This window comes from Natrix helvetica (genome assembly GCF_964273705.1).
Source record: "Natrix helvetica genome assembly, chromosome: 6".
NCBI lineage: Eukaryota > Metazoa > Chordata > Lepidosauria > Squamata > Natricidae > Natrix > Natrix helvetica.
Window position 1 is genome coordinate 15,726,779 of NC_138553.1, and position 144,179 is coordinate 15,870,957.

Below are 144,179 nucleotides of genomic sequence, written 5' to 3' on the forward strand. Positions count from 1 at the left end.
TGAGGCTTCCCTTGAAATGCACTCGGAGACTGCAGTTGGTCCAGAATGCGGCCGCGCGGGTGATTATGGGGAGTACGAAGTACTCCCATGTGACACCTCTCCTGCGCGAGCTGTACTGGCTTCCTGTGGTCTATCGGGTGCGTTTCAAGGTCTTGATTACGATCTTTAAAGCGCTCCATGGCTCAGGACCTAGTTACTTGCGGGTATTCTGCCCCATACATCCCTGCGACCAATTCGCTCGCACAGAGAGGGACTCCTCCAGGTGCCGTCCACCAGACAGTGTCGAGGGGCGGCGCCTAGGAGTAGAGCCTTCTCTGTGGCGGGCCCAGCCCTGTGGAATGACCTCCCTCCGGATATTAGGACGACGTCCGACCTCCGTTCCTTCAGAGTTAAGCTCAAGACCCACCTATTCCAAGTAGCTGGCCTGGCTCAACCATGATCCAACTATATCGCTCCTGACGGGTTTTTTATTAATGTAATTCAATAGAATTTATTTATCGGGATTTTTAAATATTGTGACTTTTTAATTGTTTTAATTGTTAATTGTTTAATTGTTTTTTAGCTATTAGCCTACCTCCTCCTTGTATACGTTTTGTATACGTTTTATATACGTCCTTGTTATATGTATGTCCTGTCCAGATTTGTACTGTATTGTATTGTACTTTGTATTTTATTTGTTTTATTGTACGCCGCCCCGAGTCCTTCGGGAGAGGGCGCGGCTTAGAAATAAATATTCTATTCTATATTCTATTCTATAAGTATGAAAAATGGTCATAAGATACGTTTTTCAGTGCCGTTATAACTTTGAATGATATGCAGTATACAAATGGTTGTATTTTGATGACTATTTGTAATTAATAGTTCTTATTTTGATTTTATGGTGAGACACTGTGGTTTTTCAAATATCCTGGAACTATGCTAAACATTCCAACATACTACGCATCAATGCAACACTTATATGTATATTTGAACTTTTGATATTTATTTCAAAAATTTTCAATCTAACATTGCTTTAGTCTCAGTATTTGCATTTTTTTTCTCCATTCTTATAGCAAGCAGTAGTACTTAGATTTACATACCACTTTACAGTGCTTTTACAGCCCTCTCTAGGCGGTTTACAGAGTCAGCCTATTGCCCTCAACAATGTGGCTCCTCATTTTACCCACCTTGGAAGGAAGGAAGGCTGAGTCAACCTTGAGCCTGGTGGGATTTGAACTCCTAAATTGCAGCCAGCTGGCAGTCAGCAGAAGTAGCCTGTAGTACTCTGCTCTGCGCCACCAAGGCTCTTATAATTTGTCAATTGGACTGGATACTTTTCCGCTCAAAAGCTTATGTTGCAAACTATATTAACTGACATTACACAGGCTATTTTAATAAGAAAGTTGACAATTTCGTACAGTATTGGAAAATCTGAACTATAGTTCAGGATGTAAGGTACAATGGAAATATACCTGTTCTGTTACACCTGCTGCATATAATAGTTAAACCAACAGAAGCCTGCCTAGAATATGATCCAGAAGTTATATTGCCAGTACAGACAAAGTATGTAATACATCTACAATTATATTTATAGTGTAAGCAAAACTTTCAACTTTATCCACATTAGATTTGATCTAGTTTTCCAAGGGCAAAACACAAATATAGGTTGTTTAATCACATGTTTGCTTTGTCAGCTTCCTGCATACTCTAATCACTGAGTTAGTGATTGGAATATAACAAAACAAATTATTAACAGAATAGCTGTCCCTACTGATTGTAGGGATAATTTTACATAGAGAAGCAGACTGGCCCTACATTCAGCAGCTCTTTGAAATAAGCAGATTAAGAATCAAGGCATAAGCAGCCTCCTACTCCAAAGCAAGAGGGAATTGTATTAATAGTCAATGTTTGACCATTCATTTAATGATAGTTCAGTTACACTAGCCCAGGGGTGGCAAACTCAAGGCCCACGGGCCGGATTCGCCCAGCGGGATGCTTAGATCTGACCCACAGGGCCACCCTGGAAACAGCGAAGGAGCGGCCCGCGGTGTCTCTGCCAGAAAAAACGGAGCTTGCAAGGGCCGTGCATATCCCCCTGAGCTCCATTTTCGCTTGGAGTGGGTTGCAGGAGGGGGTTGCAGCCGAAAACGGAGCTCGGGAGCCCATTTTCGCTGGCAGAGTGCTCGTGCCACCTCAGGCACCCCCAACACAAGCGGTGGAGCTGGCCACGCCCATCCTGGCCCCCTGAGATCAAACACAACCCTGATGTGGTCCTTAATGAAATTGAGTTTGACATTCCTGCACTAGCCTCAGAAAAAGTTGTTTATAACCCAGTCATTGCACTTATGGCTATTGGATAGCAATTTGGTTGCCTGGCCACATTGGTTATATCAGGGGTGTCCAAACTTGAGAACTTTAAGACTTGTGGACTTCAACTCCCAGAATTCCCCACCAGCTGGCTGGGGAATTCTGGGAGTTGAAGTCCACAAGTCTTAAAGTTCTCAAGTTTGGACACCCCTGGGTTATATGGTCACAATTTGTAACTTTGCAACTTTCCTAGCCAGTTTCCAACAAGCAACTTCAACTGGAGAAGCTGGATTCACTTAATGACCGCAGTAAAAATGGTCATGAAATTGGGTCGTTACATGAGGATTCATTTTACAACAGCTGTGACTAATGGCAGAAATTGTGATTCTAACTGTGCTCCTACATCAAGAACTATGCCTAAGGTAGTCCCTCAAGATGAAAGCATTTCCATACATTTAAAGTGTGAACATTGAATGTGGATTACCACGTATGTCAATTCCCATTAAGGATACCAGGTGAAATGACAAGTGAAAAAAAAGCTTTTGAGAGAAAATATGCAGTACAAGAGGATGACTGTTGCAAAAATGATAAGGGAAGTGTGCAATGTGTATAGAAAGCAAAGACCAATTGTAAATTGCACTAACAATACAAAGCTATTTTGATAGAACTAAAAAACAAATGTTTTCAGGAAAGGAACCTCTGGCAGAATGAATATCAATTAAAAATGGAAGGGATGAAAAGTTTGGAGATGAAATTGAAATGTGGAAAACCAAATAGGCATTTCTATGAGAATACGGGTGAAAAATAAATAGAAATTCAGTTAGTGTTTAAGAAGAAAAAAATAGATGGAAGGGAATACATAATTACTGTGGGTCTACTGAAAAATGGCAAGGCTGACATATACAAAGTATATCTGGAGAAATGCTAAATATGGATTTGGTTTTCTTGAAGTGGTTTGCAATTTCAGGGTGGGCAAGGGATGCAACTACATCTAGCATTTGGAAAAATACTATTAAGCAAAGTTGCCTCCTCATGAGTAGTCTAGCTGACTGGCATTTGTGCCTGTCTCCTCTTTGCTCTGCTGTGTCCTTGGATCAGGAAGTGTGGACTCCATCTTGTCCTCATTGCTAATGGGCAGGAGCTGCTCCGTTCTGCCAGGCCAATTGGCTGCAGCTGTGGCTTGCCTCATTCACCCTCAGCCTGTTGCTTCTCCGATTGTCCACGCTGAAGCTGTTCCAAGCACTCCCCAAACTCAACGCTCGGCTCTGTGCTTTCCTCTAACTCGCTCTCTTCTAAACTAAATCTGTGATGGCGAACATGACACCTGTGCCACAGATGGCACATGGAGCCATTTCTGAGGGCACGCAAGGAGTTGCCCTGTCAGCTCCAGCACGCATCACCAGCTGGTTTTCGGCCTTGATTTTTGTCCGTTTTTTGGCCTCCCCAGGCTTTTACAAAGCCTATGGAACCTGGGGAGGCCAAAAAACGGACCTACCAGGCCCACCGCAAGTCGGAAAATGGGCTGCTTCCAACCTCCGAAGGGGACGGGGCGTTTTCCCCCTCCCCAGGCTTCAAGAAAGCCATGCGTGCATGCGTGGGGCAGCGGTGTGTGTGTCACATGCACATGGGGAATGGCACAGGGGAGCATTAAATTATGGGGGTGGGCGCACGAGAGCGTGTGGTAGCGCATGCACCTGAGGCGCAAAAGGTTCACCATCACTGAACTAAATTATTAATGTATCTTAAATAGAAAACTATGTTTAGATAGACTGATTTACTCCAAATGATTTACTCCAAAATCATTTTATTAAAATAAATTTGATAAAAATAAAAAAATCCAATTTAAATTTAAAAAAATCTAATTTAAACCTAAAAAAAATCCATTAAAAAAAACCACCATGATTTTTATCCACTCTGCTTTGCAGGGAGCGCACCTTCAGCAAGGAATCTCCCAACAGCGCTCTTAAGGATGAGCCAAGGAAACATGCAGGTCTCCAGTCCTGTGGGAACATTCCCAATTTCCTTAGACAGCTCCGCCGTGAGCAGCACAATCCTCATAAAATCATCTTTTCCCCGAGTTGCATTTTTTCAACCATAGCACAAGCCCTCAAAACACAGGATGGAGAATTGGACCTGCACAGCGTATTAGGAGTACATCACAATAGGCTGGGTCATTTCTGATTCAGGGTTAACATGGAACCTCATCTTCACGTGCGTGACCCAGGGCACTAAGTGAAGCTCTGTTTAATCTACTGGTTTGGCCACAAGATAATGGAAACGAATGAGAGATTCAGCCTAGAAATACAGAGGTTTTTTTCCAGACAGTGAGAACAATCAACCCATGGAAGAGAAGCTGCCTTCAGAAGTTGTGGGAGTTTCATCCCTGAAAGCTTTCTGCTATCAGTCACAAATGGTGTATGTAGGGTTTCCTGCTTGGGCAGGGGGGTTGGACTAGATGACCTCCAAGGTCCCTTCCAACTCTGGTAATCTGTCTCTTTCTGAGCTTGCATCTGGAGAGGGGTTTGGAGATGGATCCATAACGCAAGGTTAAGAATAAAAGGCAATGAAGAAGTAGGGAGAGGCTTCTATAGTGGAAACAATGACAGAAATATGGAGAAATATGAATGCTGGAATGAAAGAGATTTAGCTATATTTATCTTGTGCCTTAATTTCTTTGGATTACTATTTTTTACTCTGATGACTAGAACAGTGGTGTGAAACCCAAAGTGTCATGTGAGGTATTGTGCATGGTACATAGACAGAGAAAGCATAATTGGGAATGTTGAAGGTAGTTGTACCTTCCACAAAGTTAACAAAGTAGACTGACACAATTATCTTAAAATGTTCCAAAGCTTTTTTTCTTATGTGGAAATTAACTAATATTAAATGGCCTATTAATAGCCTAAATACAGGGTATTAGTTCACAATTAAACCTCTGTAATTGTTAATGATCGCCCCCCCCCCAAAAAAAATATATCAAGACAATGCTATAATGTTAAGTTTTATTGTTCTACACCAGAGTATAAACAATAGATGCGTCATAATTCTTTTCTGGGTTTCAGAAAGATTTCTGCAAAAGAACAATTATACTCGTGAAAACATAAAGAATGACCCAGGCTAGAAAGTATTTGTGTTATAACTAAATCCTATGCCATTTTATTCAGATACAAGTTTCAGCTCAATGGGTCAGACTCTTCTTTTAGTGCAACCTGCAACCCTACACACACACTTTATATCCTGGGTGATAGATTGTGTTTGAGATTGAAGCCCTGTCACTTATGAATAGAGTTCCTCTTGATCTATGCTTCTCTTTACAGTAGGCTACAAATCTGTAGAGAACTCTGGAAAGCACTTATTCTAAGAACTGGTTTTGATTTCAAAAATAGAATTATAACGGCCTGATGGTTCGCTGTAAGAGATCCTCTTCTCTCTATATATTGGTATCAACTCTTCTATGCTGTCCAGTTTGAGTCATTTAGAAATCCCTTTCTTCTTCATCATAAACTAAGATACAGAAGATACCAGCCTGCCTAGCTGTTTTCTTGGGATCCCTACATAACGTATCATTCTTAGCCAGTGAAAAAGTTCTTATAGATCACATCTCTTCTAGGCACTGCAAAAGAAATCACCAAATATCCCCGGCCTGGTTCTGTGTATATGTCAACACCACAGAGATCAAATCTAGGCATGCATCAAAAAGGCGAAATGGAATTTCTTTTCAAGTCTCACACAAGTTTCAATTGTTTTTCCTTCTGTCCTGGAATGTAAAGTGTATGTTATACTCAGTGAAGCTACACAGTTGTAACTAAAAAAAAAAGAAAAGAAAAAAAGTTTGTTGCAGCAAAAGGTCCTTATCAACATTGCTCATTCTGACTGACGTATCATTATCAATAATCTCGTAGGTCATTCTCCAGCCCATATATCTTTGACTTTAAGCTTTTAAGTTCTCCTTGTAGCTTTTTGGTTCTCTTATTTCCTCGGCGAACTTCATGCAGAATTGCAAGATCTTGGTCGGGTCCCACATTCATCACCACCTAGAAAGAAGGGCAATTTCAAAGAAAGAACAATTTGATTTCGGAAAAGGAATATAGAAAGTTTTCAGTAGGTTTTACTGACTGCCCCGACTGACTGGAAGGACGTATATGATTGCCCATCTCAAGTACAATAATTTTGGGCGGCTCACAAAAACACCAGTAAATGGAACCACCATCAAAAGATAGTTCCTAGAACCCCCCCCCCCCCAAAAAAAAACACTCTTTCAGACATCAACATTTAACAATTAATGGGGTCCAGTCACTCAATGTTTGGGAGAAAGGACCAGCATTTTAAGGTCACCTGGAAGGCTAATAGGTAAAGGCTTGTGAGATATGGGGAGGATGTTGCATAGGGCAGGGGTTGGTACAGAGAAAGCACACTTCCTAGATCCCACCAGATGACATTTAAGGGAAGGGAAGGGGAATGAGCCCATCCTATCTAACCTAGTGTAACCCTGGGTAGATATCCTCAGAGAGAAGCAGTCCCACAAATAACTTTATGCTATACCATATACAGCTTTCAAGGTGATAATCAGCACCTAGATCGAAACAATAATGGTGTCCAGTGTAGCTCACAGCAATTGTGTAATACAAATGAAAAGGTGCCCAGAAGTGCATTGGCAGCTGTATTTTGGCCAGTTGTACATTTTAGATGGTCTTCAAGGGTAGCCCCATGTAGAAAATGTCGCCATAATCCAACCAGGCAGTTCCCAGAGCATGTGAGCAAGGCCTCTTGGTCCAGGAATGGCATAACTGGTGCAAAAGATGAATCTGCACAATCACCCCCCCCAGCAGGAACCCCAAGTCCAGTTTAGCATAAGATCTGTGTGGGATAGTTCTACCTTGGCAAGAATCAAAGATGGTACCTCATCAGATTGGGGGGCATAAAGATCAGACCCACTGCGTCATGTTATGCTTGTGTCATGGCTTGGTTTTTTTTTTTTTTTTTTTTTGATCCAGTTCCTCACAACTTAAGACAATGGGGTCAGAACCCACATGGCATTGCCTGGCTGACCAAGGGTAAAATTTATAACTGGTTATCAGCACACTGAGGATAAAACACGCTCCCATGATGGAAGGACTTGAACTTTCTTCTTCCTAATCCAGTCTCTTTAGCCACATCATCACCCTGGCTCTTGGTAAAATCGCACTTAACTGAAAATAGATTCTGCTAATTATTGTTTCTGAACTTTGGAAATTTGGTCTCAATGCATTATTTCAGAGGCATTGATGGTTATTTTAACCGTTGCTACCTTGAAGAGTTGCTTCTCCACGTCCTGCAGCTTTTGTTGGAATTGTTTGATGTCATTTTTAAATCCTTCCACCTCCATGGCACGTCTTTTTTCCAGTGCCTCATAGCGCCGGGTCATTAGCTGCAGACGCTTTCCCATCTTTTCTGACCGTTGCTACAAATGTGGAAGTAAAACATTAAAGAGTCTAGTGTAATCATCAGATATCTGTCAGCAGTTCTCATGGCAAGATAGAGGAAGGAGCTACCATGCCTAGTCAAAGTTGCCCTCAAGAGCAGCAAAAGCCACTTACCTTGAACATTTCTTGGCCTAAATTTCCTTCCTCCCGAACCTTAGACAACTGCTCTTCCAACGAAACACACTGTTCTCGAAACATGTTGGCTAATTTCTGCTCCTGGCTCAACTGATCTCTTAATCCCTGGAGGTGAGATTAAAAAAAAATCCTTATTTGAGCAACTGGAAGAAATCGCAGAAATGGTCACATCAATCAATAACTAAGAGAAAACAGTGACTGGCAGGAAATGTTTATGACATCATTTCAATGCACCATGGCATCAGTGTTGGAAGTTGTATGGTACAGGTAGTCTTTGATTTATGACCACAATTGAGCCCAAAATTTCCATTGCTAAATGAGACATTCGCTAAGTGAGTTTTGCCCCGTTTTACGGCCATTCTTGCTACAATTAAGTCAGGGGTGTCCAAACTTGGGAACTTTAAGACTTGTGGACTTCAACTCCCAGAATTCCCCAGCCAGCTGGCTGGGGAATTCTGGGAGTTGAAGTCCACAAGTCTTAAAGTTCCCAAGTTTGGACACCCCTGAGTTAAGTGAATTGTTGCAGTTGTTAAAGTTAGTAATACGGCTGTTGAGTGAATCTGCCTTGTTGGACAGACTTTGCTTGTCAGGTCACAAAAGGGGGATCACTTGATCCTGGGGCATTGCAACCGCCATAAATATGAACCAATAGCTAATTATCTGAATTTTGATCATGTGACATGGGGATGCCGCAATGGTTCAAGTGTGAAAAATGATCATGCCATTTTTTCCAGGGCCGTTGCAACTTTAAACGATCACTAAATGAACTGTTGTAAATCGAGGATTATCTGTATTATATCCTAATCTTCAGAAACAACCTGGTACAACACAGTAGCCATTACCTTAATCTCTGCTCCATATACTTTGTGAACGTTCTGCTCGGCTCGAAAAACACATCTGACAACTTTTGGTCTTCTCTTCTTGAAAACCTCAACCTTCCCACTGGGAGGTGATCTCCTGGTGAAACTTTGCTGACGAGGGCTACTTCCCCACTCATCCAGGCTAGTATCCTGCTTCGCTGGGCTAGCAACCTGCCAGCTTTGACAACTTTCATAACTCTGATTGATGTGATCGTGGACCGGACTACCATCCTTATAAACCCTGCTTGGCTTGTGTGCACATCTACATTTGTCCATCTTCCTCAGCAGAGTGTCCTTCTCCGCCATCCAGGATTTTTCATTTGCTCGTGCATTAAACTTCATCTGCAGAAATTCTTTGGTACTCCCATACAGCAAACTTTGAGTTTTATGGTATCTGCGGAGAGACAGATTACAATAAATTAGTAACCGATTTATTGGCCAAGTTACACTTTAAATCCATTACGAGGATGAATCATGGTGTGGAACAGGAAGCAATAGCTGCAGTATATTGGCGTGTCCTAAGTTTATGTCTGAATGGCTGCTTTGTCAATATGTGTGTTCTGGATTTGAGTCTACATGGATCGGGATCCTAACCCAAATTGGATTAGTCCTCTAAGACTCTCTATCCTGATTTACAGCTCTCCAGGATTGCTAGACAAAGATTTATCACAGAACCAATATCATTTTGGTGATTGAATTTGGAACTAATTATCCATCTAACAGCTAGGCTCAATTACAATTATTATGATGGACTTTTCCCCAAGTAATAACATTATCTAGAAGTAATCACTTACAAAACAATCCATCCCACACATACTGTAGCAGAGGTTTATTTTTATTTATTTTATTTATTTACTGAGCGCTTATAGACCGCCCCCTCTCCCGCAAGGGACTCGGGGCGGTGTACAGTCCATACAAGAAATACATCGTATAATTAACTAAATAATTAAACAGTTAAAATTATTAAATAGGTAGATAGATAGATACGAAGGAGGTTAAAAAGGTTAAAAAGAACTGTACAGCTGAGTAAAGTATATAAATATAGTTTTAAAACCCCTAAAAATATCCCATAAAATTAAATTTAAAAAAGACAATTCCCCTAAAATACCAGTTAAGAAATATGTCTGCCAGGAGGTAGCAGTTATGATTATGCCAGGCCAGCCAAATCAGAAAGGTTCAAATCAGAAAGATCAGATTTTTTTTAAAAAAATGATATTTTGCCCAGGGCAGAATAAAATGTTTTTACAACAACCAAAGTATCATTCCTTTTGGTATGTGATCTCAACTGGTCTTTTGCACCTACCTTTCAGTAATGTCTTTGATCTTTTCCTGATCCCTCTGGTGCTGCACCTGAGCTTCTTCAATACGGATGCGTCGATCTTCTAGCAGAGCTTCCATCTGCTCCTTTGACAGCTTAGTCTGTTCTTCTAGTTGAGCCTGAAGAGACTCCACCTGAATCCAGAAAGAAAAAAAATCTGAAGAATATGCTGGATTGCAAATAAAACAGCCCTCTCGTTTGCAGGTTTTCCCTTGCAATACAGCCTCTCGTTTGCAGGTTTTAGGCAGTTTGATGTGAAAAGTGAACTAAGGTGTTGGACTACAACAGGAATGTCGAATTCACTCAAGGCCCAAGGGCTGGATCTGGACTGTGTGGTGCTCAGATTTGGAAAGATTATGAGGAGGGAGCATTATGTATTTTTTTTTTAAGAAAAGCATCATAGTTGTTTTTCCAACCACTGAATGTGAAAGATAAAGTGATTACTGAAAGTGTTATCTGCCATTAATCACATGCTCTTTCTTTAGACCGTACATTCCCAGAGTTGCTTCCCCTTCTCCCAACTGCACTCCTTTCATCTCTCTCAATATTTGAAGAGCCACATTATTTTGAACAAGAATAAGGGGAAAACATAGCAGACAACAACTCAACTCTTGTAATAAAGACTGCAAAACTGTTGGGTTACATTGTACTAGGAGCCCTGCCCGGAAAAGAAGTGGGGGTCCCTTCAAAACCCCTTCAATGATTGTGATCACGTAGTAACTTTAGGGAATAAAATGATGTTAGGGTGAACCCCGGGTGACCTGATCAGATAGCCAATTAATTACGAGGGCGCGCGGAACATACATCTTCACAGCTAAATTCTGATGGAACGGTGACATATACCCAGGAAGAGAACTGTATAGAAATGACTCCTGAGTCATCAATCCTTCTTCCTTTCTGTCAGTCAAAGGAAAAAGTCAGAACTCTTGGGGCTAACTTGTCAGACTTCTTTTGATGGATACCAGATCTGGAAGTTTCCCCAGTGAGCCATTCAAGGCTGCAGATCTCTTAAACTTCCAATTGCAAAACCGAGGCAGCATCCCAGCAACGGTTGCGTTTCATATATACGTTCTATTAACGGATCTACATTCAATTCTTGTGCCATTTTTTCCCCCCCAGCTCACATTTTGTCATGTTCACTGCATGCTTTTTGAATGGGAAGAATGGTTGCAAATGGTGCCATTGTGGTGAACAGCTAGTCTAATTTCAGCTTGTTCTGCTTCTCTCCCTTGACAACACTGCCTCTAGTCCGGCCCCTTTTGCAATCTTTTGTTCATGCCTGAAGTGAAGTCAGCCTAGGTGCCTAAGGAAACAGTCCCTTCTTAATGCTCTTTTGTTAGTCTCTATCACTTTCTCTCCCCCCCCCCCTTTTCTCAGGGGAGACACACCTGAAATGGAACAGATTAATGCCCTTACTACCAGATTTGTCTGTAATAGATCCAACCTGTACAAAGAAATGGTGGATTAGAGGGAAGGCTGGCATCCATTACCAAAAGCCTGGCTAGATGAAAATCCCCTTCACTACATCCTGTTTAACCAGAGTTCAGCCAAGTTTCCAATGCAGGAGGGATGGAATGTCAGTAGTATATCACCATGAAATATCACCAGGTTCATTACCATATAGGCATTCTTTAACACCTTATTAGAAGAACTGATCCAGAGTTTGATTTGATGCACTGGAATCCAGGGCAGCATGGTGATTCTACAGTTTTTCATGTGGTCCTAACCAATTACCTGTAATAGGAGTGTTTGGTTGTCTCTTTGGTATCTATTTGCACTCTCAGACTTCTCTCCTTTGTTTTTGAAACCTACAAAGAAAATAAGTGCAAGATGTTATCCCATTTATTTTATTAATCTGAAAGGTTTTTCTCTGAGGTAATGTTTTAAGGCCACAATAGTTAACGCAGGGGTGTCCAAACTTGGCAACTTTAAGACTTGTGGACTTCAACTCCCAGAATTCCCCAGCCAGCTGGCTGGGGAATTCTGGGAGTTAAAGTCCACAAGTCTTAAAGTTGCCAAGTTTGGACACCCCTGCGTTAACGGAATGGATCCATGCTTACTAGGAACATTCTTTTTCTATACACTGAAAAGGAGGCTCCTCCTTGCCCTTGCTCCAAAAGAAATTATTAAATGCCTGAAACAGGGGGAAGAACCTCTTTCTTAAAGTTGCAGGATAAAAGAAGAGAGGAAAAAAAAAACCCATCAGAATATAAACCCGGGATACTTTCTCCCTATGATAAAAACCATTATCTTCATCTGCTGTAGAGAAATAATTTTCCCAATCATTTCTATTTTTCTTTTCCTACAGTGGAAGGAGGCATCCTGAAAACTGAGATATACTAACAGTGTCCAAAAGAGAGGGGAATTGAAAGAACTTCAAGACTGTAGGAAGACTGATTATAACAGCTTTGCAAATGGTAATTATGGGAACCCTGCTAGGGGAAAAATGCCTGAAGTAGCTACATCCTTTACAGAATGGGTCACAAATCTCCCCAATGCAGCAAGAGGAATAGGAAGATTTTTTTTATTGGCCAAGGGTGATTGGAGACACAAGGAATTTGTCTCCGGGGCATAAGCTCTCAGTGTACATACAAACAACAAGTGATCAATCAAAAGATACCAGCAGGAGTAGTAGGAAAGATGAGAAGGGATAAAAGAAATACAGCCGTACTACATGGGTAAATTTCTTTAGGCATAAGACAGTGCTATGGGAATTAGGTGTTTAGCAGAATGATGGCATGGGGGCGGGGGACGGGACTGTGCCTAGTTGTTTTTGCATGCAATGTCCTGTGGCTGCGTCCTGAGGGGAGAAATTGCAACAGTTTATGTCCAGGATGTGAGGGGATCTGTAGACAGCAATAACACTTAAACTTATATACCGCTTCACAGTGCTTTACAATCCTCTCTAAGCAGTTTACAGAGTCCGCCTATGGCCCCCAACAATCTGGGTCATTTTACCCACCTCGGAAGGATGGAAGGCTGAGTCAACCTTGAGCCGCTCAGAATTGAACTCCTAGCAGTTGGCAGAATTACCCTGCAATACTACATTCTAACCTGTGCCACCACGGCTCCTGTAGGTATTTTCTCAGCCGTCTTTATGGCTGGTGCAGCATACAGGTTGAATGCAATACATCATTCAATGGAAGGCAGGCTGATTGCAATGTTTTTTTCTGCAGTCCTAACTATCCGTTGATAGTTAAGAGAACTTTTTAAGAAGAAACACAAGAAAGCCTGGAAATCTTGCCACAAGGCGAACAAAATAAATAACTTTAGGGAATATGTAAATTTATTGCTTTTTGTGTAGAAGAAGGTTGGATGATTCTGACTCCTAACTACTTTAAAATAGAATAAAAATAGATATAAAGCCATTATAAATATAAAAATAGATTGGGAGCTCTTAACTATATGTCCAGTCCTATAAGCTAGGCATATATTGTTTTGGATGTCAGAAATGTTCTACAATATTTCTAGAAAATTCTCAAAATGTTTTACATTATTTCTAAAGAAAATTATCTTGGCGTGTTAGTCTGGCTATCTTTAGAGAATGAATATCAGATGCAATGTTAAATAAAAATACAGGTAACATCACTTACTTTTCTGAAACAACTAGACAGCAACTTATATATGTCAAAATTGCTACCATAAAAATACCTTGCTGAAATATATGACAGATGTTTCCTCTTGTACTAGGCCTGACTCCAAATACTTGTCTTTGTGATGAAAATTCTTTTTTTGTGTATCTCTCTCCCCCCCCCCCATTTGTCTAATGTTTACTCAAAGTAATTTTTATTTTTCCACTGACCTATTATTGAAGTATATTTGTCACTTCTTTCCTGGGAATCTCTTTTAGTAGGGTTAGGTAGTTCAGGTATAGTGACCTACAATAACCAAAACATTGCTCATTTTTTATTCTATCAAAGTATTTCATGTACACATTAGACACAATAATTATAAGAAATCTTAAACTATATAGATAAGATCTTGTAGTACAGTTTCAACTAATAATGTTATATTTGTATCTTAATATTTCTTCATACATTTTCCTGCCTCTTTTACCAAAATGCACAAATTAACCTACTTGCTCTAGTAAATTTTCTCCATTAATCACAACTACACTGGCCTTTTATAACTTAATTTTCCAATGGATTTTGATGTGTTAAATAATCTAACAATTTACTGCAAATCCTTCAGGTCTCAACTAACAAGAAGGCATAATCTGGAGCGATAGGTACATTCATGTTTCCAATTGATAAAAGTCTAAAATCACTATAAACATACATTTTTTATTAATGTATTAATACATTAAACCACCAGGGGGACATCACAGAACTTTGCTTTACACTGCTTAATGTCAAGCTATTACCTATGCATTCGGTTTTCCCTTACGAGCTTTATTTCCTTCATGCACCCACTTTTAAAGCTTTCACCAACCCAATCTCCAATTTCATATTTGTGTAAAACACCCCATGCCTATTCACTTTAGCAGGTCTTTTCTCTCGATCAACAAATTTAAACTTTCTTTTTCAAATTAATTTTTCAATGATCTATTGAAAAAGAAAAAAAAGTCTGGTCTCTGCTCATTTCTCTGCCAATAAAATGCTGCACTGCATTTCCCAAACCTTTCAGTCAGCATTCACGTTTCCTATAGCACATGCAATAGCAATACCACTTAGACTTATATACCGCTTTACAGTCCTCTCTAAGTGGTTTTACTGAGTCAGCCTATCGCTCCCAACAATCTAGGTCCTCATTTTACTGACCTTGGAAGGAAGGACAGCTGAGTCAATCTTGAGCCTGGTGAGATTTGAACTGCCAAATTGCAGGCAGCAGGCAGGCAGCAGTACTGCACTCTAACCACTGAGCCACCGTGGCTCATTTAACAAACTGATTTGCTTCTGACTGGTGTCAGTAGACTGCATATACTTCCAAGCTGCTAATATTATACTGGCTTGCAGTATAATCTCTAGATTAGAGATTCAAGTTTGCTCAGAATAACTTGTGGCAAAACTGGAATTTACTTGTACGTGTAACATGCTAATCAAATCATGACTAAAGTGAGCAGTGTTGTTTTTACCATGTATAGGTAATGTTGTAAGTAGCACAGCTAAACCTTCTCTATCATTAAAAGTCATTCCTATGAAAGCTGACCTATATAATTATTTAATTTTAACAACTTAACTTGAATATGATTGACCAACTTTGACTTACAAAGCTTTCTGGAATTGTCACTTAGGAAAGTATTGCATTTAGGCCTACGAGGCCCAAATTCCATCAATTTCATTAAAACTTTAATTTATTGACTTCCATTAGCTTTTGCCTGAAAATTTATGCATGTGATTATCCTGCTCTTTCTCCCAGAACTAAATGGTACTTTTCACTCCCAAAATATATTAGTTCCTTGAATATATTTTGCTGCCTTTTAAAAAACACTTTGTTGCAGCTACATTTTATACAATTATTTAAATCTTTTTAATATGCCGTAAACAGTAATGCATTTTATAAAAATAAAATAAAAGCAGAAAAATATCTAGGTTAATTGACCTTACCTTATTTGGGGGTTCTTGGTGAAAATAGGTAATTTCACCATCATCTTTTCCTAATAAAGCCAAAAGATGTTGAATTTTCTTTCGGTCATCTAATTCCCTGTGCATTGAAAATAAAGCAATTTATTTCTGTTCCTAAACGCTAATGTATCCTTCACTTTTTGTTGACTTCAAGGTTCACTTAAATCTCTGAAAAGCAACCCTTTTAATTTTACATACTCTAGAACAGGGGTGTCCAAACTTGGGAACTTTAAGACTTGTGGACTTCAACTCCCAGAATTCCCCAGCTAGCATGGCTGGCTGGGGAATTCTGGGAGTTGAAGTCCACAAGTCTTAAAGTTCCCAAGTCTGGACACCCCTGATCTAACCACTTAAGTCTTCACAAAAACTTTATGGCAAGCTAATGGTTGGAAACTCTTTTGTTTTAAAGGTAACTTCTCTGCTGAAGATATTATTTCTCTAAATGTCTTCTATTTCAGAAAGAACAAATAGAAATTAGAGTAGCATCTTATTACTAAGAATGTGAACTTGAATCTTTAGCCACCAGGAGGCAATGTTAGCAAATCATTTTATAAAATAGAGGCTGCTTAAAATCAGACTCTTAAATTATTTCTGGGGGAAATACCTATGTGATGCTTTGGAAGAGGAAGTTCTATTTTAGTACTAAGACGTACGTATAAGTAGAAATGTTCCAGCATAACTCCTGAGACCTGTATCAGTCCTGAAATGGTAATTCTGAAATTCCTATCATGGGATTGCAAAAACTAACATTCTACAACAATGGAAGAAGTCCTCTGTGCTTGACTTGCAACAGTGTAAAGTTGATAAATATGAAGTGTTCATATGTGAATGAGGTTATTGGAGGGTTTGTTTTTTTTTTGTTCAAACACAAAGGCAAGAAAGAATTTGGAGAATCGGATACAATTTCTTGGAAATTATTTTTATGAAATGGATTCCCTGGCCGTTTTTCGGTTGGAAATTTTTGATTAATAGTCTATTAACTTGAACAAAAGAGATACCTCTCTCACTCAATTGGATGTATTTTTCAACATTTCTATCCAATCCATAAAGACAATGTTTTAGGTTAAGAGAATAATAGTATATTTGGGATCCTACACTGATCTTATACCAGGCAGCACACCTGATTTTCAGTCGATCATTTTCAGCATAAAGGCGCAGCACATGCTCTCTTTCTTGAAAAAGGTACACCTGCATGTCACTCAAAGCCTTCTGCAGTTCTCCAATTTCTTCTTCTCGCTGACGCATTTCCCATTGTAACTTGTGCTGCAGAGAAAAAATATTATCAATCCCCTGGCAGCTGAAACAAAAGTAGAGTACACATTTTCTAAAGACCACATTCCATCTCATGCCCAAGGCAACTTCTTGGCAGAATGCTAGCATTTAGCATGTCAAGAAGGTGCTTAATCAAGTTCTGCAAATTGTAACAGATGTTTTCTCCATGCTTACGATCTCTTCTGTATGCTGAGAATAGTCTTCTAGACTTCAAACGTAGATGGCCCGGTTTTTTCTCCCAAACAAAGGACATGAATAGCCTTTAGGAGGCTTGTAGAGTGCTCCTGGGGGGTGGGGTGGGGCCATTTCTGCCCTCCCCAGCTCCCAGGAACTCTCTGAAAGCCTCCATAAGGCTCTGCACGGCCATTTTGGTGAAGGGGGCAGGGTTTTGGGAGGCAAAAAAAATGCTGTATTCAGTGTATAAAACACACCCAGATTTTCAGCCACTTTTCTGAGGGAAAAAGGCGTGTCTTATACTCCGAAAAATACGGTATTCTATGTTTCCCTTTTTCTCCCAATATGAGTATAGAGTGCAATAAAATAGGGAATAATAGAGCAGCAACAAAGTTATCAATTACTGAATGTATCATAGTATCTTAGAATTTACTAACACAATGCTCATGTGTAAGCATGTAGAGACATGTAGACATGCAGGCCAGAGCACTTTGACCCTTTTTGATATCACAGCTATTCATCCATTGAGAAAATGCATAATTATGCAATGAAAACCATTCTTTTCATCCTGCTTGCTTTTTAAAGCCACCTCCCCACCTCTCAAAATGATATATTTTAAAAAGTGAAATATAGTTTTGGCTTAATTTAGGTCAGTCTAGAATGCATTCTGCTGTTAAGACTCTGAATGAAAAAGAAAGATGGAAGCAAGAGAATAATGCAGGGGTGTCCAAACTTGGGAACTTTAAGACTTGTGGACTTCAACTGCCAGAATTCCCCAGCCAGCCATGCTGGCTGGGGAATTCTGGGAGTTGAAGTCCACAAGTCTTAAAGTTCCCAAGTTTGGACACCCCTGGAATAATGCTTCAGCTCATATTGATTCTTTTCAAAACTAAGGTGGATAAAGATTCCTTTCAATATCAGTGATTTAAAACAGGGTTGTTGTTGTTTTTAAAAAAAAGGTATGAGGATTCAGATAAATATAATGTATGGAACCAGTTTCCAGATAATTCATATTTCTCTCTGATGCTTTTCAATGAAAATGCTTTCTGTGCGGCTTTGGCAGAAAATTCAAAGCCATAAAAGTACCACAGTTGCATTACGGGAAAGGACAAAGGAGTAAGCTTTGAAGTTTCCCTACGTGGCTTTCCAGGTCACTCATCTCTTGGTGGATCAGCACTCTCTTTTTTCTTACCTGTTCATCGTAAGATGCTTTGTATGTCTCCAACCGCTTCACCAGCTCTTCATGCTCGTCATCAAATTCTGCAATCTTCTTTCGGTAGTACTCCAGCAGCTCCCGAGAGGGACGAAGGTAGGCCAGACGTTCATTGATTGAAGGAAGAGGGGTAGAATCATTTTGGTGAGGTGATGGAAGGATAGCACCCTTGGAAGCAGCACATGGAGTGCTTGATCTGGAAAACATTATTAAATGCCAAAAGAAGAGTTAACATTACTAAAAGCTCTTAACCCTATACTTTGCCTGTGATCTTAAACACACGTGGGACCCTGAGCGGAAAGGTATTACAAGGCTGGGAGTGGTCCCTGAGACAGGATTCCTGCCTACAATCCAGATTAGGATTGTTCTGTTCAATAAGGTCTTTTGAGAGCATTTATTTTCATTCCATTTTTGAAAAGGGTAGAAATTAGGTAAATTATGCACCTTCATGAAAGAATGCAAACTGTTTACTTTTATGAGTCAATTGCTGGTTACTACCAGGCACAGCTGACGTTTATATACAGAATACAAACCTCTGCATTCAAAACATTTCTCCAGGTAGCTGTTGTAGGTTTTACTTCCACTGATCGAAAAGCTATATTGGGGTGAGAATATTTCTGGCCTTGGTTTATAGCAGTGATGGGTGACCTTTTTGGCATCGAGTGCTGAAACTGCAGTGCGTGTGTGCGGGCTTGGAGCACCAGGACCTGGAAGAGCGTAGACGGTAACGGGGTGCATGTGCAACCTTGCCATCTGCTCTTTCGGGTTCCGTCGCACGCATGCACACTGGCCAGCTGCTCTCTTCCAGATTCTGGTGCGCATGCTGGCTGGCGTGCATGCCGGAACCTGGAAGAGAGCAGCTGGTCAGTGTGCATGCATGCCGGACCAGTTGTCTGGTGTGCATGCGCGCACAGAAACCCAGAAGAGCAGAGGCTGACGCGCGTGTCCACAGAGAGGGCTCTGGGTGCTATCCCTGGCACCCATAGGTTCGCCATCACGAGTCTATAGGGACACTCAATACATCATGACATCTCTTCAATAGGCAGGATTAAATTTTATTGTATTTTGTTTAAATTATATTAATTAATAATGTTATTAATTACATTATATGCAATTTTAAGCACCCAAAGAGAAACAGTGGTCTGACTTTGAAAAGGGTATCACACCTAAAGCAACGAATTCATAAACTCCAACGAAGGCCCAAAATTTCATTTTTGCCTATTCTGGAGTATGTTGCTTTGGGAACTAAAAATGGGATGCTGGGAGGTCTATGAATCATGCTTTGCAAGATTCTTACTCTTGGGATAAATGATGAGGAAAACAACAAAGGCATTTGAAATCAGCACCTAATTGTTTGACTTACTTTTTGGAAGGTGTTCTTGGAGAAGTAGCCATGGCGCAAATTCTCACCATCTGCAAAGCATTTAATATATTGAATTACTGAGCCATAAAACATCTCTCACTATTTGGCTTTTATCCCAAAAAACAAAAACATTTCTTAGACCTTTTTCACAATCTGTCCCTCTAGTCTATGCCATAATAAAGAACTTAAGGAGAGGACTTATACCAGTGGTAGGTGTAACCCAACTCAATAAAAATGCAATAGCTCATGGAATATTGTAGATTCAAAATAAGATTAGTCCAATTCAGCTCTGATAACAGCTCAAAAAACTGGTCATTTAAGTTATCTTAGGTTTATTTGTAACACCTGCTGTAGAACTATAGTTCATATAGTGCAGCTATGTGGTTTCTTTGGTTTGTTTTAGCATGCTCTATGAAGCATTGTGGTTTGAAAGCCATGTTTATGAATGAAAGTCTTTTGTGGACAGAATCAATTGTGGCTTACTTGTAGTTAAGCAACAATGATTGAAACAATATGGATATGACAATGTTTGTATTATTGCAGCTCTTCCATTAACATTTAACTTTATTAAAATGTCCCAATCATTAAAACAATCCACTGAAATCTTTACTATATTTTAAGAACTTCACTCATGCAAGTGACGTTCAATTCGTATTTACTATTCAAATTGTATGGAAAAGTATTGTTTGTATTCCAATTAAATTTAGTTCCTCTTTTCAGCTTTGTTAGTCCTCCACTGAACCTCAATTATTCAACACACATTCCCACCAACTTCCCATAATCCACATAATGGTTTCTGGCAAATTTATTTGACCCACTTTTAAATGCATAATTTCAAGTCTGGAATATATCAAATAAGAATATCTTGGTGCATAAAGCCAATTCCTCATCAATACAGCTTTTCAACAAACACAATAAATTCCAAATATATACTCACAAGAAACTTCATATATTGTAACATATGGTTTCACTGTGCACATCATTCACCATAAAATTAGACAAACTATACACAAATTCAGTATTACTCAAATTAAACAACCAGAAACTCTCACTAGCCCATGTTAATAACCATGTGCAAATATCGTTCTATCTCTGGGCCTCCAAGACAGCATTTACAAAGTTCCCAGCATATTCCTTGGTGCTTATCCTATGCAAGTGTCTTACTCCACAAATTGCATTCTCTTCAGGTTCCTTTAAGCGTGAGAAACTAATATGTTGCAACCCTAACCCTTTTTACAATGGTCTTGAAACCTACATAGATCTTGGAGACATTCTTAGAAAATAAAATGGAGGATAATTGGAGCACAGTGCTTTTATATGTTGGTGTATCAAGTCTTTGTAGGAAGAAATCCCTACTTTCTACTATAAGCACAGAAGATAGTTTGTTTCTGCCTAAGGGGCCTACAGAGTGCTTACAGTCCCTGTCCTACTGTCTCCATTTATTTGTACCCATTTATTGTGTTCATATTTATGTTTACACATATACCTGTTAGCTTTTACATGTTTGACTAAATAAAATAAAAATAAAGTGCACACCCATTCTTTGCAAAGTTTAGCCCCATCTCTTGTGCTTTTGAAAATTAAGGACTGATATTGAACCGGATGCTTCAGAGGAAACAAAGTAAGTTATTCCCTACAGTCCTGTAGAGTTCACCATTTCACAATGGTAAGAGTCCACTTTATATTTAAATCCTATCAAATACAGTTTCCTAACCTTTAAGAATGCATATGCGTGTAATTTGCCTAAACAGAAGAAAGCAAAGGATGCATAACTATAACCTGCCTAATCATCTTCTGTTCCATTCAAACTAGCAAGATATCAGTAACACTACTGGAGAGCAAACAGCCTACAATGTTAAAGGATTTGCTTTTTTGGGGGGTGGGGGAGCAATAAACCGACAATGGCTATGCTTAGGTAACACTATAACCTGTATTGAACCATGGTTTCTCAACCTAATTTTCTGGGCTCTTACCACATAAGCTAATAGTGTGGAAAAGGCTTGTCTCACATGCCAAAGTATGGTTGTACAATGCAGTGTAAACAAAGCCGGTAGTAGGTATTGGGGGAAAAAAAGGCAGTTATATTCAAGATAAGCAAGAATGAGGTAGGGGGCTGAAAGGAAGTTTTAAGTCCAACAAATAATGGAAGATTCACTGATGGTATCTGAAAAGTGATAATTTGCAGTTTTACCCAACACTTTTGCGAGTTTGGCTATTGAGAGAAGGTTACGAGGCAGATGAAAAGGAACCTTGACTCCCCATACTCCGCCAGCTCAAAACCCCACATCAAAACCGTCATACTAAAACGCAGGCTTCCTTAAATAAGATAAAAACTGGAAATAAAAAACGAAGCGCCTATAGCCTGGAGGTTTACTTGGTGGAGAGAGTCTGGGTCTTCCAACCTCTTGAACGGGGCACTTCTGGCTTAACGTCAAAAAGGACGAAAGCAGCCAGAAGCTACACTATCCCCCCACCCCCCTTAGCCTACCAGAACGCCGCGCAAACCCGTGCAAACACACACCCTTCTCGGTCCCATTCGGAACCGAAAGTTTGTGCTTCTCCTTTACGCGCCGCTAACTCTGCCGGTTCACGCCGCCGCCGCCGCTCTCAACGGAAAAACCAAAAATCAAACAACAGGCTGCGAAAGTCCTCCAATCAGGGGGAAGGAAATACACGATGTCCGATATTTTGGCCAATCACAACTCTCTACTCATCATGGCTTGCCTACCGCGCCTCTGCTGGTGCATTAATGAAGGCTTAAAGAGTAATTAGGGTCGATGCAAATGTGAAGGCTTTCCTTGCATCATTTTGGTAACGGGATGAAAGACCTAAACAGGTTGATGAAAGGAAAGCATGGTTAGTTTTAAACAGTTACCAAGGCTAGAGCATTAGGTCTCCTTAAGGCTGCCTGGCATTTTCATTCTTCTCCTAGTAAATAATCCGTGTGTCACTTCCAGAAAAAGACCCTTATTCGCTTTGTTGCACTAACAAAAAGCTTGTGGCATAATATCATCTAAAAATAAGCAACACTAGACAGCCCACAAATTGCCTTTTATACTGTGATTTGGGAGCACTAAATAGGATAGAATTTAATTTTGAATTTACATGCAGAAGTTAAAGCTTTCCTCGGGCAGGATCAGATTAAAACCTTTTTAAAATACTACATTATGGGATATATTGTGCTATTTTAATGTTAGTAGTTATCATAGTTTATTTTCATGTGGGAATCCCTTGAAGATTATAATTTATATTTATATAATTACAAGCATTTCCAGGACTCCACCAAAACATAATCGAGAAGTAATATGTACCAGTTCATGAGTTTGACAAATTTAGTATAGTTTAACCCGTTTGATTAAAAATAGAGATTAACAACCACTGGGCAAGGCATGTGCTTAATATGATATTTTATAAGTTGTGTAACCATCTTTGAACACATTAACCATTATTGGTCCTAAACAGGTTTGGCAAATTGGCAACAGGTTAAGTAGTCAAGGTTAATTGTAACTTTAAAGATTTTTAGCAATTGGGTTAGTAGCATTACTTGTCCTATAAGGCAGAACAATTCTGTATATTTATTGGAAAAAGTCTAGACAGATTTTATTCCATATTTTTTACCTGCATTTAGATTTTGTAATTGACATTTTATTACTTCTACTTTTGGATATTGTAATATTACTATTTTTCTGCTAATTGTTCAGTAAGTAATGTTGGAACGTAGTTTATAAATCCTGAAATAAATTTCAATAGCTATGTAGAAAAGATTTTTATTTCATTGCCCCAGTGGTGGGTTGCTAACTGGTTTACTACTGGTTCGCTGGTGCTTGTGCATGTGCTTAGGGTGGGTGAGCAGAGCTTCCTGCCACCACCATTACTGGTTTGGCTGAACCAGGCCGAACCAGGAGCAACCCACCTCTGCATTGCCCAAAGCAAAATTGTAGTACTATAGAATGAACTTTTCCTGGAAGGGATACCAGCTTCCAGAACCAAGGGCATGATTTCTGACAATTTAGGTATTAATTTAGCCCCAGCTCTTCTTAGTAGGAAAAAGTGTAATAATAAATGGAACAATCAGCTGCTTGAAAATCTCCTTTATTTTTGTTTAAGAAATGAAAGTCATTGCAACATCCCATCTTTGTTTGAAGCTAAGAAAAATGGTAGGAAATTTTAGGCTTTGTTTCACAGATTTAGAGATTACTCCAGGAAAGCACCTAAAAGTGTTTTACATTATTTGAAACACTAGTATCCCTTCCAGATTTTAAGGCACTCAACATAAGAAAGAATTTGCCATGTCTCCCTCACTCAAAGAATCCTTTTCAGGATAGAAATGAATTGAAATATCCTTTGAATGAAGTTCAGCTCCTTCATGGACCCAGCTATACGGATTTGGGGGCAACGATACAGGTTTAAGGTTTATTTGTATTTATATGCCGCCCTTCTCCAAAGGACTCAGGGCGGCATACAACATTAAAAACACACATCACAAAAGTTAAAAAAAGATTAAACCCAATTCCAAAAAGACCAAACCGATTTTTTTTTAAAAAAAAGAAACAGTACATTTAAAATAAATTAACATTAACAGGCCAGGCCGGCTTGCTGGAAAAGCCAACTTTTTAGGGCACGTTGGAAGGACCGGAGGTCAGGGATTATGAGGAGCTCCGGGGGCAGCTCATTCCATACAATGGTTTGCTGTTGCTTCTGTTGTTTTCTGTTGTTTTCCTTCCTTGATTAGCCTGCAGTCCTGGTGGTCTTCCAACTAAGTGCTGACCAAAATCTTTTGCTCACTTGCAAGTCAGTGGCATGTTTTTTTTTCTTGTGTCTGCACAATGTTCTCTTGCCATGAGTAGAGAAAAGTAATCCTCAGTTGTCTTAAGGTTACAAGGTAGTAACATTTACCCTTTATTCCAACACACTTGGGGATGTCCAAGAGGTGTATACAATCATCCATGACCTTGAAGAGCTGTCAGGTGACTGGCAGTGACTTGGAACAGAAGCAGGATAGAGATCAGTTAACAGGGGCACCAATTTCACGCTAGTGTGGTTTTCTGCTATTTAAGATGCAGCAGGTAAATAGTATTGTCACTACAGCAACCGTATTTTATTGGAAAAAAACATAGCACAAATCTGAAGTGTGCACAAAAATATAAATAATAAAGGGCAAATTGGAAAGGGGTTCATAAGATTAATCCCCCCCCCTGGGTTTAGAAAGGAAAACCCAAAAGCAAAACCTAGACAACTATATTTTACAAATCTGTACTCTATTGTGAAATAAAGGATGGCCATTTTTAATGAATGTCATTTAGAATAGAATATAATTTTTTATTGACCAAGTGTGATTGAACACACAAGAAATTGTCTTTGGTGCATATATTCTCAGTATACATAAAGAAAAATAAAATAGAATACATTCATCAAGAATCATAAGATACAACACTTAGTGATAGCCATAGGTTACTAATAAGCAATCAGATCATACTTGGGAACAAATAAAACAATATAAATTGTAAAGATACAAGCAACATGGTTATAGTCATCAGTGGAAAGAGATAGGTACTAGGAAGGAAGAGAAGAATAATAGTAATTCAGTCTTAGTAGATAATTTGACTGTTGTGGGAATTAGTTGTTTAGCAGAGTGATGGCATTTGGGGGAAAACTGTTCTTGTGTCTAGTTGTCTTGGTGTGCAGCGCTCTATAGCATCGTTTTGAGGGTAGAAGTTGAAACAATTTATGTCCAGATTGTGAGGGCTCTATTGTTATTTTCACAGGCCTCTTTTTGATTTGTGCAGTGTACAGGTCCTCAATGGATGGCAGGTTGGTTGCATCGTTTGTCGTTTATCATACGACTCTTGTAACTACAACTGAAAGGCAGATGAAGGCCCAGGCCTGGCCCTACTTAGCTTTTTTGAGCCAAAAGAAAACAGGTGAGCCACAGAAACCTCATTTTTTTTCAGGAAAAGAGAGGAAAACAAAAGTTTTCCTTTTACACGGTTCTTTAAAGAGTTTAGCTTATTTATATCTACATATCCATTTATTTGTGCCATTTGTTCATGTGTCCATGTCTATACTGATACTTGTTTCCTTGTACTTGTTGACAAATAAATAAAGTAACCATTTCCAAGAGACAATTAACCAATTATCTTGCACGAATATTCTCTTCAGCCGCGAAGTTGTTTTATGGCATGAAGTTGAGGGAATGCTAATTAGTTTTGCAAAAAAAAAGGAAGAAAAAAACACCACCCTCGTCTCAAAGCAGATCTCCCGAGGAAGTTCGTTGAGGGACTGCAGGGGGGGGCGGCGCGCTGAGGTGGCCGTGTTTTTTATGGGGGGTGGGGAGTGGGGGGAGAAGGGGCGGACGGTTACTGTGGAGACACGGAGGGCGGGGCCTATGGGGAGTTCGGTACTTTTCTTGGCTCGTGGGACTCGTTAAGTGGGCGGAGTCCGGGTTTCTCTTTGTCGGCCGGACGCGAGAGGAATGCGAAGCTTAACTGACGAGAAAGTCTTGTGAGAGAGAGGAGCGCTCGCGCCCTGCCAAAGATTACACGGAAAGGGGCGGAGCACAATCTCTTCACACAGAGCCCGAAAAGTGTGGGGGGAGGAGAGAGAAACGAGCTTTCGGCACCGGAAGTTCTTGTGGTAGAACGACTCCGCCGAAAGAAAGACCTGCGCGCGCATGCATACATAATCTTTTTCCCCCCCTTCCCACACACCCCCTCGCTCGCTCGCTCGCTCAGCGCCCTCGAGCTTCGTCAGATGAGGCGCTAAAGCGGACAACGCCGAGCGAGAGAAGCGCTTCAGACCCAGAGAGCGGTTCAAAAACAACAACAGAGCCGGGACTACATATATATGTATATGTCTGTCTTATATTTTAAAACAAGATCAGCGGAAGGATATGATTTAGTCGCTTCCGCGAGAAAGGGGATTTAACTGAGGCGCGTCACTTCCGCTGAGCCTCTCAAGAAGGGGAGGAAAAGGAAAAGGAGGAAAAAAAACATACACACACGCAAAGCAGCACCAATCCTTGCGGGGGGGGGGCGAACAAAAACAAACGGGGGGGGGAAGGAGAGGAGAGGCCTGGACCGGCTTGAGGAAGCCGCGGCCTCGCTTTGGAAGGACTCCGCTGCTCGTCGGCCGGGATCGCCTTTGCTCCTCGCTGGGTACCGGGATGTCCCTCCGCCCTCCGGTCCATCTTTGAGCGGTTTCGCCTTTTCTTTCCCTCTCCTCCGCTCCCCGCCAGCTGAGCTTCTTCTAGCCCGGGCTCCTGAGGCGGCGGCGGCGGCGGCAGGGACGACGGCGGCGCCGCCATGTCGGGGGACGACGACGGCCTGGATGGGCCGCACTACGTGGCGGAATTCGTGCCTCCGCCCGAGTGCCCCGTCTTCGAGCCCAGCTGGGAGGAGTTCAGCAACCCCCTCGGCTTCATCGGCCGCATCCGACCCTTGGCGGAGAAAACGGGCATCTGCAAGATCAGGCCGCCTAAGGTACCCGCCGGGCCTCCGGGGAAGGGGATGGAGAGGTCTCGGGGTTGTCCGTCGTCTTCACTCTTTTGAAGAAGTTGCTTCTCTTTTCTCCCCCCTCTTCAAAGGCCGCCCGCCGACTCCCCCCTTTGATTCGGATGGGGTTGAGGGAAAGGTGGCGAAGGGAGCCCTTTGGTTTTCGGACTTTTTCCGAAAGGTCTTTGATCTTTTTTTGCAGCAATGGCGTCTCTGTCACGATGGGCCGACGCCGAATTAGGGGAGGGAAAAACAACAACAACCACCCCTCTGTTGATTCGGGGTTAACTTTGCTTAACAGCCCCGCTATATAATAAAGCCTCCTTTGAAACGTTTTTTGGGGGGAAAGCGAGAACGAAGTGGGAACCGTTTAGGTTCAACTAGGCAGGCGAAGAAGGCTAAATTCTGGCTCCCGGGGAAGGAGAAAGAGAGAGAGAGCTCCTAATGGTGTGTTGTTTAAAATACCGTCTCTTGTGATCGAGTCTGGCCAGATGGCTTAAATTTATCGGGAGGAAGGGGGGGATTTTGAGTTGCAGTCGGTGTCGCTCTCTTGAAGTGGGATTGGGTGAGCTAAATTCTGTCAATAACAGGGTAGAAAGCTCTGGCTTTTAAACTGTATCCTGGCCTCCATGAAAAAACCCGCATTTGTCTCTTGTGTCGGTCTGGGTTCTCCATGAAAATAATTTTGCTTTGTATCTCTTTGTCTAGAACTACATAGTCCCTATTGTACTGTATGGTGTACAGCCCCAGTAGCCTGCTGCCTCTGTCTCTCTACTGGTTTTCTTGGTTGTAAATATTTTAAAAACACTCTGATTCTTTCTCTGCTCTATGTTTTGTGTTAATTTGAAGAAAATCTCCTTAAAAGAGATTAGAATGCATAGTCCTGAATAACTCTTTTCTAGTTCCCGATAGACACTCCCCTTCATCACCCAAGGTCAGTCTAGATCAAGGCTTCCATCTTTGCTCCCTTTTCTGTGCAGTAGCAGTTTTATTCACCTGGCTCTTTTTAACTCCAAAGCGATGTAATCAGCCTGAGATTCAGCTCCTTTTCCCCTCTTTTCTGCCTTCTCTCCAAGAATCCAAAGGGTAATGGGGAAAACAATTATAAGTCATATCGCTTCCCAGCTTTTTTGTCACTTAATTATTAAGATTTGTCATAACCAGGAATTTAATTGATGCTGATGGAGGAGTTTTAGGCTTCAATTTGCAAATCAGATTGCTTTTCAAGTATAAAAAGATATTTAACATAGATCAGCTACAATAACAAGTAAAAGAATTCTTTGGAATGAGGTCTAAGCCTTGTAAGTTCTGTAAGTGCAGGAAAAAACAGCCATTACATCTCTATCGCTGGTGGTTTTTTTTTCATTAGCTTTGTGTTCAAAGCTATGGAAGTCATGTATTTGGCCTTGTGACATATTACGCTTAAAGAATGCTTATATTTGTATCATGTCAAGTAACATCAGATTAAAATATCTGTTGGAACAAACAATCATTCCCAGTCTTCTTCAGTTTAAATGTCTCATTTTAACTTATTTAACACCTGCATAATGAATAGGTTACATTGTCAAAAATGTACAGCTTAAAAAGTAATAACTAGTGATGAATAACAGATGTTCTGATTCATATTAGTAAGCGTTTAAAATAAACTGTCATTCTATATTCCAGTATAGCCGGCTGCATTCTAACTCATTGCATAATTACAAATACATTTAGTTGGAGAGAAATACTATGCTTTAAAAAAAATCATGAAAAGTAGCAATCACTTCTTTAGTTGTATGAGAGAAAGGGGAGGGTTACAAAGACATGAGCAGCTGCTGAATGATGTGCCATTTTTAGAGTATTTATAGATTTGTAATTTGGGTCAACATTTGTAACACTTTTTTGATTAGGGACATGCAAACAATTCAATGCACTGATTGTTCTGTGTATGGAATGGGCAAATTTGCAAAGTTCAGGTATGGAGAGAGATACATGTTCATATCTCTCTCTCTCTCTCTCTCTCTCTCTCTCTCTCTCTCTCTCTATCTATCTATCTATCTATCTATCTAGACATGAACCTGAAAAACATTTTCTGGGGGACAGGTGTTCCAGGATGGAAAACAGGAAGTCAAACATTTTTGATTGAATAAGGCAGCAGCAAAGGAAGGCACTGGGGAAATGGGAAATGGGCAGATTAGCCAGTGGAGTGTGCCATGCTTGAAGTGTGGTGTATTGGTACACTGGTTATGTGGAAGAGGAGTTGGAGAGGCTAAAATACACTACCCTTGTTCTACTTATCATGGAAAATTGCTCTGAAATTTCTCTCCATCAAAATACAGAACAATACAGATACTTTATTTTAGGCCAAACTGTATCATACTCAAAACAATCAAGTTTAAAGTTCAAGAAAGTCAGATTCTAAATTGCAACATAGTGAATCCTAGTTTTGTTATAATAATTTTGTATTCTTTTCTGTGTAGTATTAATCTACTGTATATGAATTCTGGAGTTGCTAGGATTAGGGCATATACAATAGATTGTATGAAAACTTACTCATTTTATAATACTCTTTCTACCTGAAATATTTTCAGCTTTTCATGGAATGCTTGTAAATCATTCAAAAGTTAAAAAAAAAGAATATATAAGTCGTGTTTGTTGTTTTATTGAAGGCTTGTTTTTTAAATGTGGCTTTCCTTGTTTACCCATTTAGGATTGGCAGCCTCCTTTTGCATGTGATGTGCAAAACTTTCGTTTTACTCCACGGGTGCAGCGCTTGAATGAACTGGAGGTAAGTTTCTAGTCATCAGTATTGGACTACTTAGAATTTTTTGGTGAGATGGTTTGATGAATGACCTGAAAAGTCCACACAGTTTCTTATGTTGTATTGATATAATTATATAAAATAAACTATGCCACTATTTATGAGTAAATTTTGTTTTATAAGTACACATATTAAATAACTTTCTGATGCTCCAGTAAAAATGGCAGTTTACTAGAACTAATTTCTATCTGGGTTCTTTTGTCAGTGCCAGTGGCTCTCTTGGACACTCATTATGGCAGGAGGAAAGCATAAAAGTATTCATTATTTAACCATTATTGCATACTTGGTAGTTCTACTTTGCAGCCCTTCATAGGTTAAAATATAACACAAGGGCCTGGTTATGATCTTTTATACTGCAGGGGGAATCTACAGGAATATATTAACCTAAAGTAGTTGAGGTAATGTAGCTAATTAGTGTATCTTATCTCTTCTGCATTATGCAGTAGAGAGCGCAAGAGGGAAGAGCTGATCAGCACTCATGTTTCATGGATTTTGATAGAACTTAATATTGGTAATGACTAATTCCATAGTAATGAGTATCTATGGAAGATGAAGCTGGTTCAGGCTTGATATTAAAATATAGTTTAAGATTGAGAGGTTATAGTGTACTATTTTGCTCTTCTTCCAATCTTGCCAGTATTTGCTTTTATCTTTATCTTGTTTTATTTGAGCTCAATAAACAGGGATTTATTATAACTATGACTTGTTTTAAACAAGTGATCTTTAAGGTAGAGTTCTAGCTAATCATTATTAGGATTAATCACAGCTTTTATTTCAGACCATTTGAATAATTTCCCTTAATCTCCCCCCTCGCCCAGGCAAGAGGAAGCAACAACTTTTGCCAAAAGTCTCCTAAAATTTATTTAGGAGGAACCTGAAGTATGGAGAATGTTATACAATTTTTGGTATACCTGGATACACCTGTCTGTTTCCATATTTCTTTAATGATTTCCCCTGGTTTTTTCCGCCTTCACTAGTGTGGAATGTATTCATTTATCATTTTAAGACACACACACACACCCCTCACAGAATTCATAGCAACTCTACAAGTATGATATTTAACAGTTTCTCTGAAACAGCTGAAATGGCCTCTTCTGTTATTCCCATTTGCTTTTGTAGACAGAGAACTTTATACATCAAATTTGTATGATACCTTTTGTTTGTTTGATTATTAGGCAATGACTAGAGTGAAGTTGGATTTCTTAGATCAACTAGCAAAATTCTGGGAACTTCAAGGGTCTACACTGAAAATTCCAGTAGTAGAAAGAAAAATATTAGATCTTTATTCACTGAGCAAGGTAAGTGGGGAATCTGTAGTGGTTTGGTAGGCAAATGATAGATATCTGAACTAGCTTTTCCACTGTAAATGATGCACAATTCTTTTGTAAAGGAAGTGTTCATATTATGGCCAAGATAGTCTATAACACACACCAGTGCATTCTTGTAATCAGAACTGCATTATTTTCTATCTAAGGCAGCAAGAATTTTTTGTGCATGTAATATTCTGTATCAGCAAGCTATAAAACATTGTTTTAATCTTTAAATCATTACATAATATATTTCAAGAAGTCTTCAAATAAATGATACACCGGTGTAATTCATTTGAGAAATTAAGGAATGACTGGATGGGAAGAGTAAGAGATATGTTCAGATTTTTGAGAAGTCATTTTTGTTCGTTTACTATAAAATCAATATAATCGAAAACTTCCCAAAATAATTAACTTCTTTAGGATTCTTTTTAAAAGTGTTAAATGTGCATTATAGTGCAATAGTCAGCCTAAGTTAATTAGTACAGTTTATTCTTGATCAAATCTTTGTCCAAGATTCTCCTAAAGCAACATTTCACCTTTCTGCTCCTATAAAGGTCTATTCTTTTCCTGGTACATGATACATTGTTACTTTATTGTTACTGTTGCACCTTCTACTTGTTTAAAACAGTTTTAGCAAAATGAAAATAAATCCTCTATTTTAAAATTAGTTTCTTTGTAATAGCTATGTTTTCACTCTTTCAAGGTCTGTCCTTCACAAACATTTGGTTGTTTAAACCAGAAAGAGTGAGTGGAAGAGAACAACACCTCCCCCCTCCCCCTTATTTTTTGCCTAATAATGATGACAAACATAATATTGAAAGATCTATATACATGCTCTACTTTGCTGCTTTAGGGCTCTTGATATAAACTTCCATAACAATTCCAGGTTTTCTGAATTAGATAATTGCAAGTTAAATTAATGTGTTTCAGAACATGACTAATCAAACTGAATGTTTCAGACTCTTGTGTGGTTAAATGGCAGATGTGCAAACTGCTTAGCTAGTTATTTGCATATGTAGATAAGAAAAACTTTGGAGGAAGAAAATGTCTAGGTTGCCTAAATAATGTTGTAGTTTTATTTCGCAGATGCTTTCTTTGTATCCGATCTTGATCTGTAGAAATCTGCAGCCACATTGTTTTTAATTTTTGTTTTAGATTGTTGCCAGCAAAGGAGGATTTGAAATGGTCACTAAAGAGAAGAAATGGTCTAAAGTGGCAAGCCGGTTGGGTTATTTGCCAGGAAAAGCAACAGGTTCACTGTTGAAGTCACACTACGAACGGATCTTATACCCTTATGAACTTTTCCAGTCTGGTGTTAGCCTTATGGTGAGAGCATTTTATTTGCAAGAAATCAAATTATCTTTTTTTTAGTGTCCTTGTCTTACAGTAGTTCATTTAGTGACCGTTCAAAGTTACAGTGGCATTGAAAAGTGACATGACTGTTTTTCACACAACCATTGTAGCATCCCCATGTTCATGTGATCCAAATCCCAGATACTTGGCAACTGACTCATATTTATGATGGTCACAGTCATATGATCACCTTTCATAATCCTCCGACAAGCAAAGTCAACGGGAAGCCAGATTCATTTCACAACTGTATTACTAAGTTAACAACTGCAGCGATTCACTCAACTGTGGCAAGAAAGGTTGTAAAATGAGGCAAAACTCACTTAGCAAATTACTCATTAGCAACAGAAATGTTGGGCTCAATTGTGGTCATAAGTCAAGGACTACTTGTACTAGGTTGACATGTCTAATGTGCATTTACCTTACTTAAAATGTCTTCTTAATGAGAGTCATATTATTTGGGGTTTTTGGTCTCTTTGTATCACTTTAGCTAGATAAGATGAGAACACTGAAAGTCTGAAAGTCAAACTCAAAATGTTTTTTTGGGGGGGCTAAATAAAAACATTTGGAAAATCTGCTAATTTTATTTGGGTGAATCTGTCCTAATGACATATATAATGTGTCACTATTGGGAGGCCTTTTTCTCCCAGTAGCTATGTACAGTTTGAAACGAGACTGACATCCCAGATCCAATCAATCTATTGTCCTTTTGTGTTGTGGTTCTGTAGGGCATCCAAAAGCCAAACTTGGATCTTAAAGAAAAAGTGGAAGTTGAGGAAGTTGCTGTTGATGCTCAGTCTCCTCCAAAACAGGGTGCAAGAATGAATGTTGTGCTGAAAAGAACCAGACGTGTGAAGTCCCAGGTATTCAGGCTATTGGCCACCGTAGATAGACTGCCTTTAAATTCAGTGCAGTGCAGAAGCATTAAAAATGCAGTGGCTTTTATCTGGTCGTAAGATTTGTGCAAGGAGACCACAGTGAGACTTTTTAAAGTGTTAGATAAAAATGCAGTATAATCTAATAGTTCTTTGGTTGATAAACCTATTTAAAAAACATATTTTATTTGTGATAGCTGTTGAACTTTGCATGAGCATCATCTGGTATAGCATGTGGTTCAAACTACAAACTGGAAAGTTTGATTTTCTCCTTTAAAATAAACTGTCTTAGAGGGCTTAGGCAAGCTAACATCTCAAACCTAGCCCAAACATGCTGTGCTTTGATATAAACTATGAGGTGGTCTACCTTATAACAATGTGTTTATTGAATGTCATCAAAACATTTAGTACAACATACACAACTATTATTTCTAAGTTTGCTATATATGTTAATCTGTGTATACACAAACTATGTGTGCGTGTGTATGTGTGTATGTGTATGTATGCTTTAGCAATAAATAAAAGATAAGGAGTTTTGGCTTCTACTCAGACTATTTAGACGGTTCAAATTTTTAGTGTGAGGAGTAATAAAACATTTTACGAATATGTGGTTGCCAATTAAATTTGGAAAATGCTTGCAGCAAGGAGTGTTTTCTAGACAGTGTCTGGCTCTTCTATATAATTTCCCCAGTCTTTAGTAAAATAACTATTTTCTCCCATGTGAGTTAGGAGACTTTTCATCAGAATTATGTACTACCAATAATTATTTAAATTCTATTCTGTTTGACTCAAAGAAGCCCAAGAGAAAAGTTGTGTGCAGCTTTGGCCACCAGGTCCCTTCCCTACAATTCTTAAAACAAAAAAACTGATGTGCAGCTGAGTTACTCAAACACAATTGTATGTGTAGGAACAATAGAAGGATCAGACAGGAAGGCAATAAAGCAAACCACAAACTATGAACTTTATGCTTTAAGAATTCTACATTTATTGGCAATATTTCATTCAATTTTCTAAAAAAATCTGATTTTGATGTTTGATGTATTTTTTCCCTTGTTTATTTCCTTGGGAAGGGCAAAACTCTTTCATTATAGGTCTGTTTACTTCCTATCCAATTCTCAAGGTTCATCTTGTTTTGCAGCTGTTTTTGGAATTGGATATTTAAATTAGTAGACAATTCCCATTGGCATACTTTTGTAGATTAGAGTGGTTTTCCCCAGATTCTGCTGAAGTTTTCCTTTGAGGTTAAAGTTAAAAAATACATGTTAAAAAATCTTTTCAATTCTTTAAATCTGGATTTTATAATGCGTTTTTTTTTTTAGAAATGTCCTTTAAAGCTGTGTGCCCTTTAAATGTGTTGGTTTAAGGTGGAAAGAGATCATTTTCATTCTAGCATTTGAATGGCCATTTTTCCCAAATTGGAAAATTGTATGAAATATCCACAATAATTTCAGTTGTATTTATGTAGATTTAATAGTAAAATGTTCATAGTTTTAAGGGACATTGGCCCTTGTACCTTTTACAGACCATTCAAACAAGCAGCCAAAATAAGCATCAGTAACCCCATCTCCTACTGTGAAGATTACAATTAAAATATCAGGATACTTCCCCAGTAATCTTTGTTCCATTTTTTTCATCTCCTCCTTAAAACACAGTTGCTGTCACTAATTAGCTTTAATTGGGATTGTTGTAGAACAGAGGTAGTCAGGTTGTGACCTTGCTATCATCAGTTAAAATGGAATTGTGTAGATAGAAAACTTGGAGAGGCCGTCCTTGCCACAAAAAAATGATCTAGTTACAAGCTCTTTTGTTATATTTCATGTGATTTGAATATTCAAAACAAAGTTAAACAATTAAATGTTTTCAGAAATACTTGGCTTATGGAATGGATAGAATTATAACATCATTTCAAAATGTTAAGAACCAGGCAAATAATTCTGTCTTATGTTTCAGAATTTCTCTGTGTAATATCTGGATGTGAAATTTGTAGTTCCTAATAGAATTCTTCCTATGCTTTGAATCAAAACAGGTTTTGAATCTTTTTCTTTTAAATAGTTACTAATTTTAAAAAATCAGACAAGGTGAAATGAAATCATTTTAATCTGATTTTTCTGAGTCTCACTTTCTATTGTCTTCCAGTACTTCACATGTTACATGATATTTTCACCAGCAGGATTTTTAGCATTGTTAAAAAAGAATATATGTTAAACATTTATTTAGGAAATCTGTTTAAAATATTTAACTTGTGCAAAAGAAAGCAGTTATTGGAAGTATAAGGCAATGTAGGTTAGAATATCTTATCAGCTAGAAGAAATAGAACAATTGATGCTTATGGGCTACAGGTAATGGTATTTTTGCTGATGAAGTATGTAATAGAATATATATGCTTTTGGGTCTAAAGCAAGTTAGTAGGATATAAATGACAGTAAATGCAATATCAAAAAATTGTATTCTTATTTGTAACATTGTCCTTTAATAAATAATAACTTTTTTCCTAACTGGTTGGGGAAAGTTCTTTTTAAAATGCATAGTAGATGGTCTCTATATATAGAAGTATGTAATTTAATTATCTTCTATTAGTAGTTTGGATGCCCTTCCAAGAAGGGTAATTTGTATCATTAGTCTGAAACATGTTGAAGATAGTGGTAGAAATTAAAGTAATGTTTTTCCTTTGAAGTGCCTTAGTAGCATTGTTCTTGAAAAAGGTATCTGTGAAAGTTGAATTTGATCCAGCTCATAACTTTTAGTCATCCAGCATAGAAAGTAATTACTTTCAGCCTAAATAGTAATGGTGAATTTATGTAATCTTGTCTTTAGGCAGAGGGAGGAGAGGTGAGTAGAAATACTGAATTGAAGAAGCTTCAGATATTTGGAGCAGGACCAAAGATGATGGGATTGACGTTGGGGACAAAGGAAAAGGAAGGTAAGATTGCAATTCAAATTTAACACTTGACTTTTTATTATTGGTAATGCAGGATTTTACCACCATTCGTCTTATTCTTAAAAACTCGTACATTTAGGGATGTGGACCCTCCCCCTCGGCTTCTTTGGATTTTCTGTGTGGAATTTTACTATAAAGCAATCAGCTTGGATGTTCCTACCTTGTTTCCCCAAAAATAAGACCTCCCGGATAATAAACCCAATTGGGCTTTTGAGCGCATGCGCTAAAATAAGCCCTCCCCTAAAATATTTAAGTGCATGGGCAGCTGGTCCCTGCCATTTCCTGGGGTGGGGAAAGGGGGGGGAACATGCCCACATGCACCTGCCATCCACACGGAACGGCCTAGCAGGGGCCGCTCCTGCAAACCCTAGCTACCGTGCCTCTTAGTGGCGGCTGCAAAAAGAGCGGCAGGTCCACTGATGCTAGGGCTGACAAGAGTGTGCCAGAAACAGACAAAACTTCCAGCTCTCTCTGGATTAGCTGATCCACAGGCGGTGGGCTGAGGTTAAGGGGTCTCCTACACCTCAAAAAAAGTAAGACTGCTCCGAAAATAAGGCCAAGTGCTTATTTCGGGCGTTAAAAGACCCAGTCTTATTTTGGGGGAAACATAGTACTCTTTACCCAAGATGCCTCTGATAAGGGGTAGCCCTTCCATTTGATTAAGTATTGGAGTTGTCTCCTGTGCCATCTCAAATCGAGCTTTATGAGTTGACAGTGTAATGTTATGAGTGGCTTGTCCCACTTGTGCTGGCAGAGGAGGCATGCTGCGAGTCCCATCAACCCAATCATTCCGGCTGGCAGGATCCAGAAGGAGGGCTTCCTCTGCTCTTGCCCTCCCCAATATGAGGTTGGCCCCAACCCTTCTATCCTTTCGTAAGGGCTCAAGATGTGGCTCTGGCAATTGACGTAGGGTCCCAAATGGGAGAACAGCACAGTGGAGGTAGTTGATCGAGTAACAACAGATCCCACCTCCCCCCCTACTCCTCCCCTCCCTCCCTACATGTCCTTAGATTTAAATGTTTGCTTTTAATTTATTTATCTTTTAATGTATATGTATAGACATGCTTTAATTACATAAGCTGTCCCTCTGGTAATACGGGCAGCCAATAAATTTTATAAAGAAATAAGTAACTAAAACGATTAAGATATTTTCAGTCTTGATACTGATAAAATATTTGGGTGCTTAGGTTCATTTAGTGTTGTAAATACTGGATATTGCACAGTTGTGTGTGTGTAATTAGTTGTCATTTCTTGGAGCAAAGGCAAAGTGAATTATTGTGAGGCTTTTAACATACCCAAATAATGTTGTGGCCTCTGATAAATTCCGTATTTTTGATTTAACAAAATAATGGGGTATCCGTTAAAATGAGCATTTACATATGCATAGAATGGCATTACATAGGCATAAAATTGTGAATCATTTTCTCCTTTTAATGACCCCATAATCCCTTGAGGGGAGGAATCTGGGGAATTGAATGGAGCTGAGTGTTTACTGGCCGGATGCCCTTCCTGTTGCCAATGCGGAGTTATATTCAGCAGATATATTCTCACTGTGCCCAGAGAGAGAAATATCCACCTCTACCTAGGATCGAACCCACAGCCTCCTGATTGTGAGGCGAGAGCTCCACCTCTAGGCCACCGCACCACTCTATAGGCATAAAATTGTGAATGAACTAGTAAATTAAGGGTTTATTGTTGGAAAAGATACATTACTGAACATTCAAGTTAACTTTAGTTGGGAAAGATTAGGTAAAAATTGTTCTCTTGGTGTAGAGTTGTGGATGCTTAGGATATTCTACTTGTGAATCTAGCAACTGCTGACCAAAAAGGACCTCTGCAATTGTGTATGTGGATTGGCTTTTCTCAATCCATTTTTGAAATACATTTCTGGGAATAGATTTGTATGCTTTGGCCTGATTTCCAGCTTTGCAATAGAAAATAGTTCTGGTTTGTGCAGTTACCCCCACATTAAATAACACAATGGAAAAAAGCCAGAGATCTATCCTACCCATATTCTTCTGACTTCCATTTTTAAAAAATATATGAATCTTGTCAAATGAAAGATATGAATCTTTGAGAAACTCTTTTAGATTCCCTTTGCAAAATGTTTTGAGAACTGCCCTTTGTTGCAGTCATGTGACTAATGAGTCTTGTGTCTATTGCTTAATATAATCAAACAATTCATCTAATATTTTGCTTCTGTTGGCTGCTGTATTGTAGATTTCTGGTTTCTTTTTGTGGTTTATGATGTATGCATTTTCTTTTTCAGATGATATTCCTCGGAGACGCAAAGGTACCAGATCTGAGGCTTTTGGTATGCAGATGAGGCAGCGGAAAGGGGCATTATCTGTGAACTTTGTAAGTTTGCTTTACAACATGTCACTCAAGCTTGCTGCTTGTCTAGAATTTGAATTTGAATTTGAATTTATTATATTTGTTAGCCGCTCCCTCTCCACAAAGGGACTCGTACAATAAATAAAAACACATATTATACAATTAAAACATTTCACGGAGGAGGTGTCAAAATCGCATAGTACAATACATAGTAATAGTCTTAATAAAATTAAAATTTAAAATACCCCAATATAAAATTACAAATTTAAAAGATTGCCAGGAGGATAAACATGGAACTATCATTGAGCCAGGCCGGCTAGTTGAAAAAGGTGGGTCTTGAGTTTTGAACGGAAGGAGCGGAGGTCGGTAGTAATCCTAATGTCGGTGGGGAGCTCATTCCAGAGGGCTGGGCCCATCGCAGAGAAGGCCCTGCTCCTGGGTGTCGCCCCCCGACACTGTTTAGCGGACGGCACCCGGAGAAGTCCCTCTCTGTGTGAGCGGATTGGTCGTAGGGATGTCTAGGCTGGAAAGATGTAGGTAAAGGAATAAGAAAATAAAATGCCTACATTTTATTAAAGTTGTTTGAAAATTAGAGAGGTAATATCTATTGCTATGTTTATGAATAGTAGTCCATTATTAAAATTTGTAGTTCAGCCTATAATTTTTGAAGTCCAATTTTTACTCATACTAAAACTCTAGTTTGTATGTATCTTTCTGTTTCTGATCTCAATAGCACCTCTCCATTTTCTGCACTTGTTTGTCTAGGAAACAATGTACAACTCCATCCCTCATTATTGTCCACTGTAGAGAACCAGATGTTTCCCATTTAAGTTTTGGAAACTGTCCTGTGGCATGAAGGATAGAAATAAGTTTATGTAACAACTGTCGGATTATATATAAGTGTCATCAGTTTACAAGAAATTTACTTTTCTCAGGTTGACTTATACGTCTGCTTGTTTTGTGGTCGGGGAAACAATGAGGATAAATTGTTGCTGTGTGATGGGTGTGATGACAGCTACCACACTTTTTGCTTAATACCGCCTTTACCTGATGTTCCAAAAGGTGACTGGAGATGTCCCAAATGTGTTGCTGAGGTACAATTTTTCTAACATATAGCATAGCACAATGCATGTATGCCCATGTACACAAGGAAATTTTTGTTAATTATGGCTAGCTAGGCTAATGTAATAAATGTAGTAATTTGGTGGATTATTTTATGCTTCTGTTAGAAGGGGCTTCTACAAAATAATTTGCAGAATGCAAAATAGTAAGTAATAAGACTTAGAGACCTTGTAGCTGGAAAAAAAAACCTTTGAGCTTAGTTTATTTCTACCGTGTTTCCCCGAAAATACAACCTGTCCCGAAACTAAACCCATGCCACATTTTTCGCGTGGGCAAAAATATAAGCCCACCCCCGAAAATAAACCCCCCCTCCGGCCAGGCAGAGCACCGCTCACTGACCTAGCGTTATTCCGAAAGCGCCAAGTCCAGGAGCCGGGGGGGGGGGAAGCGCTCATGTTGCTTGCCGCCTTCGGGATACCGTTAGGTTGGGGAGTGGCGTTCTGCCTGGCCGGGCGGCTGCTCCCTTGTGAACTGGCTCTCGAAGAGCCGGGCACAGCCTCAGCGGCGAAGCAGCCATGAGGTAATCATGCCCACGAGCAGCCGCCCGGCAAATCCCCTCTCCAGCCGGGAAGAGCGCCATTCACTGACCTAGGGGGTAATCCCTAAGGTGCCAAGCCATGTGGCGCTCTGCCCGCCCCCCAGCTCCTGCGGCTTGGCACATTCGGGATACCCCCTAGGTCAGTGCATGGAGCTCTGCCCGGCTGGAGAAGTGGGTTGCGCGAGCGCCTGTTCCGCCCGCAGCCTCACCAAGCCCTTGTGCAGCTCTCCCAGGCCACCGCCGCTGGCTGCTGCTGCTCTCCGCCGCCCGCCGCCGCCCCGCTCCGCTCCGCGCAACTTAAAAACTCGGGGCCGAGTCTTTCAGCATCGGCCGCTCTAGGAGTGCTCTCTATGGTGGGCCGGCTGCTGGAAGACTCTCTGTCCAGCCCCAAAACAATAAGCCCTCCCTGATAATAAACCCAAGGGCATATTTCGTGGGGCAAAAGAAAATAAGCCCCTGGCGTATTTTCAGGGAAACACGGTAGATTTTACTAAGGAAAACTGCAACACATGCAGCTGAATGACTGGCAGATATTTGTGTCTCTTCAAAACTCACAATTGAACTAAGTTTGTTTCTTAACTTAGTTATTCTTTCTATAATGCACTGCAGTAAATACAAGCTTCAGATTTTGAAAAACATGCCTCTCTCTTAGATATTCTAGTTGGCCCCTTAAATTCCAGCCTAGAGTTTTTTCATTTGTAGAAAGTAATTGACAACTTTCTTTTTCTCAAAACTTGGTGAGGAAAAGATTGATTGTCTTCCATAATAAATGCTACTTTGTTCTTCTCCTAGGAGTGTAGCAAACCACGGGAAGCCTTTGGATTTGAACAAGCTGTTCGAGAGTACAGCCTCCAAAGCTTTGGCGAGATGGCAGACAACTTCAAGTCGGATTATTTCAATATGCCAGTCCATGTAAGTGGGTCATTGTTAATATCTTCAGGACAGCAGGTTATATGTGTGTGTGTCCTTTTTGTACTGAGGAGTATGTAAAATTCGGCATGATGCGATCCAACTTTCTCGTAGGTAATTCCCTCAAATTCTGCAGATTGTAAAAAGTTTTATGAATAGTTTATTTGACAATTGAATATATTTTTATAACTTAAAATGCTTTTAGTTTGTCTTTTAGAGTTATATTAGTTTTATAGCAATTAGAAACGGGAAATTGAGTTTTTCAGGACAGCATGGATTCTATATTGTTAATGGCCAGGAGTATCAGAGCTCATTGGTATGGTCACGTAAAATAAAATTTGAGGTCCTGTAGTTCTCTCCAAATTGACAGATTTTTATACACTATGTAGAAAACATTTTTCTTTAAATTCCAATCAGCATTACCATAGCTTCATCAGATTTTGAATGTGACCACCTTAATAAAATTTGCCCCAGCAGAGTTCTTCCTAAGTCCTACTTAATCTATTTTATGAACTTATTGTTGGTGTTATCACGAGATTCATATCCCACCTTTATTTTGTTCAAGTTAAAACAGCATATGTAAAACTCCTTTTCCCTTCTTTTTGCCATAGCAACCACAACTTTTTGAGGTGGGTTAACATGAAAGAGAGCGAGTGGCCCAAAGTCAACCAGCCAACTTTTTTGCCTAAGGGAGAACTCACGGAATCCTAATTTGTAGCCCAGCAACTTAAACATTGTATCAAACTGTTGCTCCAATATGGATCTCTTCATTAAAGTTAAAATAACAGCACAGAATTCAATTTGCATTTTCAGCTTCACTGTGAAAAATAGCTCAAATTACAATAGGACAAATTACAATAAAATTGCCTAAAGCTCAAAAAAAATGTACTGATGTTTTCTTTACATCTTTATATCAATTATGAATACTGTCCCTGCATTAAAATGCAAACAATTTAAATGCGTGCTAAGAAAACTAACACCAGTTAAGTTATAAGTACTTGCAGACTTCGAAACCTGAGCTCTTCTTGATGGTTTTCTCTTGGGCTTTTCAGATGGTTCCTACAGAATTGGTGGAGAAGGAATTTTGGCGACTTGTGAGCAGTATTGAAGAGGATGTAATTGTGGAATATGGAGCTGATATCTCATCCAAAGATTTTGGAAGTGGCTTTCCTGTAAAGGATGGGAGGCACAAGATAATGCCAGAAGAGGAGGTATGGCCAGGATATCTAACTTCGATGTAGTTTGAATGCCAGATGGCAATATCTTAACTGGATTTAGGCTTAATGCATTTAATTTTTTTTCAATATTGAGAAGAGATAAGACATTTAATGTTTTTTCTATTATTCTGTTGGCTGTAATTGCATCTGGCATTAGCATGCTGGGATCCTATGAGAACTGAATGATGTGCCTGTCCTATATTACATAGTGCTGAGTGCTGAGCAGAATTTTCAGATCATAGATGTGGGCTTATAGGGTATTCACCTATTAGAGATAAATTCAATGTAATTAACATGCAAAGATGTTGGAAGTGGTGATTTTGCTTTGGATTCCATACTTTGGCCAACTACGTAGTGTTAGATTGATAGTGCCACTGTAAGTGGTGGAGAATAGAAAGTTCAGAGACAAGAACAGGATATAGTGTACTTACATGGCTTATTGAATGCAACTGGTCTGGAACTGGGACCCTAAACCCATAACATAGAATTTAGAACAGGGATGTCAAACTGGTGGCCCACAGACAGGATGCGTTACATGCAGGACACGCCCACCCAAGGTCCATGAAAGGAAAAAACAATCATGATAACAGCAACGTGACACGGCGAGTTTGACACCCGCGATTTAGAGTGAGGCAGTGCATTGTGGCATAGCCATGAAGTATACATGCTAAAAATATTTGTGATTTTGAGCAGCATACTGATTATTTTCTGGTTATTTCTTTTATGGACTTTGTTTTGTTGACAGGAATATGCTCTTTCTGGTTGGAATCTTAATAACATGCCAGTCCTGGACCAGTCTGTCCTTGCACACATCAATGCTGACATTTCTGGCATGAAAGTGCCTTGGCTTTATGTGGGAATGTGCTTTTCTTCTTTCTGTTGGCACATTGAAGATCACTGGAGCTATTCCATCAATTACCTGCATTGGTATGGAGTGTGTGATATGCTTCTAATAATAACAGTGATATGGATTGGCATTGTTTCTTTTTTTTTCCCAGCAAAGTGTAAATCAGTTCTTTGCATAGCATTGAAGAATAGGGATTTGCCTCAAGTGTGTGAATATAGTGTGGGAGTGGACATGTGTTCTCAAAAAACATATATGCTAGCACTTGAAAATGTATGTTGTGGAAAGATCAGTAAGCAAGGAAATTAAATTAGAAATTAAATTAGATCCACAGTTGGGGCTCCCATCTTATAACTGATTTGCAAATGTTCATATTCTTAAGTATGATTTGTGAAAATGGCTAGGAATAGTAAGGTAAAGGTTCTTCTCGTACACATAAATGCTAGTCGTTCCTGACTCTAGGGGGCGGTGCTCATCTCCGTTTCAAAGCCAAACAGCCAAAGACGTCACTGTGGTCATGTGGCCGGCATGGCTAAATGCCAAAGGTGCACGGAACGCTGTTACCTTCCCACCAAAGGTGGTCCCTATTTTTCTACTTGCATTTTTACATGCTTTCGAACTGCTAGGTTGGCAGAAGCTGGGACAAGTAACGGGAGCAGCGCTAGGAATTTGAACTGCCGACCTTTTTGACCGAGAAGCTCAGCATCTTAGCCACTGAGCTACTGTGTCCCTAGGAATAGTAGATAGGTCTTACATACATTCCTATTTCCCACACCTTCCTATATGCCAGGAAAGGGTGGCCTCTGACCTATTTGTAGTTAAATTATAACCTACAGGATCTCCACAATTTGCTCATCACTAGCATTTAGTCCAATCTATTTAGGCTTTATATTAAAACTGTTGATGGTCTATAAAAATAAATAATAAAATGTGGTGGAAAATAGTTCAAATACATGGGAAGGATAACGTTTCGTTTCAATTTTTCAGAATTGCAGAATAAATACTATAAACTGAATAATTACTTTTTATCGTTTTATATAATTTGGTTGGTGTGCAGTTAAATTATGGAAAACTATTGTCCATGCTGGAAGCTGATGAGCAAGTTGTCAACTCTTGGCCTGAAGTATATTGTTTTTGGCCATGTTGCAGCACTGCTTTTGAAATATATTTGCTTGCATTTGTTGATTATAATTGGAAGTTTCAATAGAATATATTTTATACCATATGTTTTCTTTCGGATAATGGATCCTAGGGGGGAACCAAAGACCTGGTATGGAGTGCCTTCCCATGCAGCAGAACAACTAGAGGAGGTTATGCGAGAACTGGCTCCGGAGCTGTTTGAGACACAGCCTGATCTTTTGCACCAGTTAGTCACTATCATGAACCCCAATATTCTCATGGAACATGGTGTGCCTGTAAGTAAATGCAGACTCTTTGCCTCTTTGTAAGTTTAACAATTTACGCCCCACAGAATAAGTTAGAAGATAATTTCTTAAAACATGTCAGTTCGTTTTCACATTCCGTGTACCAGGTAGCGTCTTTGTAGATACACCCATGGAGATTCTAAATTGTTGGTTTTCTGAGCCACTCTGCCTTTCAGTGCTGTTATCTGTAGTGCCCTTCATGACCAGAATCTAAATACACTGTGTTCATTCCTATTTGAAAAAGCAGTTTCAAAGAATAGTGCACTTGTCTTTAGAGAGGATGGACCTTGCCATAATACTAAAGTGAACTCTAAATTTAGAAGATTTTCCATGCAACAGGCAAAATTGGTTCATACAATCTGGGGCTAAAATTGCACTTGTCATTCTGCCTAAGTCTAAAATGTATTCTAGATTCTACTTTGGCAGTTACCCATTTGCCCAATTAGTATATTGAGGGTTTATTCTGCATACTTCCTTTATATAAAGATTGGACTGGTATGATACACTTTACTTGGTTCCTAAAATTAGATAAAGCTTTGGACCATAGTATGAATAAATGAACAAGCATGTATTTGATTCATTTGTTTAATTGATTTCGCTTACCTAATTTTAACCTGTGTTGGAAACAGATATTTTAAGTCATATTTATGCAAGAATACCGAACATTCAAAAGAGTTCAAATGTTTCAATTACAACTGTAATTGAGGAATCATCTCCCTCCATATAAGACTGCTTGCTCATTAAGATTTTTTAAATAAGTTTAGGTTTGCCTAGTTGATGGAAAATAGCCTTAAGTTTTGTACCTCTCGTGACTAGATTTTTTGTGGGGGTTTATGTTAGAGCTTAGTTACTATATTTTTAGAGTATAAGACGCACCTTTTTCCCTCAAAAAAGAGGCTGAAAATCTGGGTGCGTTTTATACATCAAATGCAGCATTTTTTGCCTCCCGAAGCCCTGCCACTTCACCAAAATGGCCATGCAGAGCCTGTAGAAGGTTTTCAGAGAGCTCCTGGGGACTGGGGAGGGCAGAAATGAGCAAAAAACAGGCTGTTTTTTGCTCAATTTTGCCGCGTCCCTAGGAGCACTCTATAAGCCTCCATAAGGCTATGCATGTAATTTTCTTGACAAAAAACGGGCCCGTTTTCCCGAAAAATGGACCATTTTTTCCTCATTTTTGCCCCCTCCCCCGAGCACTCTGCAAGCCCCCCCAAAGGCTATTCATGCCTTTAAAAAAAACTGGCCCGTTTTTGCAAACAAACGGACCATTTTTGGGAGGTTTGCAGAGTGCAAAAACTTTTTGTTTTCCTTTCGGAAAGCTCTCTGAGTGATTGATGAGAATTAGATTGATCAAGTGCTGTGCCAGCAGAAACAAAGTCTTAGGTGCAGCAGATTGTCAGCGATTTCCTTTTCCAGCCCATGGATAAATACAGCTGGAAACGTCTACCTCCCTACCTACTCTCTCTCTCCCTACCTACCTACTGTATTTCTCCCTCCCTCCCTCTCTCTCCCTCCCTCCCTCCCTGCATCTACCTACCTTCTCTCTCTCTCTCTCCCCCTAACTACCTACTGTATTTCTCTCTCCCCTCTACCTACCTACGTACCTACCTTCCTACTCTCTCTCTCTTCCTACCTATTGTAGTGTTTATATATATATATATATATATATATATATATATATATATATATATATATATATATATATATATATATATATATATATATATATATATATATATCTCCCTACCTATCTACTGTATTTTTCTCTCTCTCTCTATTTCTCTCTCTCTCCCTTTATCTACCTAACTACTCACTCTCTCCCTACCGACTTACTGTATTTCTCTCTCTTCCTCTCTCTCTCTATCCCTCTATCTACCTACTTTTTTAAAAAAAAATGCCTCTTCAAAACCTTGGTGCGTCTTATACTCTGAAAAATACGGTAGCTACTGTGAATCTTTTTAGCAGAAGTATAGGATATAAATATTTAAAGAAACGCTTGTAGCTGAGGTGTTACCTTTCGTTTTCAATTATGTAAGTGTGGCTGTTGTGATTGTGTAGTATTCTACATAAAAGTTGCAGTTCAGGTTTTGTAGAAGGTACAATTCACACAAGTGATGCTGATTCATTTATAAATTGGCTCAGGATCCAGCATTGTACAGTGAATTGCTATAATTGAAATATTTTTTTAAAAGTGTGTTTAATATTGCAGAAACATGGGCAGATAACATAGATATATGAGCATCAATCTTATTTTAAAATGGGCATATTCTAGAATTAAAAAGTGTTGCCAACTGCTAAATGGTATTCAAATCTATTTTGCATTTTATCAACAGTTTCTCTACTTTTTTTCTAAGACAAAATAACATATGCTGCATTCCAAAAGCTTTAAGTAGGATTTAGCTTCCAGGTAGAGGATTTTTTTTTTAGAAAACTGTAGCATGGGATTCAAAGCACATGTAAAAATGAAATGAATTCTCTTTTATATTCTGTGCCAGTTGAAGTAGCTGCTTGTTGAATAGAGTCTCTGAAGTCCTTGTGAAAGTACAGGAAGAGATGATTTGCATGTGATATAGGAAAAGTTCAAGCACATGTTAAATGCTGAAACTAAAATCTAGAAAACATCTTACAGTCATTCAGAATGAAGAGCTGTCAAAAGAAAAATCTTGCCTGCATGAGTGCTGCAGTAGTTAGTACCACTACCAAAGCAAGGATTCATCAGCAGACAAACTGGTGATTTGCTGCTGGTTGCCTGTTGCCACCCAAGATATGCAATTCCCTGCTTATTTTTATCCTCTTTCTGAGTTAAATGAGTATAATTATAAATAAAGTAGTGACGTGTAGTCAACTACCATTTCCTTTTTCTAAGCACCAAGGACAATTTGGCTGGTGGTTTCATTTTGCTTTGGAAGATAGTTAATTGTTCAATGTTTATATATATATATTTTCTTCAATTTTTTTTATTTCTTGTATTTAGGTGTACCGAACCAATCAGTGTGCTGGTGAATTTGTTGTGACTTTTCCCCGTGCCTATCATTCTGGATTTAATCAAGGCTACAATTTTGCTGAAGCTGTGAACTTTTGCACTGCTGACTGGGTTTGTACGCGCTTAGCATAAGCTAGATTATTACTAAGAATTTTCCCGGGCATTAAAAATTGATGTTATATTGATGATACTTTAGTAAAGGGAAATTAAATAGAGCTCATCTGAAAGATATTTTGGGCAAACTTAAAACAACAAACTAAATAGATTGCATTGGATAGTATTTTAACAATTTGTTAATTGACTTGTTAATTAGTTTCCATTTCTTTAGTTTCTTGATGCTAGTGTAGAATAACTAATTCATATATTCTATAATATAATTCAAGGACTCCAGTTTGGAACCAATTAATTATTTGTGAACATATCTCTACTTATCCAAAGTGCATAGGATTTAACTTTCAAATAGATGGTGTAATCTCCACACACTAGCTCCAATATTACATTTCACAGCTGCTAGAAATGTTACATGATTTCAAATTCCTAGGTTTTGGACTGAAGAGAATATTACTTTAAAACTGCTTTTGATCATTCCATTATCTGGATTTATGAGAATATTTATGAGAATATTATGACTGGGAAGTATGAAGAGTGTGAGGTGTACAAAGGAGCAGAACGATTACACACAAAGATGTGGAAAAAAATTCATAAATCATGTCGAATTATTATAATTGGCTGCCTAGTTCTATCAAATAGTTCTACTTTCATGCTGCTTGAAGTAAGAAAGATATACTATACTCACCAAAATAATATATAAAAGAGGCATCTTATGAACTATTCTTGCATTTGACAAGCATGCAGAAATAAAATATGAAATAGCTTGCAGAATGAGTTTATTTCTAGTTATGATGAATAAAATTCTCGTTTTATGAAATCAATTTTTAAGATGTAACATTGACTGCCTATTAAATATAGGCAGGCTGTAGGTATCTTACTGAATGAACAAACTACTTCTTGCCTTGCATCTATATTAAAACTATACCATATTACTGTGTCACTGATTTAAAACTGAAATCTATTGCTTTAATGGCTTTTAGATTTTTGTGTAGGGTATTATTATATATACAACAATGTGAAATCACAGGTTCCAGTCTTTAGCTGATATTGGCCTTTATAGGCATCAAATTTATTTGCCATCCATTTCACTGTTCAGATGACTTTCAGCGCCTTACATCAAGATAAAACAAATAATCCGTGATTATAAATATGAAATAGATTAAATTATAAAAATTAAAATAAACTTAAAAACAAGGGCTTGGAGGGAAGAGGTAGCAAACCTTCTCTGTTAGTACACCAACCATCTTCAGTATGTTTGTCAGTGTTCCAAATAGCATCCAAAAGTAAATCTGAGTCCAAGGCAAAGTATTGCTCAAAGGTCCAATTTATTAAGAGCCATGTTGGCACATCTGGGAAAACTCGAATCTGAAAGCTTCCCGGTTTTCCCCACCTAGTTGAAAGTTCAAGTTCTTGCCCCCACACCCACAAGTCCATCACATGGTCCAAGAAAAGAAGGCTGCAGGCCTGACAATGTCCTTTAAGACCTCATGCCATTTGGCATAGCCAGGTTATAAGTCCAGGCAGAGGAAGAACATTGTGGCTTCAAACTCTTAAGGGACTGGTTTGGACAAAACTCAGCAGCACTTTTTCGTGTGGCTGTTGATAAAAATAGGATCGCCAACATGATTCCCAACGTCCGATAACGGATATGGCAGAAGGAGGAGGAGGTTTAAAGTCTTTTCCAGAAGCCTAAAACAGAGCGGTGGATGGTGGGGTGGTGGTCTTGTCTCCTGAGCCAAGATATACGTAGGAGCCACTTTAAAATATTTTATTTTTTATTTCAATGTAATCATTTAATTTATTTTAATATTTAAAATATTTAAATAATTGTGTATTTAATTTTGAAATTACTATAATCCATTAATTTTGAATTAGGTTCCTCAGGATAATAGAAAGAGCTGGGGTCTTGTTGCATTTATTCTTGCTTATTGCAATGTAGCTTTTTTGGGTCAACTGATAAAGAAAGACTATAGCTACAGTCAGGAAAGGTGATTGGAGATTGGCAATTTCAGACTTGTTAAAATGAAATTACTCTTGAAATCCCATTTCCTGCACCCAATCACTCAACCATTTTCCTTGTCATTATTTTTCATTTCATTTAAGAGTTAGTCACCATGACCTCTAGAAACATTATCCTTGGATATTGCACTGCAGGGCGCCTGACGTAATTTCCCATTCCTTTAGTTAGTACCATTTTATCTGTTTTTCTGTTTGTCTTTTTAATTTCCTGTCTGTCAGGCCAGGAGGAAAAATAGGTTGGTAATCTACTGGAATGTGGTTCAAAATCAAAAGCTCTTGTGTTCCTTGTATTTCTAGCTTCCAATTGGACGGCAGTGCGTAAACCATTATCGACGCCTGAGACGTCATTGTGTGTTCTCTCATGAGGAACTAATCTTCAAGATGGCCGCAGATCCCGAGTGTTTGGATGTTGGGCTGGCTGCCATGGTCTGCAAGGAAATGACTCTCATGACAGAAGAGGAGGCACGCTTAAGGGAGTGTGTTATGCAGATGGTGAGCTTAGGGGGATTCTGAAGGGGTTAGAATCTAGAATTTAAAATGTTAAATTTAATAATGAGCAAAGAAAATGTTGGGGAAGACTCACAATTCTTGGTTTAAGATCTTTATCAGATCTTGCCTGTGGTTACTACAGGGAGTGCTGATGTCAGAGGAGGAAGTGTTTGAGCTGGTTCCAGATGATGAGCGGCAGTGCGCAGCCTGCAGGACCACCTGTTTCTTGTCTGCCCTTACATGTTCCTGTAATCCCGAGCGACTTGTTTGCTTGTATCATCCAAATGATTTGTGTTCATGCCCTATGCAGAAGAAGTGTCTAAGGTATGATTTCCCCGTGTTGCTCTTAAACATTCCCCACCTTTAAAACTTTTCTATTAAAATCAAGGTTTTGTTCAATTGTGACCAAATTCAGAAGGGTAACACATCTGTCCCATTTCTTCCTTGCTGAGCATTACAACTTGTTTGAAAGCTCTTGTTTCCTTCTAGATATCGATACCCACTGGAAGACTTCCCTTCTTTGCTATACGGAGTGAAAGTCAGAGCACAATCTTACGACACTTGGGTCAGCAGGGTGACAGATGCACTTTCTGCCAATCTCAATCACAAAAAAGGTGAGATGCACTTTTGTTACCTGGAAAAACTTGTTCAGGGAAATCCTGGATAGTAAATTAAAATGCTCCAGCTTAACGATATCACGTTTCCAACCCCAAAATTGGGAAAGTGAAACATGAAAGTTGAACCAATTATTTCAGAAAATTATCTCCTCGGTGTAATGTGATATAATATGTTACTTAAGGAGCAGAAGCACTTGTATTCTGTATTGTATAGCTGTTCAGTGCTCAATCAGTTTGTTCTAACCCAGGAGTGTCAAACTAAAGGCCTGTGGGCCAGATCTGGTCTGCTGGATGCTTAGATCTGGCCTGGGGGCCAGATCTGGAAACAGCAAAGGATTGGCCAGCTGTGCCTCTGCCAGTGGAAATGGATTTTAGGAGGGCCGCACACAACCCTCCAGGCCCCATTTTCACTGGCCGAGGGCTAACAAAACAGACTAAAAGCAAAACAAAACAAAAGAAGAAATGTTTCCCATTTTGCATTTGGAGAGGGAGGGAGGGTCTGAGCAAAGTCCTGCCTTAGCATTTGGCCACCACAGGTGTCCCCAACATGAGTGACATTGAGATGGCCACGCCCCCTGGCCACACCCCCAGGTCAAACACAACCCTGATGTGGCCCTCAATGAAATTAAGTTTGACACCCCTGTTCTAACCCAACCATAAAGAAGCATGCAAATGAGGATATAAAATATGGAGGCATGGAAAAAACCCAGACATGTACACTATAAATCTTTGAAATTTTATCACCATCTGAAATCTAGATAGATTACAACATACATAATAAAATGCAGGTAATCCTTGCTTAACAGTGGCAAGTGGGGCCAGCAGCTCCAACACCTAAGTTGATGCAGTTATAAAGCAGAACATCCCGTGAGTCCACTGACTTAGAGTAACCGTTGTAGACATTCAACTTGCTCTCATTAGGCGAATTCTGCATTAAACAGTACCGAATAAGTCTTCACTGACTGAGGATTACCAGTATAACAGTTTTCATGTAATAGATAATAATATATAATAACAGCATTCCGTGCCCCTTGGCATATAGTCACCCTGGCCACATGGCCATGGATGTGTCTTCAGACAATGCTGGCTCCTTCAACGAAGATATGGGGATGAGCAACCCCCCCTCCCTTGAGTGAGACATGATTGTACAGGAGACATCTTTACCTTTGATATATAATAAAAGTATAATATATGGTATGTGTGCATTTTTATTATATACACACACACACACACACACACACACAATGTTTAGGAAAGCTAAATTTAACATTATTAAAATTACATTAATGCATGCCACCCTGAGCTCCTTGGAAGAAGGGAAAGATGAAAAATTAAATAAATAAATTTAGCATGCATACGATCCTTTGAAGTCTTAAATATTGATGAAATAAAAGGTTTACCTAAAAATTTATCTTCTATAATCATACATGAATTTCAAGAATGTTAGACTAACTGGTGTCCAATTGTGTAATATAGTTCAAACTTACATTAAGCAAAGCCATATGCACAGATATTAAGATCTCAAAGTCTTAATCGGGAAAACCTCTAATCGGTACACTAGAATCAGTAAAGAAGGATACACATAGGCCCCCAAAATATGAATGTTTGGTTCTTTGAGAGAGATTAATATAAGTTTTTTTTTTAAAATAGCACTTATCTTTAGTGCATTCTGTAAAATCTGTATTAGAGCAAATGCCATAACAGCCAATTTTTTTGCAGATGTCATTGAGCTGAAAGTAATGTTAGAAGATGCTGAAGACAGGAAATACCCAGAGAATGATCTTTTCCGTAAGCTGAGGGATGCTGTGAAGGAGGCAGAGACTTGTGCTTCAGTAGCCCAGCTGCTTTTGAGCAAAAAACAAAAGCACAGGTATGAGCAGGCATGCAATTTTAAAACCAGCCATGTGAAATGTTCACGGCCCTTTGGTAATAATAAATTACAGTTTACCAAATAGACTCTTTTCAAGTGGAACACATCAGCTGATATATTGCCAGAAGTTAAAAAAAATGGAGGAGCTATTTACAGTTGTCTGAGTTGTGCTCTGAAAAAAACTGTAAGAGTGAGCAAATTGGAGAAGTTGTGCAATGTTTTAATAAGTGTGTCTATTAAAAATGTTTGCAAATGTATAATTAATAAATTTATTGCAGTATTGGTATTTGGGAGTTGCAGTATTAATTATTTGTAGCCAGTTTTTAACATGGAGACTGGAGACTAAAACATATGAAGAACGGTTGCAGGAACTGGGTATGTTTAGCTTAAGAGAAAGAAGGACTAGGGGAGACATGATAGCATTGTTCCAATATCTCAGAGGTTGCCACAAAGAAGAGGGAGTCAAACTATTCTCCAAAGCACCTGAGGGTAGAACAAGAAGCAATGGGTGGAAACTAATCAAGGAGAGAAGCAACTTAGAACTGAGGGGAAATTTCCTGACAGTGAGAACAATTAATCAGTGGAACAGCTTGCCTCCAGAAGTTGTGAATGCCCCAACACTGGAAGTCTTTAAGAAGATGTTGGATAGCTATTTGTCTGAAACGGTATAGGGTTTCCTGCCTAGGCAGGGGGTTGGACTAGAAGACCTCCAAGGTCCCTTCCAACTCTTGTATTGTATTGTATGCTACTAAGGCAGTGGTGGGTTGCAGGTGGTACGCCCTGTTATGGGCGTACCAGATCCTGCCCGGAGCACCGGGTACCGTTCCGGTACGGTGCTCCGGAGGGCTCACCTGCCCGCTCGTGCTCCTTACCTGTGCTTTATGCTCTTGGCGCTTTCGCGCATGCGCATAGCGCATATGGCACCTACGCAACGCTCCGTGGAGCAGCTGGAGCGTTGCGGAGGCTTGCGGAAGCATCAAATCGCCACCACTGAACTAAGGGGAAGGTGGTTTTCCTACTATTAAATCTGCCCCTTGTCAAGATTATTTAGGGAAACCTCACGATCAGAACTTAAAAGCAACTTCTCCTACATGATGCCTTGACTTGAAATACCCTCAATATGCAGACATGGTGGTGATTTAAGCTTAAACTGATTAATCTTTCTGGCCATTTTTATCTCTTCTCTCATATATTTAGTGTTATTGTTGTAGTGTAATAGAGAATTAATAACAAAACTAAAGTATTAAATTATAAACATTTGTGTGAGAGAGGAATAATACAGCCTATTCTACAAAGGCCTTCATCAAGATGAAAATTCTGTAATAAGAGTTTTTCAATTAAGAAATCTTTTCTTTCATGGCACTTGTCCAACTTCATTGAATGGTCTATCCAGAAAAGAGCTTCTAATAATAACAGAAATGTCCAGTCAAATATACAAGTAGTCCTCAGTTTATGAGGGCAATTTGGAATGGAATTTCCATCACTAGATATATTGCTGTTATAACTTTTGAATAGTTAATAACTAAATGGTCATAACCCAAGGACTACCTCTGTATGGGAAGAATGTTTCTTTAACTACTCTTACCTCTAAGCCATTCTAGCCTTTAAGACCAATGTCAACTTTGATTAAGCTTGCTTAATTTTTTCTACTGAAAAATTGTTAGTCTTTTCAGCATCAATCTTGAAGGATACTTCTGAAACTAGTAATTTTTTAAAGTTTATTAATCTTATTTAAGCCTTAAAGTAAAAAAAAAAACTATATAAAATTCGTAACAGGGGTGTAAATGCAATTATTCTCTTCTTTTATCTAATAGACTGAATTCAGACAGTGGAAGGACACGGACTAAACTGACTGTAGAAGAACTGAAGGCTTTTGTTCAACAGTTGTTCAGTCTTCCGTGTGTCATCACTCAGGCACGACAAGTAAAAGTGAGTTTCTGGAGAAGGCTGCATTGGATAGAGTTAAAAATTGCTATGGAAATGCTTCTTCAAATGAAATTTTATAAATTAGTCCATTAGAAACTCTTGACAACATGTTGGTTTTAATTTCAGTAAAACATTTTTAGATTTTGACTGTTGCTTTGAACCGAGATAGTTGGAAGCAAGTGAATATTTTGTTTCTAGGTCCCCTCAAAACCCTCAAAAAAGTGGATTTCCCTTACTGTGAATGGTTGACTTAACATGGTTTGCTGCAAGAATTGTTTTAAGAATACTATTTTTTTTTTGCCCACCTCAAACAAGCCTAGTTAAACATTCAGGTATTCCTTTAATGTCTGTAACTACCTCCATCACTGTGCTGAATGGTCGCTTTGTTCTAAACCCTTTTAAAGAACCTGCTGGATGATGTTGAAGAGTTTCACGAGCGTGCCCAAGAGGCCATGATGGATGAGGTGCCAGACTCATCCAAGTTGCAGCTGCTGCTAGACATGGGCTCCGGGCTCTATGTGGAACTTCCAGAATTACCTCGTCTGAAGCAAGAGCTACAACAGGCACGTTGGCTGGATGAAGTGCGGGTGACTCTTTCAGACCCTCAGAGAGTCACTTTGGATTTGATGAAGAAACTGATAGACTCAGGGGTGGGCCTAGCACCACACCATGCAGTGGAGAAAGCCATGGCTGAATTGCAGGAGGTGCTTACAGTTTCAGAGAGGTGGGAGGAAAAAGCCAAAGTCTGCCTTCAAGCAAGGTGAGGGATGTTTTATTCACTGTTTTTTGGGGGGGGGGGTTCCATCAAGAGTTGAGGGTAATTCAAAGGCCCTCTGCCAAAATATGGCACACGATTTTCTTTGGATGAAATCATAAAGGGAGGAGAATCTAATGGGCATTTTGTTTATAGCATCACTGAAAAGGTTACATTGCTAAGTCTTTCTGAATATGGTGTTAGGAAAGTCTTTTGAAATCCAGTTCATATGTTTTCGTTTCAGACTCTTGAGTTAGATTGGATAGAATGTAGCAATAGCACTTAGACTTATATATCGCTTCATAGTGCCTTTACAGCTCTCTCTCAACAGTTTACAGAGTCAGTATATTGCCCCCAACAATCTGGGTCCTCATTTTACCCACCTTGGAAGGATGGAAGGCTAAATCAACCTTGAGCCGGTGAGATTTGAACTGCAGCTAGTAGTCAGCTGAAGTATCCTGCAGTCCTGCACTCTAACCACTGTGCCACCTTGGCTCTTGCATGAGGAGTCCGTATCTATCTTAAACTTATTGATCCTATTGAGCAAATTATTTTCAGCCTTGACAGAGTACCTCTGAGGGTAGAATATGATAGAATAGGGCAGCCTCATAGATGTCTGTAAAATAAATTCATACTGACGACTTCTTAAGAGGTCATGCCTTCTTTACCACTTATCTGGATCAATGCAATGTGCTGTATGTGGAGCTCCCTTTCTAGACTACTCATAAGATGAAACTGATCCCTAATGCTCTGCCTTCTTTAATAGGAGTAGCATTTGTCACCAGTGTTTGGATCATATTACACTGGTACTCTGGACACAACCTGGTTCCCAAAACTAATTCCAGATTGTAATCACTATCTATAAAGCCCTGAATTGCATGACATCTAGATATATGCAGGAGCAGTTTTTCCATCTGGAGTCAATTTGATTTCCAGCTCTTACATCTTTGGAAATACTATCAATTGTGACATTCTTCTATTCCGGTCTCCCCCTAAAATTAGAAACATCTGACCTTCCTCTTTTGGCCTTCCACAGCTTTTGAAAACTCCAGTGAATCTTATAATGAGTGCTTCAGCCCAGTTGAATTATTTGTGATTTTTTTAGCTTTAGCTTAATTCCTTTCAATTATATACCACGAAGGCATTAAATAAAATAATATACGAGATTAGCATTATTCCTGATGTAGCTGAGGTGTCTGCTGCACGGTAGAGTCCTGTTTTATAACTGAGTTTTTATTTTTTTTATTTGGACCAGGAAATAAGATTGTAATGGCTTTTTTCTCTCTCTCTGCTCTTAGACCTCGACAAAGTATTGCCGCCCTGGAAAGTATTGTGAATGAAGCAAAGAATATTCCAGCTTACCTGCCCAATATTCTGGCATTGAGAGAAGCCTTGCAGCGTGCTCGAGATTGGACAGCCAAAGTGGAAGCCATTCAAGTATGTTTAATTCCAAACAGTTCAGCAAGTGTTCAGATACTGCCTTCCATTATAAAGAATCAAATAATAACATTGTGATACTCTCTTGCTTCTTGCTGCAAAATTTACTTGTTTCACATAGAGTGGTTGTAATTAAACTTAAAATTTAATTACATGTACTCATGGTGGGGTTAATTGCTGAATCTGGATATTTTTTTAATAAAGCCATCTACTAATTAAGAGACTTACCTAATAACATACAACTGCATTTACTAATTTAAAAATGTATTTTGGATAAAACCCCTTGTTAATTTCCCATGCCCTTCCTTAAAATAGAAAGTTTTATTCTGCAATAATTGTATTATCTTGCTCTATTCTTGCATTCATGTTTACTGGGATATTTTATTGTGTTAACCAGTTTTATCATTGGCTATCCTGGTAGTAGTTACACTGAAGACCAACATATGGTTTAAAATAATGCAGTGATTTAAGTCACGTTTTAAGTCATGATAAGTTCCTTTTGATCTATTATGAGAGAGCATAGATGAGAATGATGATTTTTTTTTTTATCCACACAGAATGGAAGTAATTATGCGTATCTAGAGCAACTTGAGAATCTTTCTGCAAAAGGTCGCCTGATACCTGTCCGTCTTGATGCCCTGCCCCAAGTTGACTCCCAGGTAGCAGCAGCCCGTGCATGGAGGGAACGCACAGGCCGAACTTTTTTGAAGAAGAATTCAAGCTACACACTTTTACAGGTTAGTTGGGGAAACAGGTGCTGGGATCCAGAGAAGCAAGTTAATAATACTTTTAATTGTTGCCGATGATCTTTTTTTGTGCAAGTGAGTGATGTAGCCTTGTAATTAAGAGTTTTAAAAAAGCAGCAGTTTTGCATAGGGATACAGGTAGTCCTCATCTTACAACCATTTTAGTAACCATTCAAAGTTCATAAAGCAGAGAAAAAAGTGATTTATGAGCAACCCTTATGCTTGCAATATTTGTAGCATCCCCCACAGTTACATGATCAAAATTCAGGCAATTGTCAAACTGGCATGCATTTACAATGACTGCAGGGTCATGTGATCACTATTTGTGGCCTTCCCAGCCAACTTCCCACAAGCAAAGTGAGAAGCTGGATTTGCTTTACACCGCGTGGATTCGCTTAGCTGCAGTGATTCGCTTAGCAGCTGCAGGAAAAAAGATCAGGCACAAGTCAATTTCCTTGCTTAGCAGTGGAAGTTCTGGTCCCAATTAGGTTTGTAAGTTGAGAACTACCTGTATAGAATTTCATTATTGTGTAAGCAGATTGCCTTTAGGAAAGCTTATTGTTTTGACTGAAACCAAAACTGCCTCAGTTTGAATTCATCTGATAAACACTGTAAAAATCCTTCTAAAATTAGCATAACCCAGATCCCATTGAATTGTGGCTATGTCGAAGTTCTAACAAAAATTGCCCTATGGAATTTTAAGGTTTTGTAAAAACACTTGTAGGCCTGATCTTTTGTTTGTCTGTTTGTTTTGTTATAGGTTCTTAGCCCTCGAACTGACATTGGTGTATATGGAAGCAGTAAGAACAGACGAAAAAGAGTAAAGGAGCTGATAGAAAAGGAGAAGGAAAAAGATCTTGACATGGAATCTTTGAGTGAATTAGAAGATGGAGTAGAAGAATACAGGGATACTGCAGCTGTGGTGAGAGCCCATATTCTTTTGGTTATTCTTTTTTCCCAGTAGGAAGCTCCGGTATCTTTTACTTTACTATGAATCTAAAAGCCTGTTACTTTTAGAACAGGCATTAAATCTTGATTTAATGGACCTCTTGGAGGAAAGGCTTTTTATTAAATACAAATATCCACTAAATCAGAATTGCATTGATGCAATTACTTCATTTATGTAATGACAGAAGAGATGCTTCTATATATTTACTGTTAGTTTATAGCAAATTGATGCAGATAAGATAAAATAACTCTGAACTTAAACAATTAGCATAAATTATATTAATTATGTAGAAGTTTCTGAAGCAAAAGATTTGCTCTATTATTTGGGAAATATGAAGTAAAGTTTTGTCTACTCATTGGAGATCCAGAGAATCCAGATTTTACAAGATGAACTAATAGCTATTATAATGCATGTATTGTAATATAAGCCCCATTAGATGTCAGAGTGGTTTTTTTTCCCACTCTATTGGGGAGATGGAGCCACTGAAAGGTATTCAGTAGAGTTTGATTGGAGTTAACTATTGCTGATAATTCCATTGGTACAATGACAGAATTTTCAGGGTTATGACTTACTTTTCATAAGTTCTATTTTTTTTAAAATGGATCCATGTATGCTTATGCTATATTTATTAGTCTTATCTTTTTATAATTATCAATTATAACTTTTTGAATTCTTATTGATAAGAAACTTCTAAGAATTGCATTTTACATATGCAAATCTTTTAAAGTTTGATTTTTGTTTATGTGTCATCAAGTTGTAGTCAGCTCCTAGAGACAACTAACAACACATCTCTTAGGTTTGCAACCATTATTAAAAGTAAGCATCCTATATTTTATTTAGTTATTAGCATTTTCATACTTTGAATATTCAGTGGTATTAGACTTTTAAATTGGATGTTAGAGATAACATCTCAGCCTTTGAGATAACATTTGGAATTGCCCATCCATGCCGTCATTCTAGTTACTGATTTATATGTGACTAGTACAGGTAATTCTTGAGTTATAAGCATTCATTTAGTGCCCGTTTGAAGTTATGAGATAGACGCTTCCTAATGTTTATAAGCAAGTCCCAAAATTACAAATGTTGCAGTACCATGGCAGTTGTTCGCCCTTACAAATGACTGAAGAGGTCTGCAACATTCCCCCTATTCCCCCTACCCTCAGTCCCCACAACTGCTTCCCCCTCCCATCCTGCCGTCCCGACTCACTTACCTTACAAGATCTCTGCTGCGTTTCTTTGTTCTTGAGGGAGAGGAGAGTCCTGGGTGCTGTAATATTGTGCGAGTTCAGGAACCCATCCTCTTTTGCAGAGACTGGGTGCCCGAACTCTGGGGAGATCACGGACCCCAGAAACTCATTCTCAGCGTGAAAAGTGTTTGCAGTGCCTGTCTCCTGCTCCTTCCCCCCAACTCCTTCCTGCCACCACTGTGACACTTTTCACCCTGACGGAGATGATTCACTCCCATGAATCATCAAGGTATGAATGGAATGGACAGGCTCCATTACATTCGTACCTGGAGGACTACCTGTATAGCTTATTGCTATTATAATAGACCATATTTTTAAACCATAAAACCTATTTTATACTTTCTTGGGTTTTCAAAATGTCATTCTTTGCTGAACATCCGGCTAAATCTTTACTCTTGAGCACAGAATAAACATTGCAGTTGTGCAGATCACTTTAGCAAACATGAATTCATTTTGGAATAATTACAGAATCTACTGGCCACAAATTGATTTTTCTTTGTAGCTTTAAATTTATAGCTAGCATAATTGTGAAATATCTGACAACTCATCAAAGCCCATCTATAGAACTCAGCAAAAGAGATTAAAATGGGGACATTAAGATTTATAGCACCATAATTTAATTAGTAGGCAAAACTCGACTGGAGAGATGATCATACTGATGACACTGAGCTCTCTATCTTTTTCAATCAATACCAAGAAGGCTTTTGGAAATCCTAAATCTGTTCGGACACAGAGAGCAGTTACATATTATTGTGTTAACTGATCTATAGTCTAAAGAAGGTGAAAGCCTTGATGGTCAATTGAAGTCTGGGATTTGTAATTATCACACGGTCTTACTGGAGTACCACTGTAAACAAATGTGTCATATGAAAATGCTTTGGGATCTGGCACTGAGTGAGCAGTTATAGCTGTTGCAGAATATTTTAGCCAGGTTATTATTTAAGGTACATCTAACATTTAGGGTTACATTTTGAAAATGGTTGGAAGAATCTTCTGGAATTTGCAAAGAGCCTAGAAATGTGGGTGGTTGCTTCAATTTGTTAATGCAGCTTTGTTTTTTAAAGAAATTAATTTTAAAAGCCACATCCTTTTTTCCCCCCTCAGGCTCACGTAGTTTGAGGATCATTCATCGTCTTATGCATTCTAAAACAGCTCTTATAGCCCTACTTTACATAAAACTAATAAAAGGGTTGAGCTCATAGGCAAAAATGGTGGCTATGTCAAATATTCTTTCTAAGAAGCCCTCTGGGTCTTCATAGTCACCTCTCTATATATATTTATATCATATAATACATGGTATTATATATAATAATGGAAGTTCCTGGCTCTGTAACTTATAAAGCTTGGTAACTTTAGATGTTAAGATGCAAAGCTTCCCTGTTAAAGAAGAGAGAATCCAAACTAAAATGGAAAAGATATGTCCCAGGCATATCACAAGATGGCAGCAGTCTGCTACAAATGCTAAAAAATATTTGAAAAAAAAAACCCTTTAAAACAGAGACAATGATTGGAAAATATCAGATTCTATAGAAATATTCTAGTTACATAAGTAAAACTTTCCCTACTTTATGTGGAAAATAGAATCAGGGGACTTTACCACAGAATAACAATACAAAGATTAAACCTAATGCAACACATCTAAGCAGTTTCCAAAACCAAATAATTTCCTTTTATTTCCCAATTATTTTTGGATTTCCTGGAAATTCCAGTAATTCTGAGGCTCCTAGGAAGCCAAAGAGACCCTCATTATTTTCTCCCCCATTTTCCTCCAGTTTCTCCTCTCCATTGGTTCTGCCATCTGTGTACTTTTTTTGCTTGGAAAGAAGAATTCAAGTAGTCTGTCTCTGAGGGAATTACTGGGTTATCTCTGTGTGTCAAAACGACAAGCAGCATCTTTTTCTCCCAAAGGTATTGATTTTAGATCTGTACCTGTCTGGCAGGTAGATTGGCAGGCTGTAATTATCAGCTTGTAAGTTGTCATTCACATCAAGTGGTATGAAACTGCTAGTACTGTGGAACCATCTTTGAAAGCCCCCTTATGTTTCTCGACTCATGATGGATGAAGTTAGGTTGATGGAAAAGATTATTTTTTCTGCAGCAGAATTCTGTTTATGAACCTTTTCCATATGGAAGGCAGATTAGACTTTCATAAGCAAGTTTCAGGTGGCAATTAAAGATGTTACAGGTAGTCCTCGATTTATGACCACAATTGGGCCCAAAATTTATGTTGCTAAGTGTTTTGCTCAATTTTACGTCTTTTCTTGCCACATTTGTTACGTGAGTCACTGCAGTTGTTAACTTGGTAGACCACGGTTGTTAAATGAATCTGGCTTCTCCATTGACTTTGCTTGTCAGAAGGTTGCAAAACGTGACCACATGACCCCAAGTCACTGCAACCGTCATAAATCTGAACCAGTTGCTGAGCATCCAAATGTAAATCATGTGACCATGGGGATGCTACAATGAGGGTGAGAAATGGACATAAGTAACTTTTTTCAGTTCCGTCATAATTTCAAATGGTCACTAAATGCCCTGTTGTAAGTCAAGGAATACCTGTATTCTATTGAAAATGTTAATGATTTTAGATTCCATATACGATTAGTTTTCACAAGTTCATTTTTTAAAATTTAATCCAGGTATATGAGTCAACCTTGAGCCTCATCAGGCTCAAGTTTGACTCAACCTTCCATCCTTCCGAGGTGGGTAAAATGAGGACCCAGATTGCTGGGGGCAAGAGGCGGACTCTGTAAACTGCTTAGAGATGGCCGTAAAGCACTGTGAAGCGGTATATAAGCCTAACTGCTGTTGCCATATTAGAATTTTTTTTAAGTTGCAGCTTGGAACCAAGTATTCTGTTTGTTCATTTATACCATGTATATATAAAAAAAGTTGGGCCAGTCTAGGAATGTGAATCTTGCCAATGAAACTCATTGAGTGGTTCTCTACTATTCCCCCCCCCCCTCTGAAAAGGTGGCTGTCTTCAAAGACCGGGAGCAGAAAGAGGTGGAAGCCATGCACGCCCTCAGGGAGGCCAACCTGGCCAAGATGACGATGGTGGATCGCATTGAAGAAATCAAGTTCTGCGTCTGCCGCAAGACGGCCAGTGGATTCATGCTACAGTGTGAACTCTGCAAAGACTGGTTTCATAGCACTTGTGTGACCCTTCCCAAAACGAGCTCTCAAAAGAAGGGCTCCAGCTGGCCTGCCAAAGAAGTCAAGTTCTTGTGCCCGCTTTGCATGCGGTCTCGAAGGCCTCGTCTTGAGACTATTTTATCCCTACTAGTGTCCTTGCAAAAACTCCCGGTACGGTTGCCAGAGGGGGAAGCATTGCAGTGCCTGACAGAGCGAGCTATGAGCTGGCAAGACCGAGCACGGCAAGCCCTGGCCACTGATGAACTATCTTCTGCATTGGCCAAACTTTCTGTGTTGAGCCAGCGTATGGTAGAACAGGCGGCCCGTGAGAAAACAGAGAAGATAATCAGCGCGGAGCTCCAGAAGGCAGCTGCCAACCCTGATTTACAGGTATTAGTTCATTTCTTGGGTGCATGTAACAATTCTCCCCTCTCTTCCTGTGGATAATGAATGTCCTTATTGCTTGAGCCTTGTAACCTAGTTTGATCTGAATGCTCCCCTTCTGGAGCTTAAAAGTTGATGTTTTGTATAGTGTTCTTAAACCAACCCAAATGACCAAAACCCAGTTGTTTTTTAGAGCATAACAGAATGCACATTAATTAGCAGGGGTTTTACATTTTACAAAGAACTAGGAACAAATAGTTATATTCCAATGCAGGAAATTCCAAAATCTTACAAACAACACAGCTTTTCAAACATGAATCCTCTCTCTATATAAAAGCGAAATACCACTCACTCATCATGAAATCTCCAAAACTGCAAAGCCTACAAACCTGAAATTCAGCACATATGTTCCTCTTGGCTTCTAGGTGCTCGCTAAGAAAGGATTTTTCCAATCATCAGTATTTTTTAAAACTGCCAGCTGCCTTATAGTAATACGCTCTGACGCTACCCCTTCATTAAACTGGCTATGGGTGTGGCTAGCACGTGACTCATCCAGCCTGCGGGCTGGGAGTTTAGACATTCTGCTCCCCTACTCCACCTGAAAAGAACTCTGTTCCAACTGCCAGTTGCCTCACATTCTGTTAAATGCCAGTTCAAACTGGCAAGCATTCCATTCTTTCACTCAGGAGCGGTCTGGGGCTCCTTAACAGTTTCGTAGCAAAGCACGGTTATCCAGCTACTACCGTATATTTTTATCACTCAGGAATTGTACTTCTAATAAGTTATATGATATCATTTTCTTATTGGTTATTTTTTTTCCTACTCTAACTATCTCTTTAGGACTTGCATCGTTTTACACTTAATACTGAATTCATTTTTATTCCAGTGATCTGTGATCCTTTAGCTACTGAATGCAGTTCCTAGCATTCTTTGCCATTTATTTCCTTGGCTAGAGCTGTTAGAATATGCAGCTCCAGCAATTGTAGAGTAGCCACAAATTGCCAATTTCTTCTGTATGCCTTCCTTTGCTATGCATTGCAGCTGTTATTTTGAGATTTCTGCTTGCTTTCTAGCAAGAATTATGTAAAAAGATATTTTCAAAAGGGTTTAATTGTTTTTCTTTGTTGAAGTTATTTATTAGTATCTAATAAATATATCAATCCAAAATGTTTATTAATAATAATTCTTACTGATAATAAATGATTTTGTTTGATGCCTTCAGTGTCTAGAAAGTTCTAATATTTTCAGGCACTATCAATTACCAACATCCACATATATTACAGACCATGGTTATAAAAGTGAAGACGCAATGATGGTGTTCTCAGTATCTGTGAACAAAGGAGAGAGTATTTATAATTGTGCCTTAGAAGCTTAGGAGGAGGCGCTAGCGTCGCGACGACACAGCATGCGATCTTGGAGCTCCAGGATCGCAGTCGATACTTCTGTCGCTGGATGGTCCTTTTGAACCTAAACTGTCCCGCAGAGACGGTGACAGGGAAGAGTATGTCCTGCTGATCTCAGGGACATCACAAAGTCCCTGATTGATCCAGAAAAACCTCTTCTTGCCGACAGTAGAAGCGCAGCCACTGAAGCTGCTGAAGTTGGGACAGCTCCGGAACAGGAGGAAAGCAGAAAGAGAAAGTGTGCCGTTTGGTGAAGAAATTTTATTATTAGACAAGGGACTACCCCAAAAAATCAAAGAAGTTAAATTTGAAAACAGAAGAAAATAAGCGGTGAAATTAAGCTGCGTTAGACAGTGTGCTATCCTTGTCTTTTTAAATCTTTTTTCATGGATGGAACTTTTGCAAATATTTCCCATTTTTTAAACTGAATTGATTAGTTTTTCTTCTATTTTTAATTTATTTTTATATACCAATGGATTAAGATTTTTTTCCTTTATTTTTACAATGCTGGACTGGATGGTTTTTTTTCTCCATTTAAGAAGTTTTTTTTCTTTTCTCTAAGTTTGGATTATAAAGAAGATATTAAAAGGAATACAAAGAGGTCTGTAAGAATAGAAGGAAAGGAAGTAATACTGCCACTTGGAGACTGGAGGCTGGAAATATTGTTTTTTTTTCTTCCCTTTGATCATTTGTTTTACACTTCAAAGTCTCTCAGCTTGTTTACTGTGAGTGATAGTGGGAAGAGCACGGGTTGTTTATGCAGGTGCTCTTCGTGAACTCTTTCAATAGATGGAGTGGAGAGAGGAGAGACCTTGACTTTGAAATATTATAAATGAACTCGCTTCAAATCTAACGAAAAGCTTCGAATGTTATAGTGGCAGTGTTTACAAATTGGAAAATGGCGCAACAAGAAAAAGAAACCTTAACATTGCAAATGATTATGTTTGGAATTCAAAAGATCTTAGCAGTAACAGAAAAAAATGAGAAGAGATTGGAGAATATAGAACGCAGCACAGTAAAATTTGATGGAAAAATTGAGGATGTTTATCAAATGGAAAAAGTGGAGGACAGAGTTCTAAAAATTGAAGGGAAAATAATCAAAGAAACAAAAAAAAAACTGTTGATATTGATAGTAAATTGAGCCTGGCTGGAAATGAAAAGAGTGGAATATGGAAAGGGGAGATAGATGGACTGGAACTCTATCCCAGCCTTCAAAGTACAGAAGAAGAAAAGAGAGAAAAATTGATGGAAGTAAGGAGAGAAACTTTATCAGAAGCACAAGTGATAAATAAAGATAAGCTGATTGAAGAAGCAAATGGAGGGCTTTGAGTTTACATAAGAAATGAAATGAACAATAACTTGAGAAGTCTATATAAGCAAGAAATTAATCAGAATGCTAATGCTACATATGGCAAAAGACATAAGACTGCACTATTACTGGAAAGACACAGGTTGATGTAATGAAAGCTGATAATAAAAATTAAGTAAAATTTAGTTAAATTTAGAGTTTTATATATAAAATGAAGTGATAATGGTTATAGTTAAATACATGATTGCTAATGATAATAATGCATATATATGTATTGGTTTGTTAAGAGGAAATACTATATAAATTGCAAATGGAGACTATGAAAGGAAGTTTAGAAATTAAACAATCAATTTTTTATTTAGAACATGTTATAAAGATGCAATTTTATTGTAGGATGTTGGGAGGAGTTAATGGAATGCCATTATGTGGTTCTGCTTTAAATTGGAATATTTCATATAAAAGGATGTATAAACAATTACAGTCAAGTGAAGGCTGAGGTATGATGAAAGCAATGTATATAAATACTGCATACTTGATTTAAAAATATGTGATTCGATATGAATTATTATAGGTGATGACTGTGGAAGGGGACGCACGGAAGTTTTTGTAACCAACCGTCACCCTTTCTACAATTTGTAATGGAAGATGGTTTTGTGTTTCTGTTTGTGTTCATTTAAAAAAAGCAGCTTAGAAATGAAATTTCAACTCTTATTATTAGAAATATAATTTTAAAGCAAATATTAGTTTCTTGTAATCTGATTTACAATGCTGTTAATCAACTTGAGTAACTTTTGTTACCCTCTACAAGTTTTACCTGATGCTTTTTTAACTCAGAAAGTGTCTTTCTTCACATAGGGTCATTTGACTAGTTTTCAGCAGTCTGGGTTTAATCGGGCTACGAGTAGTGTATCCTCATCTCCTCGACAGACTATTGATTATGATGACGAGGAGACGGATTCAGATGAAGACATTAGGGAAGCATATGGCTATGATATAAAGGTAAGTCTTGCAATAACATTTCTGAGCTCACTATTGTTAATTGTTTTATTCCTTCAGTGGGACTTCACCAGTAACAAACCTTGCAATCCTATACTGTAAAGTTGTTTGTTACAATGATCAGGAGCCTCTTGAGAAATTTTGATTTAAAAAAAAGAAGTTAGTGCAAACTTTACATTTTTAGAAAAGCAAAATGCACTATCCTCTTTTTTATTATGCTATAACTATCTTTGGCCATGTATTGCTGTAGTAACTCAAAGGAAGAAATTTAATGTAATTCTGTTAACAAATCTGGTGAGTTGTATTAAAATGTTTAGATTCCGTTCCATAATCTCATATTTCTGCTGTATTTTTCTTTAGGACAATGCCAGTGTAAAGTCTTCTAGCAGTCTGGAGCCTAACCTCTTCTGTGATGAAGAAATTCCAATCAAATCTGAAGAAGTAGTAACACATATGTGGACGGCTCCCTCTTTCTGTGCTGAACACGCATATTCATCAGCTTCAAAAAGCTGTTCTCAAGGTAATTCTCTCCCCCCCCCCCCCAAATTATATCTACATGCCATTTATTTGTTACTGCAATTTATAAGCTCCTTAATTCACAAAAAAAATTCTCTAAACAGTTTATAAGTTAAATTAAAAAATGAAGCATTCTGGGGCCAAAAATTGGCAAGGCCAAGATGAAAACTAGATTTGGTTAACTTCATTTACCAACAGGCAGACAGGTTATGATACTCCAGACATTCGCTTTGTAGCATGTTTTGGAGGCCATATGAGCACAATCCACTCTATTATTAAGTACTACAGTCGTGTATTTTCTCAGGCTTCTGCATAAACCTACAAAAAATGTAGCTATCTTAATGAGTTAAAATGATTCTTAAAGCAGTGGTATTTTTTAAAAAAACACACATAAAAATCTGAAAAACAACGTAGCTATTAATGAATAATAGACAGGTGATTGCCCAAGCTTCTTTCAAATCATTTTCAAAACGTGAACAGAACTAGTATTTAATCATGTTCTGTTTCTGCAACTGTTAACTGTAACTGCAACTTTTCGAAGGTTTCAGAAATTGTATATATCTCTGGGATCTTAGGTTGTGTACTCCAAATAAGTGCTTAGTGGCACCTGTATCAATCAACTACAGATTCTGAGTTTCTTTAGAGTCTTAAACCCTCATTGTCTATAATTAATGACAAAGAGGCCATCAACTTCTAGGAAACTGGGTAGTCCTTTTTACATTTCATGTTATTTGTTTGTTTTCTACCCTTTAGTCTTAAACATGTTTTTTTCCCCTTTGTGCTTCTTTTTAAAAGGTTCCAATACCCCAAGAAAGCAACCCCGTAAAAGCCCTTTAGTTCCTCGCAGTTTAGAACCTCCTGTGCTTGAACTCTCTTCTGGAGCCAAATCACAGCTAGAAGATCTAATGATGATAGGAGATATCTTAGAAGTATCTCTTGATGAAACCCAGCACATCTGGCGGATTTTGCAGGCCACGCATCCACCCTCTGAAGATAGATTTCTTCATATCATGGAGGTAAAAGATAGGCATTTTCTATCATAAAATAGCAAAAAAATTAACTTTGGCAAAATGGTATTGCAGAGAGCACTGCTGCTATTTCATCTCTTTCTTGGATTGCCGCCTCCTAATTTACTCTTCAGGATTTGCTTTTTATCAAAGTCTTCCTTAAAACTCCTATCAGCTCATTGCATCTGCCTTTCCACTCTTATTAACTCTTTTTTTTCTCACTGAATCTATACAGTGGAACATTGTACCACATATTCATGCTTAAAAATCAGGATCATCCTGAGGAAAGGATTTTATAATTTGATGCAAAAAAATACCCTGTCCCTATTTCAAGTACCAGGAACGTTGGGTCATTCCTATTCAAATGCAGCCAAAAGCTTGTTGATTGCTGTTAGCAGAGGGAAACCTCAGTCTAAACCTCTGTTATTGTAAGGTGTGCATATTTATTCTGTCTTTACTTTTACAAATAACTGAAGGCGCCCAACCTATCCAGCACACTTCCTCCTCCTATTTTTCTTCCAACAATAACCCTGCGTGATGGTTGAGCTGTGAGAAAGTGACTGGCCCAAGGTCGCCCAGCTGGCTTACATGGCTAGGGTAGGACTTGAACTCATGGTCTCCCAGATATTGAAAGTGAAATGGTCAGATTCAGCCTCCTGAAAATAATTCATTTTTTGAGGCAGGGGAAGAAGAAATATGTCTAGAAACACCCCCACCCAACTCCCCCCCCCCCCGCTTTTTTTCTTTGGCAAATGATGACTTGCTTTCCATTCCAATCCTTCTAATTGGCTCTCCTCAAGGAAGCAGATTACTAGCTTGGGGTATATGTATGTTATCTTACAATTTGTTTAACACTCATTTGGTTCCAAAATAGAGCGTGCCACCTTAGACTTTAAATTGGCATTGTGATTATTATTTACTTTGCCTCTTTTCTCCTGTTAATGAGCTTATTCACTCACTGGCAGCGCTGTGTGCTTATGGAAACTAGCTTCTTTTCATTTTGCTTTTATGATACGCAAGGGAATAATCTGGCCATCATCCACAACTTTTTGTTTCTTAAAGGATGAGAGCATGGACGAGAAGCCATTAAAAACCCGGGGAAGAGATGCCTCGGAGAGAAAAAGGAAGCGCAAGCTAGAGAAAGCAGAGCAGTTCTTTGGCGACCTGAAGCAGAAGTCTAAAGAGCTGAAGAAGTTGGAGAAACCAAAGAAAAAGAAGCTAAAACTAACAATGGACAAGACAAAGGAGCTGAATAAACTGGCCAAAAAGCTGGCTAAAGAAGAAGAACGAAAGAAGAAGCGTGAGAAAGTAGCGGCAACAAAGATAGAGCTGGTGAAAGATTGCACTGAAAAAAAGAGGGAGAAGAAAGTTTTGGACATCCCCTCCAAGTACGACTGGTCGGGAGCAGAAGAGTCGGATGATGAAAACGCAGTGTGTGCTGCACAAAACTGTCAGAGGCCGTGCAAGGACAAGGTGGGTCCCCTTGATTGATGTTTTCAAAGAGCGTTGCTTCAGACTCCAGGGCTGTCTGTATCTTTGAGAGGTTTTGCCATGCTTTTATTTAAAAGGTCAAAATGCAAACCCAATAACATGCCTGTTCTTTGAGAAGGGATTTTATGATTTATTTATCCATCAAATTGGTATGGCTCCCTGTCCCACAAAATATGCCTCTGGGCAGCATACAACACAATTAAAATAATAAATACTCAGAAAGAACCATTATTAAAAAATAAAATAAAACGGTCATTACGAGCCATGGTGGTGCGGTGGTTAGAGTGCAGTACTGCAGGCTACTTCTGCTGACTGCCTGCAATTTGGCAGTTCAAATCTCACCAGGCTCAAGGTGGACTCAGCCTTCCATCCTTCCGAGGTGGGTAAAAATGAAGGCCCAGATTGTTGGGGGCAATAGGCTGACTCTGTAAACCGCTTAGAGAGGGCTGTAAAAACACTGTGAAGCGGTATATAAGTCTTAAGTGCTATTGCTAAGTGCTGTTATTAAAAAAACAACAACAACCACTGCCAGGAGAGAACAAACATCAACTACAGTGATGGAACCATTGTTAAGATTTTACTGTTCTCCTGGAACCCAGGCCTAATTACAAAGCCAGGCCTTGAGGGACTGCATGAACACCTAACCTAACTTCAGGGGGATGGAGATGTTACAAATGGTAGACGCCGTGCCAGAGATGGCTTGCCTCCTGGAACCTGCTAAGCATAGACCCCTACTAGCAGAAACCAAAGCATGCCTTTTTTATCACCCCAGTAGGGATGGGGAAATATAGTCAGGAAGTGGTAGTCATTCAGATAATCCTGCCCCAGGCCGTGAAAGATTTTAAAGATTAAAACCAGCACCTTGAAATTGGGCCCCGAAGCAAACTTGGCAGCCAGTACAGACTTGAAACACACATATATACCAATTGATGCTGGTATATACTGTGTACTCTTTCAGTATGGACATTTGAGGAGACTTTGCTAAAGCAGATTCGGTCATGGCCACTGGATTATGCTCATCAGCCAACAACTAGTAAAGAAATCTTGAATTTGTATATTGTCCTTCCATTTATAAGTTTTTTCCCATTCCCTCATCTGCCTCCCTGATGATGCTGTAAGAAAGGTGCTGATATCCAGAATACTCTTATCACAATACTGTTCCTTCATACTGAAGTCCCTAAGATGGCTATCTTTATGAAAGAAAACTAATCTTCCAAAGATCCTCGCACAAAAGCTTTTAAGTCAGTTGAAGGAAACCACATGCTCTGTTCTATTCTTCTCTCTTGGTAGTAAACCTGCATAGATTTTTTTTAAAGTGATCGGATTTGATTATAGTAAATTTCATTATTTTCCCCTTTCGGAGAATTTTTGCAGGTCTGCTTGCGACAACTATGGATTCTAGTCAGAAACAGTCTGCTTGGAGGAGTACTCTCAGGAGTTTTGCGATTTTGTTTAGGGAACTTCCCACAAATCAATTTTGGATATATATTAACAAATTAACCAATATGACCAAGTGCTTCTTAGTTTTCAATTGCACATATGCGCGTGTGTGTGTATGTATGTTCCTTTGTGGGAAATGTAAATCTTGCATAAGGACTGAAGCTGCTGCAAAAATTTCCATATGCTACAAAAGACAGAACTTTGCTGCAGGGCTTAACTGCAGAAAACTAAGAAGCACTTTCTGAAGAAATTAAATCATTTTGTTGTATAAACTAATTCCATTCGGAATAGATTAATATATACAATGCACTGGTTATTTCATTTTGTATAAACTTTGTAAGTAGTGGTAATTTAAAATATACTACTAATTTATGCCTTTTTATTAAATGCTTGTCCAATTCAAAGTTGTCAACTGCCAAGAGATTGGTAGATTTTTTTTTAGAAATCACAGGAAAACCATTCCTGGCACAAGACAGTTATGTATACTTGTGTCCTAACTATATTATTATTATACTTAAGAAATCATATTGGTTAATTTGTCCTCCCTTTAATAGTAGCCCTAAGGAAGCATAATAATATACGCCGAATGACTCATTTCAAGAGATGACCTGGAATGATAAATTTAAAGCAGTCACTGGAGTTTACTGCTTAGTACTCCAGCTCCAAGGTTTAATTTAATTTAATGTATTAAATTTGTAATGACATCCAATTCAAAACGACTCTGGGCAGTGTACAACAATAAATGCAGATAGGATTGGCTATGCAGAAAAAGTTGGCATATCCTGACAACCAGTGTGACCAGGAAGCAGATGTGTTACGTGGGCATACAGAACCACCTGGGTTGCTACATTCTGGACCATCTGTAGCTTCCAAGTGATTTTCAAAGGTGACTTCATATACAGTGTGTTATGGTAATCCACACACACAAAGTGACCAGAGCATGAGTGACTGTCCCAAGGTTCTTCTGATTCAGAAACTAGTGTACTTGTTACACGAGATAGGTCTGCATGAAGCAGGGAATGGGGTCCAGGAAGACCCCTAAACTGCATGCCAGCTTTGAATGGGCTAAAGGATCAAGGATCAAAGGTGTGGAATCGTTGGATCCAGGAGGGGGTACGTACCCATAGCTATTCAGTTTTGCCAGAATCTGTTGCTCTCACCCAGATTATGAAGATATTCAACACCCTAATTTTTAATAAGGAAAAGCTCTAAGTCCGTGATGGCACGTATGTCATCTAAGCTCTAAGTCCGTGATGGCACGAACTTATGGCACGTATGTCACAGGTGGCACACAATGCCCCCTCTCTGGGCACAAGAGCCGTCACCCTAGTTCAACTCTAGCGTGCATGCGCGTGTGCCTCCCACTGGCCAGCTGGTTGTTGGGTCTCTGGCGCTCATGCGCAAGGGGCAGAGCGTGTGCAGGGGGCTAGGGTGTGTGCAGGTAGCGCACGAGCATGCATGGGGAATGAGGCGCATGCGCAGGTTGCATCTTGGGGGTTCAGGCACACGTTGGCGCATTCACACACGCACATGCATGCTTTCAACTCCAGAAAATTGTCTGTGTCTACTGTGTATATACGTACAATGACAATAAAGTAAAGTAAAGTAAAAGGTTAGCCATCACTTCTCTAGGTGCTTTGAGAAATAAGATGTTAAAAAGTAGCTCTTGATAGCTGCAACAAGCAATGCTCCAAATTTAAGCTGAAATGAGCCCGAGAAGTCTGCTCTAAAGTTCTTTATTGAAGACGTTCTTTTATCTGACTTGGTAGTCATCGAAGGATCTGTTAATCATGACCACCTTGGCCAATACTTGGACTTTCAGTTGAATTTTCCCCTTCATTCCTTGTCTCGAAACATAATGCTACATCATATGTATTGAATAAAAAGCACAGCTGTCTCATCTGCACAAGCATAATCTCAAGGACCAATTTGTATGCATATCAATGATATTTAGTGGCATATTTTGCTCTAATTTCTTTTAGGATTGAGAGTGCAATCTGTCCTGTAAAGATGATCTAATGGAAAGGCACAAGTGACTTCATTTTGCAAGCCTTTGAGCTTTCACCTGTCATAATGAACAAAATGTCTAAAGTAATTTTATGAATGCTAACTCTGCAGTTATCTTATAAAGCTTGTGTGCAGGCACACACATCCATCAAATTTGTAAGATTACAAAACATCATAGCAACTCTGGGTGGTGTCCAATATTACCAATGAGCTAAAAACCTACTATCTTGATAACATTTAAAGGTGCAGAAAAAGACAAGAGAGAAATTAATGGAAAAAGACTATAGATAATAATTATGATGACTGTTTTCTCTAGTATTAGAAGGAAAGTGAGCAAGAAAACATTCACATTGTAGTTGAACTCTGTGGGCCAAAGTAGGAACAGGATGCTAGGCTACATCTGATCCAGAAGAGAAGTTCATCCTCAACTTATGACCTCAGTTGGGGCCAGAATTTCCATTTATAAGCAAGGTGGTGGTTAAGGGAATTTTGCCTGATTTTATGACCCCTTTTGCCTTAGTTGTTAAGCAAGTCCCTGCAGCTAAGTGAATCATACCTACATAAGTGAATTTGATTTCCCCCCATTGACTCTGCTTGTCAGAAGCCAGCTGGGAAGATTGCAAATGGTGATCACATGACCTCTGGATGATACAACGGTCATAAGTGTGAGAACTGGTCGTAAACCAAAAAGGGCCATTGCAACTTAGAACAGCTGCTAAATGAATGGTTATAAGTCGAGGACTACCTGCCTGTTTACTTCCTGGCTAATTGTTCCAATCTGCAGAATAAGCTTACAGAGATATAGACAGTACAAAAACATCCAGCAAAAGAGTCACAGTCTTGGTCTTAGTTATATTAGTTACAAACAATTAATTCTATAGTTTCCAGGGTGTGTTTCTTGAAAATACATTTCACTGGATTGTATTTTTTCAGACAACAGTGGCAGCAGATAAAAATACAAATAAAACTAGTAGTATCTATTAATTAGTTTTGAAAACACTTGTCTCTTTACACTTCCTCCTGTGGTATTCACAGATCAGAATGTGTGCCAATATTTAAGATTTAAAAAGTTAATTGGGTGCAACTGCCTGAAGGCAGCCTATTGTTTTTCCACACTAATCGGGCCATTGACAAGTAAAAAAAAAGTATATTCCAAGAGATGTACAATGTTTTATGACAGATCTGTAGCAGCTCATTAACCCAGTTAAGTAAATGTAGAGAAGGTTCTCAATATCTGCCCATAATAAATGTCTTTGTAATAGATTGTCTTGATTTCAAATTTGGACAAAATGATGATGTTATCCATTCGGTCGCGTCCAAATCTTGGCAGTTTTACCGGCCAGGTCTCTCCGTGTCTTCCAATCTTGCACTACCTCTTTGAGTTGTTCTATGCTCTGGCTCACGGATGAGGTGGCTCAGTGGCTAAGGCACTGAGCTTGTTGTTCAGAAAGGTCGGCAGTTTGAATCCCTAGTGTCGCGTAACGGAGTGAGCTCCCGTTACTTGTCCCAGCTTCTGCCAACGTTGCAGTTCGAAAGCATGTAAAAGTGCAAGTGGAAAAATAGGGACCACCTTTGGTGGGAAGGTAACAGCGTTCCTTGTGCTTTCGGCGTTGAAACGGCGCTACGGCTTTGAAACACAGATGAGCACTGCCCCCTAGAGTCGGGAATGACTAGCACATATATGCGAGGGGAACCTTTACATTTACACTCTGGCTCAGGGGTGTCAAACTCAGGTTACGGGAGCATCACACGATGTATCGGGGCTTCCCCCCCCCCTTTGCTAAACTGGGCGTGGGTGGGGCTAGTGTGTGACACATGCAGCCCACTGGCTAGGTACAAGTATCCCTTGGCCCCGTGCTTCACGTACTGCGCCTGCTCCGCCTGGTAGTTTGCCCATTTCACAGCCTGTGTTGTGAAGGCTACGGCACGCATTCTTCGGCGATACCCATGAGGCTTGGTCTCTCGTTTCCTCAAAAGGCGCCCTTTCTCTCTCCCCCCCAAGGGAGATAGAAGTTTCCCCCTTTTCTTTGGTACGAATGTGGCCTGACCAGTTTACAAGCAAGTCGCCTTGCCTCAATCAGAAGGGAGGGCCGTGGGAGGGCCGCATTTACACAGAGCAGGGAGGGCTGTTAGAGGGCCGTATTAAACCGCCCCCCGGGCCGCAAAAGGCCCGTGGGCCGGACTTTGGACATGCCTGGGCTAGGAGTTTGACAACCCTTCTCTGGCCGGTGTCAGTTTTGATGGTGTTCAGTCACTATGTTCTTTGGAGGCATGGTTTCCTTTTACTGCTAACTTTTCCAGCATAATTGCTTTCCCCCCAGTGAATTCCCCTGAATGACAGGGCTAAAATAAGTGGGACACAGTATTGTGATTTTGCCTTCCAGCGACATGTCTGGTGGTATGCGCTCCAGTACTTATTTGCTTGTCACCTTTGCTGTGCAACGAATATGCAGAACCTTCTCCAGCTCAAAACGAGCTTGGGCCAATTATGATATTCAAAGCTTCTCTTCTCCTCCTCCTCTCCCCCTTCAAGTCAGTCTTGATGAACTCCATGGATGAACATGTTAATGGAGTTGGTTATTGGGACAGACCTAGGATTATCATGGAGATGCAGAAGTTGGTGGTTACCCTGAAAGTCTTTCCTGGATGTAGATGTTGGGATCCACCCATTTTTTTGGGGGGCAGGGGTACCCATTGCCAGGCCTCAAGCAGTGGGTGAATTTAGCATCAGAGTATTTACTGTAGAAATGTAGTGCTGTAAAAATAACTGCCACTTTTCTCTCACACTGCAGTTTGGATAGTTGAACCAAAATCAAAGCCTTTTCTAACCAAGTCATCAAATGTAAACAAGGCTACTATGTTAACCAGAATGAAATACAGATTGAACTCCTTAGAGACAAGGTGAAGTAAAGAAAATGGGATTGGATGTCAGTGTTGGAATATTGCCCTCACTGCTATCATTTCAACATTTCCACCTTTTTTGTCCCAGTTCTGCCAATGTATAGTGGCCATTAATCATCTACTACCTTTTACAAACAAAAACTGAAACAGAAAAACAAACCAGGGATCCTTTGAGTGATGGCATATAAGCACAAACTGAGATTAGAGCAGCAAAAGAAGGGGAAAAAACTCTTTTCCGCATGGATGAGAATTTTACAGTGGACCTACAACCACTGTGGGTTAACTATGAAGCTAATTTATCTTAAGAGTACACAATAATAGGGATTCATGGTTATGCCCGCATTAAATGAAATTGCTTTACAATGACTCATGTCTTTTTCCTAGGTAGCATAATATCGTCTCCTCAGGTTGAGCGCAGCTAAGCTGTATTCCTATTCCTAAGTAGGACCTATAGTTGTTGGATGCTGAACTCAAACTTTCTGCCTACAAAGCATTTGATCTGTTTCCAAACTCTAGATTTTTCCTGAACTCTAGATTTTCCCCTCAATTGTTACATTTCTTTGCAGTTTACTGTTAAAATACAGATTGTCCTTTGAACAGAGAAAGCTGATCATTTTATCTCCTAGATTCTTTCTGAGGTTATGAGGATAAATGGGAAATGAACAATGTAATTGTTTTTTTAAAAAAACATGTTTGAGTAAAATAGCTTTGGCTCACTCAACTTCTGTTGACTCTGGAAATGTTGAAATATCTGTAACTATGGAATGTCGCTCCATTCTTCCAGCTGTTCCCTCTGTCATCTTCCTACTTTACCCTTCCGACCCTGGGATTTCTTGATCTTCCATCCAACTATTAATCTTGTACAGCTTCCAAGTCCAACACATATGTTTGTCTAGGTACTGCTACCCCCATTGTTCAATGGATATTACAAGCCATTTCTAGCATTGCTATCATGACTTGTCAGATCTCGCTGAGAATGGTACAGTTTTCATTCATGTTATTTGTTAAAAGCATCACATATTTTGCACATAATGTATTTTGAAGATACAGGTAATATACACTAATTATAATGTAAGAGAGTCAATATTTGTCTGGATCTTGTATTCCTCTGGATTCTTCATATTTTATAAAACTTTACTTGTATATGAGTGACTTGGAATACAGCTTTGATGCTGAAAACAAAAAATACAGTACATGATACTTTACCCTTAAAAAGGAAGTATATTTAGGTTATCTAATGCTGTCCCAAAGGTGTGATGGGCCTTTCTTGTTTTTCTTTGAAGACGTTTCGCTTCTCATTCAAGAAGTGAAACCCATTCAAAGAAAAACCAGAAAGTCCGGTTGCCTCTTGAAAAAACATCTTTGGGACAACCAAGACCTGTATGACTGAGAATCTCTATAGACAGTGATCTAATCCTGGTTCTTTTTGTTACATGCTCATGCTCGGATAATATCCACTCAACCTCTAACCAAGGTTTTGGCTAAATGATGAACTCATGCAATTTAACTAACATGCCTGTATTGTGTCTTACAGGTAGACTGGGTGCAGTGCGATGGGGGCTGTGATGAATGGTTTCATCAAGTTTGTGTTGGTGTCTCGCCAGAAATGGCAGAAAGCGAAGATTATATCTGTATTAACTGTGCAAAGAAACAGAAGCAAGGAAGAGGTAGTCCAACACCGCCTCACTTCCTGCTGAGCTACAAGCTACCCATGGAAGACCTCAAGAAGACAAGTTAGCAGCTACTTGGTCTTGATGGGACTTGAGGGAAATGGAACATTAAGAAGGTGTGAAGCTAACACGGCCGCTTGGAAAGCTACACTTCTGGCAGACATACAGCCCTATAGTGGAGCTGGCCATACGTAGCTGGCTTCCATTACATGAAGCGGATGTCACAGGCAATGGGGTACTGGCCCAGCTATGCAGATATCATCTTGTTTGAAGGCCCAGTCAGTATTTTTACTCCCTTGTTTCCTGCGGAAGGCTTAAGTGTAGCTGCTGCCTTCAGACTAAGCAGATGTGAGGCCCATGGATATATATGTACATATATATATTTTGCCTCGACAGTTTAAATTGAGAGCACTCTGGAGAATCTTGAGCCCTCTGAGCTGCCCCATAACGGCAGGTTGGTTGAGGGGAGATGGTTTTTCCTTCAGCCTGTTCAGGTCATTGAGGCAACGTTACGGAACCTGCTTTAAACACCACACCAGGAGGATAGAAAACTCCTGTCTCTTCTGCTCTTAGAAGCAGAAGAACTGTAGATCTCGAAAACATTGGCTTTGTATTTACCCCAAAGAAATTTGGATCATGGTCCTTCTTGGGGAAAGCTCACATATGAATGAATTCGGAGCTGAGGCATGTTACCTTGGCAAAGCACTCCTTCCTGCTTTGGTAGCTCTTTTTCTCTTGTCTTGAGCTTTACCAACACACTGTCACTAAATTGTTTAAAGCAAGGTGCAGCTGGTCATGGATATCATGAGTGCAGCCCAGCTTTTTTCTTGATTCTGCACTGACATGTCTTCTGTGAAAATCTTCAAAGTCACAGTGTCCCCAGCATCATCCAGTTAGTTTTGCAGTACCAGTAGGCTGCCCATAAGATGCGGTTTGCTTCCTCACCTTTAGTTGTTGATGAATTTAAAGGCCTTCACTTGGCCGCAAATCCACTTTAACTTCCCCGCCCCTCTGTTTTCTGGAAGATAGGTGGCTGAGGAAGGGGTGGGGTGGGGGATGGGTAGTATTCCCAAATAACAATTGTTTTAGTAAACCCATTTTTTTAAGGACTGGTTTTTACTTTTTTCTATGTCTCGGACTACTGACTTGTTCTACAAAATAAATAGATTATTTTTCTTTGTTTTTATACTTACCACGGTTACCAGCAGCACAGAAAGAAAGAAAAAGAAAAAGAAAGAGGCTCACTAAACAAAAACCTGCCTGCAGGCTTGGGTTTTTTTACTTATTCCTTCCTTGTAGTACAAGGAACTTAGCAGTTACTCCCCACATCCTTGTTCCCCCTGCTACCTGTGTTTTAAATAGGTAAAAAAAAAATCATGTGCTACTTTCCTATTGGGGTATGTTTGGTTAGCAAGGCCTCTTCGTCCTTGCTGTGTTCCAGTTTATGCTGGGTTTTCTGTAAGTAAATGGCTGGAAATAGCCACAGTGGTGTCTCCCCACCCCCATTTATCTATTGTGTTTCCATTCTTCTACAGCTCTAGATGTGTTGTAACTATAGCGTCCAGTCTTCTTAGCTGCAAGGGTTGGGATTTTCTAAAATATAAAAATGGTAGTGGTCTGCCTTGCCTGTTGTGTGTCCCTTCTGTTATACCTGGAATTTATAGAGTTCATTGGTAAACAACACTGTCACAAGGCACTGCATAGACTTCAGCGTCCATATGATTCAGATAAATGTAATCAAGATCTGGGATCGGATGACGATTTTCAAAGCTTGGAGTTGCCTTAATGGCCTACAGTTGCAAGGCTCATGGTTTTTACTGGATGTCTTCATTTGAGACTGCTGAAAAAAGGAAAACTGCTGACACATTTCTTACATATTTTGATTACATGCTAAGGAGGCAAGTTACTTGTGCTTCTGTTTTAAAATTCAATTGTAAAATAGCTTATCTGTTCAGCAGCTCATTGGTTACAGCTGACATTTTGAAAAAAGAAAAGAGATTTGCAAGGTTCCTCATTCTACTGCATTAATGCTGGTAGTCTTTTTTTAATGCAAATTGAGCTTTAATTCACATGTTCCTGGCAGTGGCTGTAAGGTAAGAAAATACAATGGTTTACAAGGAACAAAGAAAAAGAATACTAATTTTCAACACCACAACAGCTTTTAACAACACATTAAAAGTACCAAGTTATAAGTGGGATCTCCAGCTAACATATTTTGACCTGATGCGGGGTATATTCCAGATAGGTGATTTGACGTTTAAAAAAGCATTCAGAAGATTTGAATGAAGGAGGTTGAGTATTTACTTGTCCAATCTTTGTTAACTAGTCTTCATTTGCCAATAGAAATTAAGGTGAATCAATATTTTATTATCTTTTCCTCACCAAAAAACAAATACGAATATAGATTTACAATTTCCCCTTTCAAGTCCAGCTGCCTTTTGACATTGAAAATCTTTCTCAATCTGTTTCAGAGCTGGATTCTTACCATTTTTACATTATTTGATTTATACTACCCATCCTCATCTTTGTGATTTTAAAAACAGAAGTCTTAACTTTATCAAACCTCCTTTCAGTGACTGAGGTAGGGCAAGAAATCAGTAACTAGCACTGTTCTCCAACAATGCTTAATAATGGCCATTGGTTGGGTTTCTTATTAGCTAATTTAGTTAGCCTGGATGTATTAGCGTGGCTTGTTCAGGTACTAATCATCTTTAAGTTCTCATTTGATTTGTAAAATCTAATGTATTTATGCACATAACACCTAAGAAGAGTACTAATACATCCATGTCAGAAGCACCAAAGTGCTTCCATGGTGAAAGGTTTTGCCATTGCCTGGTGGACACCCAGTTGGGGGCTCTTTTGTGAAGTTGCCCACCAAAGTGGTACCCATTAATCTACTGGTCATCTGCTTTTGAACTGCTGTGTCTGCAGGAGCAGGAGCATGTGATAGGAACTCACCGCGTCCCGCAGCAGCAACAGGTCCCGAATGCAGGCCTGCCGATTGTCAGCCGAGTGTTCCGATCTCATGAGCCACCACCCTCCTACCCAAGAAGAAAAAAGAGTGCCTTGCTGAATTTGAGTGGAGGGGTTTTCTATTCACAAGGTCCTGTGGCATGCAGTGGTCGTTCGGATGCCCCAGGAAGCTCAGGAGTGATGCTCCTTTTCCACTGTTGGCCCCAGCAATCATTGATGACTTTCATCCACCCAAGAAGTCCTGTCTCTTAATCAGTCCTGAAGTTCCCCACATTTAAATGAATACGTACTGCTTCTACTACCGTAAAAACTGGAAAAATGTACTGTATTCACATTTTGCAGACCACTTATGGTGTCTTATGAGGCAGAAAGGTTAAAAAAAAAACCTCTGTGAAATGCGAACACAGAATCTTGAGTTCTCGTCCATCTGCTAGTCCTTCCTCCCCCCACAACTATTCTTTCTGCACCACCTGTCCCTTTTTCGAAATCAGCACAAGGGAATTGCTCTCCAGCCGTGTAATTCCCATGGTTTTACTGGCTTGGCCTTAGGTGGTCCGCTGTGTTGCATTTACTCCAGTCTGCTTTCTAGAATTGGTTGTAAAGCTGTACAAGAAACCCTCTTGAGTGTATATCACACACGAATACTTTTAGGATTGTTGCATAATCTATACGTCCTGTTAAAATTGATTCTGGTGTGAGAGATGATAATTCTTTTCTATGGCTACGTCAAAAGAGTGGGAAAAATATCATTTGGAAGGGATTCAAGAAAGCAATGAGAATAACAAATTGAATAGACAGAATTCTTTATTGGCCAAGTGTGATTGGACACACAAGGAATTTGTCTTTGGTGCATATAAAGTGTACATAAAAAGACAAGATACATTTGTCAAAAATCATAAGGTACAACACTTAATGATAGTCATAGGGTATAAGTAAGCAATCAGGAAACAATATCAATATGAATCGTAAGGATACAAGCAACAAAGTTACAGTCCTGCAGTCATAAGTGGGAGAAGACGGGTGGTAGGAAGGATGAGAAGATTAGTAGTAATAGTAATGCAGCCTTAGTGAATGGTTTGACAGTGGTGAGTCCCCCAAAGGCAGATGTTATAAACTTGTTCTATTAGTCTTGATAAACGGATACGATATTACCACTGAACTTTATGCATTGATATGCAGGGGAAAAAACCCTTGCAATCTATTTGCTCTCATTCCAAAGTGTAGGACATGAAACTGATAAAAAGACAGTTTCTGTTTCAGTATTGGAAAAGGCCTTCCAGCAGAATAGATCACCCGTGGGGCCAGATCCGGCGGGCTCCCTTTGACTGGATATATTTAAGAAGATGTTGCTTTTAAAAGGATTTGGAAAAAGTAATTTAGCTAAGCTAGATGGAGGCATACATTGACAGTAGCAATGGAGTTTAACTGCTGCCGCCTTGCTTTGAAACTTGGCGGTTCCTGCTTGCTGTTGAATAAAGAACACCATAAAATACGCAAGTTGCAATGACAAAAACTAGTCATTTTATAGGGTAAAATGACAGATGGACCCAGGAAGGTAAAGGGGGAGGGGAGGGTTGTTAGATGATATTCTATAATGACCAAGCATACATTGATAGTCATTTCATAAAGCTTACGTTTAAAAATTGCAAATAGAATGGGATAGTTTGCATCTGACATTTTTGGTCTTAGTGCTTATGCGTGGAAGAGGAAGCAATGGTTGTGCAACTTAAGGGGCTGGTGCAGTAAAGAAATGGCAAGTTGTGCATAACGCACCATTTACACCCGAAGGAGCACTATAGTGATTAAGGAGTAGGCGAAAGATGATGGGGGAGAAAGGCAAGGCAGCAAATTCCAGTGCTGTTGCTTACTAGGTTTTCGGGTGCCAAGCCTTACCAATTGTGGAGCTGACCGGAAAACCCAACCCTTGCCATAGAGTCGTCTCCTGACATGTCCTGCTTCCTCCCCCCCCCCAAACCGGAAGCTATTCTCAAAATTGTGGTGCTGACTGGCGACAGGGAGCTGCAGCAGAGGGATGAAAAAGCCACATGCGGCTCCAGAGCTGCGAGTTGCTGACCCCTGGACTAACCTATGCAGCAAGGCATTTCAATCTTTTGTAACTATTTTTATATTTGATCTTTGTATTGCTAGCTATTGGAAACACCGGATGAGACACTGAGATAGCTAAGAATTTAAAATGCAGTTAATTTGCATATTTTGCACATCTCCTAAGTACAATAATGCATCTTATTTTGTTTTTAATTTAACCAACACATAGGAAACCTCTATATCACATAAACAATACTTATTTTTCTTTTTGCATTTGTTCGGTGTTTACATTTCTAGTTTATCAACAACCAAGAGATCCTTCTCATTGCAGTTTTACATCCATAATTACACCTATGCACAAATAATCCTTACAATTCTTACAGTAGGAAGGTAATGAATTCTCTATAGCCTTCATCAGGAAAAAAAAGTTACAGAGATAGAATTTGGAAAGTAGAGAAATTCAAATGTTTCAGTCTTCTATGTAGAGCTGAAGTCAGAAGGTGGAGATGATAGACTGGTGTATTAGCTAGTTGTGCTAGGAGGGTAATTACACTCAACATGCAGGCAGAATAAACGTCCACTATAAAAGTCTGAAAACACAAATATTACTCCCTGTCTCTTGCCTGCTATGGGCAAAGCATTCTATGATTTTTTAAAGTTGTATAGAATTCATATTGGGGAAAAAATCATGTTTTTGAAATAGGAGAGATGGTTTAGTGAAATGCTTAAGGCAGGGGTGTCCAAACTTTTTTCAAAGAGGGCCAGATTGGATGAAGTGAACATGCTGGAGGGCCGAACATTTTTCCGAACATTCTTTGAACAATTACAATTAAATGCAAATGAATTATGAAATGAAACTCACTTAATGACGCTCTTAGCAACCAAAATTTTGGGCTCAATTGTGGTCATAAGTTCTCTTTCTTTCTTTCATCTCTCTCTCCCACTTTCTTTTTTTCTTTTTCTTTCTCTCTCTCTCTCTCTGGCTCTTTGTCTCTCTCTCCCTCCCTCCCTCTCTGTCTCCCTCTGTCATTTTGGGACTGCCAGTTGGGAAAGGGGCTTTGCTCCTGCTCCGGGCTGTAATTGCGCCTATGCTTTCCACGGCGTGGAACAGCGGCGAGGCTCTGCGTGGCCAGCGATGATTCCGGAGGCCATCAGTGTGGGGCAGGGTCCCCGCTCGCGTTCCTCCTCTTCCCGGATGGCCCCCGGAGTCATTGCCTTAAGCCTTAAGGCATTGGGCTAGAAACAAGGAGACCATGAGTCCTCTTAAGCACAAAACCAGCTGGGTAACCTTGGACCAGTCAGCTTCCCTCAGCCCTAGGAAGGAGGCAATGGCAAACCACTTCTGAAAAAAAAAACTTTGCCAAGAAAACTGCAGGACTTGTTTAGGCAGACTCCAAGAACGTGAACATTACTGAACAGAAGAGGAAAAAAATTGAAATATTTAGCAGCATCTTGGTAGTGTTGATGCTCGGACATAGTATTCTAAGGCATCCTTGCCTACTGAAACCTGATGGGTTATTGCCAACAATTCTCTGTCTCCTGTAGTTGAATTTAGGGAGTGAAATTATTGTAAGTTTATGGTTTATGGTACACTACCTGACATCCACCCAAGTGAAACAGCATTTGTTCAACATTTTATTAATTAGTTCAGAACTTGGAATCTCTGAGATGTGGAAGGTAAACTATACAGATCATAGATTAATTATTGTATTGTGCCTAACAGAGTAATTGCTTGACTGTCTTAAGCAATAGGCATAAGAAACATCTAGAAGAGCATAAAAATGTAATGTAGAGCTGGTCTCTAGCAGGTTCCTGACATCTCTATAACAGCAATACAGCATGCAATGTTTTCATACAGCTCAGGAATTTTAGCTCTGGATCTTTTAATTCTGGTGGGTTAGTTGGCAATAACTCTTCTTACTTTAGCAAAATTAGAAGGGCTAGTTTAATAACTTACGTTCAAACACTGTAGTTTCTTGTAGAATCTCATTGATGAAATGGGCTGGATATCAGCCTGGCTGACTTCGTTTTCTTTTTAGAAAAGTTGGACCAATTCATGGAAATCATGGAGATCAAGGGCGATTAGATTAGACTGGCTCTGAAGATCATGAAGATACTGGTGGGCTTCCTTGTGCAGTCGGTTAATCACTGAGAACAGACTGGTAGAAAAGATTTCACCGGAGCTTCAAACTGGTGGGCATTGCTTAAATTCTTAACATACTTTAATTTCACATCTCACTTTCTGGCAGAAAGTTGCTAGCTGCAATTTTTCAACAACCCATGTCCACCTGTAACCAGAGGGCAGTGTAGATGAAATAATTTACAAAACGCTTCTAAAAATGTTTCCTTTGCACTTTTTGAATTCCATCCAACTTTCATTGATTTCACTTATACAACTTTAAGAATGCTTTCTTAAATTGTTTTTCCTCTAGTTTTTCTTGCTAAAGTCAATATTACTTCAAGAAAATGAAATAAGTTGAAAACAAAGATCAACGTCTTCAATGTATAACCCCGTTCATTAAGCAAGCCTTCAGTAATACCGTGTTTCCTCCAAAATAAGACCCAAATGGAAAACAAGTCCCAGTGTGATTTTTCAGGATGCTTGTAGTATAAGCCCTACCCCAAAAATAAGCCCGCAGTTAAGATTATCAGCCAAACAGACACATTTAGTACTGTATTTCCCCCAAAATAAGACCTAACTGGAAAATAAGCAACAATGAATATAAAACCTGGTCTTATTTTTTGGGGAAAACAGATAGTTCAGTAACATTTGCTAAAACAGATTTTCTGAAGGTTCTGGATACCGCTAGGTATTTTTTTAAGAGATGAAAATATATGCAACCAATTCTCAGCCATTTAGATTAGTCATTTAGAAAACCTCAACTAAAATATTCATTCTATAAAACATCTAGGTTTTACAGAAAATCTTCAAACACATGATTATTTCCAATTACATGCATCTTACTTTCATTTCTCAAACAGGATATTCTGGAAACGTATGGCTAAGGTCTGAATATGTGACGCCATTTTAATTTGCGATGAAGGAAGAAGATTTAACACAAAATATGATCATGAAATTCTAAGGGCCCAACCCTTATGCCTGACAGCACTGATTGAAAATAAAACAACTATGTAAATTTTGGAAACTTGGTTTATTTTAAGACCACCATCATGTGGCTCCATATTCCAGAGGATCATCATAAATACAATAAAAGGAAGATATTTAAATACAAATATTTGTCAATTTATACACCCTCTTCCCATATGTAAATACTAAAGACTGCTTAAAGATCAAGCTACAGGTACTCCTTGATTTACAACAGTTCATTTAGTGACTTTCAAAGTTGCAACGGTACTGAAAAAAAATGACTCCTGCCCATTTTTCACAATTACGACCTTTGTCAAAAGGATCAAAATTCAGACTCTTGGCAACTGACTCATATTTACGACAGTTGCAAGGTTCCAGGGACATATAATCACCTTTTGTGACCTTCTGACAAGCGAAGTCAATGGGCAAGCCAGATTCACTTAACAATCAAGTTCGTAACTTAACAACTGCAATGATTCGCTTAACAATTGTGGCAAGAAAGGTCGTAAAATGGGGCAAAACTCACTTAAGACATGTTTCCCTTATAACAGAAACGTTGGGATCAATTGTCATAAATTGAGGACTACCTGTACATGCCAACCTTGAGAATGAAGGCTAAAACTATTATAGGATTTCTTAAAATGCCAGGAACAAATGGCGCGTCTCCTCTTGAATCTCCTTTGGTTCCTCTTAGGTGACCCTGAGCTTTCTCCATTTACTTTCTCAATGTGATCCCCCATTAAATGTTTTATAAGGTAAAAGTAAAGGTTCCCCTTGCCACATATGTGCTAGTCATTCCCAAATCTAGGGGACGGTGCTCATCTCCATTTCAAAACCCAAGACATGTCAGTGGTTACGTGGCCGGCATGACTAAACACCAAAAGTGCACAGAGCACTGTTACCTTCCCACCAAAGGTGGTTCCTATTTTTCTACTGGCACTTTTACATGCTTTCGAACTGCTAGGTTGGCAGAAGCTTGGACCAGGAATGGGGGCTCGCTCCATTATGCGGCACTAGGGACTCGAACTGCCGACCTTTCTGATTGACAAGCTCAGCGTTTTAGCCACTGAGCCACCATATCCCTCTAAAATATGTTATGATTGATGCTAGTCATTCCGACTCTAGGGGGCGGTGCTCATCTCCATTTCAAAGCTGAAGAGCAAACGCTGTCCGAAGATGTCTCCGTGGTCATGTGGCTGGTATGACTAAACATCAAAGACGCACAGAACGCTGTCACCTTCCCACCAAAGACGGTTCCTATTTTTCTACTTTCATTTTTACATGCTTTCAAACTGCTAGGTTGGCAGAAGCTGGGACAAGTAACGGGAGCTCACTCTGTTTCATGGCGCTAGGGATTCGAACTACCGAACTGCTGACCTTTCTGATTGACAAGCTCAGCATCTTAGCCACTGAGCCACCCTGTCCCTCCAAAAAATGTTATGATCGATGCTTAATACAGAATTGGGTGATTAGAAATCAGGGACATAAGAACATTACTTCCAGGGCTGAAGAGCGGTAGAGAAATTAGGATGGACATTCCTGCATTCCTGCATAGAGGTTTTAAAAAAAACGTTGCAGCCACACGATGGGAGCGACTTTTCTATTAAGGAGCATCCAAAGTCCTGTGTAGTTTAGTGAACAGCCCTTTTGTGGGGGGTGGGGTGGGGGGTGTTTGGAGGAAGGAATGTGGGTTGGTCAGAGTCTAGAATTACACCATTGCAGAATTGGTCCCCCCCCCCTCTTCAATGCTTTAAATAGCCAGCACCTTTTTTTTTATGATTGCTTTCACATTTCCCCAGTCAGCCAGATTCCTGAAGCTCATTTTTAAGGTAACAAAAGAATTCCATACTTTTTCCTTTTGTGGCATACATGTATGTAATCATGAAGTGACAGGTGTGTTTGTGCATGCTGCTGAACTTTGTTCACTTGGTAAAGTAAGTGCATTTGTATATGCTTCCTTCGGCTAAGTATGTCTCAACTTTTGCAGCTGTTTGAACTGTGGTATCCGTTTAAGAAGTAGGCATAGGAATCTTGATTTTCTTCACAAAGAACACACAGATTGTTGGTCTGACAGAATAAATTAATTGAACGGGTTTTGGTCCTGATGGAGTGGGGAGGGGGGGCTCAGCCAATGGAGTGCTGTTTAATTTCTTTTTTAGATTGATTATTCTCAACCAGATTTCCAGAAGGGATAGATTAATGGATCTCCTTACCCATGATTTATTGCTTGGCATCTGATGAATCTGTCAAGGTATGGATGCAAACCAGTCTTTGATGTACTTCTAAAGTTACCTGCCTATAGAAAGACAGACAATATGAATGTAGGAAGATTTAAGACTTTGGGGAGAACTTAATTAACATTTTCAAAATATTTATACTTAAGCCTTGGAATATGCTTCCAAAGTAGAGGTCACCGTCTACAAATTTCTGAGGAGATTACATATAATGTTTAAATGATGTTCCCCTAATCTGATACAACTGCCAAGGTGTATTGGGCTAAAACAGTCCTGTTGCTGAAACACAATTTCCAATATCCCTGTGGAGCTTTATCAATCAGCAGTGCCAGGTGGGAAGATAGAAACTGTGGTTTACTGTAGAAGGTTGGTGGCTCAGTAGCTAACACGCTGAGCTTGTCGATCAGAAAGGGTGGCAGTTTGGCGGTTCTAATCCTTACCGCTGTGTAATGGAGTGAGCTCCCGTTACTTGTCCCAGCTTCTGCCAACCTAGCAGTTCGAAAGCATGTAAGAATGCAAGTAGAAAAATAGGAACCATCTTTGGTGGGAAGGTAATAGCGTTCTGTGTGCCTTCGGTGTTTAGTCATGCCAGCCACATGACCACAGAGACGTCTTTGGACAGCTCTGGCTCTTTGGCTTTGAAACGGAGATGAGCACCGCCCCCTAGAGTTGAGAATGACTTGCATATATGTGACCTTATAGAAGGTCACCAAGTTGGGAACATTGTAGAAGAGATTCCCATCACTTCTACCTTCCTCTCTCTTGGTGAGTTTATAAGATGCTGCTATTCATAAAAGAACAATGCATCTATCAGCAAAAACAGGTTCTGAGAACCTCAGAACTAAATATTTTTTGGTAAAAGGCAAATTGATGAGAAAATTTCAAAAGAGATGAAAAAAAATAAGTACATTGGTGTTACATTACATTTCAGAAATAGCAGAATGGAAGCTTGATACTGAGGTTTCTAGTGAACTTGAGTTTTTAGGTCCATGCACCATGCTGTATCAAAATCAAGAAATCATATTGTCTTAGTAAAAAAAGCAAATCGACCATTGGTCAACTTGCTGATTTTTACTATTACCCTCTTCCTCCAAACGGAGCACATAATCATCTTGGAAGCTTCTACTTAGCCTTAATGAACCACATAAAACCTTCTGAAGCCACCACTGGAAAGGCAGCAAATAGGCATGTATATTCTGCTCAATTTTGGCATGCACGTGAAGGTTAGGTATGGGAAAAGTAGGTTCATGCAGCTCAATCCTGTTTGACAGTAAATATCCAATCCTTACAGGATGCGGTGGCTCAGTGGCTAAGACGGTGAACTTGTCGATCAGAAAGGTTGTCAGTTCGGTGGTTTGAATCCCTAGTGTCGTGTAATGGAGTGAGCTCCCGTTACTTGTCCCAGCTTCTGCCAACCTAGCAGTTCGAAAAGCATGTAAAAATGCAAGTAGAAAAATAGGGACCATTTTAGTGGGAAGGTAACAGCATTCCGTGCACCTTCGGCATTTAGTCATGCTGGCCACATGATCACGGAGATGTCTTCGGACAGCGCTGGCTCTTCAGCTTTGAAAAGGAGATGAGCACCGCCCCCTAGAGTCGGGAACGACAAGCACATATGTGCGAGGGGAACCTTTACCTATACCTTTATCCAATCCCATCCCTTCTGGGTCTTCAGCCTTTGACAGCACAAGAATATCATGCAAAATGAATATTATCTGTATTTGTGTACATCAGTCTGAGTAGCTGAGTAGCACCTACAATGGACTTCTGCCTGATTTGTATAGTTTATAAAACCAGGTACACAATCTCAGTACTTTAGACTAATCTGCAGCTTCCATTACTTATTAGTTATACTGATTAAAACCAATCAGTCTGACACCCCCCCCCCCCCCGATCTTATTAGGTACTTGGTGGCTTTCATTGGGCTCTCAGGACCTATAACATTCACATACCACTGCCTTTCTGGCTTCTACAAAAATTCACAATTTCTCTCACTGTCTGCAAGAAGAGACAATATCAGTGCATCAATATATGTAAAACAAGCCTATTCGCTAGAATTTACTATATACATAGATGCTAACTGATCTGACATATTGAAGCAATATGATTTCAAAAACCTCCTTTGAGGGTTTTGAACAATCCCCACTTCTTTCCTCTTTGGGCTCCAAAACAAACACAAATCTCCAACGTAAATCTGTAGCAAAGATTTCTAAAAAACTAATTCTTTGGTGCCATGCAGTAGTTATCCAGAGTTTTTCAACTGGCCCCCAAGGTCAAACACAACCCTGATACAGCCCTTAATGAAATCGAGTTTGACACCCCTAGTTTAGGACTATTATAAATGGCCTTTTTTAAAAGAAGGTGATAGAGCAAAATACTATGTAAACAATGGCATGTCCCCAAAATCTTTTCGATAAACTGATTCTAATCAAGCTGTACCTAATCTTTAAAAAATTAAAATTAACAAAATTAATTTAAAATTTTAGTTTTTTAAAGAAAAAATTATTAAAAGTGCAATTGGAAGATACAGCATCTTGGTCATAAAATCATATGCTGAATGCGCATATCTGAGTCAAAGAAGCTTCATGCATCTTTATTGGTCTGGGACCATAAATGAAATGAAAATGATGCACTCTTCTGTAATCAGGGATTCAGCTTTCCAAGAAAATTAGGTACATATATTTGTCCTTCTTAGTTATCTATACTCAAAAGAAAGCAAACTTGGCATGTGTACCATTTTAATTGGATGGAGGATTGGGATGGCATATTGTCTATAGATGGAATTATTTTAATTTTAAAATAAAACATCTCAAACAGGGTCAAAATGGAGTCTGCTTTGTAAATGAACACGTAAGAACTCCTAGGTCAGAGATGGCGAACTTATGGCATGGGTGTCAGAGGTGGCATGCAGAGCCCTCTCTGTGGGCATACACACAGTCACCAGCTGCTCTTCAGAGTTCTAGGTACACATGCGTGACAGACCAGCTGTCTGGCATGCATACGTATGATGAAACCAAGAAGAGCAGCTGGCACCGTTCAATACGCACCGGCCAGCTGCTTTCTTCCAGGTTCCGGCGCTCCGGTGCATTGTGTGTCCACATGTGCTCCAGTTTTGGACTCAGTGCCAAAAAGGTTAACCATCACTGTCCTAGGTAGTTCTCGTGGTGGTCAGTTCCTTTCACAGGCTCATACATGTTGAAAAAGTAATGTTAACTTTCAATCATTTTAAGTCTTTTCCCCAGGATACTTTCCAACATACTGAAACAATACACACACACACACACACACACACACACACACACACATACATACTATTGGTATACAGAAAGAAAAAACTATCAAAAACATTAAAACATCATTGAAAAGCTTTTGAAAACCAAAACTGGAAGGGTTTCCCACCAAGATCGGGAAATGTAGGAATTTCCTGGGGAAAAAACAAAAATGAGTGCGCACAAACCATTGAAGAAGGCATTTGACTCATGGCTATGGTGCCACCACTGGAAATACCTCTCCTTATTTAACTCCTTTTAAAGCAGCTGGGCTTCCAGAGGGGTCCTTAATAAAAACACAGGTGAATAAGGGTTAATCGGGCGAAAAGGTTTAACCTTGAATCATATTATAATGAACATTAGGGTAATGCCAAGTGAGGGCATTTGAGGATGACAAAATGGATCTGAGAAAGTAAGGATGGTCCAACACTTAGTGACACATTATGATCCAAAAATGCATTTGAACTTATCAATTTTGGGATGGCTAACCTAAAGTAAACAGTGTTTGCAGTGTTTTCACTGGATTGTTGGTTCACGTGAAATAAATTAAGAGAGTAAATAAAACACCAGTGGTAGACAAAATCTCAGGACACGTCGGCTGAAAAGATGCGCTGTGAGGAACCAGAACATTTTGAAAGAAGTCTCTTAAAAATGAAGCTGTCCGTGTTCTCTGAATCCAAAGTAAATACCTCCTACCTCGGTGAAGTCTGTGGGTACATCTTGTGCACAAGGAACATCAACATTTCCAGCTGTTGTCAGCAAGTCAGCTGGGCTGTGAACTCTTGAGCAAATCCCTGAGTTTGTTTCTCACTTTTTTTTCCAGCTTGAATTTGATTGTTGTAAGCATAAACAGTGGGAGGGCGAAAAACAGCACTGGTCTTTTGAAGGTGGAATGGATTACAGAGTCCCCGGGGCAGTGATCAATGGAGAAATACATGCACAACTCACTAGAGAAACAAAGAAAAAAGAAGCAGGGAATCAGACACTAGATCGAGACCACTGGAACAACAAACTGGAATACGTGCTGTCTGTGGCAGGAGAAATCATTGGTTTGGGGAATGTTTGGCGGTTCCCTTATCTGTGTTACAAAAATGGAGGTGGTAAGTTCAACTTTTGTTCTAGTCACATTGGTGTGTGATAAATTTCTTGACTGTATGCCTCTTAGTGATTCAAACGTGGAAGACACAGTTCAGCAAAACTTTTATTAGGACCAGTGTTGGGATCCTACCAGTTTAACAACTGGTTCGGTGATTGCGCGCTTCGCTGCTGGGGAGGAAAACAGCTGAGGTGCGGCAATCCGCTCTGTCGCGTGACTCAGCTGAGAAGATATTGGTAAGTAAAGACCAGGGGCCAGGGGTGGGTTCCTGCCAGTTCTAACCTCTTCTATAGAAGAGGTTCCACAAATCTACAGTGCCGTTTAGAACCGGTTCCAGCTCCCTCCCCCCGCCCGTCTGCACATCATCAAGATGAAGAGCGAGAGGAGGAATTATGGGAGTTGAAGTCCACAAGTCTTAAAGCTGTCAAGTTTGAACACCCCTGGGGTTTTTTTTTCTAAAGGGTTAGGGGTGCAAGGGTCTTGTAACTTGACAGCTTTAAGACTTGCATGCTTCAAATGTCAGAGTTTCTGAGCCAACATTTTGGTTGCTAAGCAAGAGCGTTGTTCAGTGAGTTTCACCACATTTTACAAGTTGGCCACACCCACCCGGTCACATGGCTGGCAAGCTACTCCCATCCAGTCACCTGGCCGGCAAGAAACTCCCACCCAGTCACATGGCCAGCAAACCACTCCCACAAAGCAGGCCACACCTACAGAAGAGGTTCTAAAAAATTTGAAACCCACCACTGGCAGGGGCAGGCAGGTGGGCCCACTTAATCGTCGGAGCGAACCGGTTCACTCCCAGCTGATCATCAGAGCTACAGGTTCGCCTGAATCAGTCTGAAGGGGTAGAATCCCACCCCTGATTAGGACCAATCAGAATGATGCATAAGAGTATGAAGGATTTTGAATTGTCTTGAACGCTTCACTGAGCGAATACTTACAAAAAGCAAGGAAAGGGTGAGACAGAAGCAAATCCCAACATTAGGTGAGATTTTATAGCCATGATGTCTGCTTGAAACTGAAGTCTTCAGCTCTTAAATTTGGATTTATACTCTACAGTCCCATCTAAATGCAGAGAAATGATTAATGCTAGCAATATCAAACACACCAACAATTAATGTTAAAACCATTCCTGCTCATAAGGTAAATTGGGGTGAAAAAGAGGAACTTATATAAACCTACTCATAGTTTCCTATCCAAATCCACTGCCCAATTTATTATTCATTTTGTGCACATATCTTGTTCTTGCTGTTTATATAAAGCACCACACAGCAAACAAAGAATACAGTCATCATGTGCTTTACTGCTCAACTATATAACTGAAACGGGAAATTCTCAGAACAAACAGAACCATAGATTAAACCCATAGGTGCAACCTGAACACTGCCATCTACTGGCTGAATAATTCTGTAGTTACTGCAATACAAAATCCGTTCTAACATGTATTCCAAGTTCTCCAAGTCTCCTTCTGAATGCAAGCATGTTTTTACACCTATTCTAAAACTCCCTGCAGACTATTATTTCAAAAGCAGCCATTCTATCCAATCTCACATAAACAACTTGAAAATGGTTCACAGGCAGCTTAATACCATTTTTTTTTCTTGCTGGAAATTCATACCTTCTGCCCCCCACTTCTTAAGTATTAGCAGCTTTGGAACAAAACACAGACTTGGAAGGGGTTTTCAATGAAAAACGAGTAAGATCCCCTCCCTTCCCATCATAGTTGATGCAGATTAGGCTGGCTGCCATTTTGTTTCCAAGGAATAATTTCTTAATTAGGATCAAGGGATAGTGTTCATTTTTTAAACAAAGTTAATAAAGAATGTGGTGGGTTTTTTGACAGAAATGCACTCCAAATACAAAGAAGCTCGCATTTGAGCTTTTAGAATTGTTAGATAATTTATCATTATCCAGCTTTACTGTTTTTTCCCTAATCAAGGGTATTTATTTATTTATTTTAATCGAGGAGGGGGCTGCAGAGTGTGATCAAAATAGGAGCCTAAACAGTGTGATTGAAGCCTGCCACAATATACGTACATAAAAATTAACAGGCCTTTGATTGTTTGCTTGTGACGATCGTCTGGATGGTCTCCGAAGTGAGGCGTGGGAGGAGTCACACACGGGTATTATCACAGCCCTTTTGCCCTGGAGGCTGAGGTAAATCTTGAGGCCACACCTCCGTACCTCCTCTGACATCCCAGATTAACCTCAGCCTTCGGCCCAGAAGGAGTGTTTTTACCTGACTCTCCCTCACTTCGAAGACTTAAATTAGCATAGTATACTAGGTTTCTTTTTAGCAATAGCACTTAGACTTATATACTGCTACATAGTGCTTTACACCAGGGGTATCAAACTCAAGGCCTGGAGGCCCAGGGTACTTAGATGTGGCCCGCGGGGCACCCTGTAAACAGCAAAGAACTGGCCTGTGGTGCTTCTGCCAGCAAAAAATGGGCTCCCAAGCTCCGTTTTTGGCTGCCATGGTCTCCTGCAATCCTCTGCCAATGAAAATGGAGCTCGGGAGGCCTCCGAAACTCAGAGGGTTGCAGGAGGCTGTACCAGCTGAAAACAGATCTCAGGAGTCCGTTTTTTGCTGGCAGAACACTTGGGCCACCACAGGAACCCCCAAAAGGAGTGAAGTTGAACTGACCATGGTCACTCTGGCTCCTCCACCCTGCCCCCCCCCCAAGGTCAAATACAACCCTGATGCAGCTCTCAATGAAATCAAGTTTGACACTCCTGCTTTACGGCATTCTCTAAGCAGTTTACAGAGACAGTCTATTGCCCCCAACAATCTGGGTCCTCATTTTACCGATCTCAGAAGAATGGAAGGCTGAGTCAACCTTGAGCTAGTCAGAATCAAGCTCCTTGCAGCAAGCAGAGTCAGCCTTCAATACTGCATTCTAACCATGGTGCCAGCATGGCTCATTTTAAAAAATGATAGTATATTTCAGTAAAATATTGACACAAATAGTACATTATATAACTTGCCTTGTTTCGAAGCTCCTTTGGTTTGCAAAATTAATCCAGATCAGCCTCCCACCCCCTTAATAATGCTGTCAAAGAAAGTGTTTGTAAGCATATTTTCTTACAAACGGATTTGACTGGAGTTTTCTTATCTACATTACATATAGCTTCCTTTCCTATTTCTAACGATGAACTAAACATTTTAAATATCTGATTATCTGTCCTTTAAATTCTGGACACTAAGCAGATGTCTTCAATGTATGGTTATGGGGAGCTGGCATGGAAAAAGTGATTGCATATGGGAAACTTTAGCCAACGGACAGCCTTAACAATCAAATCAATCAAGCCATCGAAAAGTATTTCTGCCTTCTTATATAAACATGCTTTTATAGATCATTTATATCTAACATCCAAGTGTGAAGAGCTTGTCAAAAAAGGAGCATAAAGTCCCCAGAGCTAGGCTTAATGTATTTATTTACAAGATCAAATAATAAGCTTAAAAATAAAGTACTTATTATTTAATCTTAACAGCCAAATTAAAAATTATGCAACCTTGGAAAATTCTAGAATACATAAGAACCGAGTTGAGAATTAATAAGGCCTTTACATCTGCTGGTTTAGAAAAGAAATACAAATTAATGAAAAATCAAAAACATGCACTACAATCAATCCTTGATGAATGTTATGGTTTATATCAATATCAATAAGTTATAATAGAGCAAATTGGGTCTAGTGGTTAAGACACCAGGCTAGAAACTGGGAGGCTATGATTTCTAGTTGTACCTTAGCCATGAAAGCCAGCTGGGTGACTTTGGGCCAGTGACTCTCACCCCAATCCACTTCAAAGGTTGATCATTGTGAGGCAAATAGGAGAAGGAAGCTGTGAATATCTCCCTTCGCTGCCTTGAATTGTTTGTAAAAATAATAAAGGCAAGATACAAATAAATAAAATATAAAAAAATAAATAATGGGAAGAGAAGGAAACATCTGTAGATTGGCTGCATTCACACATACTTCAGCCTACCTACTATTTGAATAAGTGGTGGGATTCAAATAATTTGTCAAATAGCATCCAAAAGTAAATCAGAGACCAAGGCAAAGTATTGCTCCAAGTTCCAATTTATTATTATTATTATTAATAATAATAATAATAATAATAATAATAATAATAATAATAATAATAATAATAATAATAATAAATATTTATTTCTTAGCCGCACCCTCTCCCGAAGGACTTGAGGCGGCGTACAATGAAACATATGAAATAAATATGGACAAAACAAACATATAACAGAGACATATACCGAGACATACACAAGGAGGAGGTCGGCTGATAAATAAAACAATTAAAATACAGTATTTAAAAACCCCTAGATAATTAAATATAATTAAAATACCCAGTAAAAGCCCGTCAGGAGCGATATGGTTAGATCAAAGTTGAGCCAGGCCAGCTGCTTGGAATAGGTGGGTCTTAAGCTTAATACGAAAGGAGCGGAGGTCAGAGGTATTCCTAATATCCGGAGGGAGGTTATTCCACAGGGCTGGGCCCGCCACAGAGAAGGCTCTACTCCTAGGCGCCGCCCCCCGACACTGTCTTGTGGACGGCACCTGGAGGAGGCCCTCTCTGTGCGAGCGGATTGGTCGCAGGGATGTATGGGGCAGAATACGATCCCGCAAGTAACTAGGTCCTGAGCCATGGAGCGCTTTAAAGATTATTATCAAAACCTTGAAACGCACCCGATAGACCACAGGAAGCCAGTGCAGCTCGCGCAGGAACGGTGTCACATGGGAGTACCTAGTACTCCCCATAATTACCCGCGCGGCTGCGTTCTGGACCAACTGTAGCCTCCGGGTGCATTTCAAGGGAAGCCCCATGTAGAGAGCGTTACAGTAGTCCAAGCGAGACGTCACCAGCGCATGAGTGACTGTGCGTAAGGCATCCCGGTCCAGTAGGGGGCGCAATTGACGCACCAGGCGAACCTGGTGGAACGCCCCCCTTGCCACGGCTGTCACATGGTCATCCATGGACAGCCGGGCATCCAGGAGGACGCCCAAATTGCGCGCCCGCTCCACGGGGGCAAGTTGAATGCCCCCAATGGCCAATGATGGAATTAATTGGCTGAACCGGGGAGCTGGTACCCACAGCCACTCCGTCTTGGAGGGGTTGAGCTTGAGTCAGTTGTCATCCATCCAGATCTGTACGGCTTCCACACACCGGGACATCACTTCGATGGCCTCGTTGGGGTGGTTCGGGGTGGAAAAGCACAGCTGAGTATCATCAGCGTACAGATGGTATCCCACCCCGAAACCACGGATGATCTCACCCAGCGGCTTCATATATGTGTTGAAGAGGAGTGGCGAGAGGACCGACCCCTGTGGCACCCCACAAGTAAGGGGGCGTAGGGTCGACCTCTCTTCTCCTGCCAACACACGCTGCGTCCGGTCAGAAAGGTAGGAGCCGAACCACCGCAAAACGGTGCCCCGGACCCCCAGCCCCTCCAGCCGGCGCAGCAGGATACCATGGTTGATGGTATCAAAAGCCGCCAAGAGGTCTAATAGGACCAGGATAGAGGAACAACCTCTGTCTCTGGCCCTCCAGAGATCATCCACCAACGCGACCAAGGCCGTCTCCGTGCTGTGACCGGGGCGGAAGCCGGACTGGCGCGGGTCTAGATAATCATTTTCCTCCAGATGTCGTGGAAACTGGTAGGCCACCACACTCTCTACAACCTTCGCCAAAAAGGGAAGGTTGGAGACAGGACGATAATTGGCCAGCTCCAAAGGGTCCAGGGAAGGCTTCTTGAGCAAGGGTCTCACCACCGCCTCTTTCAAGGCGGCCGGGAGAGACCCCTCACTCAGCGAAGCATTCACTAGGCCCAGGAGCCAGTCTCGTGTAACCTCCCAGGATGCCAGTACAAGCCAGGAGGGGCACGGGTCCAATAAACATGTGGTGGGTCGCAGTCGTCCACGCAATCTGTCCAAATCCTCGATGGCAACCAGGTCAAACTCTTCCCAGATCGATACCTCAAGACTCGCCATGGACGTCTCCATTGGATCACTGACAGGAACCCAATCTCTCCGGATTTGAGCGATTTTATCCTGCAGATATTTACCAAATTCCTCTGCCCTGCCCTGTAGGGGGGCCTCCCGCGGCCTCTGAAACAAGAGGGAGCGGGACACCCGAAACAGGGCGGCAGGACGGTTCTCCGCGGATGCAATGAGAGTGGCACAATATTGGCGTTTGGCCACTCTCAATGCCACAAGGTACGTCCTTAAATGGGCTCGTGCCTGTGTTCGATCAAATTCGGAGCGAGAGGATCTCCAACGACTCTCTAGACATCTCTTGCGGCACTTCATCACCCTTAGCTCCTCGGTAAACCAAGGGGCTAGGGTGGATCGTTGCCGCCGGAGAGGCCGCAAAGGCGCCACCCGGTTCAAGGCCCCGGTAGTTGCATTATTCCACGCAACTACCAGGTCCTCTACCCGGGGGCGGGTCAAGGTTACAGGAGGTGGCCCAAGCTCCGTCTGGAACCTATCAGGTTCCATCAGGCTCTCCATTAAGAGAGCCATGTTGGCACATCTGGGAAAACCCGAATCTGAAAGCTTCCTGGTTTTCACCAACCAGTTGAATGTTCAAAATCCTGCCCCCACTCATGGTCCAATCTTCCACTGCCATGCTGGCAGTTCCACCCATCCAGTTCCGGTCAGGTGCAGAGGTGCAGAGACAAAGGATGACCTTGGCTTTCTAGAAAGAATTTTGTTATGGCTACATAGTATGTAACTCCTTACAATCCCCCCTCCCATTTTCCCACAATAGAAAATGCATAGCAGAATAATAGAAAGTGAGGCAGACCAAAGATCCAGAAGAAAAGATGGCTGCAGGCCTGACATAATTAACAACCAGTTCGCCCAGGGTCAGTTGGCTGTCATGGGAGGCATGGTCCATCCCCATTCTCCAGCTCCACTGCACATGCAGGATGAGCCTTCTGCGATGGCCAACCTGGGGCGAACCAGTTGTTAAATTACTTCCCAATCAAAGTGGATCCTGGGTGCTGTGCTGTGCTGCAATGGCGAAATGGGCAGCAGACCAGCTGGCACAAGGGAAGGGGAAGGGAAAGCAGTCTTCTCTTTCCCTCGAGCTGGCCACTCCATTGCCCATTTTTCCATTGCTGTGCAGTGCAGTACAGCACCCAGGATCTACTTTGATAGCTGAGGGTGGGTAATTTAACAACCGATTCGCCTGAACTGGTGCGAACCAGCTGAATCCCACCACTGATTTGAATGGAATGAGGCCTATAACAAATTGCAATTGGCCCAATATTGTTTACCCAATTCAATTGTCCTTTCTTATCTTCTGACTTCTAGATGTGTTGGGACTTCTAGAAGTGTCAACTTCCACAGTCCATACATCTAAAAGGTACCAGATTTGGAAAGGAGAGTTCCAATGGTGTCCATTGGCACCAAAAGGACAACACTGATCCCAGCTAACCAGTGCAGATGGTAGTTCATCCACCTGTCTAGCAAAAGATGCTGGAAGAATACTATTAATTTTTTGAACAACTATGTATTTTGGGAGTTTGCAACTTGGGAAACAGCATTTTCTCTCCTAATAAAGTGCTTTTCCCGGGGACATCTGACATGAGCGTGTCTTCTTTTTCCCAACACCCTGGGATCAATAATCAACACTTTTCTTTTTTAAAGAAAGGGCCTGTTTGTGGTTCTATTTGTGGCATAAAAGAATGAAGCCAAGGAAATGTTTTCAGTCCTGAAAGGTGAAATTATTTGCATCTGAAAAGCAGAGATGTTCATCTCCACCAGCTCTGATGATGTAATTGCTGCAGCAGCTGTTTTGAGTGGGATTTTCAGTAAGAAGAATAATGAACTATTTTCTTTTCTACTGTTAAGAAATCTGTTACAGTTTTGAAACAAATGCATGTTTAAACTCCTCGGATGGATGGATGTGTGTGTGTGTGTGTGTGTGTGTGTGTGTGTATCAGTGGTGGATTGCAGGCAGTAAGCCCCAGTACGGGCATACTGGTGCCTGCTGGGAGCACCGGGTACTGTTCCGGCACGGTGCTCCGGAGGGCCCACATGCCCTACCTGTATTTGAGCTCTTCAGCGCTTCCGCGCATGGAGCGTACAGTGCCTATGTGATGCTCCGCCAAGCAGCTGGAGCATCGTGGCGGCATCGCGGAGCATCGCAGGAGGTAAGGACGCATGCGCGGTTGCAGGAACTGTGTATGTCTAGTTTAATGAAAAGAAGGACTAGGGGAGACATCATAGCAGTGTTCCAATATCTCACGGGCTTCCACAAAGAAGAGAGAGTCAAACTATTCTCCAAGCCACCTGAGGACAAGAAGCAATGGGTGGAAACTAATCAAGGAGAGAAGCAACTTAGAACTGAGGAGAAACTTCCTGACAGTTAGAACAATTAATCAGTGGAACAGCTTTCCTCCAGAAGTTGTGAATGCCCCAACACTGGAAGTCTTTAAGATGATGTTGGATAGCCATTTGTCTGAAACAGTATAGGGTTTCCTGCCTAGACAGGGGGTTGGACTAGAAGACCTCCAAGGTCCCTTCCAACTCTGCTATTGTATTGCATTGTATTGTATTGTGAGCACGTTCATATGGTGGACGCCAGGCCCTGTTGCACCGGTTGCACCGGGATCCAGAACCCACCACTGGTGTTTATAGTGTTAGTAAGGGTAGCAATCTACTGCAGTACAGAAGTCATGAGAGAGACAGAGAGAGAGACACACACACAGAGAGAGAAACAGAGAAAGAGAGACAGAGAGATGGTGGTTTAGAATTCTGGGAATGACTAGGGAATTATTTTCCCTGCTTTCTTTTTTTTACAAGTCTGCCTTTAATCTGACTTTCTGGAAGCTTGGAGGGAACAAGAGGACTGTACAGATGGAGTTTTCACAGAGGAGATTTTGATCTCTGGCCCGAATTTGCTTGGATTTGCTTCACAGACCTACCTAAACCGCTTTCCCATCGTAACAGCATGAAGCGGATTAGCTAGTTTCACAGGGCTCCCTGTTTTTGTTTTTTTTGTGTTTGCTCTTTCTCTCATGCTTTCAGGTGGAATTTAAAAAGTGGGTTCTTTCTTTAGTTTTGTTTTTATAAACCTGGAATGTTCCTAGCTTTGGGTTTGCTTCCCTCACAGTTTCCATAAAGGAAGTCTCTCTCTCTCCCTCCCTCCCTCCCTCCCTCTCTCTTGGGTTAGAGCAGTGTTTCTCAAACTTGGCGACTTTAAGTCCTGTGGACTTCAACTCCCAGAATCCCCCAGCCAGCATAGCTGGCTGGGGAATTCTGGGAGTTGAAGTCCACAGGACTTAAAGTCGCCAAGTTTGAGAAACACTGGGTTAGAGTCTACTGAACAGTTTTTCTTAATAATAAGTGGGCACCAATCTCCTAACAGTTTCTCATAGACTTCATGCCCAGATTCAGAATCAGAAAATCCAGTGGCACCATCTGCAGTGGAAGAAATGGAGAGAAATATAGCTTTCTTTTTTTTTAATTACAGCAGATTATTGAAAGCAAAAGGGTACAAACAGAGGGGGTATTCAGCAGGTTCTGACCAGTTCTGGAGAACCGGTAGCAGAGATTTTGAGTAGTTCGGAGAACCGGTAAATACCACCTCTGACTGGCTCTGCCCCCATCTATTTCTCTGCCTTCCGAGTCCCAGCTGGAGGGAATGTGGATTTTGCACTAACCTTCCCCTGGAGTGGGGAAGGAATGGGGATTTTACAGTATCCTTGCCCTGCCACACTCACTAGGTCATGCTCACCAAGCCATACCACACCCACCAAGCCAAGCCCACAGAACCAGTTGTAAAAAATTTTGAATCCCACCACTGGTACACATTGTATTAGAGGTGAGTGAAACAAGTCTAATTTGAAGTTCAAATAGCATTTTGATGCAGATAAGGATGTGGGGATAAGCCTTGAGCTCCTCAAAGAAAAGCAGGCTAGATCTTTAATAAGTAAATAAGTAAGAGCCGTGGTGGCGCAGTGGTTAGAGTGCAGTACTGCAGGCTACTTCTGCTTCCTGCCAGCTGCCTGCAATTTGGCAGTTCAAATCTCACTAGGCTCAAGACTGACTCAGCCTTCCATCCTTCCGCGGTGGGTAAAATGAAGACCCAGATTGTTGGGGGCAAGAGGCGGACTCTGTAAAACCGCTTAGAGAGGGCTGTAAAAGTACTATAAAGTGGTATATAAGTCTAAGTGCTATTGCTATTGCTAAAGGTAAAGGTTTCTCTGTCAGCCTTGTCTGACTCTAGGGCAAAGTGCTCATCTCAGTTTCTTGCCAAGGGGACTAACATTATCAGAAGACAATTTCTGTGGTCATGTGGCCAGCATGGGTATATGCCAAAAGTACACAGAGAGCTATTAACTTCCCACCAAAGTGGTATCTATTAATCTACTTGCATTTACATGCTTTTGAAATGCTAGGTGGGCAGGAGCTGTGGCAAGTAATAGGAGCTCACCCAGCTATGCAGAGCTTGGGTTTCGAACCCGGGATGTCAGCTCTCCAGCTGACAAGCTTAAAGTCTTTAACCGTTGAACCATCGTGAGCCAAGGCTTTAATAAGCATAAGCAAATAAACAATATAAAACCAAATTATACCAGATTACCAAACCCAAACAATTCAGTCGGATTTGATTCATGCTCACATAATGTCTGTGTACAGAAAATCTCTGTATTGGTTTGATTTGGACCAAATTCACTCAAGCACATTTGATTCAATAACTGGGTCCCCTTTTGCTGATTAGATTTATCTAATTCATTTGAGCACATTTGATTCAATAATGGGTGCATTTTCATGATTTGATTTATCCAGTTGATCCAAGTAATCAGTTATTTGAACGAACCAAATCTTCATGGAGTCAGATTCAAACATTTGAGTATCTGCACAAACAGGGCTGGATTTAGATGAAAAGAGGCCCTAGGCTGTTCCACTTATGGGGCCCTTTCACCTCCCATTTTTAAGTTTGTAAATTACATGAGAGATAATAAAATACATCATTACTGTGATATATATCAATATATTAAATGAAACATGTTGTAATTGGTACTAACCTTTATAAGAAATGTGACACGGATAATAAATAAAAATAAAAGGCCCCTCTTGATCTTGAGGCCCTAGGCTGAAGCCTAGTTAGCCTATAGGAAAATCCGGCCCTGGGCACAAACTGAATTCATGTCAGCATAACCCAGTCAAATTCAGGCTTGAATTCAGGCTTGTCAACTTGCTTGAAGAAAGATATCCGATATTTGGAGACTGAGGGAGATTAGCACATATTCCCCTCCCGTCCCCAACTATCATTCATGCCAAGTTCTATAATACACATAAATCTGGGGTTCTGACATGTGATGCAGAAAATCTTTCAAAGACAAATTTGAAATGTACAACAGCCCATTAGATAACTATAATTTTATCTTCTTTTCCTATTTATTGTTTATTAATATTATACTTGTTATTGGTACATTATTACCTACTGCCACAAATGTATATCCTGACACCTATAAATCAGGTTTTAAGGCCCTGGGAAAGGCTGACAGGGTGAGGGACAATCAAATCTCTGGTGGCATGAAGTTCCATGATTTTATGATCATGTTATTTTTTGTTTCATTTACCGCATTTTTCGGAGTATAAGACGTACCAAAGTATAAGACGCACCAAGATTTTGAAGAGGCAAATTTTTAAAAAAGGTTTTTGCCCTCTGTAGACCTCCGAAAAAGAGCCTGTTTTTTTGTGAAAACTGGCCCGTTTTTTTGTAAAAAAAGAAAAACATGCATAACCTTTAGGAGGCTTATAGAGTGCTCCTGGGGGCTGGAAAGGGCAAAAATGTGCAAAACACTGGCCTGTTTTTTGCAAAAACGGCATGCATAGCCCTTAGGAGACTTATAGAGTGCCCCTGGGGTCTGGGGAGGGGGGCAAAAATGAGCAAAAAATGGCTATGCACGGCCATTTTTGTAAAGGGCGCGGGGTTTCTGAGGGCACTCAGATTTCACCCTCTTTTTTGTGGGGAAAAAGGTGCATCTTATACTCTGAAAAATATGGTATTTCCCTACCAGAGTGACTTTTACACGAAAGTTGTGAAGCAAGAGCAGGGGGGTGGGGCACAATTGCCTAGCGGTTGATATGCTAGGCTTCTTGACTGGAAGGTTGGCTGTTTGAGACCCAAGTACTTGGGCTTGACTGGATGAGCTCCTGTTCTTGCCCCAGCTCCTGCCCACCTAGCAGTTTGAAAGCATGCAAATGCGAGTAGATAAATAGGTACCATTTTGATGGGAAGGTAACAGCATTCTCTGTGCCTCAGCATATAGTCATGTCAGCTATTGAAGCATCTTTAGGCGTCACTGGCTCCTTTGGCTAGGAAACAGAGATAAGAACTGTCTCCTAGAATTGGAAACAACTGGACAGGGGAAACCGTTATCTTTACCCCCCCCCCCTTTTTGTGTGTGTGTGTGTGAAGCAAATACACTAAAAATAAAACTAATCATGTACCTCTGAGATTACTTGAGGTCTCTCAGGCCAACATTCAAAAGGGATGTGGTGGCTCAGTGGCTAAGATGCTGAGCTTGTTGATCTGAAAGATCGGCAGTTCGGTGGTTTGAATCCCTAGCACCGCATAACAGAGTGAGCTCCCGTTACTTGTCCCAGCTTCTGCCAACCTAGCAGTTTGAAAGCATGTAAAAATGCAAGTAGAAAAATAGGGATCACCTTTGGTGGGAAGGTAACAGTGTTCCGTGCACCTTTGACATTTAGTCATGCTGGCCACATGGCCACGGAGGCTTGTCTTTGGACAGTGCTGGCTCTTTGAAATGCAGATGAGGACCGCCCCCTAGAGTCGGGAATGACTAGCACATAGGTGCGAGGGGAACCTTTACCTTTTTAGCCAAGATATAAAATGCTGCATTAAGACTACAACTTTCATATCATTCATAAAGAGGTGTTATATTTTGCTTATGGATTAGTCATCTTTTTGTGAAATGGAGGTATGCTACAGTCAGTGCTTTGGAGATTGATTCACTAGAGTTTCAAATACAGTTTCCCTTTGTAGCAGGAATAAAATAGAGTCAAAATATTCCAAACTCTGCCTTAGAGATAGCCTCTGGAGGCTGCTCTAAGCATTACTACATTTGCAAAGCATTTTGAACACACCAGAGTGCTCTCAAGGCGTCAGGTATTACTATTAACAGAAGCAAGCAGTGTAATTCAGCACAATTGCTTTGTATTACTGCACAAGTTATCACCTCTCATGAAACTTCTCCCACTATTATATAGAACCTATTGCTATCATAACACTCCTCCCTCCCCAAAGGTTACTATCCAATATTTAATTAGATGGAAGGAAGCCATAATCAGTGGGATTTCAGTAAGGCTTATTACATTGCGGCAGCATTGCAACTTACAGAAAAGTGTGTCTCGGCCTTAGCAACTTTAAGATGTTTTAAGAAGCCATGCTGGTTGAGGAATTCTGGGAGTTGAAGTCCACACATCTTAAAGTTGCTAAAGGTTGAGAAACACTGTTGTAGAACAACTCTTTAATGTCTGGCCATGCGTTTCTTTTTCTGAATCTGTAGGTGCCTTCTTCATTCCCTACCTCATCTTCCTTTTCACCTGTGGAATTCCAGTGTTTTTCCTGGAGACAGCCCTGGGACAATATACCAGTCAGGGAGGGGTCACTTCCTGGCGGAGGCTATGCCCTCTTTTTGAAGGTATGTCAAATCTTATTGTCAAGTGCCAGAAGAGTCAGAAGATCCAGGAAGTTCAAAAGATCTATTGCAAGCTTACGTTTCCTACAAGAATCTGAACTACTAATGGCCAAAGCAAATTGGTGGTAGATAACAGTCAAAGGAATTCAAGGTGGGCTGGACTACTATCTCTTGTGGGTGCAAAGGGACTCATGCAGAGGTGAGTTGCTCCTGGTTTGGCCTGCATCGGGCGAACCGGTAATGGCGGTGGTGGCGGCGGCGGCGGAAGCAAGAGGCTCCATCCACCTGCCCGGACGCTTCTGCGCATTCTTGCACGCACAAGCGAACCGATAGTAAAAAAAATATGGGAACCCACCACTGGACTCATGACAGATGACGCATTTGATCCCTCCCTCAGGATCACCCTATTAAATGCATCAGCACCTATTACTTGGTACCTTGGCACAAAGCGGTAAGGGGGACAAGTGATTGGCCATGTTGCAGGGTAAAATTCAACCCTTTTGTATGCCTTGAGAAAGTCTGCATTATGACATCTTTTTGTCATCATCATGGCTACTTGAATATTTGTTTGTCTAAGCTGTGCTGCAAACCCATTGTAGTTTATAATTCACTGTATGATAGACTTGCAATTCAGGTCTATCCTATAGCGTGATCTTAGCCAAACTGAACTTATTAAATAAATCAGGGTTAAGTACAATATGTGAACTCTGTGAGCATATATTCTGAGAGGTTTCTATGTGTGTCTAATATTAGAACAGTATATTGGCTTGATCGGATAGGAGTTTGTTTTTCTGTCCACTCTGCCGCGTGACATTGATAGCAGGGTGTGTCAGGCACAAACAACCAGACCCATATGTGTAGAATTCAAACTACTTTATTGCTTTATGCCTATTTCACAGGAATCTTCCCAGACGGACAGCTTTTATTTGGGAAAGACTAAATAAGGCTCAAAAACATTTTGGGATGGGAGGGATCAGAATTTTCCCTCGTGTTTAACTAGCAAGTCCATACTAATTCCTTGATTGAGCCCTCCTCATGAGTTAAATGGTTGCTCTCCAATAGAATGGTATGAAGCAGTGACCCTTAATCTTTTGGGGACCAGGGACCAATTCTGTGGAGAAAGGTTTCTCCGTGGACCAGAGGGGGTGTGGCTTTTCATGTTGCCTGGATACTGCAGATGGGCCCGATTACTGGCATGCCACAGACTGGTGCCAGTCCACAGACTGAGGGTTGGGGAACCCTCGCATAAAGCAACTTAGAACTTTTGAGAGTGTCTTAAAAATAATAATTAAGATAGACTCTGTGGGAATATCCCATATGTTCTCAGGAGAAAAATCCACCTGGGGGATAAAGTGAACAAATCAACAGGCTCTTATGAACAAATACTCTTTTTTTTTTTTTTTTTGGTAACTTCAAAATATGTAACTTCAGTAGGCGGGGAGGGGGGGGAAGGATTACTACCCTCCTCCAAATTCCAGAATGTCATTTGGATCCCAAAGGTGTAGTAGCATTGTTGCAAACTCTGCATCTAATTGGAACTCAAAGATTACTAATTGGATGCTGTTTATTATCCCAGGAATTGCTACTCTTGCTGTTTGATTAAAATAACCCCAACGCCTTAATCTGGGGGGGGGGGGGAAGCTGAATATACAGAATGGAGTGCAATCTGGTAGAGATAATTTAAAATGCTTACACGAAAAAATCTAGCAATTTTAGTTCAAATTGCTTGTTTTTGTCACCTACTGCAAACAAAGAAATGGAAATGACTGCAGTTACTTCTGAAACACGACAAGAATTGTCTGTAGAAACCAATATACAGCTAATTTTCGTCTTATTGAGAGCAGGATTTCAGTTACTAAATAAGGCGGTTGTTAAATGAGTCATACCCAATTTCCCCAGCTTTTTTGCCATGGTTCTTAAGCGAATCACTGCAGTTGTTAAGTGAATCTTACAATTGTTAAGTGAAGAATCAGGCTTCCCCCATTGACTCTGCTTGTCCAAAACTAGTTGAGAAGGTCACAAATAGACATCACATGAATCTAGGATGCAGCAAATGTCATGTTGGTTGCCAACTGCTTGAATTTTGATATGTGACCATGGAGATGCTGTGACGGTCATAAGTGTGAGGACCGATTGAAAGTTACCATATTTTTCAGAGTATAAAACGTACCTTTTTCCCTCAAAAAAGAGGCTGAAAATCTGGGTTCATCTTATACACTGAATACAGCATTTTTTGCCTCCCGAAACCCCACCCCCTTCACCAAAATGTCCGTGTATAGCCTTTAGGAGGCTTTTAGAGCGCTCCTGGGTGCTGGGGAGGGCAGAAATGAGCAAACCACGGGCTGTGCTCCCCCAGGAGCACTCTATAAGCCTCCACAAGGCTATCCATGCCCTTTTTTTAGTGAAAAAGTGGCCCCTTTTCATGAAAAACGGGCCATTTTTTGCTTGTTTTTGGCCCCCCGCCCCCCAGGAGCACTCTACAAGCCTCATAAGGGCTATTCATACCCTTTTTTGGAGAAAAAAAACGGGCCCGTTTTCATGAAAAACAGGCCGTCTTTGGGAGGTTTGCAGAGTGCAAAAACTTTTTTAAAAAAATTGCCTCTTCAAAACCTTGGTGTTTTTTATACTCCGAAAAATAGGGTACTTTTTTCAGTATCATTGTACCTTCGAACAGTCACTAAATAAATGTTGACAGGTCTAGCAATACACAAGATGGAACAGCTGACCTTTCCTAAACCCGTGAAATGAATATTGCCTCCAAATTTGTTCCTCTCTGAACTTTGTTTACATGTGAAAGCATCAGATAATCAAAGGTTATCTTGGTATCTTCCTTTTGGCCATTCTTTCCTTCCAACTGTTAAGCCCACTGGAGGTTAGGATGGGATCTTGCTATATATATTTTGTAGATCTTTATTCAAGAAGGTCTTGTTAGTTTGCTTTTAACAGATAATTTTAGTTCCTGGTTTATTTTTTTCTTTCTTTCTGTAGGGATTGGGTATGCTTCTCAAGTGATTGTGGTGCTCCTTAATTTCTATTATATTATTGTCCTGGCTTGGGCCTTGTTTTACCTCTTCAGTTCATTCACCATAGACCTTCCGTGGGGCAGCTGTGATCATGAATGGAATACAGGTAAGGTTAATGTCAGGCATGAAATCCTCTTACCTTCGCTACTGGCTTGGAACTGGGAGTGCACATGCACAGAACTTCCATGATGATGTCTGGGCAGGTGGGCGGAGCCTCCCACTACCGCCACTACCAGTTCGCCCGAACAGGGGCAAACTGACACAATACCACCTCTGGTTTATGTCCTTCTACAGGGCATTAGCTACTTTTTCTCTGAACAGAATATTTTTTTCTCCTTAAATCAATGGCCATTGACATTATTTCATGTTCTGTTGCATTTGCCTTTCATGCTTCCAGACTCACTCATTATTGATTTCCTTAATCTCCCACCTCACCTCTTTGTATAATCCCCGTTATAAAAAAAAAAAAACAATGTTTATGAGAAACGTGAAAGAAATCTGTTTATAAAATACGCCTTTGTATTGTTGCTACTCAGAAACTTGCACAGAATAGCTATCATCTGTTCATAGAACAGAGTTTGAAGGGACCGAAATCGTATCCCCCCTGTTTGCTCCATGCAAGAATTCAAATTAAAACAACCACAGGATCAGTTTCTCTGGCAACTTTCTGTGGTAAAAAAACAAAAATAAAATGCACCTCTTTCTGAAAGATGTGAAAGAAATAGGACCTATGTTTCTGAAATGCAAGGACAAAAAAAAATCCAGGTGCTAGTTTTAAAAAGTGTTATTAAACGCAACCTATGCTTTCCGTAGATGAAGAGAACTGTATTCTTAGATAGGAATATAGCTATGACTGAAATTGCCGTAGCCTATTGTCACCTCCATGACCCCATTTTCTGCCCATTCTGATGCCCACTGCCTGGGGGTGGAAAACGGGACACACAGAGGCCAAAAATGGGATGATGAGGCCAAAAATGGGGCGCGCAGAGGTGGCAATAGGCTATGGCAATCCTTGCAGCCTGAAACAGCTGATGGTCAGGAGGCCAGTCCAACCGACAATCAGCTGCTTGTTCTAATCAGGCTGTGCTGAAGCTGAAACTGAAACAGGCTGTTTGCTGTAAGGAGGCAAATTGTTGGGAGGCAGAGGCCAAAGGGTGAGGTCTGGCGGGTGGGCAGGGCTACATTTGGTGTATAAGACACACCCAAAAACTGTGTCTTATACTCTGAAAAATACAGTAACTGTTTTTTAACAATGTTCTTTTCCTCACTTGGGAAAAGGAAGTGTGAGAGGAACAACTCCTCCCTTCTTTTGGTTCTGGCCCTACCTTCCATTGGCTTAAGGCCCTTCACATAAAAAGTGTTCCTACCCCAACTTAATTCTATTGCTTCCTTTTCCTAAAGATGATGATTGTACCCCATAGCATATTTTATTGGATGCATTAAAAGTGTGTATGGCTGACTTTACAGAGAACTGTGTGGAATTCCAGAAGAATGCTTCTCTAAATGTGACAGTGGAAAATGGCACCTCTCCTGTCATTGAATTTTGGGAGTAAGTAAAAATCTTAGCCTTCCTTGCAAGGCGCTTCTCTTTCTCCAGTAGTGGCCATCAGCAATTCATGTGCTTTTTCCATTGAGTGCACTAGTATTGATATGATAATCCTTCATATGTTCAACTAGCATAAATATTACCAAATGTCCCTTCACTAATTTCTTACCAAAATCAAACAAAGGTGCTTTATTGGAACATCTTCTACCAAGAACCCTATACAATAATGTAATAAAGACTATAAATCCTTCAGAACATCAACTTATTTTTGGAGGAATGAAAAGCATTTCAGGTAATAATTATTACCCTACCTTCAGATGTAGCATGTACCAGACTGTGAGCTGAAGATAAAGATAAGATGATAAGATGACTCTCTTTCACTTTAGAGAAGCTAAATATTAGGTTGGCTATCTCCGAGGATGGCACCTAAGAAGACAGAGAAAGATCCTGTCAATATTGATGGATGCACTGCATTGGATGCAAAGATAGATCCAGGGCCGCCTGACATTTCCCAGACATCAGAGAGGCAGCTGCTTTTGTAGGCTGATATGAGTGAGGAGGAAGAACAGTTGGGTCTGTTCCAGATGCATGTATGTGCAGAGCAGTTAGGAGAGGTGAACAATGGAGGACAAGGAGTTGACTTGGGATGCAAAGCACACGTGGACGCTGAATGGCCGCTCCCTGGCTGGGGAATAATTAGAAGGAAAGGGGAGTGGTTGTCGTAGGAGACAACAGTTCGTATTTCTGAAGATTTTGTATTTCGTGCCACAGAAACTGCTTACCAGAACTTAGTTTGTAGCCTTTCGGCTGGGAGCTCACTGGCCTTGCAATTATCACAAGGAACTGATAAGGTCTGTACTGCACTTAACTCCTTGAAGGACTATTGCCTGGACTTTTCAGTGGGTGAATGCAATTAATTCACAAGAGATAAATAAAGAGGGGTTTTTCATGACGAGGAGTCTGTTTCTTGCTTCGGCTAATGCTGGGTCAGAACAAATATCTCAAGACGGATGCTCCCCTAATGTGATTTTCCCAAGTAGTTACCTACTAAATACATGTCTCAAATATTTGGAAAGTGCCAGACAAAAGAAAGCTGTTGCAAGGCACATTAGGGAGAAAGCAGAAAACTGTTTTTTCCAGGACTACAAATGAAGCAAAACGTATTCAATATTTTCATTCACAGGCGAAGAGTGTTAAACATTTCTGATGGCATAGAACATTTGGGCACAGTGCGTTGGGAACTGTCGCTCTGCCTTCTTCTGGCCTGGATCATCTGTTATTTCTGCATTTGGAAAGGGGTTAAGTCTACAGGCAAGGTAAGCCGCTTCACTTCTTTTCTAATTTCCAGATACCTTAATGTCAGGCACAGAGATTCAGGGACATCAGTTGGGTTGCAGCGTAGAATATTTTAGTCAAGATTTATTCAACATAAATCTTATATTGAATAATATAAGACCTTATTGTTTATTTGTAAGAATCTGGTCAACTTGAGTTTAGCACCGCATTGGCGCTATATAAGGCTCAACGGAATTCAGGAGGGGTTGGAGAGTTTGTTGGAATGCAACTACTCTAAGCTGATGATGCATTTAACTCTGCCCCCCCCCCAACTCTGCCTTTTTTTTCTTCTACACTTGAATGACGATTCCTTCGATTAGTTCATCTTGGAGCCAAATAGAAGGGAACAACCGTGATGACCATGGTCTGAGATATAATTGTTGCAAAACCAATAGGAAAAAGTGACTCTAATGCTATTGTACTTAACATTTTATTTTATTTTTTTGCAAATGGAACATCGCAGGTATGGTCCATCACTGTCACATATGTCTAAAAGGAGAATTTTTTAAAAGAAATGAAGGGAGGGACAGCGTGAGATGTAAATAGAAAGAAAAGTGAAGAGGGCCAAATCATAGTGCTTGGAAGTTATTCATTTATTTATTTATTTGTTTGTTTGTTTGTTTTGTTTTATTTATTATTATTTATTTATTTAAGTTCATCACTCATGTACAAGATAACAGGAATAAGAATAAACATGAATAATAACACAGGAAATAGGTACAAATAAATAGGGACATTAGGACAGGGACGTTAGGCACGCTGGTGCACTTATGCGCACCGCTACTGACCTCTTAGGAATGGGGTGAGGTCAACAGTAGACAGTTTAAGGTTGAAGCTGTGATGGTTAGAAGATGTAACAAAGGAGTCAGGTAGTGCATTCCAGGCATTGACCACTCTGTTGTTGAAGTCGTATTTTCTGCAATCAAGTTTGGAGCAGTTTACCTTGAGTTTGTATCTATTGTGTGCTCATGTATTGTTGCGGTTGAAGCGGAAGTAGTCATTGACAGGTAGGACGTTGTAGCAGATAATTTTAGGTACTACACTTAGGTCACACCATAGATGGTGTAATCCCAGTTTGTCCAAGCCCAAACTTTTGAGCCTGGTGGCATAAAGGATTCTATTGTGAGCAGAGGAGCAGAGTACTCTTCTCGTGTGTGTACTCAGTGCATGTAGCTCTGCTTCATATCGAGACCGTTTTCACCCCCTCACCCCCACACCTTACTTTGTACAAAATACTGTGGCTGTTTGGGCTCTTAAATGTACTTTTCGTACATTTTCTGCGCCATTTCCAAGCAACATTCTGCTTGGAGCATCTGGGAATAGAAAGTGATTAGAAAATAGTCTTCTCCTGATAAAGTGGAAGCCAAAATGTGCTTTATTAGATCAAATGAAATAAATGCACAGCAGATGATTCAGTGGTGGGTTCCGGATCCCGGTGCAACCGGTATGGTGCAATGGGACCGGGCATCCACCACATGAATGCGTGCATACTTACCTCCTCTGACGCTCCGTGACGCCTCCGTGACGCCTCCGTGACGCCTCCGCGATGCCTCCGTGATGCTCCAGCTGCTCGGTGAAGCATCGCACAGGCGTAGTATGCTCTGTGCATGTGTGCGGAAACCCCGAACATCTCAAATCCAGGTAAGGAGTGTGAGAGGGTGGGCCCTCTGGAGCACCATACTAGAATGGTACCTGGTGTTCCCAGCAGGCACCGTTACGCCCGTACCGGGTCATACCGGTCATATCCCACCACTAAGGTGATTGTATAGTTTTCCTTTACTGGAAAAGAAAAGATAGTCCAGGACAGATTTGTCCACAATGATGGAAGTTTGCTAAGCAACTCAGATGATTAGGTGTATACTAAGCCCCAAAATATGTAAAAATATATATTCCGTGGGCATAAAGAAGATGGTCATATATAGGAGGAATGAGTATCAGAAATGAAGCCCCGTATATGTCAGATCTGGAAGGCGTCTTTTACATTTGGGCCTTCAGGCCTGCCACATTTTCTATTGCGAGATCCTGACAATATACAACATATTATATAAATAACATTAAATATTTGAATTGACTGCCATTTTCTTTTAAACCCTTCCTTACTCATTGGATACATGTCCTTTGAACATTCTTAAGTAAGTACTACAACGTTTTCTCAGTCAAAATATTGATTAATAAAACATATTGCAATTGTTCCACGAAGCTTGAATTTTGGTACCTCATGGGTATAGACATCCTGGACACATACCAGAGGTGGGTTCCTGCCAGTTCTAACCTCTTCTATAGAAGAGGTTCCACAAATCTACAGTGCCGTTTAGAACCGGTTCCAGCTCCCTCCCCCCGCCTGTCCGCACATCATCAAGATGAAGAGCGAGAGGAGGAATTCTGGGAGTTGAAGTCCACAAGTCTTAAAGCTGTCAAGTTTGAACACCCCTGGGTTTTTTTTTTCTAAAGGGTTAGTGGTGCAAGGGTCTTGTAATGTGATAGCTTTAAGACTTGCGGGCTTCAATGCCAGAGTTCCTGAGCCAACATGACTGGAGGAGGAATTCTGGGAGTTGAAGTCCACAAGTCTTAAAGCTGTCAAGTTTGAACACCCCTGTTTTTTTTAAAGGGTTAGGGGTGCAAGGGTCTTGTAACTTGACAGCTTTAAGATTTGCGTGCTTCAAATGCCAGAGTTTCTGAGCCAACATTTTGGTTGCTAAGCAAGAGCGTTGTTAAGTGAGTTTCACCACATTTTACAAGTTAGCCACGCCCACACAGTCACACGATTGCCAAGCCGCTCCCACTCAGTCACATGGCTGGAGAGCCATTCCCACCTGGTCACATGGCCAGCAAGCGACTCCCACAAAGCAGGCCACACCTACAGAAGAGGTTCTAAAAATTTTTGAAACCTATCACTGACACACACACACACACACACACACACAGGGCCTGATCTACCTTAAAATAGAAAAATACTGAAAGTATTTCTCAAAACTAGACAACGTTTAAGAAATGTGGATGATTAATTCTCAGAATTTCCCAGCCAGCATGCCATAAAGTATCTGTCTTGAATGCTAGATGCCTGTTAGGTCCAAGGCCAAATTGCGTCCAATCCTTTATTTGCTTACACACCTAATGGATAGAATCTGGCCAAACCTAAAGCCATAACCGTTAAAGTCAAGCCCTGATTGATGAAGGAAGATGGCTGTGCGAAATGTTCGTCATAGAACATTTTGACTCTTCTGAGTGTTCTGAAAGTGTTTCAAAAGTTTTCTGATCCAGGACAGTTCATCAGAGCAATCTTCGAAAAGATTGGGCAGAGCTATTTCAAGGCTGGAATATTCCATGATGGAACAGTTTGCACACCTCAGTTTTTGAACTAGCACATTTTGGTCATTTGAACGAGCCATGGTTAAGAAAACAAGGTTTTTAGCATGATCTTAAGAGTCCATCCAGGGAATGCATTAGTCTGTCTATGTGATTCATGCAGGCAAAGCTGCTGTATTTCAGCATTTTTTTGAGAAGATAGTAATGTTGGAAGAAATGCCCATCTGGGTTCAGTTCCAAGTGGGGAGAAAGACACTGGAAAAATGGAGACTGCTTGAAAAGATGGTTTAATGGTGGTGAGCAGGACCACGTGGTTTGAGATCCTGGGCAAAAAGGCACATGGGTGAGAGATAGAGATAGATTTATACCCTCTGTTGGGCTTTGAATTTCAGCTTGTATTCTGATTGGTTGTCAGACTCCCATGGGTCCATGTAGGGCAGGGGTGTCCAAACCTGGGAACTTTAAGACCTGTGGACTTCAACTCCCAGAATTCCCCAGCCAGCCATGCTGGCTGGGGAATTCTGGGAGTTAAAGTCCACAAGTCTTAAAGTTCCAAAGTTTGGACACCCCTGATGTAGGGGAAACTCTGTAGGCGGTCCTGAGTCCCAAGTTTGGTTGAGCCTTGCTGGGTGATGATGTAATGAAGGGGCTTTGGTCAATTCCTATCATGGCTCTACTTGTAGGAGGTAGATCTTTGTTATGTAGAAGAGACTGGCTCAGGCCTTAAAGGCCCATTGACAAAGGTGTGTGTGTGTGTGTGTGTGTGTGTGTGTGTGAGAGAGAGAGAGAGAGAGAGAGAGAGAGAGAGAGAGAGAGAGAGATTGAGATTCTGCCTCCCTTTTAGGGGAAATATTCTGCCCTTTTAATATTTCCTAAAATATCGCGTTTTCTTTGGAGAGGGGTGGGTGCTAACTTCCTACAGTGCCTAAATGCCAAGATGGATTGGTGACTAAGCTGTGTCAATGTCATCGCCGTTAGAGAGGTCTGTGGGATGCGATGTGCCTTGAAATTCCCCCAGACAGCCAGGTGGAACTTCGTGCCCTGATTCCATTAGTAAACATTCAACTCTTCTCTTGGTTTCGGTAAATAGAGTGTTAATGGGTGAATATGGCAAAACCGAACAGGTTGCCCTTGCCCTTTAAAAAACAAATGGGTAGAGGTTGACATTTTGACAGGTGTAGCTTGGGTGACATCTGGAAGCCAATCTGCCATCTGCCAGAGGGATAATGAAATAAAAGCTTGAAAAACAGAAACGGTAACCCCTCAAAGTCTTTGGCCACTATTTCCTGAATAGAGTGTGGAAAGTTTCTTAGGGGGAAACGCGTTATTTTGAGACATGAGGGGCAGTTGGAACACAGCTTGATTTGATTTTATGCAATGATTTTCAAACTTGGCAACTTTTCAAATATGGCAACTTTTCAAATTTGACAACTTTAAGATGACTAGACTTCAACTCCCGGAATTCTCCAGCCATGTTGGCTGAGGAATTCTGGAAGTTGAAGTCCACAGTGCAGAGCAGGAGTTTCTTCTCTTTCTACTTTATGTACTACTAAGGTCACTATTCCAGACTCTTTTTGCAATACAACATGTGTTTTTGGTAGAGGGCTTCCTAGATTATTCTATTTTTTTAAATCTTCCAACAGAAACCCATCAGGGGTGGGTTGCTGCCGGTTTTACTACTGGTTTGCAACCCACGTGCAATGCATGTGTGCGTGCTGTTCAATGTAAATTGTTCTTCGCGCACGCAACCCGGAAGTCGGAAAATGGGCGACTTCCAGCCTCCAGAGAGCCTGTGAGGAAGGCCGTTTTCACCCACCCCAGGCGCCTAGAAAGCCTCTGGAGCCTGAGGAGGGAGAAAAACAGGTCCACCGTGCCATTGCATGCCAAACGCAAGGGGAGGGTCGGAGGGGGTCGTGCGCGCATGCCCTGGAGTCACATTGTCATCATGTGATGTATCGTGACTTTCCCCCCCTTCACTAAATCAGGGGTGGCCATGGCCAGCATGTGATGCATCCGGCCCGTGGACCGTGAGTGTGACACCCCTGCCCTAAAGGGTCTGCGTAAGAGGACTACATCTTCTGCATTAAATATTAGCATCTTGGAAAGCTGCCTTAGATCACTTCTGGTTATATAGCCAGGGCCTTCCTGCAGAAGTAGTCTAGCATGCAGGGGTGAAATCAACTTACCTTCGCTACTGGTTTGCAAATGTGCATGCGCGCTCACACGTGCCACCTCCCCACATGCACAGGACCTTCCGCGCATGCGCAGTGTGTAAAAAACAGACGTGATCACATGTGGGCGGGTGGGTGGAGCCGCCTGCTGCCGCTACCGGTTCGCCCGAACTGGATAGAACCGGCTGAATTGCACCACTGCTACTACCATAGCTCTAGAATGGCGTATAAAAGTTCCATTTTTACACCAAATTCAAATTTGTAATCCCAGATCCATGATGAATGTTCCTCTCATTTCGTGGATCTATTTGCTATACCTCAAGTGCTGGGGCGCAGTCTCCCTCTTAGATGAAGACTAATGAGTTCATGCTTTCTCCAATCCTCAGACTTTCCCCACAGCTTTGCAAATCCTTAGCTTCATTTCCTACCTTCATGAAGTTAATTTGCCATGCCGAGCAGCAATTCACCACTCTGCATTTAGACAAATTAATCTGCTACCACCTCAGTCCGGTAATGCTAAGAGACCCAAAGTCCTAATATTATATTTTGAGAGCAGCAGTGACAATCCAGGATTTGGGAAAGACTTCCCCCCACTCCATTTGCTTTCTAAGAGATTAGTAAGGGATTTGTTTGTACTCGGAGATCAGCAACTCATAGCTCAACGCTTCATGCAGCCCCTATCCTTGATTCAAAGTTTTGCTTTAAACCTCCAAACCCAGTTACCAGAGGTGATATTCAGCCGGTTCTGAACCGGAAGGGAGATTGCGGGTGGGGGTGGTCCCCGATGCTATGCCATTATATTTAGCCACGTTTTTGAGGCCGGGCGCATACGCGGAAGGCCCACGTGTTGAGCAAAGTGCATGCCCGGAAGGCTGGGAGCATGCCCGGAAGGGGCACATGATGATAAAAATAAGTGAAACCCACCACTGCCAGTTATCCAACTCTGATCACAGCTTTCTAACTGAGGTTCCTGCAGGCTGATTGTAAAGAAAAAGGTGAGCTCCACATGCAAAAATTATTCAGCCTTTTTATTGGCTGAATAAGAGCCTGAAACTAGGCTATTAGCATGCAAAGCATGTATTTCACATTTGGGAGAACCAAAGCAGCAAAGATATCCTTTAAAAGTTCCATAATTAGTCCATAAATTCCTGTTATCTGAGATTTATTTTTCCACTTTTCCTTACTTTTATTTTTCAGTTTCCCTTTAATGTATGGACGTTTGTTTCTTACTTGTCAGATATATCTTTGCGAATATCATTTTATAGCAATATACTCTAAGGCCGTGATGGTGAACCTATGGCATGCTTGCCAGAGGTGGTACGCAGAGCCCTCTCTGCTGGCACAGGCGCCATCAGATCTCCGTGGCGTTTCTTTCGTGAGCTTCTGTCTCCCTGCAAATGCCGAAACAGAACCTCATGAAAGAAAAAGATCTTAAATCTTGCCACGCTGACGATGTTGGGATACCCGGCCTCCCGCCGGCCAGCTGATCTTCGGGTCTCTGTTGCGCATGCGTGCATGCCCATGCATGCATGGGCATGTCTGCATATGTGCACATTCATACATGATGGTGCATGTGTGCATTTGTGCATGCCTGTGTGTTTTCGTATGTCTGCCTGTTTGTGCATATCCGTGCATGTGTGCATTTATGCATGTTCAAGCACCCTTCAGTTTGGGCATGCATGAGCGCAGTTTGGGCACTCGGTGTCTAAAAGGTTCACCGTCACTGCTCTCAGGTAACCTGAATAATTTTGGAATGCCTTCTGAAATCAGATTAATTAAGAGAAAGGCTATGTCTACATTCAGCATCAGCTGACTCAAAACAATCCTTCCTTGGATGCTTTTCCTAACACATGCTGGGATCCCGCTGTGTAAGGAAATGGCACACGATGAAAGCTTTTCTTACAGTTCTGAAGCCCCAACTGAGGAAAAAAAGGATGAAGGTAGTAGAGGGGAAAAACACTTTTTCTAAAGTTCACAAGGCTTGTTTCATCATCCCGATATCCCACGTTGGGAAGGAACATTAGGGTTAATTTTTGCTTATTTATGTAACTGGCGCTGTGCAACATCTGGCGGAGGGCTTAGATTAGGAGTTCGAAAAGGCCAGTTTTAAGTTTGTTTTCAGCAACGGATGCTCACTGCGTGGGGCCAGTCACATTCTCTCAACTCAAAAGTCCCTTACATCAGGAGTGAAATTCAGCAGGTTCTGACAGGTTCTGGAGAACTGGTAGCGGAAATTCGGAGTAATTCGGAGAACCGGCAAATGCCACTTCTGGCTGGCCCCAGAGTGGGGAGGGAATGGGGATTTTGCAGTATCCTTCCCCTGCCACGCCCACCAAGCCAACACCCACAAAACCGCTAGTAAAAAAAAATTGCATTTCACCACTGCCTTACATATTTGTTCTGGGAGAAATATGGAGGAGCTTCTGGATGAAAAAGGAGATAAGCCTGAAAAATTTAAAAAAACTAAAAATAAATTCTGGATGCTCCAATCTGCAATGGATGATGTAGGCGGGGAGTAATATTTCATTTAGCCCATATTTTTAGGCAAAAACAAAAATAATCTAATTGCATTTTTCAGACTTCTCTATGCTGGAAAAACAACATTAGAACCGTCATTAAAAGGGCACAACAAAGAATGTTCTTCCTGCATCAACTCAGGAAGTTCAAACTGTCCCAGGAGCTGTTGATAGTTTTATGGAGGAATTACTGGTTCTGTACAGAAACCAAACAGGACAGATACAGATTCCCAATAGGTAGTTAGGATTGAGGAAAGAACCATTACAACCAGTCTGCCTTCCATAGAAGGAAAATATCTTACGGATCCCTCACATCCTGGATATAAAATGAGGACAACTGGCCATAGGACAACTTGTTGCTGGACAATTCAACAATTCAAATTCATTATTTAAAATAATTAAAAAATATTTTAATTTTTATCATTTTATCCCTCCTTTGGCATCCTTTCTTTAATGATTCTGTTCCTCTATTTCTTTGAGATTAGTGTATCTCTTGTCTCACAGTGAGCGGTCCTGTGGCTAATTGGCCACAGTGAGTTGGCCATGGCAAGTTGGCTGCCACAAGTTGGCCATGGTGATTTGGCTGTGGTGAATTGTTGTAAATCCTGGGACGCTGTTTATAGGGCATTGCATGCCAAAATAACTAGGCACTGACAGTTTTTTCCCACAGGCCATCATTCTGTTGAATGCCTAATTCTTGCAGCATTGCCTAATATCTATGTATATTTATCCATGTTGTGGTGTTATTATTATCCTTCTTACTATCTACTTTCTCTTCTGATTGGTGGTATTATTATTATTATTATTATTATTATTATTATTATTATTATTATTATTATTATTATACGATTGTATCACAGCGGCCAGTTGTTTCGCCAGATTTGGCATTGATTACTAGTCGGGCCCCACCAAGGGCCTAGGACGTCGTAACGTATTTTCGTAATATACGTGCAGATCCAAGCATTATTATGTTAACCTTTGGTGAGATTCACAGCCTTTGGGGCTGGTTGGTAGCCCAACAGCTCGAGTCCTAACCAAGGATCTAGGAACGGTTAAGGTAACGTCGGAGGATATAAGCTGTTCCAAGTAGGGTGGTTTTTTGTAGAGTCAGAATGTTCAAGTACGATACATTTAGAATTTCCAAATAGCAAGGTAGCCCTTTAGGTCTTGCTCCAAGGGCTCCAATTACAATTGGGACAACACATGATTTCTTTTATTATTATTATGTTGCTTTGCATGTAGACTGAGAGCTTCTGCACCAGAGATAAATTCCTTGTGTGTCTAATCACTCTTGGAGAAATAAAGTATTCTATTCTATTCTATTCTATTCTATTCTATCCTATCCTATCCTATCTTATTCTATTCTATTCTATTCTTCCCTACCCAACCCTACCCTACCCTACCCAACCCTACCCTACCCAACCCTACCCTACCCTACCCAACCCTACCCTACTCTACCCTACCCTACTCTAGCTACTAGCTACAGCTCTAAGGATCAGTTATACATTCCACAATAGCAATGTTTTGTGGCATAGGCATTCCTAGATTATCTACTTTTATTTTCAGGCAGAAGCTACCTTTGATGTTTACATTTGTGAGGTTGCCCCGTGTTTATTAGAGATGTCATATTGGCACATCTGGGAAAACCTGAATCTGAAAGCTTCCAGGTTTTCCCCACCTCAATGAAAATTCAATTCCCTGCCCAGCACCCACATCTCCATCACATTGTCCAGTTAGGCACTGTCCTAACTAGAGATGCCTCCCAGTCACTCCACTCCAGGTGCAGGGTAAGATGTCCTTGATGCTCTGAGAAAGGAATGTGTTTTTTGGACTATATCTCTCACACTCCATATAATCCCCCCTCCCAATTTCCCACAGCATTAAATGTGGCAGGCCTGAAGGCCCAATGCAAAAGATGGCTTCTAGGCCTGATTATAAGATTGGCTTTGAGTCTCCCCACAACGAACATCTGGTGACATCCGTAAGCAACAAAATATTAGACTTCAAGGTGTGACCCAACAAGGGTCATACATTTTTACTTTCTTATCTGTGATACGGTATTATGTTCTGATTATTTTAAAAGAGAAAGGATGTAAAAGTAACTATTGTGAAGGAAGGAAGTTGGTTTGTGAAGTTGGAGAAGGCTTAATACATTTCATGGATATTTCCAATTCAATCATCGTCCAGATCTCTTGTGAATATTAGAGATTCAAGGATAGTCAATAGCACTAAACTCCCTCTCCCCACTTTCTGGGCAGTAGAAACAATTAAACTGGACAAGTGAAGCAAAGGAGAAATTTAGTTCGACTCCTTTAATTGTGCAATTCCAAACTAATTGCACCCCTACCCAACTGCTTGAAAATATTCCACTTTGCTTCTCAGATGGACAATGAGAGTTTTAAGGGAATGAGGGCATGATAGTGGTAAAAAAAAAAAACCTCTGCGAAGTGTTGTCAAACCTTCTCCATTCCATCACAGCAGTAGCTTCACACATCTAAGAAACTTGTCAAGGTATTTCAATATCAAAGAAGAAAACACTGGAGGGAGAATTCAAGTCCCCTTCAGATGAATGACATGGAGTAAGTCACTTGGAAAAAAAAGCCATGTGAACTGGACTGAACAAAATTAATTTTATTATACAACACCATGAAGCAGTGAACAATATTTTGATCACAGTAGGCTTTCTAGAAGCGAAGTCCCTCCAAAACACTGTTTTAGAAACAGAGGGAATAAAAGGTCACATCTAAGCCAAGCATCTGTTATTGCTTCTTTGAATCAACATGAATCAGCAGTGTTGGATTTTTGCCAGGCATTACAACAAAGCAAATATTCTGCTGGTTTCAGGAAGCCCATTACATGTCATTAGATTCATTGGTAGGTTCTTGAAACTCTACAGCCCAAAGCCTTAAAATGCAAAGTGTTATAACATTCAGAGATGGGACACGGTGGCTCAGTGACTAAGACGCTGACCTTGTCAATCAGAAAGGTCGGCACTTTGACTGTTCGAATCCCTAGCACCGCATAACGGAGTGAGCTCCCTGTCAGGGTTCCAAATAGCATCCAAAAGTAAATCAGAGTCCAAGGCAGACTATTGCTCAAAGTTCCAATTTATTAACAGAGCCATGTTGGCACATCTGGAAAAACTTGAATCTGAAAGCTTCCTGGTTTTCCCCACCCAGCTGAAAGTTCAAGATCTTGCCCCCACACCCACAAGTCCATCACATGGTCCAATCTTTCACTGCCATGCTGGCAGTTCCAACCATCCAATTCTGGTCAGGTGTAGAGCTGCAGAGACAAAGGATGACCTTGGATTTCTAGAAAGAATTTTGTTGTGACTACCTAGTATGTGACTCCTTACAATCCCCCCTCCCCTCCCATTTTCTCACAATAGAAAATGCATAGCAGAATTATAGAAATTGTGGCAAGGCAAAGACCCAAAAGAAAAGATGGCTGCAGGCGTGACGGGTGGCCTCTCCTCAGAAGAAAAGCTTGACACTCCCGTTACTTGTCCCAGCTTCTGCCAGCCTAGCAATTCAAAAGCACGTAAAACTGCAAGTAGAAAAAACAGGAAGCACCTTTGGTGGGAAGGTAACAGCATTCCATGCATATTTGGCATTTAGTCATGCCGGCCACATGACCACAGAGACGTCTTCAGACAGCACTGGCTCTTTGGCTTTGAAACGGAGATGAGCACCGCCCCCTAGAGTCAGGAACGACTAGCACATATGTGCGAGGGGAACCTTTATCTTTACCTTATAACCTTCAGAGGATGGCTCGAGTCTACTGAAGTACAGATGGGAGAACTTCAGATGCAGCTGCATAGTCTTCACAGCTGCATAGGTAGATCACTATTGAAAACCCCAGGTGCTGAAAGATGCATAAAGCTATGCACATCCATCAGAAGACCATATTTAAGAATCCAATCAGTTTCTTAGGAGATTTGCTGCCTTGAGTTCTGAAACCAAAGGTGGGAAGTGAATCTAACAAATGAATAATAAGAAAATTGATAAGGAAGGAAACTAAACCGGAGATGGGTGGGAGATACTAGGAATGTCTGCATATAAATCATATGTTACTTTTTAAATCAACTATAACTCTCTTAGCTTCCCTGTATAAAATCCAAGAAATACTAATGCATCAAAGTTTTGGGGGCCCATTGTGCCCAAAGAATTCCCAGGGCTCCAGAAAAGAAAAGAAAATAAGTGTAAGCATTACTTAAGAGCATAATGCTGATTTTGCCCTTTGTTGTAGGCATCTGGTGAGCAAGGTAAGTTGTAGCATTCCATGCAAACCATCCATCATCTAGTGCTTTTCTGACTGTTTCCCCTTGATTTAGTGCCAGTCTCTCTGACAAGTGTTTTGTATTGTATTGGAAGGAAAGTGTTTCAAAGGTTTTCCACCTGAAGAATACTTGTCAATCTTCCCAAGTAGACTTACAGAAACCACAACCAGGGGAACTAATACTACTTTATTGTAAGGCTACGTTAACAGAATCTTGCAAGTCTAAAAGTACGGTTCTCCCACTGTCACCTATGCAACCTGGGTCTTGGACAACTCTCTGTGGCCATCTCACCATGGTCAACTTGTCCTGTCCATCTCACCATTGTCAACCTGGCATGACTATCTAGCCATGGCCAATTGACTGCAGGACAACTTACTACAACCAACCTACCATAGAACAACTTGGGCAACTGGGGCAATTCACAGAAGGTAACTCAATGCAGTAAATGTTATCTGCCACTGTTTCTTCTACATTATTTCCATTTTTGTCAATAGAAATAATGTAGCAGAAACAGTGGTGGGTAACATTTATTGCGTTTTCCCGCCAGGAATTGTCCCCTGGCGAGTTGTTCCACAGTGAGTTGGCCATGACCAGTTGGCCATGGGGAGATGGCCATGCCGGGTTGGCCACTGTGAGGTGGCTGCAGCAAGTTGCCCATGGTAATATGGCCATGACAAGGTGACCAGGGGTGAAATCCAGCAGGTTCTGGCAGAACCATAGCGGAAATTTTGAATAGTTTGGAGAACCGGCAGTGGAAATTTTGAGTAGTTTGGAAAAATGGCAAATGCCACCATTGGCTGGCCCCAGAGTGGGGTGGGAATGGAGATTTTGCAGTATCCTTTCCCTGTCACGCCCACCAAGCCACACCCACAGAACTGGTAGTAAAAAAAATTGAATTTCACCATTAAAGGTGACAGTGGCGAGTTAGCTGCAGAGAGTTGTCCCATTCCAATACTACAACCCAATAGCCTAGCAAGGGAGACCAGCTGAGCTTCTTTGATTGATTGATTTTATTAGATTTGTAAACCGCTCCCTCTCCCCAAAGGGACTCGGGGCGGTGTACAATCAAAGATCAAAACGTAGACATATTACATGTTACATGGAGGAGGTATAAAAAACTTACAAACCAATTGCATAAAATCAACACAATAGAATTAAAATAACATTAAAAACCCTAAAGTTTAAAATAACTGCCAGGAGGATTAGAAGGTAAAGCTATAATTGGGCCAGGCCGGCTAGTTGGAACAGGTGGGTCTTGAGTTTCTTGCGGAAGGAGCGGAGATCAGTGGTGGTCCTAATATCGGGGGGGAGGTCATTCCAGAGGGCTGGGCCCATCACAGAGAAGGCCCTACTCCTGGGCGCCGCCCGCTGGCACTGCTTAGTGGACGGCACCCGGAATAGTCCCTCTCTGTGAGAGCGAATTGGTCGCAGGGATGTATGGGGCAGGATGCGATCCCGCAAGGTCCTGTGGGCTATGCTCCCTCTTATTGACTGCTCCCTAGGCAGTAACTCTTTGCCCAGTCTCTCAAGGTCATTCCCACATACCATTTTCACGCTATATTTATTTATTTATTTATTATTCATGCTTCTAGACCGCCCGCTCTCCCAAAAGGGACTCGGGGCGGTGTACAGTCCATGCAAAATATATCAAAATACAATAAAAATTGAATATGTACAGTTGGAATGGAGGAGGTTAAAAATGGAATTAAAAGAACTGTACAAAGCAATATATATAAATATAGGATTTTGAACCCCTAAAACACACCATATGTGGTTGTCCCCCTTTCTATCTTTATTTATCTCAATACATATCATACTTGCCTACCAAAATTGTCTGCACAATCCAGGTCTGTAATACTATGATTGCAATACCTCTTTTGGTTGAACAGAGAGGCAGCTTTATGATTTCTCTTCAGCTTGAGTGGGTTTCTCCTTTTCTCCATGACAAAAATAATGAGTGAAAGTTGGGCATGGGGCAGTGATGGGATTCAGCCAGTTTGAACTACTTTGGGAGAACCGGTTGTTAACTTTCTGAGCAGTTTGGTGAACTGGTTGTTGGAAGAAATCATTAGGGCAAAGAACCGGTTGTTAAATTATTTGAATCCCACCACTGGCATGGGATCTTGATTTGATGCCAGTCTTTGAGTTTCATTATTGATCAGCTGATGGGTGTGTTGTCACTTCATAAATATAGGTGGTAGAACTTGGTAAGAACAAAAAATGTTTGCAGGGTTTGGGCAGTGAAGGTGCTCAGAATTATTTCTTTTTATTCCAGTGAGTGAAAAGGTTAATAAGTCCTTGGGAAGGAGATTTGGCTTAAAGGGATTTGATTTATGCTGTTTCTAGCTTACAAACTAAAAATCCAAATTTGTATAAAAGGTTGATTGTTTTGAACTTCTGTTGAAGTTGAGAAGACACTTGGTTCAACTAACATCTTATATTAACATAGTAGCCCTACTTTTTGGAAGTTTCATTCATTTCTGGAATCAATATCTCACCAAGCGTTTGTAGAAGTGTATGGTACTTTAACTTTTAGTGGGGAATTGATTGTGGACAAGAGGTGAGAACAAAATTTCCTTTCAGTGTTTTGGTTTGGCTATATTTCAAATAATATAGTAATTTCCATGCTGCGGAAAGGTTAAGTGTTGAGTCAGTGAAGTGGACATGCATGACTTACAAGCTCTTTCTTCGATTTATAATTTCAATCCAAAAATGAATGAGAGAAAACCCCCTTTGTGGATATATTCTAAGCCAAATGGATCAAGGAATTAAAAAGGGTTTTGTTTTGGAATTCCCATTAATAAGTATTTTTCCAACTGAACTATAACTTTTATTTTTGAAATGGAAAAATAGTGAACGAAGACACGTTCAGTCAGAAATTTCGAAGCTTCAATGATTCATTGTCAGTTGGAAGCTAAATGTAATGAATAGATTTCACGAATCAGAGTAATATTTACTTCAGTCTGTTGAACGAGCCTCATTCAGGCATAACACCAAAGTACAAGTCTTGGTTATAAAACACAATTGCTGGATTTACAAATTGTGCTAAATCCAAATCAAGACATTTTTTGGCTTTATATAATGTATTAACTCAGCCGTGGGTGTCTATTGCTTAATGATCAATAGTCATTTCCATCATCAAATCTTGCATGTAAGCAAGTTTTGAGTTCAATCTCCAGCAATTCTCAATGAAAAAGAATTCATGAGTTAGTTTGGGAATAATTTTTCTGCATAAGAAGGATATTCCACCAGTTAAAATAAACCAGGATTCTTAAATTTTGTTCTTCCGTCTGCCCCAACATCCTAGAATTAAAGCAAATTTGTGTAATTTGCCCAGTGAATATAAGTTATCACTTTTGTTGCAGTTTGGGAAGAAATCTATCATCTTTCATAACATATGTTTAATCTATGAATCAAAATGGTAACAGAAGCTTGAAACCTTATAAAATAAAATACTGACATTGGAAATAAACCAACTAAAACCATATTTTGCAGGGAAAGCTTGCTTAGTTTTGCATCCTTGTTAAAATTTTATTTTTCAGAAAGCCACATGTCTCACTTATTTTGGATCAATGCTTGCTGTTTGTAAAAACAGGATTGTATAGTGAATGTAATTCCTTATCCACAATGCCACTGTTATCTTCTCAGGGACAACTGCATAAAACCCCTGGGATGCAGCTGGATGAGTAGTGCTGCCACCAAAACAGGGGTGGGTTCCTGTACCGGTTGGTACTGGTTCGCTTCGCTCATTGCTCGCGCATGCTCAGTTGACTGAAAATCAACTGCACAGAAACATGCCGGCAATGGCAGAAGAGATTGGGGAACCAGTCTGTGGGCGTGGCCAGCCTGGGTGACTGCCCAGGCCAAATCACCACTACTGGTTCGGCCGAACCGGGCCAAACTGGGCCAAACCAGGAGCAACCCTCCTCTGCACCAAAGACTTTATTTCAAGAAAGTCCTTCTTTGCTGGTTTACTCAGGAGGGACCAATGACAGTTCTGCTTATTCTTTAATCACCAATCAAGCAGGAGAGTATATCTAAAGCAGTGGGTCTCAACCTTCCTAATGCCGTGACCCTTTAATACAGTTCCTCATGTCATGGTGACCCCCAACCATAAAATTATTTTATGTTTTCCGTATTTTTTTTGAAAATATGTGTTTTCCAAAGGTCTTAGGCGACTCCTGTGAAAGGATCGTTCGACCTCCAAAGGGGTCCCGACCCACAGGTTGAGAACCACGGATCTAAAGGCTGGGAATGAACATCACTGATTGATTAAGAATTAATAGAATCATGGAATCGTAGGGCTGGAAGAGACACTGAAGTCTCCTAGTTAAGTCTTTGTTGTTCATATAAAATATAAAAATTAAAGAACTAGAAGAGAGTTAAAAGGTAAAGGTAAAGATTTCCTCTGTCATTGTTCTGTCCTAGACTTCCCAAAAGCACAAAGCTGACTCCTCGTCCCGATAAAATCCCTTTTATTAAGTTTAAAGTGAATTCCTCTGCAGCAAAGTCCTGGCCAACAGTCTTTCAAGAGATTTCACAACCACAGATCTTGATCAGGCTTGGAGAGCTGCCAGGCTGATATCTTTTCAGGCCTTCTGGACCCACCAGAAGTCAGGAAAAGGGCTCTTTTCGGCCTCCAGGGGGGGTGGGGAAGGCCATTTTCACCATCCCTAGGCTCTGGAGCCTGGGGAGAGTGAAAAACGGATCTTCTAGTCTGACTGGAAGTTGGCAAACAGGCCATTTTTGGCCTCTGGTGGAGTGGGGAAGGCCTTTTTCACCCTCCCTAGGGTCTTAGAAAGGGTCTGGAGCCTGGGGAGGGCGAAAAACGGGTCTACCATGCCATCGTGTGCCAAAAGTGGGGGGAGGTTGTGTGTGCATGCCAAAAGCGGGAGGGCGCATAGAGTTATTGGTGTGGGCATGTGCATGATGACCCCCACGCACTTCCCCCCAAAAAGGTTAGCCATCACTGCTAAAGAATAAGCACAATCATCCACAATTTGAAAATGTATATCCTAGCAGGTGGACACAACTTTAATTCAGGGGTCTCCAAAGTCTTCAGCTCATCGACCCCTTCAGGCCTCCAAACCTTGATTCCATGAGAATAATTGAATAAATGCTACTTGAACTAATAGTTTTATGAACAATAAAAAGACCAACATTGATCCTTTGGACAGTCTCAATGACCCTTGAGTGAGCATTTCATTGGTGACCACTTCGGGGAGTTCTGCTCTACCCATTCTGGGAAGAGTTTTCTCGGAGATGTTTTCACAGTCTCCTTTTCACATTCTTTTTCCTTTTTCTCACTCCCCCCCCCTTTTACACTTTTGTTTCACATTTTTCACATTTTCTCTCAAGCAGGAGGGAAAGAATAGACGATTCCAACTGGTGTTCTGAATCGATTTTTGCAGAGACCTTGTGGAGTTAGCCAGAAATCAGAAGCTCAGGAGGAGTCTGGTAACACCTTTTTCCAGCTGACAAGTTCCAACTTATGTCTTTTAATAACATTTGTTAGCCAGAAACGGTGCTCTCAGACTCCTCAATTTTGCTACCACAGACCAGCGTTGGAAAAAATGTCCATCTGGGTTCAGTTCCAAGTGGGGGGAAAAGACGCTGGAAATATGGAGGCTGTTTGGAAAGATGGTTTAATGGTGGACAGGATCACATGCCTTGGAGCTCCTGAGTGAAAAGGGAAGAAGCTGAGAATCCCTGGGTTTTTATGCCCTCTCTGGGATTTGAACTTCCTGGGGCACAGGAAGAGTATCCTGATTGGCTGCTGTCAGAGGTCAGAGATAGCTCTGTAGGTTGTCTGTGTGCTAAGTTTGGTTGAAACTGAGTGGGTGGTACAATGAAGGGCTCTGTCTAAAGGGGGTAGATCTTTGTTATGTACAATAGACTGGCTCAGGCCTTAATGGCCATTGACAAAGGAGGGGAGGGCGGGCTATTAAGAGTGAGTCTGTTTCTTGCCTAAAAACATGTTTCTCTATTTCTCATCCAGGGAATTATAATATTCTGCCTTTTTAATATCTCCTAGGATATTTCATTCTTCTGGGAGAGGGGTGGGTGCTAACTTCCTAAAATAGCTTGTCTGTCTTCCTAAAAAAGGCTGCATGTGAGAATAAGATGGCGGGCAGCTAGCCCTCCACCATATCAAATCAGATCAGATCAGTCTTTAGTAAGATCATAGACCCGTGATGGCGAACCTATGGCAAACGTGCTACAAATGGCACACGGAACTATTTTTGCTGACACAGCAGCCCTCAACTCCGGTACACACGCGCATGCTGGCCACCTAATTTTCGGCCTTCCGGAGGGCTGGGGGAGGCTGTTTTCGTCCTTCCCAGGCTACAGAAAATCCTCTGGAGTCTGGGGAGGGCAAAAAATAGGCCCAACCGGTCAACCGGAAGTTCAAACTTCTGGTTGACCCTTTTGGGCCTGTTTTTTGCCCTCCCCAGGCTCTAGAGGCTTTCCTGAAGCCTGGGGAGGGTGAACCCCCCCCCCCATGGAGGGGCATGGTGGGGTATCATGCACACATGCACAGGGGGGTGGGCACACGTACACGCACAATAGTATGCACACGGACAATTTTGGCACACCTTTAGAAAAAGGTTAGCCATGACTGTCACAGACCACGAGCGTCATTGCTCTGTACAAGATGTCGGTGCCCTTAATGTTGTTCCTATTTGTCCTATATGATTTGTTATTGGTGAAAATAAAATTGCTGCTTGTAATTAAGAGAACACCTACGGTGCTGGGGAGAAATGCCCAAGATTTTTTGAAAGTGGCAGAGGTTGACAAGAGGGGAAAAAAAAAATATTTGGAAGGGAGAAATTGCATTTTGCTAGTAGCTGCTCAAATATGCCAGCAGGAAAGTCTGCTAAAGATCGCGTGCCAATTTTTGAGGCCGACACTGGGCTCATGTCAGAGTGATGAGCTCATTTGTCTGCAGGTATTTCCTTCAAATGGGCCCAAAGCTTTTGATTCTGTTCTTTTGGAGTTAATGGGAATGGGGGAGGAAGGGAATGCAGGTAGAATTTAAAGAGTGGTTTAGATTGAATTTCTCCCTTTATGCCCTGACTCATGATCTCTTCCTAGTGCCTGTTTAAAATTACTAGGGCCCATCTCGAGAAGAGATTTCGCGTCTTCTGCTTCTCCTTTGGAAGGAATGGAGAAACAGAATTAAATATTAGTGAAATTAGAAATATATACAGTAGAATTCAGTATGGACATTCACTGCATTGCTTTCCATTGATTATAGTCGCTGTTGCAGTTCCTGCTGTGCTAGATATTGGGGTAAGGCAAAGAAGGATACCGCAGAATGGTGACATTGTCTCCAGCTGTTCTGACCTAGGCTTCCCCAGCAGCACGAAGCTGAGTCCTCCTCCCAATAAACCCTTTTATTTAATTTACAGTGAATTCCTCTCCAGCAAAGTCTTTCCTCTCCCACAGTCTTTCAAGATAGTTCACAATTACCGACCTTTTTCAGGCTTGGAGAGTGCCCAGGCCGATATCTTTCAGACTCTGCAATACTTGGCAAGAATGCAGGAATGAACTAATTGTCTCCTGCAAACACCCCTCCCTTTTCGCTTCTCTTTTATTCCCTGGGGTGGGGGGGGCATTCACCGTCTACCTGTGGCCTTGCTCCCAAGTCGACCGTGTGTTCCTTAGCTGTTCCCTTCATCTGGCAACTCTGCACAAGTGCACACTGGGAACAGGCTCCAGCTGTTCGTCTGCCTCTCTGATGTCTGACTCTGAGGGCAGCTGATAACTGGCATATGGCTCTGGCCCCATCTCTGCCTCCGACACAGAGCCCTCCGCAGAGCCTTCTCCAGACTCCAGGACTGGCCCATGTTCCTCCCCAACCTCCTCACTGTCCGAATCTGCTGCCAGCTGGGCTGGCCGCTGGTGGGCCACAACACTAGCCAGCTATGAAGTACAGGATATCCAAGAGCACTTCAAAATGTGAGCTCTCCAGAACATACTGGAGCCTCCTACACTATTTGGTCATATTTTCAGCTGTGATTTCATTTCTATCTACATAGTACCTTACACAATAAGGGATAGTGACTAAGAAGTGGGATATATGCCATTCACTGCTCAGACTTAAGACCTGGATAACTGACATTCCCAATTTCAAGAATGACATGCATATCCCTAAAACAGCTCTCATCTTCTTTTCACTCTTCTGTATCCCTCAGCCAAAGTTGAAAGAGTAAGGAGATATTGCATAGTGTTCCACAACCGGATGCCCTCCCAATGGGAGGGGATGACAATTCCAAGAATATCCAGTCAACATTGCTCTTAACATTTTGAACAGTGGCTGCCCCAAAACATCTGGAGTACATTGGGCTAAGGAAAGTCATCATAGGCTTGCCACAAGCACCATTGGACGGTGACAACCTGGTTGTTCTGCACAGCATTTACTTACACTGAGTGTCTTTTGGTCTTTACCAGGTAGTGTACTTCACTGCCACCTTCCCATACCTCATGCTGATTGTTCTGCTGATCAGGGGTGTCTCCTTGCCTGGAGCATCTAAAGGGATTCTCTTCTACCTTTACCCAGACCTCACTCGACTCAGTGATCCTCAGGTAAGTTAAGAAAAAGGAGAGTCTCTTTCTGCTCTTTTGTAAAATTCTCCTTCTCTCTTTTATCCAACCCAACATAATTCAACCCAACCCAACCCAACTTAACCCATTTCATTAATTTCAAATTTCATTGCATTTATAGCCAATGGTTCTCTGAAGCAGAACACATCTCATTCTATCTTTCCTACACCTTTCCTATACTAGATTGGATTAAGAGACTATAACTAGCTCAAAGCTATTCAGTGAGATAGATAGATAGATAGATAGATAGATAGATAGATAGATAGATAGATCGATAGATCGATAGATAGATAGATAGATAGATAGATAGATAGATAGATAGATAGATAGATAGATGATAGACTAATAGATAGATGATAGATGATAGATGATAGATAGATAGATAGATGATAGACAGATAGATAGATGATAGATAGATGATAGTTGATAGATAGATGATAGATAGATAGATAGATAGATAGATAGATAGATAGATAGATAGATAGATAGATGATAGATAGATAGATAGATAGATAGATAGATAGATAGATAGATAGATAGATAGATAGATCTATAGATAGATCTTAAGGGACTCAGGAAGGTATAGTTAGAAATATGCAAACATTCTTATTTTTCATTTGAGATATATCTCTATGACTGATTCTTACTTCCTGGTTATATCTTTCTGCTCATAATTCTGAAGTGAGAGAAAAATGCTGAGTCCTGCAGCATCTGTAACCTTGCTGCAGCCTGGAACTCTGTGGAAAGTCAGTTAGTGTTACTATCAAACCTTGATGTTACAAAGACATCTCTTTCCCTCTCCTGTCAATCTCCAGTCTGTTCCCTGATTTTTCTGCCTTTAACCTTTAGCTTTGCAAAAGGTATTTTGGAATCACAATAATTCTGCTGCTTTGCTTTCTACTTACAGTTTCTTTGCTGAGTCTATACATTATAATCCCAAAGGGATCTTTCCTCCTTTTTTTTTTTTGCCTTCGCTTTGCTATTCTGCTATCGATGGACACCATGTTTGCCTCCTCTTGCTTAGCTTCAAAATTCATTTTCCAAATATAATCTTAGGCAGTGATAGCCTAACTAAAACAAAGAGGACTCTAGAACATGTTTAATGTGACTTTCCTATGGGTCAACTACTCTCCTTCTTTGGGCAGAATGAAGCCATTGCCTAGTCTTGCTTTGAGGATACTAACAGGAACAGACATTACTATAAGTAATCTATTTATGTTTCCCAAGGAAATTGTATTTTCCCATAGGATTTTTCCCATAGGTGCTAAAATAACTTGGTCAGCTTTGGGTGGTAAGCACTTCAGTCGAGTTAGGGGACCATTTTTTGTCCTATTTTGGGCAGAAAACATCATGAACCCCTGCCCACCCACTCAGGATTAAGGCTCACTGGTGCCCTAAGCACTGACAAATCTTGGTGCCCCCCCCCCCACTTTGTACAAACTGTACAAATCTTCATTGGTTCTTCTTTCTTTCTCAATTTTGTGGTGCCCCCATTGGGTCTGGTGCCCTAAGCATATGTTTAATGGTTAATACACCGCTACACCCACCCACCAAGTCCTAATCCCAGCCTCTCTGACCATATCTAGTCCGGCAGGGTACTACACTTCCTAGACAGAATTGAGTTCTGGAATTCTCCCCCTCCCAAAGAAATATCTCAATGAGTTTTTCCCTATTCAGTGACCTCCAGAAGCGTTTCCCAGAATTCTAGCCATCACTATTAGAGAAGGCAAAATTTATCTATTATAATATGGACATACATATTTGGGGGGTAATTAGAACCATCCATGGCCTTTACATGCTATGTCAGTAGCTGCATTTCTCTAAGTGTTTGGAGCCAAAAAGATGCCCTTGCTCCAAAATACAGACTGGATTCAATTTACAGGATTCCAAAAAAAAATTTCTAAATGCCATGAGGATGAAATGTAAGAGCACCACGAGCATTATGAAAGGGGGAGGGGATAAAAGGGAATATTACTTAAACAAAATACAACTCAATCAGAGATGGTATTCAGCAGGTTCTGACCAGTTCTGGAGAACCGGTAGCAGAGATTTTGAGTAGTTCGGAGAACCGGTAAATACCACCTCTGACTGGCCCTGCCCGATCTATTATTTGCCTTCTGAGTCCCAGCTGATCGGGAGGAAATGGGTATTTTGCAGTAATGTTCTCCTGGAGTAGGGAGGGAATGGGGATTTTGCAGTATCCTTCCCCTGGAGTGGAGAGGGGATGGAGATTTTGCAGTATCCTTCCCCCGGAGTAGGGAAGGAATGGGGATTTTACAATATTCTTCCCCTGGAGTGGGGAGGGGATGAGGATTTTGCAGTATCCTTCCCCTGGAGTGGAGAGGGGATGGAGATTTTGCAGTATCCTTCCCCCGGAGTAGGGAAGGAATGGGGATTTTACAATATTCTTCCCCTGGAGTGGGGAGGGGATGAGGATTTTGCAGTATCCTTCCCCTGAAATGGGGAGGGAATGGAGATTTTGCAGTATCCTTCCCCTGGAGTAGGGAAGGAATGGAGATTTTACAGTATCCTTCCCCTGGAGTGGAGAGGGGATGGAGATTTTGCAGTATCCTTCCCCTGGAGTGGAGAGGGGATGGAGATTTTGCAGTATCCTTCCTCCAGAGTAGGGAAGGAATGGGGATTTTACAATATTCTTCCCCTGAAATGGGGAGGGAATGGAGATTTTGCAGTATCCTTCCCCTGGAGTAGGGAGGGGATGGAGATTTTGCAGTATCCTTCCCCTAGAGTAGGGAGGGGATGGGGATTTTACAGTATCCTTCCCCTGCCACATACACCAAGCCACGCCTGCAGAACCAGTGGTAAACATTTTTGAATCCCACCACTGAATTGAATTAACAATAAATCCCTATTTTCGGTTTTGCCAGTTGGATCCTTTGGAGCCAATCTGCATCTCAATTTGTAGACTTCAGGAGCACTAAGTTCAAAGGTTTATCCTTGTGATTTTTTCCCCCCTCCCTGCCTCTCCTCATATGAAGGAGACATTTACATATAATGACCGAAAATACTGACGAAAAGACATTTTCACAATGCTTAGAGGCACGGAATATACCGCGAGAGGCCACCGCAGACGATAAAGCGAGTGTTTCAAAGGAACAGTGATCCGCTTGTCTTCCTATAAGTTCTTTGCCCCAACTGTGTTTTTAATCTCCTTAGGGCAAGTTGCTCCGTGTCAAAATCCAGGTTCCTGCTGAGCTGCTGTACCAGCCTTTTGTGCTGAGACAGTGTCTCCAAAGGAGATTAAGGGGATGTGGGCCTGGGGAGAAAAAAAAAATAGGTCAGCAAAACCCTTCATAACCTTTTCAAACTCCTCTCAAGCTAGCCTAAAATCTAGCAAGCCCTTGGCAAAACCATGGAGTTATCCCACTGTGTAGTTTTACCTCACTCTTCACCTCAAGGCCTGATGTCAGTCTAAAAAGTACATTTTAGTTTAGCTCTGGACTAGCACCAGGGGTGAAATGCTACCGGTTCGGGCCGATTCGCTGTGAAGTCCAGCTGCTTTTGCACTGCTTGTGAGTCAGTTGTGTTACTTTGGTGTAAAGTGTGATAGTTGTTGGTTTTTGAGCTCTCTGTGACTCTGTGAGGTTCATGCTTGTTGCAGGGACCATTTTGTGTGAAGCCCAGCTGCTTTTGCATTGCATGTGAGTCAGTTGTGTAGCTTTTGTGTTTTTTTGTGTGTGTGCAAAGTGTGATAGTTGGTTTTTGAGCTCTGGGTGAGGTTCCTGCTTGTTGCAGGGGCCATTTTGTGTGAAGTCCAGCTGCTTTTGCATTGTGTGTGAGTCAGTTGTGTAGCTTTTGTTTTTGTGTGTGTGTGTAAAGTGTGATAGTTGGTTTTTGAGCTCTGGGTGAGGTTCCTGCTTGTTGCAGGGGCCATTTTGTGTGAAGTCCAGCTGCTTTTGCATTGTGTGTGAGTCAGTTGTGTAGCTTGTTTTTTTTTGTGTGTGTAAAGTGTGATAGTTGGTTTTTGAGCTCTGGGTGAGGTTCCTGCTTGTTGCAGGGGCCATTTTGTGTGAAGTCCAGCTGCTTTTGCATTGTGTGTGAGTCAGTTGTGTAGCTTTTGTTTTTGTGTGTGTGTGTAAAGTGTGATAGTTGGTTTTTGAGCTCTGGGTGAGGTTCCTGCTTGTTGCAGGGACCATTTTGTGTGAAGTCCAGCTGCTTTTGCATTGTGTGTGAGTCAGTTGTGTAGCTTTTGTTTTTGTGTGTGTGTGTGTGTAAAGTGTGATAGTTGGTTTTTGAGCTCTGGGTGAGGTTCCTGCTTGTTGCAGGGGCCATTTTGTGTGAAGTCCAGCTGCTTTTGCATTGTGTGTGAGTCAGTTGTGTAGCTTTTGTTTTTGTGTGTGTGTGTAAAGTGTGATAGTTGGTTTTTGAGCTCTGGGTGAGGTTCCTGCTTGTTGCAGGGGCCATTTTGTGTGAAGTCCAGCTGCTTTTGCATTGTGTGTGAGTCAGTTGTGTAGCTTTTGTTTTTGTGTGTGTGTGTAAAGTGTGATAGTTGGTTTTTGAGCTCTGGGTGAGGTTCCTGCTTGTTGCAGGGACCATTTTGTGTGAAGTCCAGCTGCTTTTGCATTGTGTGTGAGTCAGTTGTGTAGCTTTTGTTTTTGTGTGTGTGTGTGTAAAGTGTGATAGTTGGTTTTTGAGCTCTGGGTGAGGTTCCTGCTTGTTGCAGGGGCCATTTTGTGTGAAGTCCAGCTGCTTTTGCATTGTGTGTGAGTCAGTTGTGTAGCTTTTGTTTTTGTGTGTGTGTGTAAAGTGTGATAGTTGGTTTTTGAGCTCTGGGTGAGGTTCCTGCTTGTTGCAGGGGCCATTTTCTGTGAAGTCCAGCTGCTTTTGCATTGTGTGTGAGTCAGTTGTGCAGCCACGTCCACTCGGTCACATGCCCACCAAGCCATGCCCACCAAGCCACGCCCACAGAACAGGTTGGGAAAACTTTTGAATTCCACCACTGATTAGGACGTTTAGATTTGCAAAACCAGGCTGTCATTTCTTTGCTTGCGTGGATGGGAGATTCACCCCCGTGACTTTCACATTTAGGTGATTTTTTTTTCTCCCGTTAAGATTTGCCTTTCAAATGAAGAAGACAACGATTGCTGCTGCAGGGGCTCAACAAGGGGAAGAGACAAAGGGGAGGTGAATCACACCTCATTCTTACACGCATACAGACTTTTGCAATGAAAAAATAAAACTGGCGAAGTTGCTCAATTTCTCCAATAATATTTATTACCAGGAGTACATCCTATCACTTCCCATGTTCTAAGGTGCTTTTTCAAAAGTCAAGTGGACTGTTTTTTTCCCTTGAGGAGGAGGATGAAGAAGACATTTCATTTTTCATCTTAAGAAGCATCTTTGTACGATGTGGCCAAAGTTAGTTTCCTGTTTTTATCCCCCAATTTTTCCCATTTTTCTCATTCGATATTGTACCCCAAGTTCTTTGCCCATACCACAATCGTTTCTTTAGCATGCTCTTCCTCCTTTTTGTATTCTAATAAAAATGTATACATTGCTTTGATCATTTTCTCCACTGTCCCCGATAGAAGTTTATTTAATGGCATTAAATTCCTATTGATGCCCCAGGTTCTCATATCTTTCGTATAACATGACTGAATTTGTAAATATGACCGCCATTCTAATTCCAATCCTTGTTCTTTTAGTTGCAGTCTCGATTTTGATCCCCCTTGATCATCTAACATGTCTTTATATGTTACAATTTCCCCCCAATTTATAAGGTTTGGGTATACCACCGCTTCTAGGATGGAGAGCCAGTTTGGTATTTCCCTATAGTTTTTGTTTTGTTTTGTTCCATATCTCTTATATAATGTCTTTGGAAATACTGATGCACCTTTATGCTCTCTTGTACCTTTCGAAACATCCTCTGGGCATCAAGATGCTTTTCTTTTCGATAGTGGTATTTGAACATCCTCCAAAACGTCTCTGGCTTCTTCTTTGCCCATTTTGATGGTCTGGATCAGGGGTCGGCAACCTTAAACACACAAGGAGCCACAAAGGTCCTAACTGGAAGCCCCCCGTTCAATTCTGGAGCCAACCGGAAGTCCGATTCCCCCACCATAGAGTCTCCTCCTAGCACGGCATCCTTTTTCCTCTGCCTGTCCTAACCCCAAAAGCCCTATCAACTGTGGAGCTGACCAGAAAATCTGCTCCTTGCCATAGAGTCTCCTCCTGGCATGCCGTGCTTCCACCTCCCAACTGGCAGCTCCTCTCAAAATTGTGGCACTGACCGGTGACAGGGAACCACAGCAGAGAGATGAAAGAACTACATACAACCCTGCTCTGGGTCTTCTTTGAATGTTTGAATATTTTCCAGCTCTCTCCTAATGGGTTGAGTTTTGTTTGACACTCAAGGATATTAGATTTCTGATGTGTAATTTTCAATGTTTGGAGTATTGATTGGTTCAATACTGAAGCTGTTTATTTGACAGCGCTAAGGGCTGGCTGTTACATAAAGATACGATCAGAATAGCTTCCAGTTATAGGTGGGAGTCGCAGATTGCAGAGAAAGATGAGTTGCAGTAGGATGTATCTCCGTGAAGAATCTCTGGAAGTATGCAAGAATCAATAGTTCCTTAGAGAGTATAGTTTAACTTGAGCATGCGATTTTAGACCTAATAACCTGCTGATTACAGGGGCAATGAGATTTAGATAAAGAATTAGAGAGTGTTTTTCTTGAACTTTGCTTATGATATTGGTAATCTTATGGTCTTCCTCCATATCTCGGGTTCTTAGCCATGCATACACAGGAATCTCCTCTTAATTATCTTCTGGTAGGATTGCTTTGATTACAATACAGCCTATGATGCTGTTTTATTTAAAAATATTACATTTAGAATTTATTGATATTTTTTATCATATTAATTAACATTACTTAGAATTCTGGCTTGGAAAAGTGACATAAACGTGATATAAATAAAATCAAATTATTGGATGCCTTTGGTGTGCAAATTGTTGCTGTATTGACAATATAATATATTGGAAAGGGTTTGATAATTCTGTGTTTTTTTTAAAAAAAGAATATAATAACTATTAGACATAATAGATATCTAGCAAAGGGTCTTCATTAATCTAATAGTGGATGATCTCTTCCCACTGATGATGTTACCTAGTTTGGGTAAGGAAACATCTGCAAGGAAAGAATGAACCTCAGGGAGCACCAAGGACCCTTCATTTCAACCCTTGTGCTACAACTATTCCCCTTCAGTGATGATCTTTTCATCCACCTTCTTTCTTCAATGGCCTTCTCCCGATCCATACACAATTATTTAAGGAGTCTTTTCCCAAGCTCCTTGAAACAGGCAAATGTGCAGCACTGAACATGAACTAGAATCCATCTTCGTCTTGATCTTCCTCTTCTCCTCCTCCTCTTCTCCCTTCTTCTTCTTCTTCTTCTTCTTCTTCTTCTTCTTCTTCTTCTTCTTCTTCTTCTTCTTCTTCTTCTTCTTCTTCTCCTCTTCCTCTTCCTCCTCCTCTTCTTATCCCCCTCCCCTCCTTTCTCCTCCTCCTCCTACTCTTCCCCCATCCCCCTTCTTTCTTTCTCTTCCTCCTCCTCTTCTTCTCCTTTCTTCTTCTTCTTCTTCTCCTCCCCCCCCATGAAAAAGTTTTGTTTTACCCTCTCTTCCAATCAGTGTTATGACACACACACAGACAGACACACACACACACACACACAATCCTTCTTATCCAGGAGTACCCAAGAGAGAATGGCAGACAGCATTGAATCCCTGCATATGTTATAGGGCCTTTAAAAACTGATGGACCCTTATGGATTCTATTCCTTTGTTGTTGTTTCCCTTGCTTATAGGTATGGATGGATGCAGGCACTCAGATCTTCTTCTCGTACGCCATTTGCCTGGGGTGCCTAACAGCTTTGGGCAGCTACAATAAGTATCATAACAACTGTTACAGGTAACTGAATGTGCCTCTAGCATTTATAACCCTTGTCCTTGTTGCTTGATCCTTGTTTGTTCAATTTTCTGCAACTCATCTCCATTGCAGAAGCAGGTTTGAATAATTCCTACTTGCTTTCAAAATGTCATGATCTGTCCAATTCCCATCTCTTCAAACTGAGTATTATTATTTCCCATTTCCCCCTGAAACCGCAAAATATACCACATGCTACAGAAAACGTGGAATTGCCGCAAATAAATATATCTATAACAGTGGTGGGATTCAATGTTTTTTACTACCAGTTTTTTTTTAAAGAATTTTATTGGTTTTTGGACATTTATAGGGAAAGGTAAAAAGGGTACAAAGAAAATTTTGGCAGCTCCCATGCTAGTGGTAGAAATCCCCCCAAATCTCACAATTTTTACAATGTTAAAAACAACGTATAAATGATAAGCATAAACAGAGTCTTGTTTTACATTATATCAACCATATGTTCAATCATCTCTTTCTAGTATATCAACAATTATCATAGTATTTCAAATACATTCATTTTTGTGACCTGAGCCTTTTCGATATTGCTCCCTCCTCCCTGTCCCCAGATGGAGCCACAGCCCCCCCCCCCTCCTTCATATCTTGTACATTACTACCTTTTTCACCACCTCCCCTATTTTCGTCCTCTAGGAGAGAAAAATGTTTTTTAATGAAGGCTTCAGCCTCCTCCACTGTATTAATTCTAATTCTGTTTCCCTCCCAAAAAAATCAATATTCCCTCTGGCAATAACCATCTAAACCAAACTCCTTTATTGTATAATTTCTTTGATAAGAGGGAATACTTCCTCCTTTTTTCCCTTATTTTTTTCGGAATTTGCTTTAGAATGGTAATTTCTTTCTCTTTATATTTTAATGGTCCCTCCCTTTGGTCCCCTAGCACCTCATCCCTCGTGGTCCTCCTAAGAAACTTAACATGTACCTCCCTTGGAACATTATGTGTTCTGGCATATACAATACAATACAATACAATAGTAGAGTTGGAAGGGACCTTGGAGGTCTTCTAGTCCAACCCCCTGCCTAGGCAGGAAACCCTATACCGTTTCAGACAAATAGCTATCCAACATCTTCTTAAAGACTTCCAGTGTTGGGGCATTCACAACTTCTGGAGGCAAGCTGTTCCACTGATTAATTGTTCTCACTGTCAGGAAATTTCTCCTCAGTTCTAAGTTGCTTCTCTCCTTGATTAGTTTCCACCCATTGCTTCTTGTTCTACCTGAATTAATCCTGTAAACCAGGTCCATAGCCCACCACAACTGTTCTTTATTTCTCTTAATATATTCTGCTAAAATTGAAATCATAATATCCTTAAGATCTTCATTTTCTGTCTCTGGTAGGTTCTGGAATCTGAGAAAAAAGGACATTCTTTCAAGTTCTATTTTTGCCATAAAATTTTCCAATTCTAAATTTCCCTTCCGGACTGCCTTGACCTCCTCCCCCAATCCAGCTGCGCCCTCCTCCAAACTACCAGTTCTATGGGTGTGGCTTTGTGGGTGTGGTGTGGCTTTGTGGGCGTGGCTTTGTGGACATGGCAGGGGAAGGATACTGCAAAATCCCCATTCCCTCCCCACTCCTGGGGGAAGATTACTACATATAATTCCCATCCTACTAACCTGCTTTCCAGCTCCGTTCTCCTGTTCAGGGCAGCAAAAGAAGATCAGCTGGGAGGCAGCAGGGGCGGGGCCAGGCTATTTGCTGGTTTTCTGAACTACTTAAAATTTCTGCTACCGATTCTCCAGAACCTGTCAGAACTGGCTGAATACCACCTCTGATCTATAACCTTTAGGATACATCCCAAAACATACGTCATATCCGATATTGCTCACTTGAAATGTACTTGTTTAATATGCAATCCTTATCTTAATTTATTTCATTTAATTGGTTAAGGCAGCCCCAATCCCGCAAATAATTTTGCATATTTACTTTAAAGAGGATCCAGATAATGTCAACCTTAATTAAAGGATTTCTCTTTTTCAGAACTGACTTGTCATAATAGTTAAATTTAATAGAGAATTGTATCTGACCAATAAGAATTTTCAAAGTGCAACTGAGTTTCAACAGGCCATTTAATGCTTAGTTAAACCCACGTAAATTAGTTACATCCACCTGAATCTTTAAAGAATCTCCTAAGGAAGAACATCTGGCAGGACCCAGAAGAAGAGCTTTCTCCGTGGTGTCTCCCTCCCTTTGGAACATCATCCCTGCAGACATTAGACTGGCCCCCACTTTGAAACTCTTTCATATGGTCCTGAAGACTTGTCCCAAAGATGCTTTTTCAAGAGGCAACTGTTGAAAAGTAAAGAGACTTAGGGCAGAAAACATCCTGCACAGCTCTACAACACAGTCATTTTAGCCGTTCCAAGAAGGCTCCACACCCATTTGCTCAGGTGACCTTGAGGACCAGATGTGGGTTCCTACCGGTTTGCCCTGGTTCGGCTGAAGTGGTAGTGGTATAGCGGCATGGGTCACTGGAACTAGCAGCGACCCTTGCCCGCCATGCCCCCGAACCAGTTCTCCGGTTGGCGACGCTGGTGCCGCCATCTTGTTTGTAAATTCTGCATGTGCGCAGAACAATTTTAATTGAACTACACATGCACACATGCAAAGCGCATGCACGAGCTAACCTCCAGAAAGCCGGCCGGAACCCAGCCCTGCTGAGGGCACAGAGAAACCTCCAAGTGGCCTCAACGACTCTCTAAAAGGATGCAAATAATAATAATAATAATAAGCTTTTATTTCTAGACCGCGCCCTTTCCTAAGCAGGACTCGGGGCGGTGTACAGTCATTATTAAAACCATATACATATACATAAACATAGACATAGACGTAGACGGA

The 144,179-nt window shown here is 40.7% G+C and overlaps 3 protein-coding genes across 7 annotated transcripts in view; 2 read left to right on the forward strand and 1 right to left on the reverse strand.

Moving 5' to 3' along the window:
- Window positions 1-5,274: 5,274 nt before the first annotated feature.
- Window positions 5,275-22,331, reverse strand: CCDC77 (coiled-coil domain containing 77). Of its 3 annotated transcripts, XM_081958481.1 has the most exons (13): window positions 22,169-22,321; window positions 21,621-21,704; window positions 19,648-19,697; window positions 18,264-18,480; window positions 16,746-16,888; window positions 15,608-15,704; window positions 13,864-13,939; window positions 11,796-11,869; window positions 10,047-10,195; window positions 8,726-9,137; window positions 7,863-7,988; window positions 7,574-7,726; window positions 5,275-6,320 (listed from the first exon to the last, which is right to left on the reverse strand). In XM_081958481.1, exons 1-13 carry the CDS (start codon window positions 22,181-22,183, stop codon window positions 6,174-6,176), a joined length of 1,743 nt encoding a protein of 580 aa, XP_081814607.1. In that variant the 5' UTR covers window positions 22,184-22,321; the 3' UTR covers window positions 5,275-6,173. The 3 variants fall into 3 exon arrangements, with proteins under 3 accessions (XP_081814607.1, XP_081814608.1, XP_081814609.1); XM_081958482.1 differs by lacking the exon at window positions 21,621-21,704 and having other exon boundaries at window positions 22,169-22,331; XM_081958483.1 differs by lacking the exons at window positions 21,621-21,704; window positions 22,169-22,321 and adding an exon at window positions 22,022-22,043.
- A 4,235-nt stretch (window positions 22,332-26,566) lies between these two features.
- KDM5A (lysine demethylase 5A) lies at window positions 26,567-79,820 on the forward strand. Of its 3 annotated transcripts, none has more exons than XM_081957274.1 (28): window positions 26,568-27,125; window positions 29,827-29,904; window positions 31,113-31,235; window positions 32,403-32,573; window positions 33,326-33,460; window positions 36,287-36,392; window positions 38,680-38,768; window positions 39,680-39,838; window positions 41,197-41,316; window positions 42,366-42,524; window positions 43,276-43,457; window positions 44,627-44,789; window positions 47,770-47,889; window positions 50,206-50,400; window positions 50,540-50,721; window positions 50,887-51,011; window positions 52,734-52,884; window positions 54,699-54,813; window positions 55,215-55,570; window positions 56,863-57,001; window positions 57,559-57,738; window positions 58,508-58,669; window positions 62,914-63,465; window positions 67,027-67,170; window positions 67,528-67,687; window positions 68,479-68,699; window positions 69,753-70,163; window positions 78,064-79,820. In XM_081957274.1, exons 1-28 carry the CDS (start codon window positions 26,949-26,951, stop codon window positions 78,265-78,267), a joined length of 5,079 nt encoding a protein of 1,692 aa, XP_081813400.1. In that variant the 5' UTR covers window positions 26,568-26,948; the 3' UTR covers window positions 78,268-79,820. The 3 variants fall into 3 exon arrangements, with proteins under 3 accessions (XP_081813401.1, XP_081813400.1, XP_081813402.1); XM_081957276.1 differs by lacking the exon at window positions 26,568-27,125 and adding an exon at window positions 27,567-27,584; XM_081957275.1 differs by lacking the exon at window positions 33,326-33,460 and having other exon boundaries at window positions 26,567-27,125.
- Window positions 79,821-92,701: 12,881 nt separating this feature from the next.
- Window positions 92,702-144,179, forward strand: part of LOC309394248 (sodium- and chloride-dependent GABA transporter 2-like) — a gene marked incomplete at its 5' end in the record, with an annotated part of 216,712 nt that continues 165,234 nt past the window's right edge. The window contains 7 exons of the mRNA XM_081957156.1: window positions 92,702-92,909; window positions 106,468-106,602; window positions 109,588-109,728; window positions 111,090-111,171; window positions 112,352-112,484; window positions 133,233-133,367; window positions 141,211-141,314. Coding sequence (XP_081813282.1) covers window positions 92,702-92,909; window positions 106,468-106,602; window positions 109,588-109,728; window positions 111,090-111,171; window positions 112,352-112,484; window positions 133,233-133,367; window positions 141,211-141,314 — 938 coding nt within the window. The remainder of the gene's footprint in view (window positions 92,910-106,467; window positions 106,603-109,587; window positions 109,729-111,089; window positions 111,172-112,351; window positions 112,485-133,232; window positions 133,368-141,210; window positions 141,315-144,179) is intronic.

Coding starts and splice junctions, on each gene's coding strand:
- CCDC77 (XM_081958481.1), bottom strand. Junction 18,481..19,647: donor CCAAGAACACCTTCCAAAAA/GTAAGTCAAACA, acceptor AATGTTTTCCAG/ATCAAGCACTCCATGTGCTG. Junction 7,727..7,862: donor TAGGCCAAGAAATGTTCAAG/GTAAGTGGCTTT, acceptor CCACATTTGTAG/CAACGGTCAGAAAAGATGGG.
- KDM5A (XM_081957274.1), top strand. CDS start 26,949: ATGTCGGGGGACGACGACGGCCTGGATGGGCCGCACTACGTGGCGGAA. Junction 38,769..39,679: donor GGGCATTATCTGTGAACTTT/GTAAGTTTGCTT, acceptor TACTTTTCTCAG/GTTGACTTATACGTCTGCTT. Junction 54,814..55,214: donor CTCAGGCACGACAAGTAAAA/GTGAGTTTCTGG, acceptor ACCCTTTTAAAG/AACCTGCTGGATGATGTTGA.